This window comes from Rhinichthys klamathensis, unplaced genomic scaffold, assembly GCF_029890125.1.
Source record: "Rhinichthys klamathensis goyatoka isolate OS25496 unplaced genomic scaffold, OSU_Roscu_1.1 h1tg000169l_1, whole genome shotgun sequence".
Lineage (NCBI taxonomy): Eukaryota > Metazoa > Chordata > Actinopteri > Cypriniformes > Leuciscidae > Rhinichthys > Rhinichthys klamathensis.
Genome location: NW_026606700.1, coordinates 3,979,638 through 4,110,000, shown reverse-complemented (window position 1 = coordinate 4,110,000; position 130,363 = coordinate 3,979,638). Strand labels below are relative to the sequence as shown.

General features: G+C 38.3%; 2 protein-coding genes across 3 annotated transcripts; both read left to right on the top strand.

Moving 5' to 3' along the window:
- The first annotated feature begins 16,682 nt into the window (after positions 1–16,682).
- On the top strand, positions 16,683–20,707 carry pim1 (Pim-1 proto-oncogene, serine/threonine kinase). The gene is made up of 6 exons (XM_056259776.1): positions 16,683–17,127; positions 17,297–17,403; positions 17,524–17,574; positions 17,679–18,045; positions 18,906–19,082; positions 19,171–20,707. The coding sequence occupies exons 1-6, from the start codon at positions 17,055–17,057 to the stop codon at positions 19,356–19,358; spliced, it is 963 nt and encodes a 320-aa protein (XP_056115751.1). The 5' UTR covers positions 16,683–17,054; the 3' UTR covers positions 19,359–20,707.
- A 19,661-nt stretch (positions 20,708–40,368) lies between these two features.
- Positions 40,369–97,998, top strand: tbc1d22b (TBC1 domain family, member 22B). 2 transcript variants are annotated; one of them, XM_056259774.1, is made up of 13 exons: positions 40,369–40,655; positions 49,014–49,070; positions 49,366–49,721; positions 50,516–50,683; positions 54,959–55,029; positions 58,120–58,248; positions 61,887–61,952; positions 63,162–63,276; positions 70,542–70,648; positions 75,116–75,191; positions 79,430–79,557; positions 95,543–95,638; positions 97,859–97,998. In XM_056259774.1, the coding sequence occupies exons 1-13, from the start codon at positions 40,600–40,602 to the stop codon at positions 97,985–97,987; spliced, it is 1,554 nt and encodes a 517-aa protein (XP_056115749.1). In that variant the 5' UTR covers positions 40,369–40,599; the 3' UTR covers positions 97,988–97,998. The 2 variants fall into 2 exon arrangements, with proteins under 2 accessions (XP_056115749.1, XP_056115750.1); XM_056259775.1 differs by lacking the exon at positions 49,014–49,070 and having other exon boundaries at positions 40,370–40,655.
- The last annotated feature ends 32,365 nt before the right edge of the window (positions 97,999–130,363 follow it).

Here is a 130,363-nt window from a genome sequence, read left to right as displayed (position 1 = left end):
TTTTTTTTTAATCACTACAAATTTCAATGGATTTACACAAGAAGTTTGCTTCTGATTTAAATTTAATTAATTAGGAAAGCAAAATTGTTCTTTGTTGTTCACTATAAAAAGTACAAAAATGAAGTGCCATTCGCATTCGCAAGCCGGTTTAATATTGACAAATGTTGGGTGCGACTTCATTTTATACATCTGGAATTGTTGGATCAGGGAAAGTGGGCGTTCAAGACCAGAATGAGGTCATGTGACTGAAGTGGAGGGGTTAAAATATAAGAAGGCTGAGGCTGTGTCCAAAATCACATACTCTCTTGAGTAGGTACATATTTTGAATAAGTACTATTAAAAAAGTACATTCTATATAGTATGAATGTAATCTGTTCTCATTATCATGTGACCTTCCAGGGTCAGTTATACGTCACTGTAATTCACAAACCCTCTCCTGTGGCCTCATGGGATAGTAAAGTGTTCATCGGATACACACTTCAGAATCTCGCCAGAAGAAGTAGATCATCCGGGTACTTTTTGCCAACTCTTTTTATCAGTACTGTAAATTCACACTCTGTTTTTTTACTATATAGTTGGGAAGTATTCGATTTCAGATGCACCTTTTTTGATGGCAGCTGAACGGGAAAGTAGTTTGAGAAGTGAAGAGATTTAGAAGACAAACATATTTTTTCTTCTGATGAAGTATTCACGATGTAACCAGGAACATGTATTAAAGTAAATTTAAAGGAGCTGTATGTAAGAAATTTATTTCAATTAATCATAAAATGGCCCTGAAATGTCACTAGACATTAAGAAATCATGTACATTTCAAATACTTATATCACTGACAACAGTAGTCTGGCCAGGATATTGTCATTTAAAAAGTGCAGTTGCAGCCCTCAACTGATGTTGATGTTGTCATGTTGTGTTTTGGTCTGATGCTCCACCCTCCACCTATCTACCAATCACGAAGTCAGTAGTGTTGCGGCATCCGGGTTGCCAGCTCTGCTCTAGTAACCACAGCTGCAGCTCGTCACGTTCCTGCTGGATCCTGCAGCCGATCTGGCAACCTCGAGTCAGGGAGGAGGGGGAGGGGATACACCACTCTACAGTAATTTGACAGTGATTGCAGTACTAGTTTTGGCCACAATCTTACATACAGCTCCTTTAAAATAAGTTGATGATTAAATTCCCTAACCACAGTTTCTGCCAAAATACCATAGTTATCAAAGTAACTGTTATAGATAATCAGTATTGATCTCCTTTAAAAAAAAACAAAAAAAAATGTCTAAGAAGCATTCAGAATATTTGTCATTCTTTAATTTCTGTTTTTGATGTCAATGGTGACTAAGTAATCACAGCAGTGCTGGATGAACAATAACTATAGTATCTTCGGTATTTTTGCAGAAAACCATCTGCAATATTGTTTTCGTTATTATATTGCCGGTTGCCTCGATTGATTTGTGATTCTTGTCACTTGTTGACGGATATTGTGCAAGCTTGCTCTCAAGTTTGGCCTGCTTTGAAGACTTTTAACATTTACAGGGTACATGTAGTACTCTCCGCTTTACTTTTACCATGTGTAAATCCATTTTACAGAATTCTGCCGATTTCACTCTAAATAAGCACAGAACATGTATAAAAGGTCAGCAGATTCCGTCTAGGTCTAACACATACTCCTTTCTCAAGCTCTCACTGTTCTGGGCAGAACACAGTGGGCTTTGATGTCTTGTTCTTGCCTCCTATCAACTGGACATACTGTTCCCTCCATACTTGGAGCGTCACAGAATTATCCTTCCAGCGCTAATATAAACCATATAAGACAGAAGCACAAAATGTTTCTGGTTTTCATGTACCCTTTGTATCATTCCAAACTCCATATCTTTCTATGGGACTGGGGGATGGCGTGACACACAACAATTGTATGATTGAATAGTTATTCACCTGCATGTCAAAAGAGAACAAGGTACACTGTGAACTTGAACTAGATAATAACCCGGTGGTTAAAGCGGTCCCATACAGTATGTGTGTGTGAATATGAGATGCCGGTCACACACACACACACATATAGTATGTAATGTGTGCGTGTGCTCATTTTAAAGTGCCTCCATGTGCTGTTTTAAATGTCACTGCTTACTCAAGCTGTCTACACCTCATTTAATTACTTTCTGCTTACACCCAAGTGAAACATACGTTAACATGGAGAAACACTGTTACTGTGTGTGTGTGTGTATATATATATATATATGATCAGCCAATGCTGCATTATTTGATTTAAAAAATACTGTAAAAACAGTAATATTATAAAATATTATTACAATTTAAAATAACTGTTTTCTATTTAAATATATTTTAGCAGGGTATTTATTCCTGTGATGCAATGCTGAATTTTCAGCATCATTACTCCAGTCTTCAGTGTCACATGATCCTTCAGAAATCATTCTAAAATGCTGATTTGCTGCATTTGTGGGTTTTTTTTTTTAATTTGGACCTTGTTTTCAATATAGCTTATGCAAAAAGAGTGGCAGAAAGTTCAACGATGATGAGTCCAGAGTGCCGCTGTTACACAACTTTGGTCTTGTATGTTGGTCTGAATGGGGTAGATGCATCTGACGGAGGCCAGTACAAACATCTGTCTGTTTCACCTCTGCATCGCTTGAGTGAGTATGTAAATGATCACCCCATGTTCTCACCTCTTTAACACACTGGTGATCAGTCTCATCTGTTTAGACTTTAGGCCGTGATGCACGACTGTAACAGACAGACATTATCATCATCAATCAGAGAAATTATTTAGCAGTGCTAACAGTGCTTGCATTAATGGAGCATGAAGTATCAATAATTGAATAATCCTTTACTGTGGTATATACTCTCCTGCTTTTCTCTCTCCTGCTCTGCTCGGAAGAGGCAGAATGTGTTGGAATGTGGAATCTGATCAAACTTGCTGTGAGCGTGGAAGAGGCAGAAAGTTCATACGCGATAAGAACTTGCCCCAGAGCAAAGGCCAGACTCCCCTCTTGCTCTCGAGCAGCTGTTTCACAGAAACGCCTTACATAACTCGCAAGAACCTGCCGTAAAACTAGGACAAAAAAATGTCCCACAGTCATCTGAAAACCCTCTTAGAAACGATAGTGTCTTTAGGGACTATAGACGCTATAACTCGTTTTATTTAAAAGAATTTCCAAAGGTAATTTTTGAAGTGTGATTGTATTGAATGTATCTCACACACACCCAAACTGCACCCACAGACTTAGTACTTCTAATATGTGTTAAAATGATGAATAATTATGACATTACTTATGTTTTGCATGACCAGTAGATTAGAACAGCATATTTTTTTCAATTTATGGTGAAAATATGTGCTCTGATTAACTATTTTTTGAAAGTGTATGTTGAAACATTCCTAATGTAATAGGCCTATGTAAAACTACATTTACATTTTTTTGTGTGTGTGTGCAGGAGTTGTTAATCCATTGCTAAGATGTTTTGAATGGATTGTAGGACTTTGCTGGGGTGTGAGGTGGTTGCCATGGTGTTCTGAATGCATGGTCTCTCAGGTGTTCTGAGTGTTATTTGGGGCGTTGCTAGGGTGTGAGGTGGTTGCCATGGTGTTCTGAATGCTTTGTAGGGTGTTGCTAAGGTGTTCTGAATTTTATGTAGGATGTTGCTAGAGTGTTCTGCATGGTTTCTAGGGTGCTCTGAATGGTATGTAGGGCATTGCTAGTGTGTGAGGTGGTTGTCAAGGTGTTCTGAATGCTTTGTAACGTGTTGCTAGGGTGTTCTGCATAGTTTCTAATGTGTTCTGAATGCTATGTAAGGTGTTACTAGGGTGTTCTGAATGATTTCTAGATTTTGTGAGCTAGCTGCTGCTAACACGCTTTGAATGGTATATAGGGCATTGCTAGGGTGTGAGGTGGTTGCCAAGGTGTTCTGAAAAAGAAATCCCTATGTGGTTCTGTGTGGTTTCTAAGGTGTTCTGAATGGTATGCAAGGCGTTGCTAGGGTGTTAGGTGGTTGCCAAGGTGTTCTGAATGCTTTGTTGGGTGTTGCTAAGGCGTTCTGAATGGTTTGTAGGGTGTTGCTAGGGTGATCTGCATGGTTTCTAGTGTGTACGGAATGGTATTAAGGGCGTTTCTAGGGTGATAGGTGGTTGCCAAGGTGTTCTGAATGCTTTGTTGGGTGTTGCTAAGGTGTTCTGAATGGTTTGTAGGGTGTTGCTAGGGTGTTCTGCATGGTTTCTAGTGTGTGCTGAATGGTATTAAGGGCGTTTCTAGGGTGTGAGGGGGTTGCCAATGTGTTCTAAATGCTTTGTAGGGTGTTGCTAGGGTGTTCTGCCTGGTTTCTAATACGTTCTTAGTGTTGTGTAAGGCGTTGCTGGGTGTTCTGAATGATTGCTAGATTTTATGAGGTAGCTGCTAAGGTGTGCTGAATGGTAGCCTATATAGGATGTTGCTAGGGTGTGAGGTTTTTGCTGAGTGGTGGCTATGGAGTTCCTAGTGTTACTAGGAGGTTACATAACGGCTTATGTCAAATGATTCAACTTTATTGTCTCTATGAATTTCAGAGTAAGTCATAAGGATTTTTTTTATACTTTCAGCAAACAGCAAAGCTGAAAACTAAGCCTGATATCTAAGGGTGTGTTCACACTTGGCATGTTTGGTTTGATTAAAACAAACCCTGGTGCGATTGCTCTGTTAGTGCGGTTCATTAGAATAAGTGTGAACCCTACATGGTGCGCACCAAACAAGTGGGCCGAGCCCTGAAAAGATGGGATTCGATCCGCTTTCAAACAAACTCTGGTGTGGTTTGACTGAAATATGAATACAACATGAACCAAAGACATGTAAACAAACCCTAGAAAGGACATAATCTTGAAGCACCTGTTTTTTTTCTCATCATAGTCGTGATGTTGCGAATCACTCAGGTTGAAAGCATATCCCTACGCCTTTAGGTTTGGTATCTTTAGGTTAGGTGTTAAAGTGCCAATGTGAACGCTAAGCAGACGAGGATTAAATGTTTTTTTTTCTTGGTCCGGATCAAATGAACCAAGCAAACCAAATTACAAGTGTGAACGCACCCTTAGAAAAGTAATATCACACTTCTCAGAAAGCCACATGATTTGTTGCTTCAAATGACAGGATGTCACAAAGGGGCAGCCATTTTGAATGAGCTGGTGTGTGTTTGCTCTCTGTGATGTTTAGCAGTGAGGTCAGTGGCAGAACAAAGATGACGGAGATGATCCGGCTGGATTAGATGAGAAAAGACAGAACCAGCAGAGATCACCCATGATGACGTGTGCTAAAAGATCCGATTTCTCCATCTCCATCCTAGTCAATGCCAAGGTCCTGTAAACAATGTGTTTGTTTCCAGTACAGTTAACCCCCCCACCACCCTCCATTAATGTGCATCCTCCATGCGACTAATAAGTCAACAGAACCTCTCATCTGTGTTGATGCATCACGTTCCGTGTGGCCTGTCCTCGTGCTGACGTCCACAGTCATGAATGTAAACATGGACAGGGCTTAATTTCCAGTGCTCCTACGTCTTTGTTCCGTTGTAAGGGCTTCTGTTTTTTCCGAAAGGTTGAACGGTTACGTAGGACAGCGAGTGGGCGGGAGGAAAAGGAGACTGTTGGATAACAGGAAGAAGGGGAACTTCTAAATCCGTGTTTGTGGATGTAATTAGACCTGCTATTGTTAGAACAACGTGCTGGCTGTGTTTATATCCCATTTGAATGGACAGGCACTTGGAGATGATGTTAAGAGAGGAGAAGGAAAAGGAAAATCACAAATGAGATATCTTTATAATCTCAATTGTTTCTGCTGGACACTAGTGAGATTGAACAGAAAGCAAATGAGTGTCCTGCTGCTCAGATTTCTTTTTCTTTCCCACACCTTTATGTGTTTATGATTACTTAATGGTTTTTAAAATTTATTTTAAAGAAGTTGCTCTAAAAAAGCAGTTTATAGTCAGTGAAATGAACATTCATTTATAATTTATCATTTATATAATTTATCATTTATAATTTCTATTTATAATGTGGAAATCTCTATGACTTTTCAAGATTTTATTCATTTTAAATACCATTATTTTATTTAATATATTATTTTAATTTATTGCAGGATTTTAATTTCCATGATTCTTGGATACCTGTTCATTTTAAATCCCATAAATAATTTGAATAGCTTGATTTTAATTTCCGAGACTTCTAAAAAATGCATTTTATTTCTTTTTTTTTTTCTTTTTTAAGTATTGAGTGATTTTAATTTTCATGATTCTTGGAGATTTTATTACATTTAATTAATTTGTTTAATTTCATGATTTTAATTTCCAAGACTTTTACAGATTTTATTAATTTTATATTGCATTGATTTTTTTCCCATTATTTTAATTTTCATGATTCTTGGAGGTCTTATTCATTTTAAATTGCTTTTTTTAATAGCATAATTTTAATTTCCAGACAAAAAGTTTGCTCACATTTGAGTTTAGTTTTGTGCTGAGATTGTGAGATTAAATTTGATTTATACTCTTATTGTATGTAAAAAAATATATATATATTATTTGTGTCTGCCTGTAATTCTCATATCACTTTTTGGAGAAACATCTGATAAAAAGTTGATAGTTCATTGAAACATAACTGAGAACCTCCATTAAGTGCAAATTGTGCATCATGTTAATGTGCAAAAACTTTCTGTGAGCTTCAAACAGAGACACATATCTGGAAGTTGAGCTCTCCGGTGACATGCAGTGTGTCAGGCTGTCATGTGATGCGAGCCTGGCCCATGCCTGCCTCAATTCAGTGACTCTGTCATAAACTTTAGCCCAACTCAAACCGCTGCTACCTCTGAAACTGAGAGTGTTAGCATCTGTGTCACACTGTATTTCATCTTGCACTGTCTATAGCCATCAGATGACAAGTTCTGAACTGTACGAGCAGACGCACAGGTGCAGTTCTTGGGCTGATAAAATAAATTGGCTAAAGCAACTGTTTACTTGCTAAATGTACTCATTTGAAATAGATAGTTCACCCAAAAGTGAAAATTCTGTCATTTACTCAACCTCATGTCGTTCCAAACCTGTTTAACTGACTTTCTTCTGTGGAACATAAAAGATATTTTGAAGAACGTTAGGGTCCAAACAAAATTAGACCCCACTGGCTTTCACTGAGACATATTTCAAAATATATTCTTTCATGTTCCACAGAAGAAAGAAGGTCGAACGGGTTTGGAAAGACCCCTTTAAGGCATACTCAGTCACACCAAGAACAAATATACCTATTTTGCTTTATTGCGAGTTTTAATCGGCATTAAAGTGAGTGGCATTTGTAGGCTATTGTCAAATGGGCTTTATTTTGCTTTAAAGCATGTGAATAAATGCAGTGGTTTTTCGTTTCACTCTTGGTGTGAATAGGTCTTTTGTGTGGGATCCATTTTGCTTTTCCGCTCTTAGTATGAACAGGCCTTTAGTCTTTCGACCCTGCACCAGTATTTAAGTTTCTATGCTTCATTACCCCCAGTATGTGCTTCCTTATTCACTTATACAACAGAGAAAGCAAGGTCAATACGGCCCTGAGGAAAATGAAATTCCCAAAGGAAGGCGAAGCCGAGGCATATGGCTCCCGCTGGTGCTAATCGATATCTTCACTGCAGCACACCAGCCTGATCAATCACACATCGTGAAGGCTTGTATCTTCCAATAAAAGATTTGTATCGTTTACTTCTCCACCACCAATAGCTGTATCTTCCCTCCCAGATCAATAAGAGTTTTCTTAAAGGGATAGTTCACCCTAAAATGAACATTAAGTCATAAATTATTCACCCTAGTAATGCCATATGCCCTTTCTTTAATTGACCACAAAAGGAGAATTTAAAAAAAAAAGTCCCGCTTGCACTCATCCATATAATGAATAGCGACCAGCATCAAGCTTTTTTAAAAATGACTCAAAAGTATCACAGAATGATCCCATGCGACACGTATATTCCAAGTGATCTGGTGGTAGCCTATAGGCTACAATTGACCGTTGGTCTTCACCCTGTTAGCGCCTGCACAGTTCACTCCGTCTTGCCCAGAAAAAGCTCGAAAGTTGTGAGAAATCAAGATGAACAAAAAACGCAACACGAAATCCAATCCATGTACCTTCTTCTCTGAGGTGAATATATCCATCGTAACTCTGATTGTCATCAGACAAAGAAAGTTATTTAACTCTGAAGAAAGTAGCCTACACGGATACTTTTTTTTTAGGATTTCTAGGCATTGTATTTCGCGCTTTTTTCATTTCAAATTTTCATTTCTCACAACTTGTGTGCTTTTTCTGGGCGAGACAGATCACACGAAAGCACACGTCGCGTAGCCGCCCGCGCACAGCATGACCAACGGCCAAAGTCAGGATTTTCATTAAATAATACATTCAATTTGATAGCATATACCCCCAGGAGACTTGGAATATATGGCATGTGTTGCATGGGATCATTCTGTGATACTTTTGCGTCTTTTAAAAAAAAAGCTTGATGCTGGTCGCTATTCACTGCCATTATATGGACGAGCGCTAGCGGGACATTTTTTTACAAATTCTCCTTTTGTGGTCAATAAATGAAAGAAGAGCATACAGCATTAGAACAACACCCGTGTCCGGTTGCATAAACATAAGCCATTATGTTAAGACAGTGTCTTAAGTTCTAGTCTTACTTTTCGGTATCAAATTAGCCCAAGCTACGTTTTTATGCAACTGATTTCAAAAAGCTATAACAGTCTTAAAGATAAACTATTTGATGTCTAACTTGTAAGACTTGTCTTAGAGGTTAATGTAAACGGCCCCAAGGTGAGTAATTTAAAGTTTAATGATCATTTTAGGGTGAACTATCCCTTTAAGCCTTAAGCACACGGCTCTCACTGCTTTCACTGACGTCTGCTGCTCTGCTGTATATTTGACTGCTGGGTGTAACTTCTGTCCTGGAGAAGCACCAGTCAACAGTTGGATTTTACTACAAGGAACTTCTGAGATGTTAGGGGAACACCCTTTGATTGGTACATGCGTGTTTGCTTATATACACGTCTCACAACCTCCTTACACGCAGGGACTTGCTTCGTTGGGCGTAAAGTGTGTCAGACTGTAAACATTTACGCAGGGGCTTCTCTTGTGCCTGAATGTCGAGCGAATCCTGTAGGCATGCGGCTGTGAATGTGTACGGTGGGCGGCATGTTGAGTCAGAGGAAGAACGGCAACTAGTAAACAGAGTTTCACATTAATAAATGCAGCCCTGAAGTTTAATCTTAAGAGTGTAAATATCATAAATGTCAGCCTCAAATTGATATGCTTTCTTTTACACAGAAACCAGGGTCAGAAATGAACTTTTGTTGTTTGTTTTTTCACCAAAAGTGACACAATTCCCTTCGTACCTAAGAATGGAAATATTACATAATAATCCATTCATGGCCTGTCTAGTTTAGTTTTAGGTTTAGTCAGAGCTGTTGCTTGAATACTCAGGACTGTGAACAAAATGAAGATATTCCAAACAACCAATCAGATTTGAAGGACAAGTTGTCAAGTTTAGGCTTACAACCAAGGTTAGGTGCTTCTACATCAGTGTTATTCACCTATAATTTCCCTCTGATTTTAGGGATAGGTTATAGGTAGGGTTAGGTTTAAAGGTAGGGATATGGTTAGGACAAAATTTTCAGACAGGAATGTTATTCCAGGATCAACAAAATATGTTGATACAAATCACAATGACCATAATCTAATGGTTACTAACCAAATAAAATCTATTCTAGCAGAGTGCTAGAGTTATGATTTATTTTGTAGTAATTATAGAAAGGGGTCAGTAAGCACAAAGTGCTGAAGCCCTATTGCAATTGTAAGGATTTGTAAAACTGATTGTGCAGACCAAACAGTAAGTGCTGGAGACTTGAAACCTGGCCAGATAGTGCCTCAATTTGGGGAGAACCTATCAGAGTATGACCCCGATTGGCCTATAGGTGGCGCGACAGCGACCAAAAGTACTAAATTGCTCATAACTCCTAGACCGTTTTCACACCACTGTGATCCTTGGCTCAAGACGGACAAAATGTATATCTCCAACTTCAAATTTTCATGTCAAATTTTGTCCAAAACCTATACTTTTGCAAACTAGTCCCTGGTTTTTCGCCCGATCGGAACCAAACCAGTCTAAGGAAATTCTCTGGACTCTCTAGATCAATAGTTATCGAAAAAAAGTTGAACTTTTGCATTTGGGTGGCTGTAACAAGCTCATTTAGAAAAGGGGCGTGACAAAATACACTTAAAAGCCTATAAATCCTAAAGGAAAACTCAGAACTTCACGAAAATTGGTGAGCATATGTGACATAACTTTGTAAGGAAGCATGAAACATTTTATGGAGATCGGACCATAGGTGGCGCTTAAACTGTTTAAAAAGCTTTGAAAAGCATACTATGGTAAATTGTCTGTATTTGCTGTAAATGATCTTTTTCATCTATTATGTCAGTGATTAAATGCTTGCTAAATAAAACGTAATGTCTTTAGTGCTAATGTGCTCAAAGGCCTTAAATGCTTGAACCCCGCTAAATGCTGCTTGCAGCTTTAATTTTGTTGTTGTTGTTGTTGTTGTAAAAATTAATACTTTTTTTGAGCAAAGACACATTAAATTGATCAAAAGTGACAGTCAAGACATTTATAGTGTTACAAAAGATTTTGGTCACACTTTAGGGCCCAATTCTCACTATTAACAAATTATACAACTTTTGCCTCGATAAACTCCTAATTACTTCTTATTAATAGTTAGTAAGGTAGTTAAGTTTAGGCATTAGGGATGTAGAATATGGTGATGCAGAATAAGGCATTAATATGTGCTTTATAACTACTATAAACAGCCAATATACTAATATGCATGCTAATAAGCAACTATAGTTAAAAGTGAGCATTGGTCCAATGCTCACTGTTAACTAGTTGCTTATTAGCAAACTAAACTAAAGTGTTACCAAGATTATATTCAAATAAACGCTGTTCTTTTGAACTTTGTATTCATCAAATAATCCTGAAAAAAATGCATCACGGTTTCCACAAAAATTAAGTAGCACAACTGTTTTCAAGATTGATAATAATCAGAAATGTTTCTTGAGCAGAAAATCGGCATATTAGAATGATTTCGGAAGGGTCGTGTGACACTGAAGACTGGATTAAAGGTGCGTTCACACCACGTCTCAATTACCGTAATTAAAAGATTAAAATTCAGCTGTGTCGTTACAGCATTACACCATAAAATATATTTAAATAGAAAACAGTTATTTTAAATTGCAATAATATTTCACAATATTACTGCTTTTACTGTATTTTAACGGTAGTGATTCTAAGTTTTAAAAACAGCCACAGAATTTATTTCAGTTAACTGATTGTCAAGTAGGCCTATTAGTATTTGTTCTCTTTTTATGTTTAGAACATTAAATGCACATTAAACATAAAAAAAAAAAAAAATGTCCCTGAAAATCAGTTCCAGGGGGCTTTAATAAAAAAACCTTGGCATATCAGACAACGACTCTGTGGGTCTCAATGGAAAATAATAGATCATTGTTCTGCTTTGTTCTTTGTCAAAGCAGTCCGAAATTACATCACTTAATCAGGGCAAAGGGAAAAAATCACAGTGCATGAATCTAGTTCAGACTCTAGCTACATCTGTTTCAATTTGGGAGCTGAAACTGCGATTGTATACGGTGAGGTCACAGAGCTTTCTGTTGCCAAACAATGTGATTGGCCGTTGCTTGGCAAGACACTTAGACAGTTGGATTCATTCATGATGCAAATCAAAAGGAAGTGTACAGCTCTCTCCCAGCTCATGTGGGGTTTTACCATGAGGTTATGTTGAGTAACGGGTGACGGATCAGCTTCGGTGTTTTGACTCAGCTGGGCAGCGATTATCACGAGGAAATGACTCGGAAAAAATCCCCTTAACTAAAAATAAGACCAGCACAAACACAAACAGAGGCAATGGGTCAGAAGGAATACAAAGCAGAAAAACAAGATATCCATGTGATGATGATACATCAGACGGGTACTTTATAATGTGTTTTGCTAAAGGATAATTATAGTAACATGTTTATTGTGAGCAGATAAACGTGACTGCTGTGTTCATACACGACGACAAATGCACTTGCTCTTTCTGCCCAAACAGAGAAGTGACATAATCTAGTAATGCTTCAGAAAATTCCTGGCCGTCCCAACCTGAATCGCATTGCAGAAGATAATTTGCCGCTCTGCGACCTCTAAAAGCGTTACAGTAGTGAGGGGCTATCACCAGATCTGCTGAAACGGGAGGGAGGCCAGGCAGGAAAACCTGCCATCCAGTGCTTAACTGATAGGACACTATCAGGGACACAAAGCAGTGTGACATTCCTGACCTTGACAACAACTATTTCATGTGTTCTGTTGTGCACAATTTTTAGACCCAGAGGAACATTTTGTTGCACTTTCACAGATATGGAGACTTAATAGAGGTGATTTATGTCATTTATTTGTCAAAATACTTTCAATATAAGCCATTTGCAGGTGGACTACCCCTGAAAAGTGTAAACATTGTGTCATGTGGCACTATCAAAACATTAGTCTGTTTGTTTGTGACCAGCCCAACACAGCAACACTGACTCAACCAATGGCATGAGTTGGGGGGCGGGACTATCAGCTTGACTGACAGTTGGCAGAAAGGGGAAACCTCGTTATTTTTTATAAAAAAATATTTTAAATAGACAAAATATGAATAGTTGACATACAGTAAGAGTAATAAATTAAAAGTCCGTAATATTTTTTAATGTTCTTGAAACAAGTATCTTATGCCTAACCATGGCTGCATTTATTTGATCCTTAAAAAATGGTCAAATTCTGAAACATATTGCAATTTCAATTTAAATATTTATTTTAAAAATGAAATGTATTTCTTTAATGGTAAAGTTGATTTTTTTAGCAGCCATTCCTCCAGTCTTCAGTGTCTCACACTTCAGATATCTTTGTAATATGCTGCACTTGGTGCTAAAAAATACTATTATTATTATTATTATTATCAGGATTCTTCAATGAATAGAAAGTTCAAAAGAACAGTTTATTTAAAAGAGGTATCTTTTGTAACATTATAAATGTCTTTAATGTGACTTTTGAACATTTCAGTTTATGTCCTATTATTATTATTATAATAATTTATTCATAAACAAATTTTACCAAGCCCACACTTTTAAACTGTTGTGTAAATTGTTTATATTGACTTTGGTGTTTTGGCAAATCTGAGCACAGTTTGAGACATTGTTGCGTTCCCAATAAAAAAACAAATTCTGAGAAGCAGGAGACTTGATCAAAATTTTCAATTTAGTTCCTTTGCTGCCTAGAACTTTAACAATTACTAAAGTGATTTATTTGTCATTTTTCTTTCCTATGGAGAAGACTGCAGATAGCTGCATATATTCAAAGCCTTCCAATGATTCAGCTTGTTTATTTTTATATTAAATGACTCATATCCGTTATCTTCTGCTGTTGGCTGGTGTTATTTGCACATAGGATGAAACCCAGACCAAACAAACTGACCAAACATTTCAGGAGCATTTAATTACCCATCCTGCCCTCCATCTCTAGCTCTCCTGACAGAGACTGATCTATCCTGGGATGTGCTGTGAGCTCTCCTAAACCAAGCTCTGCTTTCAGGAGCCCACCCAAATTGAGACAAGTGAGGGTCCTCCCTTGAAGGGGGGCCGTGGAATGCCAAACAGGTATGTCAGTGACCTCTGACCTCATGTTTTAACTGACATGAAAGTTGACCTAAACCCCTGCTCTTCAGTAGCCTTTCTCACAGGCTTTGAAGCGCACTCATGGGTTTTCCCATGGTTCCCCTCCCTCCAATCAGGATCTCAAGAGGTGGAGCTAGGGATTTGCACACTTAAAGATACAAGAGGAATGAGGTTTGAAGTTTCAAACTAGCACTCGAGTCGTCTTTATCACGGTGGGCTAATAAAAGAGCGAGCGCTGTTGGTGTCAGATGAGTCGGGGCAGCGGGCGGCTGTCACTCTCTCCTCTGCTGAGCCGGCAGCCACAGACGTCAGTGCTGTCATTCCTTCATGCAGCTTTATATTACATAGACCCCCACTGCGTCTCCATTTCAGATCGCCTCCCGCTCTCACCTGCGCGGCCCATAATCAGCGCTGAAGTGCACAGAGAAGGTGACTCATTATAGCATTAAACCAGCTCTATTATATCAGCCTGAGCGAGTCTCGCTGGGGGGGCAGCGGTGCATTGAAAGATGACGATGTACAAGAAGAAAGAGCGCTGTGCATAAAGCACTCTCATTTATACCTGTGCTGAACTTGAACATGCAGACAGCTGCCTGAATGATAGTAATCAAACGCCGTTTGGTTATCTGTCGTTCCTTGACGTTCTGTTTATTTATGCATTCGATTTTATTTCTATGGTTTTTGCTTCCTGGAGCAAGGCATTTCTGAGTATTTCTGAGTATTCTTCGTTTCGGCTCACCAGGGGGGCTCATGCATATCTTTATCTAGAAGAGAGTTAAGATCTCTGAGTCATCAAACTGTGCGCCAGCATTGTGATTGAACTGCACAAAAACAGGATTCTGAGTAAAAAAAATAGAAACACCACACAAGCAAAGCCAACTTATGAATCACACACATTAATTTGAAAATGTATGACTCACTGGCTTTTTTGAGAAGCACAAGCTTTTCACAATGGTAACGGAAGGAAAAACTTGAGTGACGTTTTATGGAAAAGAGCTGTTTATAAAGCAATTGGTCATTTAAATATAATACTGATCAATCTCATCTGAGGCTGCATTTATTTGATCAAAAATACCGTACAGAAATGGGTGACTGTTTTCTATTTGAAAATGTAATTACAGTGATGGCAGAGTTGAATTTTCAGCATCAGTCTTCTTCAGTGTCACATGCATGATCCTTCAGAAGTTATTCTTTCAAAATAAATAAATACTTTTATTCAGCAAGGATACATTACATTTATCAAAAGTTACACTAAAGACATTTATAATGTTACAAAAGATTTCTATTTCAAATAAATGATATTTTTTCGAACACAAAAACTGTTGTCAACATTGATAAGAACCATTTCAAATATCGGAGCATGAATAATAATTGATAATAAAACAATAATACTGTTTTCACTGTATTTCGATCAAATAAGTGCAGCTTTCATAAGCACAAGAGGCTTCTTTCAAAAACATAAAAAATCTTATTTCAAACTTTTGTGTAGTGTGTAATATACATTTTAAACAATGGTGCTATGTTGATATTTTGTTGTCTAATGCACTGACATTCATCTTGTGTGTGACTCAAGTGTTGGAATATAGAGGCTATTTGAGGCTACACTTCATTGATCAATTCTAATTGTATATGCACATTCAATTTACACTTGGCCATGTGTCTCTGCAGAACGGATATAAATACAATCTTCCCACACTATGCAAATATAATAGAGTTGCACTTTTTTGGCCCATGTGGCAATTAATGTTTTAATTTTTTTCCATTTCTCCATCCATGTGCCTCATCCACGTGTCATTTGCAGGGCTCCCAATCTTCTGTATACTGATGCTGTTTTGTTTGGGAGGAGTAAAGTTTACATATGTGGCCTGAACAACCAGATCCATTTACACTTGGTCGTCTTTGTATGCGCTTGAGTGATCAGATTACTCTCCGTCTCAAATGGGTCATTGAGGGCATTTACACTTGGTCTTTACTACTTATAAGTAGCCTAGGCCTATACATTGTGTAAAGAACATGAAGTGACCAGATGTAGAAGAAGAAGAAAAAACGAATACAGGTTTACAACAGTTGTTTTGTGTATGTTTATGCGTATAACCAAAGGGCAGGGAGGACAATACAGAAGACAGGGAGAGCAAGTGCCATTCAAACCATAATCTGCGCGGGAAAGAGAGGACAAGAGTGGGGGATGGGTCTCCAAGTCTTTTATCTCAAGTTTCCCACATCCTGCCGCCGAGTTTAAAACCGGCCACCCAATTTGAAAGAATGCCTGGTATGCGGCTCATTTCCATATAGCGACCGACATTGTTCTCCATCAAAATAAAGCCTGTTGACCGCCAATAGGAGAAAAAAAAACTTTGCGCGCTAATTTGAGATTAATGAGGTAATATAGTGCACGCGGTCTTCATAGACCTACTTCACATGACTGAAACAAACACAAAAGAGTTGTCTAGTGGGATGATGATGCATGTTTCACGTAGAGAGAAGAGAAGGAAAACGTGGGTTGCATTAACCCTGCAGAACTTTTTTTTTTAACTGAATGTTGTCTCTTCATCCCAGACCATGTGGAATGATTGCGTTCCTTGCATGCAGGGAAAACTTTATTGCACTTTGACTTTTTAACTGTAGCTAAATGTACTAAAGCTCCATATCCTTTTAAAAGATTGTATGTATGGAGAATGCAACTAATTTTTTTTAATAGGTACTCTAAATACCTTTTTGAATACTGTTCCGAATCTGCAAAGGGGGCTTTGTTATACACTCAGCCATGTGAATCATTCCTCCCTGTCTGCCCCACGCCGGCTCGCTCAACGCCCTCAAAAAAAGCCTCGACTATTTGGCGCGTTTTGATTCCCGCCACGTCTACGTTTTCCTCTGTTTTCATATTTGATTGACCTTTTTCTGCAGAGGCAGGCGTATTACTCATTGGCTGAATCGTGTTTGTGGGCGGGACTATTGTTGACGTCCTTGGAGCAACCCCGCCCTTTTACTACTGGTATATAACGGCTCTTGCCCCTCCTTCACGATTTAGAAAGCCGGGTATTTATGTCTGTCGCGCACCTCAGACAATAATATTTATCTTCGAAATATTAATCGTTTGTTTATTTTATATTCCAAACTGGAGTAGACCTTGTGCGATCGTTTAAAAGGTCGTCTTGCGAATCAAAACCCCATCGAGCCTCGATGAGAAGGGATTTCTACAGGTTTATAGACCGGATCCTTCACGTAGACCTTCCCTACATCCATCTCTACACGACGGATTTCGACATCAACATTGGAATAACCCTCAAAAAGAACTCTTATTTTGGATTATAATATGCTTCTATCGAAATTCAACACGTTTGCTCACATTTCAACCGTGGACATGCCGGCTAAAATCCAGCTTCAAGGTTAGTGGACGGTTATTCTCGTGCTCGCCTGTGTGCGTGTTGTGGTCTTGGGCTCGTTCACGTCAGCAGACTGAGTGCTGGGAATTGAGCGTGCGTCAGCTTGCGAATTATTATATAATTATATGACTTTTATCCATTCTTATGAATCTATCATATCTTTTATCGACAGTTAAGGAGAAAGAGCCATTCGATAAGGTGTATCAGGTCGGCTCTGTGCTGGGAAGCGGTGGTTTCGGGACGGTGTACTCGGGTTTAAGGATCGCTGATGGCGCGCCGGTAGGTTCCCTGAGTTCCCTTATTATTGTTTACATCAGCGTAAACGTTTAAAATCTCTGTGTGTGTATATATATATATCTTCATTCCACTGTTTAATGATGCATTTCTTATCATTTCTAGGTTGCCATCAAGCATGTTGCAAAAGATCGTGTGACTGAATGGGGAGAGTTGGTGAGTATTCAATTACATAGGTTGTTTACATAGTATTTGTATAGAAAATGTTTTTAAATGCGACATGACAGCATCGCTAAAACTATCATGTCCTCCGTTTCCAGCCCAATGGCGCGCGCGTCCCTATGGAGATCGTCCTGTTGAAGAAGGTCGCCACTGGATTCCGTGGCGTGATCAAGATGCTGGACTGGTACGAGAGATCGGACAGCTTCATTATCGTCATGGAAAGACCGGAGGCCGTCAAGGACCTGTTTGATTTCATCACGGAGAAGGGCGCGTTACCGGAGGAGCTGGCCAGGAACTTTTTCCGCCAGGTTCTGGAAGCGGTGCGTCATTGCCACAACAGCGGCGTAGTTCACCGTGACATTAAAGACGAGAACATCCTCATCGATCTGCGAACCGGCGATCTGAAGCTCATCGACTTCGGATCAGGGGCATTACTCAAAGACACCGTTTACACCGATTTCGACGGTAAGAGCCATTTGCATGACCTTCAAGCCAGGGTTCCCACGGTCACGGAAAACGTGGCACGATCAGGGAATTTAATATAGGTGCTTGTCTTGCCTCGTGGACGTTACTATTGTGAATATAAATGTTTATAAAAAAAAAATTGAAAGATTTTAAAATTGGCTTAAAATGCGTTGTGGGTTCAAAATGTATACAATTATAACACGAATTAGGCTAGAAATGTATATATGTGTATCATTTATTTAGAATATATTTAAACATGGCAATTTGATGTGTATAGAGGGATGTGGGAACCATGTCAAGCTCTAGAAAGGGTGTGTGTTCATATATGGAGGCAATATTTGACGTTTTTAAACATGTATCAAACCAATTTGGCATTGGTCGGTTGATAAATGTATGTATGATCCCCTTTCTTCGTTCACTCACGACGTTAAGCTAAATTAATCTGCCAGCATGATGATTTGTTTATTTTTGTATAATGCCGCTTTGAAAAAAAAAAAAGCAATACGCTGGGTTGTGGTTTTGGCGCCCCCGCCGGTGGGAATTGGAATTATTACAACTCAAAGTTTGTAAACACAAGTCACATGGCAACCGGTTTCTGAACATGAGCGCTCCTTGTGTCACACTCCCGCAGCACATGACTGTGCACATTAATGTTGTGCCATAGCAATAACGTTCAAACACTACACACCTTTTCCTGCCACACCTTTTTACTACACTGTTTTGTTTAGTGCCTGGTTTTCTCAGGTCATTAAACGAAGGGTTATATGCAGGTTTATTTGCTTTTTTGTGTGATTTATGTGTTTAAATGTTGCAGAATTATGGATTTAAATGCATTTTTCTGTTTTTTGTTCTCTTTTCAGGTACACGTGTTTACAGTCCACCAGAGTGGATCAAATTTCACCGCTACCACGGTAGATCCGCCACCGTGTGGTCTTTGGGCATTCTGCTATACGACATGGTCTGTGGGGACATCCCATTCGAGCAGGACGAAGAGATCGTACGTGGACAGGTGCTGTTCAGGCGGAGAATCTCCACAGGTAAGACCTGCTGATCATATGACGCCACCTTCAAGGAGTTTTATGGGTTTATTACCGTGCCCTAATCACACATCCTGTTCTTTTACAGAGTGTCAGCAGCTTATCAAGTGTTGCTTGGCCCTCCGCCCTGCAGATCGCCCGTCTTTCGAGGACATCATCAACCACCCTTGGATGCAGAACACAGCGCCCCCTACAGACAACACTGAGATCAGGCTTCACAGCATCAGCCACGAGCACCAGCCTGCTGCTTACCCAGCAGTCACTGTGTGCAAATGACTCTATCTGAATGCATACATAGAGACTTTCCATAACAGCAGCAAACCCCCCGGGGGACCTGTGGACTGAGCAGTGCAAATAAACAACATGTTATTCTTTTGTTTTGAGCATTGCTGCTAGGTGGGAGCTCTAGGCGAGGCCAAAAAAGGGAGAGGTCCACTTTTTAGTGAGATCTGTTATCTCCTGCTCCCCTTTGGCTCAGGGTCCCAAAAGTCTGGCTCGTAGGAACCAAATGACTGTCAACACTGCTGTCGGACACGGGTAGATCGAGAAGCTCTTCGCAGCCAGTGTAGGGAGGAGCTCGGGAACACCCGAAGCGGCGGAGAGAAGTCGTGCTGTGATGGCGGCTAGTCGATCTGCTACGATGGGCGGCTTTGGTGCGCTGTCAGGGCTGTTCCTTTAGGAAGCAGATCAGCCGAGCTTAATAATTTTAGTGCCTTCTGTGCAAGATCAAGGGTTTGTTTGTTTTTTTGATTTTTTTTGTGGAAATACTTGAATTGAGTTATAGCCACTGTAACACTCTACTCCTTAACCAGATGTCTTTTTTTACCTTCTTGCTTCCACTTTACCTGCTTCTGGCAGGTAACTGTCGGTCTTACTCTAATGCGTCAGAAAGAGTAACCAAATCGACCTCACAAAACCTCTGCAGAACGAAAAGTCTTACCTCACTCTTTCAGGCCGCTGTTTCTTTTTCCTCTTCCTTTGTACTGAGTATCTCAGTCTCAACAACTACCACTCGTTGTCACAGATGCACGAAGCAATGCAACTACAACGTAAAAGACTACATTTTCTGCGTATTATTTTTGTTTATATTGTATATAGCTTGGTCAGATGACTCAATTCCATGACAAGGCTTATGTGTAAATTATATTTATTGGAGTGTCTTAAACTTTTAAAAAAAAACGAGATCGAAGTGGAAGTATTTATTTATTTATTTATAGAAAAGCAATTTTCTGCAAAGGTTTTCTCATTCCACCACCGAAGGGCCCACAAATTATTTAAATGTATTTTTACCATATTTAAAGCCTTTTTTGAGAACGATATGTGTACATATTTTGTAAATAATCCTCAAAAGCACTTCCTTTTCTCGATGCATGAAGAACTGCTGATGGTAAACCATACCAGTCTGAAGTCATGTTTGTCACCTAATTTAAACTGTCTGCTGTGCATATGTTAGAGAAAATGACCTCATGAATGTTTGAGGAGCGAGTGATTTGACATGGTTTCTTTTTCACCTTTAGTAGGCACGATTACAACTTGGATTTTTTTTTTTTTGGTTTAGCAATGTCAATTATGTTTAGAAAGCTATTTTTTTACACAATTGTCAATAAATATTTTTTTAACATTCATTCTGGTTTCCCTGGCATGACTTGTGGTTTTAGATTCATTATGATTACAGCGATATCAGTTGGTGGTCTTATAAACTGGTTTAAACGGGCAATCAGCAGATGCCATTTGAGAATCAGAGATGGACAGATTGCAATGGTATTAGTTGTAAATCCATTTAACTAACTTTAATAACGCTCTTATCGTTTTATATTGATAGTGTATCTTTAATCTGGGGTGATTATTACCACAGGGGTCCAGATTACTTAAAACTGGACTCCTGGACCGGATACATGCGATGATAGCTAACAGCATATACTTTATCTGTGTTTTTTGTAGATTGCGTCAAGAATGCTTTATATAGCATTTAAAAGATACTGTTTCTTTTTACAACATATAAAGATACAGAGCTATAGATAAAGGCTGACTGAGTGCCCACTTCTTCTGTGGCCTCGGTTCCAGAAGGATTTTTTCCATTCATTTTTTTCCATGGGCATTTCAAAGAAATTGTTCATAAAACACTTCTGAGGATTAACCAAACCAACCAGTTCTGAGATGAATCACTACATAATAAATCGTGAAACTTGGATTTGAAAATCTATAAAATAATAATAAAACTCAGTGACTCAATGCAATTGATGTAATTAAATTGTAGACTTATAGTCTTTGATTATGTGATTATGTATGTTTATATATATATATATATATATATTTATATATATATATATATACGTATATATATATATATATATATATATAGGTGAAACTCGAAAAATTTGAATATCGTGCAAAAGTTCATTTATTTCAGTAATTCAACTTTAAAGGTGAAACTAATATATTTGATAGACTCATTACATGCAAAGTGAGATATTTCAACCCTTTATTTGTTATAATTTTGATGATTATGGCTTACAGCTAGCCTGGGAAAACCCAGACAACTTCCGGCAAATTTAGATTTGCTCTGAAAGTTAGTCTGGCAAAGAGCTCATTCAAGCCCATTTCCAATCCGTCGAAATCGCGGCACCAATCAGAAACGTTGGGGCGGGCTTTACACGATGCCGACAGCGCTGGGATTTTGAAGCAGATTTTAGCCTACATTACAAAGATGGATGCCGCCGTCGAACATCACTCGTTCGAATCAGCTATCGCGTCTGTTTTAAGCGATTTGAACGTTTCCTTTTTGTTAAAAACCGAGCAAAGAACAACACTCGGAGATGTTTCTCCGCCGCTCTGCATACGTCATCTCCTTCATCGCTCTGAATGGGTTTAGGTCTGTCCGCGACATCCGTTGGTGACGCCCCTCTGGAAATGATTTGTCTATGACGCTTTGCCAGACCATAACTCAGTTACAACTGAGAATGGTCTGGTTTTAACCAGGCTAGCTTACAGCTTATGAAAACCCCAAATTCAAAATTAGAATTTTGTGAAAAGGTTTTCATAAGCTGTAAGCCATAATCATCAAAATGATAACAAATAAAGGCTTGAAATATCGGAACTTTTGCACGATATTCAAATTTTTCGAGTTTGACCTGTATATATACACTCACCTAAAGGATTATTAGGAACACCTGTTCGATTTCTCATTAATGCAATTATCTAATCAACCAATCACATGGCAGTTGCTTCAATGCATTTAGGGGTGTGGTCCTGGTCAAGACAATCTCCTGAACTCCAAACTGGATGTCAGAATGGGAAAGAAAGGCGATTTAAGCAATTTTGAGCGTGGCATGGTTGTTGGTGCCAGACGGGCCGGTCTGAGTATTTCACAATCTGCTCAGTTACTGGGATTTTCACGCACAACCATTTCTAGGGTTTACAAAGAATGGTGTGAAAAGGGAAAAACATCCAGTATGCGGCAGTCCTGTGGGCGAAAATGCCTTGTTAATGCTAGAGGTCAGAGGAGAATGGGCCGACTGATTCAAGCTGATAGAAGAGCAACTTTGACTGAAATAACCACTCGTTACAACCGAGGTATGCAGCAAAGCATTTGTGAAGCCACAACACGCACAACCTTGAGGCGGATGGGCTACAACAGCAGAAGACCCCACCAGTTACCACTCATCTCCACTACAAATAGGAAAAAGAGGCTACAATTTGCAAGAGCTCACCAAAATTGGACAGTTGAAGACTGGAAAAATGTTGCCTGGTCTGATGAGTCTCGATTTCTGTTGAGACATTCAGATGGTAGAGTCAGAATTTGGCGTAAACAGAATGAGAACATGGATCCATCATGCCTTGTTACCACTGTGCAGGCTGGTGGTGGTGGTGTAAGGGTGTGGGGGATGTTTTCTTGGCACACTTTAGACCCCTTAGTGCCAATTGGGCATCGTTTAAATGCCACGGCCTACCTGAGCATTGTTTCTGACCATGTACATCCCTTTATGGCCACCATGTACCCATCCTCTGATGGCTACTTCCAGCAGGATAATGCACCATGTCACAAAGCTCGAATCCTTTCAAATTGGTTTCTTGAACATGACAATGAGTTCACTGTACTAAAATGGCCCCCACAGTCACCAGATCTCAACCCAATACACCATCTTTGGGATGTGGTGGAATGGGAGCTTCGTGCCCTGGATGTGCATCCCACAAATCTCCATCAACTGCAAGATGCTATCCTATCAATATGGGCCAACATTTCTAAAGAATGCTTTCAGCACCTTGTTGAATCAATGCCAGGTAGAATTAAAGCAGTTCTGAAGGCGAAAGGGGGTCAAACACAGTATTAGTATGGTGTTCCTAATAATCCTTTAGGTGAGTGTGTATATATATATAAACTGTATATATAAACATACAGTATATATATATACACATATATATATACACGTATATACATATATGTATATATACGTATATATATATATATATATATATATATATATATATATACGTATATATATATACACACACACACACACACACACACAGCATGTTTAAACACAATGTTTAAAACATATCATTTACTGACACCATTAAATCGATATTAACCCTTTGTAGTTTTTAGTCCATGTTTATTATCTTCAAGGTCAATTATATGCTTGTGTTCTCTTAAAAGCTGATAAAGGGTTTAAATATTTACAGTCTTCTAGGAAAACAGGCCAAAAATATTGACAACTTATCTTGCACTCAGGGGCGTATGCAAATATTTACCCAATAAAATGCTCTCTCAAACCACCTGAATTCATTTAGCAATAGCAAAAATCATGTTGAAAAAGGCACAAGCCCTTCAATACGGTCAACTCAAACTTAAAAAAAAAAAAGTCATAAAGAAAACCGTGCATGTCATTTTTGGCACTCGGGTAGGTCTGTCTGGACAGAATTATCATCAAAAAATCTATTTATATGAATTAAATTATTCCTGTAGAACCCTATACTGTCGTGCTCCATAAAGGTTAAATATAATAATAAATTCTCTGCCAGTGAGCAGTTTCAGATTGTGCTTGAAAGGTTTAAGGTAAATCTTGTCAGAGGAATAAGCCTGATTTGTTGATTGATCTCTTATGTACCGTAGTACCTCAGGACAGCATGGCCCCCAGCATGAGGCGTCCTGACCTGATCCCATTGTGGGCCCATAACTGCTGCTGCCCTCCCTATGAGGACACACACTGCCAAGCAGGGAACGTTCTTGTTAAGCCTTTCATTAATCCTCTCACAAAAACCTTCTCAGAGTTTACACCGCAGCTCTAAATGAGTTACAATGCGCCACATATGACCCGAGGCGCACCTGATCGCTCGGTATCCGCAGGGGTATGTAGCTAAACCTAACGTGGGCCGATTTAAGAGGGAAACAACGCCTGATTCATTCACAGATCCTGTCTCGAGCTTTGACAAATGACCAGAGCAGAACTAAAATAGCCAAATGAATGGATACCAAGTTCAATACTCTTCAAAATGTGAATGCTATAGCACACAGCTTATGTACACTCTTAAAAATAAAGGTTCTTTAATAGCACATTAGGTTTAACCCTATTTATATTGTGAATATTTTATCTGTATAGTCTTCTCTGCTGAAGCTCTCAAATCTTGTTTGCTTCCACAATCAGGTTCAAAAACAACTTCAACGTCAGGTTTCATTGACTTAGAGATCTTAAATTTTGACTTAACTTTGGGTCTGTTCTCAACACAAAGATATTATGGATTCAGAAGGCATGGATATAGCATCAGTCATGTGGAGCACTTGTATTGTGTTTTTTATTTTCATTTTTGATCTTTTTTGCTTTTTGGAGCTTGAAAGACATGGTCGCTATGAAATGTTGAAAAGATCTGCTTGAAGATTCATGAAAAATTCTTCTTTTGTGTTCCACAGAAAAATAAACAGCATACAGGTTTGAAACAGCATGATGGTGAGTAAACGTGGTGATGGTAAAAAAAAACGAGAGAATTTTTTTTTATTTCAATGCTATTGCATTCTCTCTCAAAAATTTTGAGAGAGAAGAAACTCCCAAGAAACTTTGAGTTTGTTCACTTTGTGTTTGCTCTCAAAACTTTTGCGTTCCCCCCAAGAAATCCAGACAGCAACATAGTGTCGGCCCAGATCCGGCCCACATCTGGTACTTGTGGATTCCTGACATTACAGTCAGGGAAGTTTGCGTTCGCTCACAAAACTTTTACTTTCCCCCCCAAAAAACTTTGCATTCGCTCACAAAACTTTTGCGTTCCCCCCCCAAAAAACTTTGCATTCGCTCATAAAACTTTTGCGTTCCCACCCAAAAAACTTTGCATTCGCTCACAAAACTTTTGCGTTCCCCCCCAAAAAACTTTGCATTCGCTCATAAAACTTTTGCGTTCCCACCCAAAAAACTTTGCATTCGCTCATAAAACTTTTGCGTTCCCCCCCCAAAAAACTTTGCATTCGCTCACAAAACTTTTGCGTTCCCACCCAAAAAACTTTGCATTCGCTCACAAAACTTTTGCGTTCCCCCCCAAAAAAACTTTGCATTCGCTCACAAAACTTTTGCGTTCCCCCCCAAAAAAACTTTGCATTCGCTCACAAAACTTTTGCGTTCCCCCCCAAAAAACTTTGCATTCGCTCATAAAACTTTTGCGTTCCCACCCAAAAAACTTTGCATTCGCTCATAAAACTTTTGCGTTCCCACCCAAAAAACTTTGCATTCGCTCACAAAACTTTTGCGTTCCCCCCCAAAAAACTTTGCATTCGCTCATAAAACTTTTGCGTTCCCACCCAAAAAACTTTGCATTCGCTCATAAAACTTTTGCGTTCCCCCCCCAAAAAACTTTGCATTCGCTCACAAAACTTTTGCGTTCCCACCCAAAAAACTTTGCATTCGCTCACAAAACTTTTGCGTTCCCCCCCAAACAAAACTTTGCATTCGCTCACAAAACTTTTGCGTTCCCCCCCAAAAAAACTTTGCATTCGCTCACAAAACTTTTGCGTTCCCCCCCAAAAAAACTTTGCATTCGCTCACAAAACTTTTGCGTTCCCCCCCAAAAAACTTTGCATTCGCTCACAAAACTTTTGCGTCCCCCCCCCAAAAAACTTTGCATTCGCTCTAGAGGTCTGCACGGGCTTTAAACTGAAGCCCGAACCCGGCCCGTACCCGCGATCATTTAACCCGACCCGACCCGACCCGACAATTACATTTACATATTAAGCCCGGACCCGACCCGAACCCGAGGTCCATTCTGTTTCTCACAGCAATACCATTTTTGCAATATGCTATGTTGTATTTAATGATTGCTTGACTGACATATTAAACAAATACATGTAGGCGCAGCGGCCCTATCAGCAGGCAGCACAGCAGTAAGAGAAAAAACTTACCAAGTAATTTTTTGCTTTATCAGACTCATGGTTTGCTTGTTGTCGTCGGCTGTCTGTATTGTTACTGAAATAGGGCGCGAGAGCGGTAGCACATGCGCAAAACAGTTTTGTGATATAAATGATATGATAAAATAAAACAAATAATTAAAAAAATTATATTTATATATCATTATATTTGAGAGAGAGAAAATCGCGCACATATTGCACATCTGCGCACGTAGCCTATACTTTCTCTCTCTCGCGTGCCGGTCACCACAACACAGCAAGCAGGCAAAGCACACGGCACGCAAACTATATATAGCCTATTTAGTTTTTCTTAGTTAAACCCGAACCCGACCCGAACCCGAGGCTGTTCATTAACATTAACCCGAACCCGACCCGAAACCCGCACATTTTTCGGGACCCGTCGGGCTCGGGTCGGGTAGCAGACCTCTAATTCGCTCACATAACTTTTGCGTTCCCCCCCAAAAAACTTTGCATTCGCTCACATAACTTTTGCGTTCCCCCCAAAAAAACTTTGCATTCGCTCACAAAACTTTTGCGTTCCCCCCCAAAAAAACTTTGCATTCGCTCACAAAACTTTTGCGTTCCCCCCCAAAAAACTTTGCATTCGCTCACATAACTTTTGCGTTCCCCCCCAAAAAAACGTTGCATTCGCTCATAAAACTTTTGCGTTCCCACCCAAAAAACTTTGCATTCGCTCATAAAACTTTTGCGTCCCCCCCCAAAAAACTTTGCATTCGCTCACATAACTTTTGCGTTCCCCCCCAAAAAAACTTTGCATTCGCTCACAAAACTTTTGCGTTCCCCCCCAAAAAACTTTGCATTCGCTCATAAAACTTTTGCGTTCCCACCCAAAAAACTTTGCATTCGCTCACAAAACTTTTGCGTTCCCCCCCAAAAAACTTTGCATTCGCTCACATAACTTTTGCGTTCCCCCCCAAAAAAACGTTGCATTCGCTCATAAAACTTTGGGTTACCCACCCAAAAAACTTTGCATTCGCTCATAAAACTTTTGCGTTCCCACCCAAAAAACTTTGCATTCGCTCATAAAACTTTTGCGTCCCCCCCCCAAAAAACTTTGCATTCGCTCACAAAACTTTTGCGTTCCCCCCCAAAAAAACGTTGCATTCGCTCATAAAACTTTTGCGTTCCCACCCAAAAAACTTTGCATTCGCTCATAAAACTTTTGCGTTCCCACCCAAAAAACTTTGCATTCGCTCACAAAACTTTTGCGTCCCCCCCCAAAAAAACTTTGCATTCGCTCACATAACTTTTGCGTTCCCCCCCAAAAAAACGTTGCATTCGCTCATAAAACTTTTGCGTTCCCACCCAAAAAACTTTGCATTCGCTCATAAAACTTTTGCGTTCCCACCCAAAAAACTTTGCATTCGCTCACAAAACTTTTGCGTTCCCCCCCAAAAAAACGTTGCATTCGCTCATAAAACTTTTGCGTTCCCACCCAAAAAACTTTGCATTCGCTCACAAAACTTTTGCGTTCCCCCCCAAAAAACTTTGCATTCGCTCACAAAACTTTTGCGTTCCCCCCCAAAAAACTTTGCATTCGCTCACAAAACTTTTGCGTTCCCCCCCAAAAAACTTTGCATTCGCTCACAAAACTTTTGCGTTCCCCCCAAAAAAACTTTGGATTCGCTCACAAAACTTTTGTGTTCCACTAGAAACGTATGCATTTCCCCACGAAACTTGTGTATGCGTTTGCTTGCAAGACCTTTGCGTTTCCCAGAGAAAGTTTTGCTAACAATACTTTTGCATTATGCTCAGATTCAAAGTCGGTTCAGGAAATATTTATTTAAATGATTTTGCCTTCTCTCACGAAACGTTTGCTTTCACCCAAGAAAATTTGAGTTTGCTTACGAAACTTTTGCATTCCACAAGAAACACATACGTATGAGCTCCATAGCTTTGTGGCCCAGGCGACAAGGAAATTCATTTCAGAGGCATGCAAGGTCTTACGGGTTTTTTTTTCTTGAAACATTTCATGTTATCTTCTATGGCATCAGGCTGTAAAACCCTTTTTGGTGCTAATAGGAACCTGCTTGTGAGAGTGAAACTGGCTGTGGAGAAGCTCAGTTCCTCAGTTTGGTTTGATGAATGGCAGTCAAAGGAGGGAGGCGAGTGCCTCGCATGCAAACTGATTTTAAAATGAGAGTCAAATAGCTGGCGAAAATTTGCAAGGCTGGAATCTATGAGTGAACATTTGACTGCTGAATCATCCCTGCTGCTGTTGCATGATCACCACAAAACAGTACAAATAAGTTTCCGGGCAAATGCTCCATACAATATCTGATTATATACAATTCCAAGCTGAAAATCTCCTCTGTTGACAAATCAACAATGAAGCATAATGTGCCACCATCAATGTGTTTAATGTTTGACGTGGTGGATTATTTATAGCGTTTATATGCGACATCTGTTCTATTTTTAAATACGACAGAATTTATAATCACAATTATATTTTTTTTTTATCATTTCTTTCCACAATACACCCAGAGGAATATTAGACTGCTCAGAAGATGCTCTTTCATTGCTGAGATGTTCATGTATGAACTTTGTTTCAGATGTTTCTCCTAAGATTTCAAAGGAGAACTAAAAATAGACACAAATGACGTACAGTATGAGTGTAGAGGTGTAAAATGAATATTAATGCAGAGAGCATAGCTCAGATGATTTGGTCTTGGAAGAATTTGATGAGAAATGTTTTTGTTCAATCTGACTAGTAGACATTGAATCGGAGCAGTGTGAGACATTGTTGGGATATCAAATTAGACAGTTGTTGAAGTATGAGGAAAAAAAGAGGTAAAACTGTTCATTTCACTTGATGTACGGCATCATTGAGGTTTTTTTTCTGAAACTCAAGAGGAGACACGATAAGATTACTGGGACTTTTGCACTTCCTTTAATCTAATCGCTGACTAGGATGGACATTTGAGATAAAGAGATTTTCTTTACTACAATGTAAAAATGTGTCAGGTCACATATAGTGGCCAAAAGTGATGTCCGGCCTAGGAAAAATGACATCTTCACCCTTTATACAAATATTGTTAAATTTTTTTTAAAGATTTTGTAAGGATAGTTGTGCTTGGAGTCCGTTGTTTTATTTGTGATAACACAATGAAACATGCCAAATTGTGCGGTCATCATTTTTGGCCAGGCTGTCAGACAAAGAAATTATGAACACATGCAAAAACAAGAGAGGATTAAAGAAATATTAATAACTGATTATGTTGCAGTCAATGTATGCTTTTTTCTGTGAGCTATTTGTTATATGCATTTGTTTTTCATAATAAAATAAAAACTGTAGCTGTAGTTGCAAAATAATTTTATCAGATAAATACCTTAACCACATTTGGTGTTTTGTTCTTACCTCATATTTGAAATATTAAAAATATATATTTTCCTTATATTTTGATGGTTTACTCAAACCTGTAGAGTCATTAAAAACAAATATCTCCTCCAGACATCACTTTTGGCTACTACTATAAATAAATGGTATTATTAGTCAAAAAGAAATTCATAATATCCTAAATAAATTAAGCTGCACTAACAGAAATCATTTTAAGAGTCAGATCAGGAATAAATAACAATTTAAGGTCACAACAGCACTTCTTGAAGTGTGTGTGTGGGAAATGCAAATGTGTTTAAAGAAAATGTTTACAATTTCTTCCAACAAAATATCAGTCAGCATTTTCCAGTCTTTTGAAGCTGAGTGAATGGAAGCAAGCATTATCGTAATAATCTCATCTGACCCTGAACTTTCCTTTGCTCGGGTTAAGAGTTCTAGTTGCTATTCTGTTCACTCCCTCCCTTTCTCATTGCGCTCTTTCACACTGCTGGGAAATGGAAAGAGAAACCCAGCTGGCTCAAAGCACAAGCTCTCCTCCCTCTCAAAGAACCGGATCTGTTAAGTAATCTTCCCACACACACATGCACACAGTTCGAACAACACCAAAACACTCGGCCGAGAGGAAATTGAGAGTGAGAATATTAATAACGCAGCCGTGTTGTTGTTATGTGTTCATGTTCATAAATGGCCCAGACGGTTTCAGATCTCTCCCGCACCTGCAGGTGTGTCTGTGTTTGGCTCACACAGGGTTACACCTGGATAATTAGTCCCATTGAGTCAGAGTTTCTGCTACACACGGGCACAATGATTTGGGCAAGGTCATTGTGCCCTCCATCTGATAAACCTCTATTTGCTTCACATACACACGTGTGTGTGTGTGTGTGTGTGTGTGTGTTTACTCACGTGCCCAGCTGGATTCATAATCCCATATTCAACTGAACAATAATCATGCAATTGTTTGCACAAAAACGATATAATTAGTAGCTCTTGTCAAGGCGAGTAGCCTATTCATTTAGTTATTCTTTAGGGTATTAAAAAATAAATAAATAAATAAATAATTAAACTCAGTATAAAACATACATTTGCTTTGATAGAGGGATGTGAACCATATTTAGAAACCGGAGGGGGGGTCTATTCAGCAACCACCTAGAAACTCAGAACACCATAGAAACTGCATAGCAACACCCTGGCAACCACACATAACCTTATAATTGTTAAGACCAAGTTTGCACCGACAATTCACATTTGGCCATATATGTCCACAGCACGAAGGTCAGATGTTACGGATTTATGCATGAAGCGCTCGTTTTAAAGGGATTTCCGCTAAACTGGTTTGTTGAAAAATTATAGAAATACACAGACCACAAAAACGAAAGGGCAAAGACAAAATTGTAACTGCGCGCTTGTCTGTAAAAAGAGAAGCAGAGTCAACATCACAAGTATAATGAGAACTGCACAGAGAGACGATATCATTGGAATCACTTTCAGAACCATTTTTACAGTTAATGAAATGATAAAAACAATGACAGCAAATCAGAATCCACCAGACTTTAAAGACCATGGCATTACAAAAACAATGTTTACACGGGCAGGCACCATGTGGAACCCCCCCCCCCATATTACAGTGGAAAAACCCATTACAGTCTATTTTAAAAGGCTTTTGTATTTTTAATTGTGGTGATAAATATTGTAGATCACATTAGCATGCAAACGAGCCTCTAAAACAGTAAGTGTGTGTGTTTTAAAGAGCTGTGGGAGCGAGTGTTTGCTTCCTGTGTTTCCAGGACTCTTCGGAGCTGCTCGGATAGGAATGTGCCTCTGAGAACGACCCGGACTCTTTTTCTCATCAGAGTCTGTTTCTACCTGTTAAAGTTTTCTCCCAAGCCTTTGCGAGCGGGTTCCTTTGGCTACCCAGCATTCCTTTCTCTGTGACTCACTCAACTCTCAGCTCTTTTGAGCTAAAGGTCATCAGCCGAGAACAAACCTCGGCAACATTCCTGTCCATCTACTCTGGGAGGGCACAGGAATCGATATCCCGACCTGCAACTGCAAACACACGGTTGTTGACAAACCCCTTGTGATTCATCCTTTGGTAAATAGCTGTGTGGCGGCAGTCAAGTTTGGACAAATATGAGGGCCGGGACGAGCTTGTGCAGTTATGAGGACGGTTCTGTGTGTGTCCTCCTCCCCAACAGGAATTACTCACTGGAGTTTGAGTGACTTGAGAACTCCACTGGAGTCAGTTCCCATGCTGGAGAATGATTTGTGGTGGGTGGGATACGTGCATACTGGAGAAATGCATTGGAATGAATGGGAATTTTAGTATTGGGAGTATTCTTTTTGAAAGTTTTTGTCTATCTAAGAAAATTATTAGTGGCGTTTCTCATACTTGGGGTTAGAAATGAGAAGAAACCCTGCATAACTCGTCCTGCAACATTTGTGCTACAGATATGAATGATACCTCACAGTCATAAAGGGCAACTTGTGTTATTTTTTATTTTATTTCATTTAATTTCACAAATGACAAATTCTCAGAATTGTTTCCCCCATGAAATTAGAACATCAAATAATTTTGAAAAATTAAATCTAATCTAAATGTTGATGTTCTACATACCAATTATACCAAATACCAATTATGTGTTGAAGTGAACCATGTGTAAAAAGTGCTAAATTATTAACATTATTAAATCAAATATTTTTTCAGGAAGGTGGGAATAAGACAATGTGCACATTCAAACACTCTTCATACTCTGAATTTTGACCTCTGGAGTAATTTCCCACAACATTATTACAACTATATGTTTACAACTATATTTTCAAAATGCTATAATAATATTAATACATTTTTTAACACTGATAACAGCAATGGCAAACATAAAATGACAAACACCCTTGCACTAATGCTTAACCCTGGAAACCTAAATAAAAATAAAAATAAAAAAATTGACTACTATTTTCATGGGCCAGTGAGCAACAACTAGTTTTTATATCTTGAAAATACCACCTATTATCCAGCAACGACACAAATATTGCGAAGTGTTTTAGAATTTCAAACATGTCAGAAATGTTCTAGAGGTTTCATAACAGAGTTCATAATGCAACTGGAGAAAAAACACACACAAACACAAACAGTTTCCCTTTGAACATCTGTCGTAAGACCTCCTACATACCAAGCCTTCCCATCAACCCCTCCTAGCAGGTTTCCCGTAAAGCCTAGCATCACTTCCTCATTCCTCGGCCTATGATCAGTCAGATATGGACAAGTGAACACTTGCACCTTCTTCCTCTTTTCTCAGCTCAGTCTCACGTCTCCCTCCCACATCATAGGTGGCTTCTTTACACAAATTATTCACTAATTACTTTAATACGATAGGATTAGATTGCTGCACTTTCCATTTTCACTACAGAAAGGATTAATAGCAGCTCTGTGACACATCAGCAGTTTTATGCTGTTGTGGGTACATGATACAAAGGTTTCTAGGAAATGTGGCTCTTTGTTTTTGTGTTAAACATTCATGCGTACTGATGCGTGAATATACTGCAGTTAGATAGATAGATAGATAGATAGATAGATAGATAGATAGATAGATAGATAGATAGATAGATAGATAGATAGATAGATAGATAGATAGATAGATAGATAGATAGATAGATAGATAGGTGGTAGATAGATAGATAGATAGATAGATAGATAGATAGATAGATAGATAGATAGATAGATAGATAGATAGATAGATAGATAGATAGATAGATAGATAGATAGATAGATAGATAGATAGATAGATAGATAGATAGATAGATAGATAGATAGGTAGGTGGTAGATAGATAGATAGATAGATAGATAGATAGATAGATAGATAGATAGATAGATAGATAGATAGATAGATAGATAGATAGATAGATAGATAGATAGATAGATAGATAGATAGATAGATAGATAGATAGATAGATAGAATTCAGACACACTTCTTTTGCCACATACTGATTTTTACCTACTATATAGTAGCGAAGTATTAGATTTCGGATGCATCCATTGTATTCGAAAAAAGTAGGTGAAAAGTCCCTGTATGACCTACTTCTTCTGACAAGATTCTGAAGTGAGCATTCGATGGACATTTTACTATCCCATGAGGCCACTGGAGAGGATTTGTGAATGGCAGTGAAGCGACACAACTGACGCTAGTCACAAAGTAAACTCAAATGTTGTACCTCAGACAGTATGCGATTTCGGACGCAGCGATAGTCCATTTGCTTTGCATTTATTTAATCACATTGCTGCTTAGTAGAGACAACTGATATATATTAAAGAGATCTCAGTTGTGTTTTTGCTTAAATAGATAGATAGATAGATAGATAGATAGATAGATAGATAGATAGATAGATAGATAGATAGATAGATAGATAGATAGATAGATAGATAGATAGATAGATAGATAGATAGATAGATAGATAGATAGATAGATAGATAGATAGATAGATAGATAGATAGATAGATAGATAGATATACTCCAATATACTTTATTTACAACATTGAAAAATCTGATTTTACAGTGTATATAATGCAGTAGCTTTTAGTATCCAAATAGTGTTCAGAGTCCATGAAGGCCATGCGGGTTTGTGCTTAACAAACTGCTTATGTAAACACTCAGGTCTGAGGCACGTGATGAGGTGTCATGAACTCTCTCTGGCACTGAAGCCTTTGTAACAAAGGTGCTCTCAAGACAAGAGGCCATAATGAGGCCGTACTTCCCTTACTGGCATTATGAGGCAAAGGGCACTGGGGCACAATTTATACTTCCTGTCGCATCATATTACAACACTACTAGAATATCTGAATCTGCACGAGGAGGATGTGTGGTACTGAATCTTGGTCACTCTTTAACCAGAACATCATAATATTTTTAGGGCCCACGGTGATAAAAGCAATAGAACAGTGTCAAAAGGCAGTGGTTGTGATCATGCAGTTGCAATAAATGGCATGATAAAATCACATCCTTAAAAAAAAAAAAAAAAAAAGTTTGATGTTTGGCAACACTGACAGGCCGCTTCCACGTGAGTCCAGGACTTTAGACTGCCCAGATCTTTGAGGAGACATGACTAAACCATGCACACTATGAAGCCATCAGATCAGCATGTTCTTTTTGTGTGATGGGGGGTGTGTGTTTCCACATGGCGCATGAAGGATTTATACACTTGCACAAACTTACATCTGATGAATATTACACCATAATCTACAACAGAAATCGCTCTGCCGAGAATCATTTTAGTCAACACACTTAGAACACTGTTGACTGTAATGTGTGTGGCAACTGTACTGTTCTGACCTAGCTCTGTAGCAACACAATGCGATTTTTACACTGGAATGTATTAATGCACACACCACACACACATACTGTATAAATGTATGTATGTCTACTGTATGTATGTATGTATGTATGTATGTGTGTGTGTACGTGTGGTTCACATGGTTCAGTTTGACCCTGCTGGTAGATGCAGTAAATAAACCAATATGGGGGCAAAAAGCATATTTCTCTGTTGACTGGAAAGTAGCTGTGTATTCTGACGCACTCGCGCACACAAACACACACACACACACACACACACACACACACACACACACACACACACACACACACACACACACACACACACACACACACACACACACACACACACACACACACACACACACACACACACACACACACACACACACACACACACACACACACACACACACACAAACAGGTGCACACAAATCTTTGTGGGGACTCTCCATAGGCGTAATGATTTTTATACTGTACAAACTGTATATTCTGTCCCCTTAAACTGCCCCTATCCCTAAACCTACCGATCACACACAACTTTCTGCATTTTTACATTTTCAAAAAACATTATTTAGTATATTTATACGCTATTTTCCTCATGGGGACCGCTGGCTGGTCCCCACAATGTAGGTGATTTCAGGTTTTACTATACTTGTGGGGACATTTGGTCCCCACAATGTAATATAAACATGAACACACACACACACACACACACACACGCATTGGGTTTCCATGTTTAATGGGGACATTCCATAGACATAATGATTTTGATACTGCAAACTGTAACCCTAAAGCTACATCTCTCCTCTAACCCTAAAGCTATATTTTCCAAAAACATAACTTTGTATGATTTATAAGCTGTTCTCATGGGGAGCAAAAAAAAAAATCGATTTCAGATATTGCTATCTTTGTGGGGCTATTTTGTCCTCATAACGTAGGGTATACCTGAACACATTTTGTAAGGGGGAAAATCTGAGAGGTACGATATAGCCTATATACATTGCGTCCGAAATCAAATAATTCCTAGTATGCGAAAAACAGTAGGCCTACGACAAAAGTATGCTAAAAAAGTATATAGTAGGCTTATGAGTGTGTGTGTGTGTGTATGAGTTTGAAGAAGGTCACCCGGGCACTTTTTGCCAACTCTTTTATGAATACTTTGAATTCAGACACACTTCTTTTGCCACATACTGATTTTTACCTACTATATAGTAGCGAAGTATTAGATTTCGGATGCATCCATTGTATTCGGAAAAAGTAGGTGAAAAGTCCCTGTATGACCTACTTCTTCTGACAAGATTCTGAAGTGAGCATTCGATGGACATTTTACTATCCCATGAGGCCACTGGAGAGGATTTGTGAATGGCAGTGAAGCGACACAACTGACGCTAGTCACAAAGTAAACTCAAATGTTGTACCTCAGACAGTATGCGATTTCGGACGCAGCGATAGTCCATTTGCTTTGCATTTATTTAATCACATTGCTGCTTAGTAGAGACAACTGATATATATTAAAGAGATCTCAGTTGTGTTTTTGCTTCCGATGGGATGCACGAGCCCAGTTTTCTGCTCTAGTGAAGTCCATTCACACATGTGCGATCACTTTAAATATAGAACATCTCAGAAGAGGAGGTGGAGTGTGCTTCGGGTTTTCCTCAGTTCCTCTACTCTTCCAGTCAGTGCTCTGCCGTTGTGACCTACTTCCCCTCTTCCATGACCCACTTCCTGCACTTCCACTCCGACCAAACGCTCGCTTCCGCCGCCGGTGCCAGTCTCAACCAGGCCTCTTGTATAACGAGCTGAGACACACACACACACACACACACGCACACACACTTTGAGCCGGATGGAGTCAGAGACTAACTGTCTCTCTTCAGTCTGTGGGTGGCACAGACAGAGACTACATGTCCTTGGCAGGGAGCTATTGTGTTCACACTCTTTATGGAAGGCGATATCAATGTGTCAGGCCTTGGAGTGGAACAACATGCTAGGCCTACTCATTGAGGAGAAAGAATCTGCTTTAGTTCAGATCCTTTCATTGAGCTGATGAAATGCGCACAATGAAGGTTTTTAGTGATTCCAGGCTTGTTATAGCTTGATTTTATACTTTGTGCCTCAGTTCTGAATGAATTGCAAGGACCGGATGAAAGAAAACACCAAGATTAGTTTGCGTTTATTATATGGACTGTAAATGCCCAGAAGTAATATCATAAATTAAATCTCTTTAAGAGTTGTTACATTAACATTTATGTATTTGACAGATGCATTTATCCATCCGGGTTTTTTTATTGGCAAAAAATGATTGCAAATAAACAACCAGCATTTGATGTTCTAATATTTGAGCTGAGGTGTTTATTTCTCCAGGGTAGCGTTGAGATTAAAATGCAATTTTTAAACTAGCAAGTATTCTGTCAAAAATATCCCAGTAATCACACATGTGGCTATTGTTGACTAACACTTTAAAAAAATTAACTCTGAAATAAACAAATAAATAAACAAACAAACATATATTTTATGTATATATAACATTTAAAAAAAGAATGAATTAATATTAATAAAAGCTATATAGATATAAATAATAAAAAAAAGCACATAACAAAATTGCTAAAACTTAAGTTAATATAAAAAACTGAAAAATCTAAAAAAAATAAAAGCTGATTCAAAATATTAATAAATACTATAAAGTTTGAAAAATGTTGTCAAACATTTCTCAACAAATGTCCATTGGCAGACGAAACATCAATACGATCTAAGGAAAATGTCTAGTTTTTTAACTGACTCAACAAATTCATCTGTCTTAGGCCGGATTATTGCATATGAGACCCAATTTATGAGTCACTCACAACTGTATATTTTACCTTTATAGGACGGTGTGCTGTATTTATAGCTCAATAATCTCACTTATGTCCACAATTGTTTCATTTGCATCTTATTTCATTTCTTTATATCTCAGTTAAGTCTCCTGACTTATGAAAGAGCAACATCAGAGCAATAGCCTTCTCCTCTGGGTGGGCTTTGAAGTGCTTATGTGGAGTTTTTCCTTATTTTCCTTCGGAGAAGAGTGACATACTGTCCATGCTGCTGAAGCAGGATATTGTCTTTCAAGTCTTCCTGTCTCAGTCTGCTGACCAATGAGACAGAACCGACTGCATGCACTTGATAACCCGACTCTGGGAGTGTGTGGCGCTGAGGAAGCAACAGCACACACACACACACACATGCCTTTGAGCTCACTTGACGAAAAAAACACAAACACAGGGGAATTAGGAGGAAAATAAAGCGGCATTCCACAGATGCCATGGCTTCCTGAAGGACGCAGGCAGCGTGACCTTTCATCTGTTTGTTTCATGTGTGTGTGTGTCACGAGTCTGAATGAACTCAAAGGAAGCACTTTAATGAGGGGGCAACTTTTCACCAGGGAGGGTCTCAAACACAAACACAGGAGCGGAGTGAACACATTCACAGCATTTAACACTCATTTCCCCATCCATTATGGACACAAACATAATACTTATCAGCACTTTAAGACATTGTAAATGAACCCCAATGAACTCAGTGTGATGAGAGTACTGTTACTGTATGAATGTTGAGGAAGTTCTTCTGTTTTAAGGGCCCTTGTAGAACAACAATAGCAAAAGCTATTTAAGTGCACAGGTTCTAGGAATATAGTTCACAGGAAGCATCATTTCCAACTTTCCACTAAGGATGTTTGCATAATTGCTTTGTCCTGGGCATATTTACTATTTTGTGCACGCATCTGCAGCTGTTGTTATTTTTAACCTTTTTTATTATTAATCATTCTAATAATAGAAACGTTAACGTTGCATGCGACTCCTAATCTAATCAGTATTAGTATATAATCCATTCATGACATACATGTTTTCATGCACTCATGATTTATTATGTTTCGACTGAAAAGTAAAAAATACTTAATAATAAAGTATCAAACTTTTTGTCATAATAAAGAGAACAAAATTGGCAACACTTTACAATAAGGTTCCATTTATTAACATTAATATATTACAAAAACATGAACTAACTGTGAAAATGCTTATAAAGCATTTATTAGTCTTCGTTAAAATGATCTGTAACATTTTCTAATACGTTATGAAAATCAAGTTTTATTATTATTTAATGGATCTGAGCTAATATGAACTAACTCTATTTTTAGTAAATAACTTTAACAAAGATTAATAAATACTGTTACAAATTGTTATCTCATTGTTAATGCATTAAATAATGTGACCTTATTGTAAAGTGTTACCACAAAAAAAACAAAAAGTAACCCTTTTACTGTATTAACAATCACCTTTCTAAATGCATGCCATTTTTGTGGTTTAACAGAGTGATAAAGCTTTAGTCATTTTAGTTTTTCAACATAGTAAAATAACAAAAAGGGTTTTTTATTTGCATGTTATTATAAAATTGGGATTTTTACATAGGCTTATACCATAAAACATAAAGAAAGTCATTGTTGAAAAAACATGATGATTGAAAAAGTCTAAGAATAGTTCTGCTAATTTAGTAACAGATGAATACAGCAATTTTAGGCTTTAGTAGAAGAACTTGTAAGTATTTCAGTCAGACCTAAGCAGAGCACCCTGATTTATATGTGACTGCTGCCACCTAGTGTTCAGATTGGGGAACTGCGAAATGACATTTTCATTAATACTTTGTAATGCATAATGGTTAACTTTTTATTAATCACATAGTTAATTAATCACATTTATTTTATTATTTTATTTATTACAATTATATTCATAGTGAAGTATTTATACATCATGACAGTATTTGTTTTACTGATTTTAATTGATGCCGATTTCTTTAAACAAAATTCAAATAGGATCCAATGAGATTCTATGAAGATATTCATTTGGAATAATAGGAATTACAATCAAACATCAGGAGGAGGGGCGATACAAAGTTCTGGAACTTTGGTAGCAGGAGATTATGGAACCTTTGGAATGCAGACACAAGACCCTTCTTTTTCCCCCTGTGTTTTCTGTATTGCACTATTGTCCACTTTATGTTCTACAATAGTGTATTATTCTGTACATTATAAGGCGTGCACATTTTACAAACATCATTACAAGCAAACGTTTGAGAATATAGGCGTTGTAGAGATCAAAATATTTAACTAAACTACGCGTCTCCATCTAATAAAACTCGAACCCCATTGGTCCACTCCTCTGCACCTGTCCTTCATTTCAGCCAATCACAGCGCGACCTCACGCACCTCCAAGATGGCGACGTCCATCCAGAACCGCTGTAGGCACATTCTGTGTTGGCAAAATACTCGCGATAACTAATCAAAACAAAGTCAGGCACACGCGGCAATACAACTAATCATATCGTGGTCGCCTTTGGATATCTGCACATGTCAGTTGACGGCGTGGTTTTCGTTTTCATGGCTGTTTCAGAGTGAAATTGGGCGTCCTCTCGCCATGGCCACCGACAACAGGATTCATTTCTGGAGGAGAAACCAAAAGGTTCCCGGGAGGTGAATTTGATCATTTATTTCTTTTTATAAAGTAGCTTTAAAGTGTGTTATTTTATTGGCAGAAGTCATTTTATATTAATATATCGGCTCTGACTAGCTGCTTTGTTTCCTGGACTCTGGATGTGTGTCAAACCCTGGTGAGCTGTCTATTTTGACAGCATGCTTGGCATCCTAGACGTATGTTAGGTTTTTGGTCATCAAAGATGTTGTAAATATCTAAATTACTTATTTAGATTATTATAGATTATTTTGACATGTTATGAAACCACTTGTCGTTGCGAAGTTAATGTGGGTTAATGTCAACCATAACAAAAGTTCACCATGTAAACATAGTTGCCACCAAAATACCTTATTGTTATTACAACTTTGAAACTGTTAACTTTGGTTTAGTCTCTCCATTGTCATCAAAAACAAAAAGCTTACACAATATGATGTCCAAATAATTTGGTTGTGATGTTAATAATAATAATTACTGAATGTACAATGCTATCAATGTACTGGCCTATACAATGGTTGCAATAGTAATTTATGTAAGGGAAACACAACTTCCTGCCAAGTTTTAGTTGTTTTCTAAACACTATTTAATTAAAAGCTCTTAAAGCTGGTATGCAGGTTTGGCCTCTTTGTCTTTGCTGGGGCTTTTGTTAAGTCTGACTCTGGACAGTTTGCTGAGTGTGCTTCGTTGCAGGTTGTTTGGATTTTAGTGGTCACAGACAGAATCAGTTCATCTGACTCTGCGTGAATGTGAGCTTTTGATGACTGGACAGTTTCCTGTAGATCAGATTTTATATTGGGCCATTACATAATCTTGCAAAAGAGGAACTAAAGAGGAACTCTCATGCAGGAGATTCACTGCTGTTCGTGCTGCTACTGTGGCGTACTGTGCAGTCACAGAAATATTTGCATATGGAATTGTTTTTCTGGGGCATTTCTTTGCCTTTATGGGATTTGTTTCTAGCCATGTTAAAATAAAGTCTGTTTTTGTCCAATAGCTTATTCAGTCTTTATATTCAGATATGTTTATTTCTCATTAACCCTAAAACAGGAGTGGAAATTGATCATCAAAAATAATTTCATGTTATTTTTTAATTTTATCTGGACTTAAGTAAAACATATCCAAAGGAATTTTACAAATATTTGATATAGTTTGGATTTTATGAGTTGTATCTCCCGGGTATGTAATATGATATTGTTCCTACAATATTGTATTTTATTTATTTATTTATTTTTCAGAAAAAAAGTAAGATTAATATGCCTACTTTATACAAAGTCAGAATGTCCAGCACTATGGATGGACATGTTGGCTTTAGGTCAAACTGGCCAAACGAGCACATAAAATTTTAACCAAGTCATGTGACCCACATTCTCCAAACAGACTCAACTATGATATTGACAACAGTACTGGATGAAAAATTCTTTCTCCTGCCTCCTACAAGAGACTAAACAATATGTATCCCGTGGTACACGTTGTCTCTTTTAGGGTTAACACAGCATGAGTTGTATTCATTGAAATATACAGATCATTTGCTATTATCTCAATATTATGTCAGTATCTGGAAGTTATTGTCAGAAGAAGGTATTGATTAGGTTGTTAACTTGACATTGACTTTTAGTCCTAGATCTTGTTCTTGTCCAGATTCCTGAGCACACACTCTTACAGAATTGAAGGGGGACACAATCTATGCTATGATCATAGTGAATCTTTTTTTATTAAAGGAACACTCCGACTTTTTGGGACTTTAGCCTATTCACCTTATCCCCCAGAGTTAGATAAGTCCATACATACCTTTTTCATCTCCGTGCGTGCTATAAGTCTGTTTGACGCACCCACCGCTAGCCTAGCTTAGCACAAAGACTGGATGTAAATGGTTGCAGCTAGCATACTAATCCCAATAAGTGACAAAATAGCGCAAACATTTTCCTATTTACATGTTGTGATTTGTATAGTCACAGAGTGTACAAAAAACAAAGTCACATGAGACACAGACATATTTTAACCGTATAAATACTGGGAACTATATTCTCTGAAGATAGTCTGAAGACAACATGTAAATAGGACAATGCTTGCGCTATTTTGTCACTTATTTGGATTAGTATGCTAGCTGCAACCATTTACATCCAGTCTTTGTGCTAAGCTATGCTAGCGGTGGGTGCGTCAAACAGACTTATAGCACGCACGGAGATGAAAAAGGTATGTATGGACTTATCTAACTCTGGGGGATAAGGTGAATAGGCTAAAGTCCCGAAAAGTCGGAGTGTTCCTTTAAAGTTACCATATTAAAGTTGCGATAGGCTAATGTTTTCTTCCCTGTTGTGACGTATATCTGAGTGAAACGGCTTCTCGAACAAGAAAAATGTAGGGTGAGACTTTGTCCATCAGGAATGGATTGGATGGTTGTGGTTTGCTATTGGTGGATTTCATGATGTGAGTGACGGGTTGTCCCGCCCTCGTGCCAGATTAAACATCATCAGAGAAGAGAAGAGAAGAGACGTCGCTGCAAGAGGGAGGGGGAAATGTTTTGATTCAATATTACGAGGGCACATGAATTAAAAAAAAAAGTATGTGCATGGACAAATCATTTATAATACATCCTGCAATATTCCATAAAAAAATAAGAATGGTCCATTTTGATTTCACAGTGACTTTAAATGGAAAAAACCAACAACATATTTTAGGGTAAAAAAAAAAATGTTTTCAGGGGCATGTTGCACAAGATATTAAAAATAGCTTTAAAATAATGCCTCCAGATAATGTAACTGATATTTGAGTAATTTGTATTATTTTTGTTTTAGAAAGTAGAGAATTCTTGCACTACTGTTCAAAAGTTTGGGGTTTTGTTTTTGAAAAAGAAGATTCTTACTAATCATTTATTTGATCCAAAATACAGTCATGAACAGTTAGCCTATATTGTTAAATATTATTAATTTAAAATAAGTTTTGTATTTTTAATATATATATATTTGAACTGTATTTAAAAATACAATCGTCATTACTTCAGAAATTATTCTATGCTGATTTGTTGCTCAAGAAACATTTCTTATTTTTATCCATGCTGAAAACAGTTGTGCTGCTTTCTTAATATTTTTGTCAAAACAGTGATGCATTTTTTCCCAGGATTTTTTGATGAATAGAAAGTTCAAAAGAACTTTGAAAGTGTTTATTTAAAACAGAAATATTTTGTAACATTGTAATTGTCTTTACTGTCATTTTGGATCAATTTATTGTGTCCTTGTTGAATAAAAGTACCAATTTCTTTAAAAAAAAATCACACTGAGCCCAAACTTTTGAAATATGAAGCTATTTATATGGTAGTGGTAGTCAATCTCAATCAGTATGCACTACAGTATATAATTTTTCTTTTTTTTAAATAAAGTAAAAATTCCTAAACTTTAATTAACCGAGAATCGTCGAGCTGTTTTTTGAAATGGTTCTCTTAAAATAATTGGTATGTAAAAGTTTTACTTAAGTGTTCATGACCTCATCATTTCAGAAAGTTTAAGTTGCTGTATGATGAGCAGATCATGATGTAGATGATGTTAAAAACAGATGGATGGGAAAGATGAACCTGCTGTTATTGTTTGGGTGTGGTTGTTATCCAGACGGTTTGAGTTGCTTGTTCAGGTGAATCTGCAGCAGTTGGAGGGCGCACAGTGGGTGTGTTCCTGCTGTAACAGTGGATGAGAGGTGTGGCCACTTTCCTCACCATTTATCTCATTCAACAGAAGGGACAGAGCATGCAAAACTGATACTAGATGCCTCCAGACAACCTTGGTGTCTTCTCGGTCAAATAACACGAGCCACAGTTGTATAGAGGCTAGGGTTGTTACCAACATTTCTGCAGTCTGTACCAGTATTAAGTGTGCGGTTCTTTGTACCAATTTCAGTACTAGAGCAAAAACTGTTGAATTAAAGGTACAGTATGTAACTTTTCTCACTCTAGCGAGAAACTACTGCATGTGTCTTGTGGAAGAACATATTAGCCGGAGCTACTTCTCTCTGTTTATGTGTATGTCGAGTCACGCAGATACAGGGCTACTCCTCAGAGTCTCCGCTAAGTTTCACAGATTTCTGTGAACCAAACAGACTGAGCGCAATAGAATTGGAGCATAAGAATTCGAACAAAACAAATATGCTTTGCTAAAATATTTGTTGGACAATAATGTCATATTTAGATTTTTAAATCTACAAGTGCATTTTTATGAAAGCATGAACTGTAAAGTGACTATTGTAATGGGGTAATCAAATAGCCAAATATAATTAGTCTGTTCTTTTACTTACTATTTTCATTTTTAGTGGATTTAACTTCTACTTTAAAAAGCATTATTTACATGGTTTTACATGGTAATGTGATTTTAACCCTTTTTTGTACACACAGTAACAGCCTACATGCATGATTACATTCACTATAATTGTTTTCATAGTCTTCAATATGATCATTGTTTGTAGGACAACATTAAACAGGATGTGAAAATATATATATTTTTTAAAATAATTTAAGAATTTTTGTATCCAAAGAGAAAAAATTTAAATATACCGACTTCGAGATATATATATATATATATACCATATATCGCCATTTAGCCAAATAATACAGAGATATGATTTATTTATTTTTGTCCGCTCGGTCTAAGATAGTCTGAATATGAACATTTAGTATACCCAGGGATTTCTTATTCAGGATAAGACAAAAGCCCTGTTTGGAAGAAGGATTCATGAGGAACTGTCCTCACTCATTATATCAATTTTTAACAAAAAAGTTACATACTAGTAACTGTACCTTTAAGTACTTAAAAAAAAAAAAAGTGTCCCATTTCGTTGGTTATCACATCGCAGTTTCCGGTTCAATCATGCATTTAAATTGTCTATCCAGAAACTTATAGCAGGAAACTAAACTTGTATTCAGATTGTGAATGGGTAATGAACAGAAAGCAAGATATAAGGCTAAGACTGCCCATCTCTAGTCTAAACAGCAAGCTCACTGCATTTTGCACTCTCCTGAAAACTCCTGTTGTAATAAAACTGTCTTAAATGTACAATGAATCTCTTATTTACATTGTGTTTACACGGTGTGCGGCTCATGTTGAACAAAGCACAACAAGGTTTCAGCGGTGTGACACAGATTCTGACTAACTTACTGACCAGCACCTCTGATAGGCTATTGTGTTCAGGCGCTCAACAGATATGATTGTGATTGACTGCTCAACGCTTTAACAAACACAAACGTCTCTCAGCGGGCACCGAATCTACCCGGTACTTGGTACTACCGGTACGGCACAGCAGTGCTGTCACAGAAAGACACAGAATGTGTCTTCTGGTTCTGTCTGTTGATAGCTGAATTATGGACTTGTTTAATTCACTTTAGTAAAATTCCCATTAAGGGAAATGAATAATTACATTTATAGCTTTTCCACTATGTTAGCTTTTGTATGTAGATTATAGTGTGGAACAGTTGTGTGTGTGTGTGTGTATAGCAGAAGGAACACCACAAGTCTAAGATAACGCTGCCCTCCGGCAAGCTGCTCGTTTATTCAAACACACTCCTTGCTCACAGCCTAATATTTAATGCAAATGCAAGCAGCTTGCTTACATATCTGGAAGTAATTTACCTTTTATTTTGCACTCTCATAAAAATTGATGAGCCATATTTCAGCTGCATTGTGTTTTTGCCAATTATTCTGTGGTCCCATTTGCACATAATGCATTTAGTATTGTTGATTTCAACAGAAAAGGGCCTTGTAACAACCATACCGTTAATTTTCCTTTCAAAAATATGACCACACGTATGGCCCTGTGTTCCCCGTAAAAATTCTGCTTAGCACTGCAGTCTTTGGACTTATTTCACCGTTGTGCAGAATATTGCACAGTAACTCATGATAGCCTCTAATATTGTAGAGATTCATATTTATATGTTGTTGTAATGTGGAGGGCCCAGCAGTGTGCTTGACTTGTAATTTGAGATGTATTTTTTGCTGTCACCAAGGACTAGCAGGTCTATCCTCTTGCTCAGGAATTGTTTTAAACTACCTTTACTCCTCCAGATATTGGTTTTCGCTGTGTGTTTCTGACTTAGTGCCGGGGGATGTATTGAATATTCAGAGTCAGAGCTCCAGACTAACATTTGAGAGTTCAACAGATGGTGGCGCCAGCACCTGATTTGGTATAGCGATGGGGGGAAATTTGTCATGAAAGTTAATTTAATCATACAATTACTATTGTTTTGCACTAATAAGTGCAGTTACTATTTGGATTAAATGTTTGTTAATTGGAAAATTGACAGTAATGCACTGAGCTTGAATTGATAAGCAGATCAAATTAACTTTTAGTAACAACAGTCACGTGCAAAAACCAAAATCTAATTTTTATTGAGGAAAATGTAAATAATCTACTCGTATTGAATGTACCATTATAGTATCATACTGAACTGACCAACAGCTTCAGTGATTCAGTGCTCTTTAGTTGTTTACTGTGTAATTTCAGTCACAATTTGAAGAAATGTTTTTGTTTTTCATTTTGTTTTTCAAGACTTTGTGACTTCCTTTTTTTCACATATTAGGGAGTGGAAATGTCTAATCTATTGGGTATAGTGGTCTGGTAATGTAATGTTTTTTATTTATTTTTTATATATAAAGTAAAAGTGATTGTTTGCCACAAAGTGTTAGTTTTTCTACATCTTTGAACTTAGGTTTACAAATCATCACATTAAAAATAACATTAAAATTGGATAATCTTTAGAGATTTGAAGTGCTGGACAAAGCTGTTAACCAAACTTACAATTAAATTTCATATTTGAAATCACCAATACAATCTGACTTGAACTGCATCATAAATAAGGATGCAATGGATCACAGTTGATCCGTGATTCTTACTAGACCAGGCCCCACGGTTTGGCATGCATGTGATTCGCAGATGAATTGCTTAGTTTAACCATCATAGGGTGAAAGTTTGTGAAAGTGAAAAATTATCTTATCCGATATGATCTGAACCGTGAGTTTAGTGATCTGTTGCACCACTAATCATAAATCTTGTTTCTTATGCTCAAAAGGTATTAAAAAGTGTATATTTTAGGCACGTAATCCACCATATTGCGTGTTTCAGTGTCCCCTCATTCATTCATTCATAGTAATACGAGTGAACCGTCAATAGCCTTTGATTCTATGCATAGTCTTTGAATATCTTCCAAAATGTCCAGAATACAACATAGAACTCCCTGCACACTACTGTATCTCATAATGCAGTGTACTTATGTTACTTGACCTTCAATTTCATTGTAACTGTTGGGATTTGTAATCAGTTTCCTTATTGGCAGCTAGGTGATAAGATAGATAAGATAAATAAGAAAACGTTTTTTTTTTTTTTTTTTTAGGATTAAACCTAACCCTAACTACCATTCAAAAGTAATATTATGAATATTATTGCAATTCAAAATAATTGTTTTCTATGTAATATATTTTAAAATGTAATTAAATTCATGTGATGCAAAGATGAATTTTCAGCATCATTACTCCAGTCGTGTCACATGATCCTTCAGAAATCATTCTGATTTTATGATTTGCTGCTCAAGAAACATTTCTTATTGTAATCAATGTTGAAAAGGGTTGTGGTGCTTAATGTTTGTGGGAACCATGATATTACTTTTTGAGGAATATTTGATGAATGGAAAATGCAAAAGAACAGCATCTAAAAAAAATTGAAATCTTTTGTAACGGTCTTAGTCACTTTTGATCAATTCAATTTTATACATCCTCCTTGTGTATCAAAGTTTTAATTTCTTTAAAAACAAGACAAAAAAACATACTGACCCCAAACTTTTGAATGGTAGTATATAATGAAGTCATGCGAAAGCAAGCATGCTACTATTTGAACTCGTTGCACAATGCATTCTTTTTTTTTTTACATAAAAAAAAAAAAAATATTAGAATATGTATTCGGTTTATATTGTGTGATATGCAGTAAGCTAGTATTTCGTTCTGAACATAGCCGTGCCATTGACCTAGTTTTACTGTATCCTTCCTTGTGACTCAGAAGAGGGCGTTAAGACATGTTAAGTAGCATCTCTGATTTTAACTTTTATTATTCTTGTGTGGTGTTTTGTCTTTTTGGAGCTTGACATTCCCAGTCCTCATTCTCTTTCATTACATAGAATAGTGGACTGGCCAGGATATTCCTCAGAAGTTTGATTTTTTTTCATTCCATGGATGAAAGAATATCATATGGTTTTGGAACAACATGAGATTGTAAATGCATACATTTTGAGATGTAGTATAGGCATATATTGTCATAAGGCTGAAAAGTATTCAGGATCTCCCAGCCCTTTTTTCTGACTCTTTATAGCAATTGTCAGCTTTTCTTTCTCTCAGCTTACAGCCAGTATATGGAGCACAACACCCTCCTCTGGACCCACGGAGACACCGTCCGTAAGTGCTGCTAGCTGGCGACTGTCTGCTGCGTGCAAATCAGCCATATCTTTTTCAGTTATTTGTTCCTTTACTCTCCTCATTCATGTTTTTTTTTTTGCATTTCAGTTGTGGCCCGAATCCATCTAAACATGTTTATTGAGTGCAAGATTTGCATAGACCTTTTGCAACATTTTATTTTTGATTTTTGTTGTTCATTTGTCATGCATTTTCCTTTCTTACTGTAACCTATCTATATATTATAGAGTGTGTGCAATATAGCCGCTTTAAAAAGCTATTTTTTGTTTTGCTATAGATTAAAAGACACTCCGAAGGCCAGCAGTGTGAACACCAAATCCAAAAAACCTGCAACTTTCCACGAATTTGCCCGGAGCACCAATGATGCATGGGACCTTGATGATGAAGAGGATGACTGTATGTTCAGTCTCAAACAGTCCTCATCTTCCCCTGTCCAATCACGATCTACGCCTCAGACGCCCCGACTCAAACTCTTCAAAGCCCCAGAGGACACAGAGCCACTGCCCCGCCTACCAGACAGGCTGGAACCAATCAGCACAAACCTCGATCAAGATGGACTGGATGTTGAAAGTGGTCCAGCCAATGGCAGGGTGGTAAAGTCCTGTAGCGACGCCCAGTTGAATGTGAATGCAGGTATGCTCTGGCAGCGGTTGTTTTTAAGCTACACTATTGTAAGAAGCTGTAAAATGCATGTAAAATCATTAAGGTGTATCAATTTTTTTTTTTTTTTTCTGTCTGTATTCTGAAAAGTCATCATTACCTAATTGCTGTTTGTTATACTGCTGGTACGGCTGTATAAATGACTTTTTGACTGTCCAGTCACAGACTGCTGTAGATACTTTCAACTAAACAGTTTGAGGGCTCAAGTCGATAAGGGTTGGAAAAACTTGTAATATTTTAGCCATGCCTTACCTTAAAGAAGCTAGCTTAAGTTTATTAACCTCAGCATCAATGAAAAATAACCCTACTTGTTTTTTTGCGCAAATTGTGGCAGTTACATTTGTTTTGCTTATGATTCAAGTCAATCTGGTCAACAATGTTTTTTTTTTTTAAACTAAATTTGACTAAAAAACCTGTAAAACTGACTAAAATTAAAGACATGAGGAAAATATATATATATATATATATAAACACTGTATCATACATATGGGGCGTGCGGTCCATATAAGCTGAGAATACTCTGCATACACAAGCCATTCGTGGACTCACTGATTAGTATTAACACTATAAATTCCCTTTTATGAAGTATACCATAGTATGTATTACATGATAACATTTTGGTAATACATATGTAACTGTCTGTCATTTATTTATTTGCCAAACAATGGTCATTTTCTTCAAATATATGTCTGAAGAATATACATACATGCACACATATTTTATGACTTTTACCATGCTTAATGTTTGTATCTTTCTATCCTGTTTAGCTCGCAATACCCTGCAGAAACAGCAGTCACTTCCTGTGCGTCCCATCATTCCATTAGTTGCCCGCATTTCAGACCAAAATGCCTCAGGAGCTCCTCCCATGACAGTGAGAGAGAAGACTCGATTGGATAAATTTAAGCAGCTACTTGCCAGCCCCAACACAGACCTGGGTAAGCCTTAAAACAAACAATTAGGGATTTTTGCTTGCATTAAAAGTAAAGAAAAAAGAGAGAGATAAGGGACTGTTTTCATTAGGATAAAAAAAAAAAAAACGGATCACTTGTGAGTTGCTTGTTAACTTAATTTAATATAAGATATTAATGTCCGTCCATCAGGACCATCTCAAAACAGAAAGCCACAAAACCCTCACGTGTGTTCGCACCTCGTTCTCCTGCCTGGTTTTTCAGCCTCTAGCTGAATCTCTTTGCCAGGTGAGACAGTGTGGGATGGCAGAATGGATGAAACCCGTCCATGATGTTATCCTACTCTTCCTGAGTTCATGCTGAGAGGCCCTTCTGTTCTCCCCATGTTCTCCAACCAATCGTCTCTTCGAGTGCACCTGCGAGCTGGCGGAACAAAAACAAGTTTTGCGTGTGCCTTCATTCGTTTGTGCTGCTGATACTATAATGATGCTATCAAAGAGAGTCACTCTTCTTTGTTTTATAGTTTCAGCCATCACAGGTTCTGAGCTTTCTGAGCGACAGGCTGAAATCACGGGGGAATGAGAACCATCAGTCATTGGAGGGAAAAATTATGCTTATGCACGTCTTTCACTGCGCCTTATGAAAAATGTGCTTGTGATATAGTTGGAGGGGGTTCCCTGCACAGTATTCTGGGTTCATAATGGCTTCCGAGATCTTTCATCATTCTGCTATCATATGACAGTTGGCAGGTGTCCAATTCCATTAGTATTTTAGGAGCGCTTTAATATCGGTTTCATGTTTGTTCTAACTCAAAAACGACCCAGGAGCGACTCACCAGATGTTTAGGTTCAAGTCTTTTAAGTTTTCATAGACGTTGCGAAAAGCAGTTTTACATTCGCTGATCACGATGACCCAGAGGGCTTGGTGGGAGTTCACAAAAACAATCCTCAAAAAGTAGTGTAGGCTTCAGCACCCGGACAGATCGATGGTATTTGGTGTAATGGCATCCACCTGCAATGTAATGTTGTCTTTATAACAATGACAAAATAAGTAATTGAGAATAGTTGAGTTGAAAAGCTCCACTCAATAATAATAATAAAAAGGAACAGAAAGAGAGAATGGCTAAGATGATGATTCATCTGGTTTTCATGACTACAAATATCTTTGCGCTCTATTGTAAGATCTGAAAGTACAAAACCATTTTTCTTTGATAGTGGTGCTTGCAAAGGCAAGGATATACCAGTCACACTTTAGCATGTTACTTGTCCTGAATTGTTTATTGATACTTTGTGTGACATGTTAAGGAGGCGTTTGTTTGTGTAAATGATTGGAATTTATTATAGAGCCTTCGGGCTATTTTGGCTTGGTGCCGGTAAGAAGCCATCTAGCAACCACACAGAATACCCTCGCAACCGCATAAAAGATGTAGCATAGCAAGTTTTGCAAACGTCTGAAGAATTTTTGTGACATTGATTATAAACTGGTTTTATTTACTGTCTAGAGTATTTCTTCAGTAACTCGGAGCTCCCGAATCTCTATGTTTTTTGTTCATAGACATAAAAGAGAAGCAACAGGAAGTACACTGGCAAAATCCTTAAAACAAAGCAATTCACTCGAGAAGCAAAATTGATATAAACCTAATTTAATATTTTTAAATACTTGTTTAATAATTACGTTTATTTTATTTATCCACTGGCTTATAATGTCTTATAAATCTATTATAATTTGAGGTTTTTACTTTGACAAGAAACAGCCGATGTGATAAAATTATTTCAGGATATGTTCTCTGAACACTAATGTTAAAGGGTTAGTTTACCTAAAATTTTTAATTCTTTCATTAATTATTCACCGTTCCAAACCCATAAGCTTTTCGTTCATCTTCAGAACACAAATGAAATCTGAGTTTTCTGTCCCTCCATAGACAGCAACGCAACTGACACTCTGACGCTTCAAAAAAAAAAAAATCATAAAGAGATCGTAAAACTAATCCATATGAATTGAGCGGTTTAGTCCACATTTTCTGAAGAGACTCGATCGCTTTATATGATAAACAGATTGAATTTAGGCTTTTATCCACATATAAACATTGATCAGCGAACATAAACAGAAGCTCAACCGAACCTGCTTGACGCGTGAGAACAAACCTTGCAGAAGCTCAAACGTGCTGCGTAACACGAGAATGAACCTCATTGGTTATTGCTGAAGCTCAAATGTGCTGTGTAACACGAGAATGAACCTCATTGGTTCTTGCTGAAGCTCAAATGTGCTGCGTAACACGGGAATGAACCTCATTGGTTCTTGCTGAAGCTCAAACGTGCTGCGTAACACGAGAATGAACCTCATTGGTTCTTGCTGAAGCTCAAATGTGCTGCGTAACACGAGAATGAACCTCATTGGTTCTTGCTGAAGCTCAAACGTGCTGCGTAACACGAGAATGAACCTCATTGGTTCTTGCTGAAGCTCAAATGTGCTGCGTAACACGAGAATGAACCTCATTGGTTCTTGCTGAAGCTCAAATGTGCTGCGTAACACGAGAATGAACCTCATTGGTTCTTGCTGAAGCTCAAATGTGCTGTGTAACACGAGAATGAACCTCATTGGTTCTTGCTGAAGCTCAAATGTGCTGCGTAACACGGGAATGAACCTCATTGGTTCTTGCTGAAGCTCAAACGTGCTGCGTAACACGAGAATGAAGCTCATTGGTTCTTGCTGAAGCTCAAATGTGCTGCGTAACACGAGAATGAACCTCATTGGTTCTTGCTGAAGCTCAAATGTGCTGCGTAACACGGGAATGAACCTCATTGGTTCTTGCTGAAGCTCAAACGTGCTGCGTAACACGAGAATGAACCTCATTGGTTCTTGCTGAAGCTCAAATGTGCTGCGTAACACGAGAATGAACCTCATTGGTTCTTGCTGAAGCTCAAATGTGCTGCGTAACACGAGAATGAACCTCATTGGTTCTTGCTGGAGCTCAAACGTGCTGCGTAACACGAGAATGAAGCTCATTGGTTCTTGCTGAAGCTCAAATGTGCTGCGTAACACGAGAATGAACCTCATTGGTTCTTGCTGAAGCTTAAATGTGCTGCGTAACACGGGAATGAACCTCATTGGTTCTTGCTGAAGCTCAAACGTGCTGCGTAACACGAGAATGAACCTCATTGGTTCTTGCTGAAGCTCAAATGTGCTGCGTAACACGAGAATGAACCTCATTGGTTCTTGCTGAAGCTCAAATGTGCTGCGTAACACGGGAATGAACCTCATTGGTTCTTGCTGAAGCTCAAACGTGCTGCGTAACACGAGAATGAAGCTCATTGGTTCTTGCTGAAGCTCAAATGTGCTGCGTAACACGAGAATGAACCTCATTGGTTCTTGCTGAAGCTCAAATGTGCTGCGTAACACGGGAATGAACCTCATTGGTTCTTGCTGAAGCTCAAACGTGCTGCGTAACACGAGAATGAACCTCATTGGTTCTTGCTGAAGCTCAAACGTGCTGCGTAACACGAGAATGAACCTCATTGGTTCTTGCTGAAGCTCAAATGTGCTGCGTAACACGAGAATGAACCTCATTGGTTCTTGCTGGAGCTCAAACGTGCTGCGTAACGCGAGAATGAACCTCATTGGTTCTCACACGTCAAGCGAACATGCTTGAGCTTCCGTTTACCAGATCTGTGAGTGAGTTGAATAAATGTTTAAATGTGATGTTTAAAATGTTAAATGTTTAAATGTTTAAAACGCTATATAAATAAAGGTGACTTGACTTGACTTAAATGTGCTCTTCAAACGTCATGCCAACATCCCAAGCCAATGCTTGATCACCTGTGAATCGTGAACTTCCCAGCCATTTTTTTTAAAGTCAATGTGCAGTTAAGTCTTATTGGAGTTGACATATATCAAGGTGGCATGGCTGTGAAAACTGTGAATGTGTTTGCTAATTAAAAATAATTGTTTATTGATTATGTTGATAGAACTGTAAGTTAAGTGTCACTGGACCTGTGAAGGCAGATTTAGAGTATGTCAAGCATGATTTTCTATCACAGAATATGAACAAATTCTTGATGCATGCTTTTAGCTGTTGATTAAGGCTGTTGAATTGTTTGGTCCTCTTATTCTGATTCCATCCCCCTCCTCCTGCCCCTGCAGGTCTCTTTTTACATTGTACTTTCGTGTCCAAACCGCAGTATGATTGTGTCATCAGCTTGATTATTAGCAGCAGTCGTTTACCTGCAAAACAACTCGGCAGTTTCATTGTGCTATTGAAGTATTTGTCATTTTGGATTAACTTTATACTTTTTGTTCATACAGAGGAGTTACGGAAACATAGCTGGTCGGGAATCCCTCGTGAGGTCCGGCCAGTCACCTGGAGACTTTTATCGGTAAGTATTTACTAGTACTTTTTCCTTTCCATTGCACGATTCTTATTTAAAAAAAACAGAGGTGAACAACATATTTCAAAACAACATATTTCAATTGGACTGAAATATGTTGTGAGCCATCTTTGAACTCATTTTGCTCACATAATCACCACGACACATGCCCTAACCAATAGTCCACGACTCTGGTGCCTTCCAATATTTTTTGTATTATTATTATTATTATTAATATATCTGACTGTATCTGTTGTCTTCCTAGGGAAAATAACTTTTTGTTAAACATGTTTTAAACTTATCTGAAATGCAGCCAAATTAATATTTAATTCAATGAATACTAGCAAATGATAAATTACTGTTTATTTAATTACAGCATTAAAAATCTTTTTTATCTACTGTAAGCCAGCATCACAAACTTTGCGGTTAAGTTGTGCATGGGGTGCGCAATCATTTTTTATGCTTTTCCGAGGGTATAAAACATCTGTGCCACTTTCAGTTTAATGTGTTATTGATTTGTTTTGCAATATTGGCCTTGCTGAGCACTTAATGTCAGCAGAAATGTGACTGTCATCATAGGAGGGGCAGAGTGGGCTGCTGTGTTATGGCTGTATGTGCGCAGATGTTTGGAGAATGCTTTACAACCCTCATTTGCGTTTCTGGTGCAAACTTACACCGTCAATAACACGCACCTCCGGGCTAAGCTGTACAAGCAAATCCCCACCCCAGCCCAGCTCCTCCAAGCTTTTGCCGCTTCATGCAATGTTTGCTGGGGGATTAGACTAAATAATTCCATATGTACAATGATGCAGAGGTGAATGCGCGCTGAACGAATGGGAGGGTGCCAAATGGAAGCGTTTAGTCTCCGTTTTTCATATTCAAATTGTGATTATAAAGAGCAACATTTGCGTTTTATTTTTGTAGGCCCATTTCACGTTTGTTATGTCAGAATCGCATTGAAAAGCCGTTTTAAGATGATTTAGATTTTTACAATGGAAGTTTAATAGCTGTTACTACAGTTTTGAAGGGGCAATGATGGGGCGAATCCAAACGAGCTGAGTTTGTGCAGTTATTATTCGCCTGAAGCTACAGGCGTGAGCTGAATTGAGAGTGAGATTCTGAATGTACGTTATCATTTGTGTTCAAGCGCTCGGCAACTCTGTGTGTGCTCATTAAAACAAGAGTTGAGAAACAATGGGAGGGGAAGACACTTTAAAAACATCATTTTCAGAAACATGATGGAGAGTCCTGACAAACGATCTAACTGACAGTTCCACGCCTCCACTTCTGCTCTACAAATAGCCTGCACTTGTTGTCTGCTCTTTAGGGACTCGTCTGTAGCTACCAAGTATATTTTAGCAAAATTGCATCCTGCCTGTGTGTTAGTTTAGTAACTACATGATTAGAAGTTTCTTCCCGAGTTCTGGATTTTTTTTTTTTTTACTTTTTGAGGTCTGAGGTCTTCGTAGCTTTCTCTATTCTCAAATGCGCTTCTTAGTTAGTAGTGTTTGCTAAGGCAAGCATCATTGTTATTATTGCTCGTACCTAGAGTTAGGGGTTTGTTCAAATCCCTAACCCAAAATATTAAAATGAAGCAATTACTCTATGCAATGTGAATTACAAATTGTACTCTTTGGACAGTATAACAGGCAACGTTTCGCCCCCACAGACAATATAATAGGGTGAACACATAAAAAACCCATAGACTTACATTGAAGGAGGGACCTGAGTCATCAAAAGGTTAAAGGTTTGGGGTTAGGTTTTTAGTTTTTTGTTTTTTTTTACTTTTATTCCGCAAGGATGCATTAAATCGATCCAAAGTGACCATTATTTTGAGATTTCAAATAAATGCTGTTCTTTTGAAAAAATTTTATCACAGTTTCCACAAAAATATTAAGCAGCACACCTGTTCACAGCATTGATGATAATAATAAATAATTACTGAGCACCAAATCAGCATATTAAAATGATTTCTGAAGGATCATTTGACACCATAGACTGTATAATGGGGTGAACACATAAAAAAAACCATATACTTACAATGAAGGAGGGACCTGAGTCAACAAAAGGTCAAAAGTTTGGGGTTGGTTTTTATTTTATTTTAAATAAATGAATACTTTCATTTAGCAAGGATGCATTAAATTGATCAAAAGTGACCATTATTTTAAGATTTTAAATAAATGCTTTCTTTTAAATATTAAATTCAAAGAATCCTGATTTTTTTTTTAATCACAGTTTCCACAAAAATATTAAGCAGCACACCTGTTTACAGCAGTGATGATGATAATAAATAATTATTGAGCACCAAATCAGCATATTAAAATGATCATTTGACACTAAAGACGAGTAATGATGCTGAAACTTCAGTTTTGCATCACAGGAATAATTGACATTTTAAAATATGTTCAAATAGAAAAGTTAGTTTAATTTTGTAATAATATTTTACATTATTACTGTTTTTACTGTGTTTTTGATCAAATAAATGCAACTTTGGCGATCATAAGAGCCTTATTTCAAAAGCATTAAAAAATATCACCATAACTTTTGCTTTGTATATTTTCAATTGTAATCAGTGTGCAACCGCCTAGCAACCACCCTATCATTCTAGATAATTTGGTTCATGCAATTTGTTTAGTAAGGCACTTTGGTAAGAAAGCATCTGAAAAGAACTTAAATGAAATGTAACTTGCTTGATTTGCTTCTCTTGTTAGAAGGTTTTTGAAAAGAGTCATTTATATGAGCAGCACAAAAAAAAATCCATTAGCATCAAGTCAGTGAGATATATTCTGAAAAGCATTTATTAATCATTTGACTTCAGCACAATAAAGCTCATCTCATTGAAGTGATCCAATATGTAGATTTAAAAAAGACGAAAAGCTCTTTTCAATCTACCGGTAGCTTTTTTTCCACATGGGACTGCGCAGTATTGAACTGAAGTTACATGTTGCTGTTTTTAATATCTTTAGTTTGCATTATTTTTAGGTTATATTTTGGTATAAGGCAAAATACAATTGGAAGACATGGAGAAAGTATGTATACAGCAGTTGTTTTCTCAATATTATTAAATTAGCATTTCCTCTCTCCCTGTGATTCTCTTAGGGCTATCTTCCTGCCAACAGGGAACGCAGGGATCTGGTTCTCCAGAGGAAGAGGGAGGAGTATTTCGGCTTCATCGAGCAGTATTACCACTCCAGAACAGATGATAACCACAGAGACACATACAGACAGGTAAAACTCAATAGAGGGTATGCACGTGACGTCACCGTCGGCCGAAGTGACTGCGGTTACGCCCACTGAGTGGCAAAAAGACTGAGTGGCAGCATTGGTTTTCAGCGAGAATGCCGTGAGAAACACACAAAACACATCTAAAATGGGAAAAGGCTTTGAGATCGACTGCACAAATAGATTTGGCAAGAAATCTGAGGTATATTTTTACAGACTGCTGAAAGCTACAGAAAAGAGAAGCAAATGGATCGCTGCATTTCCCAGAAACAACTGGACTGTGAGATATACTGTACGAAATGTGGATTTACTGTTATCATTTTGTCAATATGTTGAATTTTGGGGTAAAATCATTCCTTATATATTGTATTAAACTATTTAAACTGTCTGATAGCCGTTTGTTTTACTCAAGTTTTCGCAGTTTCCCCTATTAACTCCAGTTATGCAGCAGATCTTTTGCCACTCAGTCCGGCTGAATAGCATGTTCTGGCAGGAAAGTGACGTCAATGCATACCCTCAATACATAAAAATTGGGTAGAGTTGGTTGAAATTGACCGTTCTGACTTGTGCATAATTTCCATGATTAATACCTTTATCAGTCCACTGGAAAACAGTGTTGCTTACAAAGCAGGCTTGAGTAACAGAATACTTGAAACAGCGTTACATAATTAAAGAGACAATTTAACGCAATTCTGTTATTATTCTGAAGAACATTTAAATATTCGAAGATTTAAATGTTTTTTGAGATCTTCACATTCGGTAATGTAGATGTTTCAGAGTGTTTTGGGAAAAGTTTTGCTGAAACATTTTGGAGTTCATTGTGTTGTACATTATTATGTTTAATGTCTCTGTACCACATCATTGTGTCAATTACTACAGACAGTATTTGTACAAATCCCCTGGTGCATTTAGACAGGAAATGCATTGTCTGTGCTAATAGACAGCATGTCAGACATGCCGTCCTTAAATATTCTGGGTTGCTTTCAACAAAATGTCTGTTTAAATCCAGGTATCATAATACACAGGTGTATGCTGATTTCACCCTTTCGCAAGATGTCCATTTCAGTGGAAAAGGATCTTGTAAAATGCGACATTTGTAAGATTACAGACATTACTGTATGTTTTTAAATTCCAAAGTTTATTGTGAAATTCCAGTTCATTTTGCTATTAAAGGGCTAGCTACTCTTAGTGTCCATACATCCCTCAAAAACACATCTGGTTTGTTTCTTGTAAACGTTTGAGTTAAACAAGCTTCATTTTACAGGGCTTCCTTAAAGGGAAGTAAAGTTCACCCAGAAATGAAAATTCACCCTCATGTCATTCCAAACCTGTATGACTTTCTGTCTTCTGTGGAACAAAAGAAGATATTTTGAAGAATGTTGGTAACCAAATGGTTTTGGTTCCCATTGACTTCCATTGCATGGACAAACATCCAGTTCAGTTCAATTCAGTTTGGTTACCAACATTCTTCAAAATATATTCTATGTTCCAAAGAAGAAAGAAAGTCTTGCATGTTTGGAAGAGTAATTGATGACAGAATTTTTCATTTTTGGGTGAACTATCCCTTTAAGACAGACTAGTTGATTTTGAAAAACCCTGAAAAACAATTAAATGTTTTTGGTTTGTTAGATTTTTTTCTTTTAGTGTTTTTGAAAAGTTTCCTATGCTCACCAATGATGCATTCATTTGATCAAAATACAGTATAAACAGTAATATTGTGAAATATGACCATTTTCTATTATAATATATATTCATTTGTTGGCAAAGCTGAATTTTCAGCATCATTACTCCAGTCTTCAGTGTCACATGATCCTCCAGAAATCATTCTAATATTATGATTTGCTGCTCAAGAAACATTTCCTATTATCAATGTTGAAAACAGATGTGCTGCCTACTATTTTTTGGGAAACTGATCGTTTTTTCTTTTTCAGGATTCTGATTAAATAGAAATTTCAAAAGAAAAGCATTTATTTGAAATAGAAATCTTTTGTAACATTATAAAAGTATAATGTATACTTCCTGAATAAAAGTATTAATTTCTTTAAAGAAAAAAATCTTGGTAACTTGATAATCTTCCCTATGAACTAGTTGCTTATTAGCATGCATATTACTAGGATATTGGCAGTTTATTAATGCTTTATTCTGCATGATCATATTCAACATCCCTTAATCCTACCCAATTCCTAAACTTAACACTACCTTACTAACTATTAATAAGCAGTAATTAGGAGTTTGAGGCAAAAGTCGTCGTTAATAGTTAGTTCATGTAGTGAGAATTGGACCCTAAAATAAAGTCTGACCAAAATCTTTTAAATGGAAGTGTAGATTGGCACATCACTGCTAATTATTTCTAACTTGTGATTTAGCAGATGCTTCAATCCATTACTAGAACAATCCCCCTTGGAGCAACCTGGGGTTACGTGTCTTACTCAGAGGCACAATGATCTTAATTCACTCATCAATCCTTGCTGAGTTTGAACAAACAACCTTTATTCCTGTAAGCCCAGGGGCTTTGTGTATAATACTTGCATATATTTCATCCTAGAGGTCTGGATGATACATTAATGAATCGAACAGATCCCATTCTCTTCAACTCACAGACGCTTTTGCAGAGATTAAGATTATCAGTGAATAGTACTGTAAATTTTAGTCTGTTCCTCACACAAAGCTGTCACATGACTTCAGAAGACTCATAATGCAGTGCACAAGTCGTATAAACAATATTTAGGAGACTTTTGCACCTTTTCTTTGAAACTTAAACATATTAGATTTGATTTTTGGATGAACTATCCCTTCAACCACTAGGCTACACCAGACGCCACTTTGTTGAGGAACTCTGTCGTCTCTGTAGTGAGTCAAGGTTACACCAGCTTCCAGAAAGCTATAGAAGTAATACACCCAGATTTTGTTCTGTGTGTTATTAATGGGGGAGGGGGGCCGAGATCAATATTCTTATGGGCTGTAAAACTCAGGTTAATGGTGCAGGACTGGTAGTCGATTGCTATGCGCTGCCTTCTCTCCTCTCTTGTCCGGTTCCTCAGGGCTTGCTGGCTCCCAGCCCCTCATTTCATCTACTGCAATACAAATCGGACACAGACCTTTAAAAGGATTTATGTGGTCGTACAGAACCGTTGGACTGGCCCCTGGCTGTCTGGGCAGAAACACTAAATGACCTTTTAGTGTGGTCACAGTCTGAGAGGGCGAGGAATGGCGGTGAATACAAGCAAACTGGACTTCGGTGGCCTTCGAGTGACCTGCATTACTACAAAGCCATTTCGTCCAACATATGAGGAAGCGGGAAGAAAATAAAAGGGAACCAGATGAAAGAGAAGGGTCGCCACCTGTATGTGCGACTGGACGCAGTGCTGTCCATTTTCAAAGTGAATTCATGCAGGTTTTGTGTGTAGCTTGTTACGAAACCAGATCAATAGCGTGTGCAGTTTGGACCCTGATGGTTTCCCTCCATTTACTGGAAAGGAAAAAGCACATATAACTCAATTTAGTGCTCTTGGGGCATATTGATTTAATCTCTTATTTTTTCTTTCCCCAGGTCACCTGTACTTATGACACTCCAAGTCGGTAACTGGTTTGTGTGGGTGTGCATTGGAGTTTACCTGAATATACCTGTGTGTGTCTTTCCATAGATTCACATCGATATCCCGAGGACGAACCCTTTGATTCCTTTGTTCCAGCAGCCGCTGGTGCAGGAGGTATGTGATATTCTCTGGCGCCAACACCTGAGTATCGTTGCACACCGCACCTGTGTCAGACCCTCCAGGGTCATACAGACGCTCCGATGTCACACAGCAGGCACTACACACTTAATGTAATCGCATAGATAAGAGAGTGAGTCACACAATCATGACCATGTCATATTTTAACTCGAAATCAAAAGAAAATAAAGAAGGGTAAGCCTATTTTTAGGACTATTAAGGTTTTTTTTTTTTTGCATTGTGACAATTGTTTGCAAGACAATTAAGACACATTTCCCCCAAATTACCATTACCATAATGCATCTAATGCAGCTTTTCTTTCCTAATTCCCTTTTTTCTCTGGTGATTCTCAATACATTCTAATTACTGTAATATGACAAGCTCTTCTTAAATTGGCATAAATGGCCATACATCTTTGTTTAAATGCATTGCAGCAAGCACATTTTCTTCTAGTTCTCATGTAAATAATGTCTTGGTGTGAAATATGACCAATTAAATTCTGCAACAAGTCAAAATTTAGACAAAGACATATTCTTGAAAAGCTTCAAGAGATTCACTCAAGGAAAAAGCTTAGTGTTCTGGATCAGTGAATATTTGTACTTTTTTGGTTTGTTTATAATCATAGTTTTTGGTTTAGTCCTTAAAATTTGTCAATATTAATCATGATTTGATAATTTACTTAAAAAATATTTATACATATGTATGTGGAAATATTTGAGTAAAAATATACAGTATTTTTTTTTTGCAGTTCAGTTATTTTGTGAAGCTGTTCAAGTTTACCAGTGTTTAGCTCTTTCACTCAAACTTTTTGGCAATTTTTTTTTTTCCAGATGCATAATCTGTCTTGTTATAATTCTGTAAAAAAACAATTTTTTCAGTAAATCCGCTGATGATATTAACTGTTCTGGATGGATGGGTTGCTTGCAGCCACCTGAGCTTTGTGTCATTTAATGCTTACCAGCAGGGGGTGCTGTGGTGTTTTTAACTTGTTAGAGAAGTGTACAACACTTGTGTAACCCATAAACAAGGAACAGAGCACTTGAAATGCAGCTGCGTTTGGAAATGCAAGCTTCCAAAATGAGTTTACCTGTTGGTCTGTCAAGTGTGAATTAAGCAGCATCAATTGCTAAAAGTCTACACAACAATCACAGTTCTTATGAGAAATGTTTTGTGAGAATCATGGAAATCAATTGTCTTGTTTTTCAGGTGTTTGAGCGGATTCTGTTCATCTGGGCCATCCGCCACCCCGCTAGTGGATACGTGCAGGGCATTAACGACCTGGTCACACCTTTTTTTGTGGTCTTCCTCTCTGAATTCGTTGGTAAGCGTTTAATAACCTTCCACATGGATCACTTGGTCCACTTGACTGATTCTTCACCTTTCTGAATCTGTCCTTTTGGTTGAGCACATCAGTTCAGTTTGCTCCGCTAATATGTCAGAGTCAGTGAGATGCAGACAGGACAGTATCTGACAGATGATGTTGGAAAAGGGTTGTATAAGTGTAAACAAACTGACAATATCCCGTTGAAAATGTCAAACACAAAAATACAGAATATCAATTATCTTTGAAAGAAACTCTGAAAGATAGACAGTGGGTGAGAGAGAAATGGTGAAAGAGGGAGACGGATGGAGAGAGTGACGGACAGAAAGAAAGGGAAATGGGAAGAAGACAGAGAGAGAGAGAGAGAGAGAGAGAGAGACAGTTTGATAGACAAGGAATTAGACAGAGAGAAAAAACACAGGGACAGACACATAGGGAGAGAGGAAGACAGGAGAGATGGATAAATGGATAGAACGATCATTTGATCTATCATTCTATGTGTCTGATATTCTATCTATCGCTCTATGTGTCGTTTGACTGTTCTATCTATCGGTCTATCTGTTTTCTTGGAGCAGTAGATGATAGATGGATATGCGTTAGATTATATTAGAGATGGATAGACAGACACACAGACAAAGGGACAGATGGAGAAAGACAGATAAAGTCAGACAGACAGCTAGGGAAATAGGCTCTCCAGCTCTTGTCCTCATTGCTATTCTCCCTCCACCCGGCAGCTTTCCCCTCCCTTCCTTATTTATTTCCTGTCCTCTCATGTGAAGGTTAATTACTTATGGATAGTTAAGGATTACAGAAGAACAATAGGAGGCTCATTGATCTCTCTGGTGTGCCGCTGCTGCAATGTCACCAGTGCAAACACCAGGACATACCCACAGATTACCTGGATCACCAATCGATTTCTCTTTTTCTCCCCTGTCTCTCTCTCTCTCTCTCTCTGGCTGTCTACCTCGCCCACCACTCTCTCTGTCTTTTCCTCATCCCTCTGTTTCTCCCCAAAGCTCATTTAGCAAAAAGCAGATTTTTCATACCCGCGCTTTCGTGTCATTCTGCAGGGCCTTTCAATCTCTAATTTGTTTGCGGGCCATGTGAATATGTGTGTGCGTTTGGGATTCGCCGTGTGTATGAGCGAGCGACTCAATGCCGCAGGTTGAATGAGACGCATTGATCGGCTGGATTTAAGTGTTTACAGAGGCTTGCGAGGGTGCCGAGCACACGGTGGGGGGCTCGACCCGCCGATCGATGCATCTGAACGAACTTCATGATCCCAACATGCTGCCAGCGGGAGATAAAAGAGCGGGGTTAGCGCCCTCCCTCCGCCCCGGGTTTCACCCCCGCCATCGAGACCGCGGGGCAAACGCGTCTGGGTTCACGGGCGCTAACTGCTTCGTCTGCTCTCAAACGCAGCGTTTTGCCAACTTTCGCTGCGCTGTTTCTCTTGGCCGGCACGCCTCAGTGGCTTTCTAGGGCTCCTTTGCGAGCTTTTTAGCTTTCTGCTGAGACCGTCCTCTGAGAAGGCGAGAGAGAGAGACTGCATAGGAGAATATTGGCGCTTCACATTTAGCTCAATATCAGCGAGTAGCGTTTTAAAGAGTAGCCGCCAGGAAGGAGAGTCACGGCGCCCTTCGGTTTAAAGTGTTGGTATTGATGCGCCGAAGAATTTGAAGTGGAGGGACGAGACAAAGAGAGGAGGGAATATTCTCAAAGGGTAAATCATCACATTTACCCTGACAGACAAAGAGGACAGCGGGGAAATCTCCTCTGTAAAGCATCAATGCCCTGTCTCACTCACTCTCCCTCACACACACATTCGCTGCTTTTTATTACTGAAGAAGGGTGTGTGATATTCTCACCTTATTATTTATTGTCTTCCTGTTTTTTTGAACCGTTATTTGCTCCATCGCTGTGCATATTTCGGATTAGATGGGTGGTCTGGGTGGGAAAAGTTTGTGGTTTGGTGGTCGTGTTGCTGAATCTGAGCAACAAGCCACAGGAGGGTAAAGGCTTTTGTGGCTTGAAAATGTTCATCAAAAAATGTAATTCATTAATAAAAAAGCAGTAATATAGTTTATAAACTGTAGGCTGTTTATAGTTGTCAAGCAACATGACTCTTTAAAGGTATTGTTCACCCAAAAATGAAAATTCTGTCATTCCAAACCATTCCAGTCACTGAGTGAATCAGAGAATTAATGGAATTCTTTCCATGCAATTGGCACCTGGAGCTTTTTAAGCTTGAAAAAAGCACAAAGTAGTCCATGTCTTATGCATTAAATTCTAAGTAATTTGATAGCTTTGTGATTTTATTCGCAGAAAATCTTCTCCTCCAGTGGTTGTGACCGGATCATTAAATCAGTGAATTGAGATTGGTCTGGATTTGTGATTTGTGAATGAATCAGCTGATTCATCAATTGGTTACGAATCAGACATTGCTACTTCTCTCATTAACATGCCAAGTAAAACTAGGGTGGATGTCAAGATTCAATTAAGTATTCAATTTACAATTTTACATGGCTTCAAAAGATTTAAATATGGTGTCATATTAACAACTTTTATTAGACTTTCATGTTGATTTTGCATCTTTTTTTTTTAAGCTTAAGAGTTCCAGTCCTGTTGTTTTCCACTGAAAAAAAAGAAAGTCATACGAGTTTGGAATGAGAAAATTATGGTTTTTGGGTGAACTATTCCTTTCATAAAGAATTCAATTGATGTGCGGTCACCAGGTGTGCGTCTGTCGGCATATTTCATAAACCGCTTTGAACATGGCTCATCCAATCCGCTTTTAGAGTCTGAGCTACATAATATGGATCATTTAATGCTCAAACTGAGATATGGAGGAATGAACTGAATGAGCTATGATTTGTTTCCTGAGTTGCAGACTTCACTTATGATTATCGAATTATCTCTCCGGTCTCTCATACTCACACACATACATACATGGCACAATAACCCCCTTTTTCCCCACAGGGTCAGAGAACAAGGTGGCAAAGCCTCTCTTTGTGCCACAAACAGGATTTCTCCTGCATTCTGTAAAGCCGCTTTATGCAGCAGCACTGTGTGTGTGTGTGTGTGTGTGTGTGTCCGAAGCTTTGGAGTGATGTGGAAATGTGGAGGGCTAAATGGATCAGGAATCTCTCCAGTGCTGTGGCCAGTGACATATGGCCAGGCCCATGACCGGCAGGGCACTCCATGCTTCATTTGTGGTCAAAGAGGGCTATTTACTTTGCTTTTCCAGCTTTTTCCCCCCCTGCCAGCTCTTTCCTGTCGTTCTCCATCCGTCTTTTTTTACTCGAATCCCATCCGGGCTCTCACTCGGCCCCCATCAGCTGTTCCTCCTGCTGCAATGCAGAGGTTTACTGACAGTTTCCTCTCTGAGAGTTTGAGCAGAGAGGTTTTTGCCATTCCTCTACCTGCTTACCCCTCTGATTCACATATACAGTGGGGAAAATAATTATTTGATCCCCTGCTGGTTTAGTAAGTTTGCCCACTTACAAAGAAATGAAGGCTCTATCATTTTTATGGTAGGTTTATTTGAATGGCTAGAGACAGAATATCAACCAAAAAATCCAAAGAAAACACATTATATAAAGGTTATAAATTGATTTGCATTTCAGTAAGTAAAAAAAGTTTTTGATCCCCAAGTAAAACATGACTTTATACTTGGTGGAGAAACCCTTGTTGGCAAGCACAGAGGCAAGATATTTTTTTGTAGTTGGTCACCAGGTGTGCACATCTCAGGAGGGATTTTGGTCCACTCCTCTTTGCAGATCCTCTCTAAATCCTTAAGTTTTCTTAGCTGTCGTTAAGCAACTCAAAGTTTCAGCTCCCTCCACAGATTTTCTATAGGATTAAGGTCTGGAGACTGGCTAGGCCACTCAAAGACCTTAATGTGCTGCTTCTTGAGCCACTCCTTTGTTGCCTTGGTGGTATGTTTTGGGTTATTGTCATGCTGGAAGACCCATCCACGACCCATCTTCAGTGTTCTGGCTGAGGGAAGGAGGTTCTCGTCCAAGATTTTACGGTACATGGCCCCGTCCATCAGCCCCTCAATACGGTGAAGTCGTACTGTACCCTTAGCAGAGAAACAGCCCCAGAGCATGTAGGGATGGTGTTCTTGGGGTCATAGTCAGCATTTCTCTCCCTCCAAACATGGCAGGTTGAGTTGATGCCAAAGAGCTCAATTTTGGTCTCATCTGACCACAGCACTTTCTCCCAAGCCCTCTCTGAATCATTTAGATGTCCATTGAGCAGGGGGACCTTGCGGGCGCTGCAGGATTTCAATCCAGGGTGTTGACAATGGTTTGCTTGGGGACTGTGGTCCCAACTGCCTTGAGATCATTTACAAGCTCCTCCCGTGTAGTTCTGGGCTGATCCCTCACTTTTCTCATGATCATCCTTACCCCATGAGGCGAGATCTCGCATGGAGCTCCAGACTGAGGGCGATTGATGGTTATTTTGTATTTGTTCCATTTCCAAATAATCGTCTTGTAGCCCATTCAAGCCTTGTGCAGGTCTCCTATCTTGTCCTTGACATCCTATGACAGCTCTTTGGTCTTGCCCACGGTGGTGGAGAGGTTGGAATGGAAGAGACTGATTCTGTGGACAGGTATCTTTTTCTACACATAACGAGCTGACATTAGGAGTACTTCCTTAAAGCGACATGGCTAATCTGTGTTTCACATGGGCACATAACTAATCTGTGGGAGGCAGAATTCTTGCTGGTTGGTAGGGGATCAAATACTTATTTCACTTGATCAAATGCTAATCAATTAATAACTTTTTTCTGGATTTTTTGGTTGATATTCTGTCTCTATCTGTTAAAATAAACCTACCATAAAAATTAAAGACACTTCATTTCTTTGTAAGTTGGCAATCAGCAGGGGATCAAATCATTTTCCCCACTGTATGGGCCACATTCATTAAACACGAATTTCTGTGTAAATTGTAAAACCGTTCCTATGCAAAACTAATCATTACTTTTTATTTTTATTTTTTTTATTAACAGACTCCATGATTAACTCATTATAATTTTCAATTAAAAAAAAATGAACGGCGTATTTTTATGTCTCAAAATATTTCATTTTTATTATAATAGTTGTTGTTGAAAAACTATAATAAGTTTTCTTTGGATATTAAAACAAGTTGCAACAATTTATTTTTAATTTGCAACCTCATCTTTATCCAGTTAGATAATGTGTTCTTTTGGAGATTTAAATCAGCTAATTTTTCAACAGCAATGTTTTATCACAGAAAACCACATGCTTAAAGGGATAGTTCTGTCATCATTTACTCAGCCTCAAGTTGTTCCAAACCTGTATAAAGTTATTTCTTCTGCTGAATACAAAAGAAGATATTTTGAAGAATACGGGTAACCAAACAGTTGATGGGCCCCATTGACTTCTATAGTATGGGGTGGAAAAATACTATAGAAGTCAATGGGGCCCATCAACTGTTTGGTTACAAACATTCCTCAAAATATATTTTGTGTTCAGCAGAAGAAAGAAAATCATACAGGTTTGGAACAACTTGAGGGTGAGTAAATGATGACAGAATTTTCATTTTTGGGTGAACTATCCCTTTAAGTTCGCATGGCATAAAAACATGTACATGATCAACAAACATAAGGTGTAGTTAACAAGTCTGTTATTTTTTTTGCACTTTTACAATTGCATTTGGTAAGGCTAGTGGCATAGTTACACACTCACCCAAAAATGAAAAACACCCAAAAAATACAAATACAGGTTTGGGGATTTTTCAGAAATCATTCTAAAATGCTGATTTGCTGCTCAAGAAACATTTCTAATTATTATTAATGTTGAAAGCCATTGTGCAGTTTAATATTTTTGTGAAAACCTTGATGCATTTTTTCAGGATTCTTCAATGAATAGAAATTTCAAAAGAACAGCATTTGTTTGAAATCAAAATCTTTTGTAACATTATAAATATCTTCACTGTCCATTTTGATGCATCCATTCCTTGCTGAATAATTTGTATAGAAAAATTCTTACCGACCCCAAACTTTTGAACAGTAGTGTACATACTTTTATTGTCAAGTAGATGGGTATGCACCAATATGAGAATTTTAGCCGATACCGATAACCAAAAAATATTTATTTGAAAGCTGATAACTGATATATTGGCCGATAAATCTAAATTCAAATTTGTATAGAATTTGTGAGAGCCTGATTACAAAAACAAAACTCTTACCATTTAAAAGCCTTGTCCCAAGCACACAATTATAATGTTCTCATTATAATTTTATGGAGCCGATATGACAGACTTGCATTGCATCTGAAGTGTCTCAGCTGAAGGAAATGATCCATTATTTATTGGCTTTAATATATCGGCCACATTTTGGCTGATAACATTAAAAATGAACACACATCGACCGATACCTATATTGTGGCCGATATATCGTGCATCCCTAGTAGAAGTATGTAAATAGGGGTATAGCCTAATGCTGTTTACAGTCAGTTTGATTTTGTCTCTAACAACAGACCTCAGCCGCAGTTGTCCATATGGTCTTCAGCACGTGTTGATTTGCAGCTTCAGTTGAGTATCTACGGTCGTTGGAGAGCATGTATTCTTCATTGTGTCTTCGACCTTGGATCTGACCTTCTTCTTATCTATATTTCAGCCCTTATGTACTGCAATAAGTCGCGTGATTGACTGAATTGCTTTGGCGATGCGCAAGCTGCATGCAAACATGCCTAGAGCGCTCTCTCTCTCTCTTTCTCTCCTTCTCTTTACTCAGTGCTTCATCAAAATAGCTCCTTGTTCTTCCTCCCCCTCCCATCCTTATTAAGAAAAGAGGAAGAGAGAGAGATCAAGAGATGGAGGACTACATTAGTTGTGCGGTGGGTGGGTGAGTGGAGTGGCACACAGAAGTCTTTTCCAGCCAGGTCTGGCTCTCTGGGGCATAATGTGTGTATCAGCATCATTTAGCACATACTGTTTAAAGAGTCGGGAAAGGTCATGGCTGCGAGGGGAAGCCTGCGGAGGGAGGGAGGGAGGGAGGGAGAGGGGCGAGTTGATGAATGTGTTGAATAAAGAATGCAGTTTGCCGGCTAATGATCTAATGGCTTCGTGGTGTCTGTGCATACGATACACGACACACCAGAACTGCTTTCGCCCGCAAGAAAACAAAGACTGCTGAGAACACCTGCAGCATGTGTGCTGGTTCCATCTGCTGGTGACCCAACATTAATGTGTGTGTGTGTGTGTGTGTGTTTTGTGTGTATTCTTTTTCATAGAGGAAGATGTGGAAAATTTTGAAATGGCAAGCTTACCACTGGATACGCAACGAAACATCGAAGCCGACAGCTTTTGGTGCATGAGCAAATTGCTGGATGGGATACAGGTATTTGATCCACTCAAGGTTTATGGTAGATGTCATAACCATCTTTCTCCAATGTCCATTCAAAAGTAGCATTCATTCTGGTAACTTATTTGGACATTGGCATTTAAAAATGTTCTGCTTTGCACAAGCAGTGTATAAATCCTAACTATTTCATTTTACCTAGAAGAAAATGACAAACTTCTTCTTCCTCTTCTTCTTCCTCATCCTCCTCTTCTTCTTCTTCCTCTTCTTTTTCTTCGTCGTCTTCCGCTTCTTCCTCTTCCTTGTCATCCTCTTCTTTTTCCTTCTCTTCTTATTATTCTTCTCTGCCCTCTTCTCCTTCTTAACAATAATAATACAACTACTATTAATAATAATCTTTTATTTTTGTTAGTAAATAAAATGTATATACAAATTATTTCATTCATTCTGTCATCTTTTTTATTCTTTGTTCTTATTCCTCTTATTTCCTTAGAATCATATTACTTTTTAATAACAATAACAACCTTTTTACTGTTTTTATTTCACTTTATTCAAAGTTGGCAAACTTCATAATATATCAAATCATTTTTTGTTGGTATTACTGTTAATATTTATCATTATAATAAATATATAATACTGTTAATTACTGTTAAAAATGTATATATTTTTTAATGAATTTTATATATAGGTTTGTTCATTCATATCGCCATTGTCTGTCTTATTCTTATTCCTCTATATTTCTTAAAGTGCCCCTATTATGCTATTTTAAAGTTTCCTAATGTTGTTTTGGAGTCTCTTACAACAGGTTTACATGCATCAAAAGTCAAAAAACTGTTTCATTTTCTCATAATATACATTTGCACATCACCACATTTTTAATGATTCTCAAACGACTCAGATGAATCAATCTATCTAAATCCCTCCTTTCCGCGAGCTGCTCTGCTCTGATTGGCCAGACAGCTCAGTCTGTTGTGATTGGTCTACCGTGTACAGCGCGCGTCGAAAACAAAAATGCCCATTGCCATAACATTGTCTGCGCTGCATGTCCTGAGGCTTCATACACTGTAAACTAAACACAGTATTGAACAATGACGTCGATTTTACCGTATCAATCCGAGCGCGAGTCCAATAATGAAACACTGGAACTAGTTATTCAACCCGAACTCGAGCAGGACGTTTCTCAGTGATACGCTACTTAGTTTGAGGGACATTATGAGATGTTGCAACTGTAATTCCTCACCATCAGCATTAACAAGTGCATGTCCATCAACAAACCGATTATTTTACTTGTACTAATTTATTTACCATGTATTTTTCTCATTTATTGCGGTGAACACGTGGAAACTGTATCGATAACAGTGCATACATTAACCGAGCTCTAGCGTGAATGACTGATGAATCATAAACGTTGGTAAAACAAATCTTGCTCCATGCTTCATATTTCCTCAAAGTAGTGAGAACGACAGACAATCTGCATTAATAGACAGTTTTAGGTAATAGTGGCCCACAGCTGATCAGCAGAAGTATTTCAGTAAGACAGTAATAATGTGAGTTAGCCAGAAGCAGGAGACCAACACAATATAAAACTCAAAACTAAGTATTTTGAAAACCATCTTTCAAGAGCAAGCGGTTTGCGAATCCTGCATTGAACTCCGAGATTTGAGAAGCTGTCGTCAGTAAAATAAAGGGAACACCGCAAAAGTTTAGGTTTATACTGCTGTGATATCGTGGTAAAGATGTTTTTTTACCACTGATTCTTCACATGCTCGTCCTTGGGCAGTGAAAAAAAACTGGCTTTACGTTACATTGTAGAGCACAGCGCCGTCTTCTCGACATGAGACGGTCCAGTATCCACAGGAATCAGCTGCCAGTTTGAGGTTCAGGTTTTCCTTGGTGTCTGCGCGCGCAATAAGTGGGCGGGCAATATGCTAATGTTTCGTCTTGACGTCACAACGAAACGGCTTATGACTCGTTTGAAAACCGATTCATTCATTGACTCAGTCGACTCTTACTTTTGAAAGACAATAACTTTACATACGGTGCACTTTCAGATTTAAAACTTTGCAGGATGTTTTCATTCACTTAGAGCTATGTTACACACTACATGAAAGGTCATTTTTCAAAAATCCATAATAGGGGCACTTTAATAACATTTCTTATAATAATAATAATTGTTGATGTTGTTGTTATTATTATTATTATTAATAACTATTTTATCGTATATTTTATTATTTTATTTTAAAAAGCAAAATTCAAATCACGTACTTCCATCATGCATCAGCCAAGCTACTGCAATTAAGACGGTAATGATCATTTCTCCAGGGATTCTCTGTCAATCTGCAGTTCTCTTAGGACAGTATCGCTTCTGTGTCTTTTTATTTCAACTAAACCCTGTAGTGGTCATCCTGTCCTTTTGCTCTTTTCCAAAAGCCAGAGACCAGTGGAATACAATGCAATAAAAAAAGACTCTCTGACGGCCCCAAAAAAAAAGGCACAGACTTTGTTGTGCTTAAGCCCCAGAGGATAAGGCACTTACCCGCCTGGGGGAGAGAGACATGAAATACTTGGAGAGGAAGTTGAAGCTAGGACGTTTAAGCTAGGGGGATTCAGATCCTTGGCTGGCATTCCCTTGAGAAAGGCCCTCTGTTAGAGAGAGACGAGCGTGTCAGGGCACTCATCTGCAGGCGGGAGCAAGGGTCAGATGCAGGCCACAGTCAGGTTGTCCCGTGGGCCGCTCTGTGTTGTGTTCATTGGCTGAGTGGAGCCGAGCTGAAGGGCAGAACGCGCGCATGGATCAGAACACAGAATGTGTCTTCCCATGCAGTCACCCCCCCCCCCCGGGCTTGAACACGAGCCGCACGCAGCACAGCAGATGGCCACTGGCCCTTAATGACCCACAAGGGAAGAGGAACAGAGGCTGAAAACTACATTAGTTATAAATAACAATAACTATAATGCTATAGCACCCTCGTTTCCCTCAGTTTATCAGCTGGTAACAAGCCACGGATCTCTGACAGACCCTTTGTTATATTATATTATCACAATCTGATGCTGACATTATCGCACAATTAGCCTGATGAATATTCTAAATGTGTTTTCACAAGCCGTTTATAAATCCTAAATATTTCAGTTATTATTGTAGGTTTCTTTTCTTTTTGCTATTTTATCATTTTATTTATTTCTATTAAATTGTTAAAAAAAAATTAAGGGCTTTTAAAAGCATAAAATTAATTGAATTTTTAACAGGGTTTTATTAAAAAAAATTACCACGTAGAATATAAATTACCTTTCCATAACACTATCCACAATGATTTTCATGTGTAGGTCAAAGTGGCACATGATGCTTGCTTTAAAGGGGTCATATAATGCCATTTTTGTACAAGCTAGTATGATTCTTTAGGGTCTAAATTAACAGTTTGTAATATACTTTAATTAAAAATTCTCATTAGTATTGTAAGAAAACACTTATTTTACCTGGTCAAAAACAGCTCTGTTTTCAGCACGCCGTTTCAGTGCATATGACTTTAAATGATAATGAGCTTTGCTCACTCCGCTTCTCTGTTCTGTGCGTACACCGTTTGTAACACAATAACACAATAACCATAACGCTGTTCATTATAAACGTGGGATTATGAATTATATTGAGAACGTCGTACATAGAAAACATGCCGTAATGTACCCTGACTGTAAACCTTAGACGCATTCATGGTGAAGCGTGCAGCTAGCGATTTGCAAAGATTAATATATTAATATAAAGTTTAATAAAACGTCACACTCACTTCAGTTCTTCTGGACGTTCAGCAGGAACACGAATATCTGGTACCGATCCTTTTTTCATGAGCAGCTTCTTAGCAAAACCAGCTTTATACTGACCCTCCTTTATAAAGCAGTCTGGTGAGAAATGATTCGCGCAAACATGAAAGCATTGACGTTGCTCGTGGGGAATATTCCCTTCGAAAACAAACTCAGCCACTGTGTCTTTAGTTGTTCGGATTTAGGAACATTAAAATGACTGCTGTGTTCGTTATGACGCCATTCTGCTCATAGACAGCTCCAGCATATCAACAATGACTGCGCCGGTCCGCGAGGACTATGATTGACAGCTCCCTCACGAGCGAGGGCGGGTCTGTGTTGAAACGCTGCTGTCAATCAACAATCGTGGGAGGGACTTCGGTTTTATTGACGTCACAAAAATGAACGGCTCAATTTGAGGCAGGGGAAAACATATAAGGAGATTAAAACAAAAACACTGGATGGATTTTTATCATTATACGATGGTTGTGTACAGGCACTGCCAACACACATTTCAGTACAATCAACTTGTAAAAGTGCAAGTATCATTATATGACCCCTTTAAGCGATTGAAGCGCTGAGACAAGTCATGTGAAAGAGCCTTAACGAGATGACAAAATAATTATTCCATGTTCTAAACATGGAATAATTATGTTATTATTCCATGTATTTTATAATTATGTTATAAAAAAAACCTCCGTTTTTCTCCATCAGGACAACTACACGTTCGCCCAGCCTGGCATTCAGATTAAAGTGAAGGCGCTGGAAGAGCTCGTCAGCAGAATAGATGGTAAGATCATGTTCACAAACACATTATCTACCAATTCCTTTCACTCTGCGTTGAATTAAAGAAATAGTTCGCACAAAAATTAAAATAGAATTTTTTTCTTTTAAACTGAATCTCAGAAACTACAAAAATATTAATTTGCCCCTGATCACTGTATCCTTTCATTGTGTGAAAAGAGCTGCATGAACATTATTTCATGTTTCTCATTTTGCATTCCTACAGAAGAAAGAATTTTCAATGACATGAGAATGAGTAAATGATTACAAAATTATAACGTTTGGTTTAAATGGTTCTTTAGCATTGTTTGAGGCAGTTGGTCCTGGCGTGGTTGTACCTAGGGTTACAAGCAGGTTACCTTTGAAGCTGCTTGAAAGATAGAAATCACACACTATTGTTCAATTGTGACATTAAACTTGCAGTCATCTACTTCGGGCCCAATCGTGTGCTTTTTGAGACAAATGCCCTCACAAGCTTCAGCGCAAATAACATGTCATGACTGCCAGAACAAAATGGCAGTGTCTGGAGTCCCTTAAACGATCCCATCTATTTTGCCCTTTGCCCTCCAGAACGAGGTGAACTCTTTTTTTTTTTCTTGTCTTTTTTTTTTAGCCATAAATAGCAGTGCAAAATGCTCAAAACAACAAGGTGTTGTTTTTCTGCCAGGGTGCGATCTTGTTCATCGCCTTGGAAAAGACTTGTTTTCCCAAGGTGTTGGCCGTTTCTGTTTCTTGGAATCACACGTTTCCGTTATGCCACTAGTCCGCCTCTGTTTTTTTTCTGTCAGAGTGTTTATACCATCTGGATGCCTTACTCCCCTGTTCAGTGTGTTTGGTGTGATAAGCTGAACAGCCCACACTGAAACTCTTGGTGAGAGCCGCCGCGCGCCTCTTTCCCATCAATCAGCATCCACGAGCACCGTGAGCAATAGCAGACCCCACAGTCTCGCCGGGGAGCACAGGAGAGAAATCAATTCCCCATAAGCCCTTGCGATTAGGGTGTGAAGGCAAATGGAAGTGAGTTGAGATTAGAGACGAATGGAGTGGACTGAGCGAAGGAAAACAAATAGCACTTTCACATGGCTAGACAGTCAGGGAAATACACTAGCAAGTACTTTGTAGATGTGCTCAAGTTTTTTTTTTTCTTTACACTGAAATGAGGAAAATGACAAGTAAGCTTAAATTCTGCTCATAACTAGTCATTTGTGAATGATAACATGCTGGTTCTGAATAAATGGTAACCGTTCGCCTTCCGTCTAACACGTTTAGCAACATAATTTATCACGTTATTGAGTATATTTAGCAGTCATTAAGGCTGGTATTAAATGTGCTTGACAGCTATTAGCTATTTTAATAAAGCAGAAATTAGTATAGAAATAAGCATCTAACAAAAATTAACCATTTTTTAAATACTATATAGGGTACAACGTGGCTAAAGGTGGTAGGGTAAAAGGATCACAAGCATGGGGCAAAATGCACAAAGTAGTAATATGTTTTGAATAATATCTAAGTTAATACTCGTTCAAAACATTGAAGCAAAGTTTGTGCTATTTTCCGTTTACTTTGATGAATAAAAGAATTTATTTTTGTTCAATGAATATACTCATTAATTTGTTAATTTTAACCCTCTGGGGTTGTTCGTTTAACAGTCACACTTGGGGTGTTCGGGTCCAAATGGACCCAAAGGGCAGGATTCATATTTTTTAAAAAAAATCATAATGTTTTATTTTTTTATAATTTTTTTTTTTATAATATTTTTTCTTTTCTTTTTTGGTGTTTTGAGATCATTTCAAAAATAAAAATGATTTAGAATTAATATTAATGCAATAATTATTACCCATTTTTTCCCCATTGAATATAATAGAGCATTTTAGAGTCAAGCCTAGGCCTCATGAAAGCAATTTTTGAAATGAGATGGATGCCATCTGGTGGACAAACTGAGCATTTTAAAAATTCAAAACCCATATGTAATCTGAATTTATTAGTGTGTATGTGTATAAAAGTGTGTGTGTGTGTGTGGATGTGTCTGTTTTGCACTCTTGATGTTTTATAGATTCACCCCTTCACTGTTGTGTGCTTTGTTTCTGGATCGTGGCTGATTTGTAGTTTGTACGCACAAAAAAAACTCTGTATTTTCACATTTTTGCCAATTTCCCATTCATTTCCTATGCGGGTCCATTTGGACCCGAAGGTCCTGAGTGTGACTATTTTTTTTACAACCACTTAGACTATTCAAATCCTGTCCCCAATTTTTTTGGGTGTTCATATACCAAGTACCAACAAAGTCACCAAATTTCGGACCATTCCGATAAAGCTATGATTTAAAAAAAAGAATATTTAAATGCTTCAGGTCCATTTGGGCCGAACAACCCCAGAGGGTTAAAAAATACAGAAACAAAAGTAAAGATTCTGAAAGCATTGAATGAGATCCCATAATAATGTAATATAGCTTTACAGTAGTAACAATAAAAATGAAATTTAATTATATGATCAACATCATATTTTTAATTTTCATGGTGGACAACACCCAGCATAATATATGATATTGACCATGTGAATCTAATGTCATGTTAACAAATGGAAAAGTCAGCCAGCTATTTATTATCATGTTAATTATTGTCCCTTTTGTCCCGACAGCAGGGGTGCCTTTTACTCCAAATACCTTACTTTTACATATTCTTCAGTGAAAAACTGTTGCTTTAACTACCTTGAACAAACATTAACAAGACCTTTGTCTCAAAATATCGATAATTTTATCGATTCTCATTTGCTACATAAATCACATTTCATTAAACATTAAATGGTAGATCAAAGTAGCGCAGAATCAACTTTGCTTTGCTGTCCACGATCGCGTCAAGGATCAGCCGAATTCCCACGTCCATAGTCAAATGCGGTTGTAAAAAAAAAAGTGCTGGGGTTAACTTTTGTGCAGTCTAGTGGTTTAAAGGAGAGAAGTCAGATGCGCACCACACACACATACAAACTGTGTGTGTGTATGTATATATATATATATATATTTATTTATTTATATATATATATATATATATATATATATATATTTTTATATATATATATATTTATATATATATATATATTTATATATATATATATATATATATATTTATATATATATTTATATATATATATATATTTATATATATATTTATATTCCTCAAAACCACTTTTTTTTTTTTGCTCTAATTTAACCATTATAATGGCTAAAATAATAATGGGATGCTGCCTGTTGCATTTGCTGTTGTTTTTTCTTCACCGCACATTTTCACTTTGCAAATGTAAAAATATAATAGACTGTTTGTCTGTATCTTTATTCAGTATGAGGACAGTGGTTTTGAAAGACACATCAACGGATCAATATGTGATGGCCCTTTTTTACGGTTTTCCGGAAAAGTATGATGACTTTGTGGCAAAAAAATTTTTTTTTAAAAGACTTCTTCAAAAATTACAAAATCAAATGGTTTAAATTTTTGTGCTGCAAGGAATAGTTTGAAAAGGTTTTATACTTTCATCTTGTTTACTGGAATCAGATCTGATTCCAGTAAACAAGATGAAAGTATAAAAGATTCATTATGAACAAACCTTTTGTTGGGATTGCAAGAGATTTAGTGATAATGTTTAAACCTCACACCAATGACTCACTCCATTAACTGAATCCATTATGATGCAACCCTTAAGTAACATTGCGAAAGATCATTCATTATTTAAACCTTTTTTTTTTTTTAAATGATATTCTTTCCTGAAAGGGTTTTCATTTTTCTTCTGACAGGTCCGACTTCAGTTCTCTGCACTTTCAGAGAGCTGTCACATTTTCTCCATCAATATCTATCAGGACTCGAGTCAATATGTCCGCTTTCGAAAGCCATTCTTATTCTGTTCAAAGGCCGAACGAGAGCTTATCAGAAAAATCCCTCTCTCAATGAGCTAAGCACCAGGCCTCCTTTTCCTTTTCACCCCAACATTGTCTCTCTCTCTCTCTCTCTCTTTTTTTTTTCTCTTTCATTCAATCGAATATAATTACACACACGTTAGGGGTCTATAATGTTAATTCAGTGAAACCGGTGTGGGGAGAATTCAACAATAGTGGTGATCTTAGTTCAGGGCCAGAGGGCTTCTTTAAACAATGGGGGTCCATAGATGGGTTACAAAAGCTACTCCCAGTGTAGCACTTTGCAGAAACTACCAGCAAATGGACCTAAATCCCCTGTGCTTTCTTTTCTACACCCACAGAGGATGTCCACGTTCACTTTCAGAAGTGTGAGGTGGAGTATCTGCAGTTTGCTTTCCGCTGGATGAATAATCTTCTGATGAGGGAGCTGCCGCTGCGCTGTACCATACGCCTGTGGGACACATACCAGGTACTGCTGCACCAAACCAGCAAGACATTTAGAATGAAAACATGTCAGAAAAGCCTTTGCTTGTGCTTCTGTCTATGTGCCTTTTATCTGATCATTTTTTCCCGAGTGACTTGGAGTGGCCTGGGGTTAAACGTCTTAATCAAAAACAGTGGTGACCGTTCATGGATCACTTACATGTTTGAACCTAAAAAATTTGGTTACCAGCCCAAAACTTGAACCACTAGTAGGGGGTGTACATATTTGTGCTGAGAATTCGTTTTTCAGTTCGGTTTCTTTGGTATAGTACCATTTTTGCTTTCGTTTAGAAATGTATCATTTGCCCGAACTTTTTAGGAAACAAATCATTATACCACCTAATTAATATTTATTAAAATGAATATTACAATACATACTTCAGTGTAGGAATAGAAATGTGAATTATTATTATTAATGTTAAATATGATTGATGATAAATATTCAAGTTTCTACACCCCTAAACTAGAGGGACAGTCGTAGAATATTGACAAAAACAATACACCATTTTTGTACAGTACTACTGAATAAAAATAGCATGTCATTTTATTTTAAAAAAAATTACTTTCATTTATTTTTGCAGGAATAAAGAAATAAAAAAAAACTTGTTTGGCCATTTCAGAAGATGGTTTTATGAAGAGGTTCATGTCCATTTGTATTTATTTTTTTATACTTGAATTTTGTTTGTAATTATGGTTAATTATTAAATTCCACAACTGATGCATTCAATGTCTTTTTACTAGTGCTGGCAATTGATTTTAAAAAACAACTAATTAATCACACATTTTTCTGTAATTAATAGCGATTAATCCCATCTAACTAAAGATTTTAATATATTTTTATATAGTTATTTCACATTGAATCTCCAAATTAATGTAGAAACGGCATAAAGACAGTATATTTTAAATATTTGTTTAATGACATCTTTTTGTGAAAGAAGGCCAGTATCACCAATACCAATTCTGATGTCTCTATGAAATTAATATTTTTTTTCTAAATTTTATCCATTAATTATAGCCATTCAACGTTACAGTATAATTGAAATCTATCAGTTTTAACATTTATTAGGCTTTAAAAAATACAACTTTTAATTTAAGTGAACTTAAAACAATCTTCAAATAAACCCATTGTAATAAATGTCACAATTAGCTGTGCCTTCAATATATCACGGCTCAATTTTTTAATTGGCCCAGTCAGACCAATTTAGATTTTTACTTCCCTGTCAAAATGCATAAAAATGTATTGTTTTCATTGTTTTGACCCACGTAACCTTGTAAACAGTGCTTTAAGATTTTCAGGTAGGTCTAGCGGGTAGGAAATATACAAAAATTTAAATAGTTATCAAACACTTCATTCTTCACTGCATAAATTAAATGTAGATTAATCATTATTAAAGCTACAAAAGTTATTCAGTCAAGAGCAATGAGTGATTTTCTCTTTTTCTTTTGTTCTTTAATTAACATTAATGAAAGACATCACAGCAGCAGGTTTATTAGGCTGCTGTCACTAAGACCTGACGCACATCTAATCTTCTCGCAACTCTTTACGTTTGTAGCGAGGTTTGTAGGAGGCGGGAACCGGCGAACATTTCACAATTTAATTATCATTAAAAAAAAAAACACAAAATGAAGGTAAAGCGGCAGCCCCTCATGGACAAATGCCGCATACACAAACAAAAACGCAACATAAAATAGTCCAGGCCTGGTCCTCTCTCATCCTTCACTGTGAGTGCCCCTTCATGAGAACTTAAAGCTGGTGCGGAAATTAATCGCATGCATTGACGTGTTCATTTTGACAGCCCTACTTTTTACATCCCTAGTCACCCCTATGTCACCTCCTGTAACAGGGTTTGCGGGAATAATGCAGACTCCCATGAATGAGTGCTGATCTTCAAGTAATTTTTTTAAACGCTTCAGAGGTTATGGGTGACATGTCCTTGAACACCATATGCTGCTCATACATTTTTTTTTCTTGTTAAAATCACAAAGGTGTGAACTACTCATATTCCTGTCATTCATTAATATTCCTTTGAAGAGTTTCCTTCCACTGATTTCCTTTCGTGTCCTGTCTTCATGTCCTCTCTGAGACTTCCTTTTGATATATCTCCTTGCTGATTTCTTTGTCCTTTACGTCTGCCTCCGCCTATCTGCCGATCCATCTCTCATGCATGGCTTTTTGACGTAGATCCATTCCCACAAGGTGGGTTTTATCGGATAAAGGGGGAATAGTTGTCAGGTGACAAGTACAATCCAAGAGAGGGAATGGCGAGTGGTGAACCATTTGCATGTCATTTGCTTCTGTACGTTTTGAATCAGCGTTGTTGCCAAACATTGTTGATAGCCATGTTTGATCATCAGCCCCTTTAAGCAACCTTAAAGACGACACATACCTTTAAAAAGACCTATTATGCCCTTTTACAAAGTCTTGATTTTGTTTTTGGGGTCTAATAGAATAGCTTTTCTTGATTAAATGTTTAGAAAACATTTTTCGTATATTTTACGTTGTTGCAGCACCTCATTTCCCAGTCTGTCAGTAAAACTCTGTTTAGTTCCAGTCTCTATGAAGCCCCTTCTTCTGAAAAGATTGGTCGGCTGGACCAGTGTGTTGTGATTGGTCAACCTCTTCAAGAATGTTCCGAAATGTCACCTTAACCACAACCGCGAGTTTCAACACACTACTAACGCAACTCAGCCAGGCCTTGCCCACCTTTTTTGCACATGTCTTGGGTGGGAATTATTTAAATAAGCAATATTGTGACTTGTTCGTTCCCGGAAAAAAACTCAAGACTGCAATGAAGGCATTTCAGGAAGTTCAGAAACAGTGCTTACTGATAGAGAATAACTCTGTTTGGAGTGACTTTGTAACCTTGCAGACATGTTTCATGTTCAAACAGTTGAAAGTTGAAAATGTAAAAAATCATAATAGGTCCTCTTTAACATATTTTGACATTTTTCTTAACCGCATGTGTAAAATCTTAAGAATTACAGTGTACCTTTAAGCTCTGCTTGACAAGCACAGTTTTCCTCCAGTTATTTTCCATCTGTTCTTTCTCAATTCCTGCATCTTTTTTTCTTTACTTATTTCCTCAGGCATTTCCACAGTGGGGTCAGGGTTGGGGCGAGCAGTAAAGGTGGCATTGACCCACCTCGCTGAGGTTGTAACAGTCTATCTGAGAACTCTCAGAAGGGCACATCACACATATATTTATAAGGGAGGACTCTTTTGACTATAATGTCTTTAACCAGACTCAGAAACACTCAAACCATAAGTCCAAACACAGAAGTAGTTGCAGAAGTGTTTATATCAAATATTCCACACAAAACCATCTAAACGGAGAGTCAACATATGAAGATAGTTGCATGTATGTTTTCTTTGTTGTCATGGTGAATAAAGATATAAGAAACCGAGCTTATCTGGTCATTGTCCAAGAAATGGCTTTCCTTTAGAGGTATTTGAGAATGGTGCAGGTGAAGTTAGGGGTATGCTAAACAAGAAAGGAGCAAACAATCCAGTAGATCATTTCAAATTCTAGCTTCAATCAATTCAGGCTTCAGTTTAGGGTACGTTGCAATAACGGTGTCCTTGCAGCACTCAAACATCCCTGTTATCTGTTGATTCATTTATCCAATGATAATATTGGTATAACTTAGTAAAATCCCCACAAGAAACCGTACAGCATAGGATGGAAGATGTCTCAACCCAGTAGAATAAGAAAGATAAACATTGTGGATGGGGCATGTACGAGAAGTCCTTCTAAATAGAAACATACAGGCTAATATTAGCACCAAACATAATCGCATGAAATGACCCAAATAAGACGTAACCCACCAAATACAATGTTAACAACACAAAATGAACAAAACACTTACTTGGATGAGCTTAAAACAACAGTTTCTCAACCCGGACTCTACACATAAGGTTAGCACAAGAGGAGGCCATGCTTCTCTCCAACCAATCATGCTCCAACTCTACTTCTCCCTGCCTTTTATCCAGAGGAGGAGTAGTCTGGAGAGCCCCCTGGAGCATGATTGTGGTACTACAGCTTGAAACCATAGTAACTGCTCTAAGGGCCGTTACAAGGTAGAGAAGGGGAAATGTGTAAATTACCTCGTTTCTACCAAAAAAGAACTGGTTCGGAACTGGTGCTGGTTCAACTTGCGAACTTTCTTAGAACCTGTTTGATTTTCCACTGACTAGAGAGCCCAGCGAACGATGTCGTTACATCACTATGTACGTCGCCATGCGTCTAACAAACAGTTTGTCTCCTCCACCGACCACTGTTTCGCTTTAGAATCCATCTTTCTTCAATCGTTGTACTATCTGTCTACTAGCGCTGTGTTTTTAGCTTTGGCGGTCACAACCTTTCCCGTCGTGTTGTTGGTCACAATAACCCTGCCCCCATCCCCCGACGTAAGCATGACGTGGTAAAAGAACGTTCTAGTCCAGCAAAGAGTTGGTGCCGCGTTGGAACCAATTTTCCTGGCCGAGAGCCGGTTCTTTTAGCCTGACTACATCAGACTTCGTACTTCCGCTCAATTTCATTTCGATTCTGTACTCAGTCTGAGACAGCGGCCTATTTATCCGTTTTCCTCCGGCCTGAAAAAAGCCGGGCCAATCAAGGAACAGAGGGCGGGCTGAAAGCCGTGACGTAGACGCTAAGCGCCGAGTTTAAGATTAGGTTAGAGAAATCGAAAACGGCCGCGGATTTGGAGACGCGGATGCAATTCGCTCTGTTGTGGAGAATATTCCCGGCATTAGCAAACTGAAGCCCGAACAAGAAGAGTGTGTATTAAACATTTTGAATGGAGGTGATGTTGTGGCCCTACTCCCTTTGGGAAAAGTTTAATTTATCAACTATTACCGATCGTCAGCAAGAAACTGGGGAGCGTTTTGACAGGTCACTAGCTGCGTTTACATGGACACTTATAATCGGATTGACGGCTCAATCGGACTAAAAACCCTTCATGTAAACACCTTAATCGATCCGATTGAGCTCGATCCGATTGAAATTTCGATCGGATTGAAAGGGGTGGTTTACTCCTTTTGTAATCCGATCGAGAGAATATGTAAACACTTGATCGGATTGAAACCCGAAACTAAAAGGACTGTGCATGTGCACTGACGTTGAAATAGCGTAATGACGTATGACGCACGGAACGAGCTGTTCTTCCTGTTGAATAAAGTGAATATAAATGAGTGTTCCGTTATTAAAAAATTCTCATTTCACTCAGCGTCTGTGAAGTGAAACAGGACAACGTCCCACCAGTGCTTGTTTCAGATTATCATCCATGGACGACTGGTTTTGGGCGCGGGGTTTTACTGCGTGATCAATATAAGCAGCACGGCAAAACGGTTCATGCTCATCGTCTCCAAATCATGACCAGAGACGGATAAATATAAAGCCTGCTGTTTAAAAAAAATAAAGAACCAATAGAGGAGAATAGTTATGCGCAAACAGCGGCATATTCGTGCAGTTTGGCATGTCAAAAATATCAACTCTGATTTGAATCTTGTGACATAAACGCGCACATTAAAGCGATTACTTTTTTTATCGTTCATGTAAACACCGTGTTTGGATTCATCAATCGGATTGATTTCATTCCGATTGAACCATGTAAACGCACCTAGTGTCTCCTTTCTTTTCCAGGTCTTAATTGCTAGATTACAGCATGTCATGGCAATATTGAAGTTGCAGCATTTCCGACAGACTCGAGATGAACAAAGAGCTGTGTTTAACAGAACTAATCCTAACTTTGACAGTTGGCTGCAAATATTTTTTTGTTTCTCTCTACTGTCAAATATCAGTTTAGAGGCCCTGATTGTAAGGGTGCTCCGATTGATCGGTCGCCGATCATAATTGGCCGATAATTGCTTTGGGATGTGTGATCGGCGGTCTCTATAAAGGCCGATCCAGAAAAGCCGATCAGATGACGCAGAACTTGCGAGACAATTTTTTTACGCCCTGGTAAAAATGGCTTCACTGGTCTGGCAATTCTACAAGGTGTGTGAAAAAACAATTCATTAGCAATCTGCAATGTGTGTACCATGCCGCGGCCGCTTGTCAAACTGTGCTGCCTCTCTGCTCAACCCGTAAATAAATCCATTGATCCGCAATTTACGTTTGAGTTCTTCAATGGTCTAGTGGGAGATCTTTTGCCATGCGTGTCAGAGGTTACGGGTTCTAATCCGCACTCGTACATATTTTTTTTCTCTCATCAAAACCGAATGTTCATCAGTGGTTACAGTTATATCAACCAAGGACACGTTTGTGTTTTATTTTGTGATTTCACCGGAATGAATAAAGTCCGCAACAGCGATAGATTGAAGCGCGCGTCCGAGTGAAGACTGCGCGAGACACAGAGCACTGTAGCCATGACACTGATCGCCGCGGCCGGCAACAAGCGCGCAGCTTGAGTTCAAAAACACATTTTAGCGCTAGATTTCTTATTTAATAGCAAACTAAATGAATGATCTGCTTGTTAACTGAAGATGTTTTATTTATTTATATTAGGTACATGGTGGGACAGACTTCACTGGATCTAAAAAAAAATCAATCTAACCATAGATGTGACCAGTAGTGGTAGCTTTCTTAATCTGTTTAAAATAATTTTGCAAGGGTTCTTCACACACACACACAAAAAAGGTTTCTCTACCTCTCTAAATGCCCACAAAATCTGACTAAGCATCCCAGAAAAAAGCAAAGTTATAGATACAGATATGGAAGTTGTTAGTTTTTTTTGTTGCTGTGCACTTTACTACCTGTGGTCCTTTTAAGTGTATTAGAAAAACTGATGGCTGACTGACTCAAAACATTATTTTGGCTATAGCCTTTTTTGTTGCTGTTTTTAGTTTAAAGTAGTCTAAAGCTAAATTTAAAGACTCAGATGTTCTGTCTTTTATTTATTTTATTTTATATTCTACAGGAAAGTTGAATGTCAAAGCCCTAAGCTGCTCCCAATAACCAAGCTGCTATGTTAATACATGTTGCTTGCAAATAAATACACAGGTGTCAATTCATGATGCATTGTCTTCTTTTAAATGTAATACTTAATGTACATTGTTGTTAAATATAGTTTAATAAGTAATGCTACATAATAAAAAGAAGTCTTCAAATAGACCCTGCAATCGGTGATCAGTATCGGTATCGGGTGATACAGCTTCCAGTAATCGGCGATCGGCCCCAAAAATCCTGATTGGAGCACCCCTACCTGATTGTACCATGGATGCGTAGATTAACTTCGCATAATCTGTAAAAGTCGTTTACAGCCATGTTCACTCCGGTATTTCGCTCGCATCATCAAGTGTTTACAGCAGGTTTACAATGGAAGTTCGATCATAGATTTGAGTTCGATGCATGATGTCTGTGGTTCGATGCGGCTGGGTCGGCGCATAACATACATATTTACTTATCTGATTGGCTTACGGGTAACCAATGATTTTAAACTTCAGACAAGCGCCCCCTAGCGAGAGAGAAAACACTTCTCTATTATGCCATTCCAGACTCTGTCTACGAAGCAAAGTGAAGTAACAGAGTCTGGTATTACCAGGCTACGGTTCTTTGGCTGTCAAGAAACAAAGAACTGGTTCACGAGTAGGCACCGGCTTCGAACTGGCTCTCAAACTGCTTTGGTGGAAAAGGGGTAAATGAGGCCAGCTTAAAACGCAGAGAGAAGCCGAGCCATGATACATGTGTTTTCAAGGTTAAACTACGCTTAAACCATCACTATCCTGCCCTGCCTCCTTCAAATGTAATGATAGATCAAAGAGAGTGTAAAGAAGGAGACCTAATCAGACGGCAGTTTGGCGCTGGCTCTGACAGTAATAACAAATAAGTTCCTTGTCTGTGCCTGTTTTTGATTCAATTGTATCCATATACGGTCTTTGTGAAGTGGTTTTAGCATTACCTCGTGGTGGTTGAGACCGTTGACTTCCCCGATGAGCATTTCCATATTGCTGCGCCAACCTTGCTGCTGCCAGTCCGCTGGTAGGCTCGTGCTCCTTAACCCACATGCGGCTGTCATATGGCAACACTCGCAACAGTTGTTCGAGGATAATCAATTCTCCAATCCCCTCCTTCGTGGACTGCTCTGGTCGAACCCACCGACGATACAAGTTCCGTAGCCGGTGATACGTCTCAGTTGGGGATTCTCCCGCCGGTACTGCCGAAGCCCGGAAGCGCTGCCGATACGTCTCCGGTGAGATATTGAATTTTTCAAGGAGAGCCTCCCGCAGCTCATCATAAACCTCGGCTTGCTCCTCATCCATAGCCAGATAGGCCTCCAATGCTCTGCCTGTTAGCAACGGCACCAGCCTACAGCTCCACTCCTCCTCAGGCCATCTCCACGTCCGTGCCAGACGCTCAAAGCGACGTAGAAAGTTTTCCATATCCTCGCCAGCTTGGAAGACTGGCATTTGCGGCTCCGATCTTAGTGGTGGTGGTGGTGGTGGTGCTGGTGGTGGTGGTCTAGACCGGCCTGGCGTCGGAAGCTCCATTCGTGGACTCGCAGCACTGCTTGGTGTAGCCGCTGCCTGACCCGTCTGCTGCATGGATTCACGTATTCCTCGGAGTTCAGACAGATATCTCTCCTCCCTCTGTTGTTGAGCACCAAGGAATTCCCGCATTAACGCCACCATTTCCCCAGTTTGCATCGTCCCCCTCGTTGTGACAGTGCTGGGCTGAGGTGAACTGGCTCTCGGATATTCCTCTGTCTCCTCATCCTCCGATTCACCCAGTAAATCCAGCTCCGGATCCATTGCACTCTGCCTCACTTGTGAACGTGGTTTCCGCCCTCTCTGTGTCTTTTTACGAGTGGCCATCCCACATCTGACACCAAAATGTAGGGAAGTGGGTTTTGATGGCCCACTTCCTGGACGTGGTATGGTCCAAGATAAAAAATGATGGCCCAGCTCGCAAATGCACTATGGTGCAAAATGATGGTTTATTTATATAGAGGTGAAACTTATTTACAAATTACAAAATATTTCCCACATCACATGACACATAGTATCCTCCTTTCCGGGTGACGCCATTATTGCGGAGACGTGACAGTGCGCTATAAATAGCCCTCGATACCAACAATCACGTTTAATCTGTCTCTCTCACTCCCAGAATCAACTCATCATGAGCAGGTAAATCTATATGCACGTATATGTATGCGTGTGTATGCGATGTGAGTTTATTGTATCAAGACGATGGGTACTTTGTGTTTGAATGAACAAGTGCTATGTGTCTCGTGTGCACCCGGACCATAGCGGTAACAGAGGAGCGGCAAATTTGAATGTGTGTGTGTGTGTGTGTGTGTGTGTGTGTGTGTGTGTGTATGTCAGAGCCAGCGCCAAACTGCCGTCTGATTAGGTCTCCTTCTTTACACTACCTTCTCTCTCTCCAAGCTGCGTACTGCTCGGGTACCGAGACAGGTAGTCAGCAATCACATTCTTCCTCCCAGGGATGTGACGGACATTGTAGCGGAAAGGTTGGAGAGCTAAGTACCATCGAGTAACTCTGGCATTGTTGTCCTTCATCGCATTGATCCAGCTTAGGGCCCGATGGTCCGTCTCCAAGTCAAACTCTCTCCCAAGCAGGTAATACCGGAGGCTATCGAGGGACCATTTAATGGCAAGACACTCCTTTTCAATTGTAGAGTATCTTGCCTCTCTAGGCAGCAGCTTACGACTGAGGAACACCACTGGCTTCTCCTCCCCAGCAATCCCTTGGGCTAGGACCGCTCCTAATCCTGTTGCAGAAGCATCAACCTGGACCACAAACCGCTGAGAGAAGTCAGGTATCTGGAGAACTGAACTGGAACAGATCCTTTCCTTGAGGGATCTAAAAGCCAACTCACAGTCCTCCGTCCATGGTAAGGGGTTCCGTACTGCCTTAGCCAACAAGTTGGTCAATGGGGTAGCAATAGAGGCGAATTCTGGGATAAATCGCCTGTACCATCCCACCAGACCCAAGAAGGATCTAACTTCTTTCTTTGTTCTTGGTGGTGGGCTGCGATGAATTGCCTCTACCTTGCTGACTTGTGGTTTCAATTGTCCATTACCTAACAGGTATCCTAAATAACAGGCTTCTCGTTGTGCCCATCTGCATTTTCCCACGTTCAGAGTCAAACCTGCTCTCTGTATTCTTTCCAGAGTTTGCTTGAGGTGTTGGATGTGATCGTTCCAGGTGTTACTGAAGATGACAACATCATCCAAGTATGCAGCTGAACATTCCTCCCCACCTTGCAGGACTCGATCCATCATCCTCTGGAACGTTGCTGGGGCTCCATGCAATCCGAAGGGCAAGACAGTGAAATGGAATAATCCAAGGGGAGTCTTAAATGCAGTATAAGGTCGAGATGCTGGGTCAAGAGGCACTTGCCAGTAACCTTTACAAAGATCAAGAGTGGTGATGAACTGGGCTCGGCCGATCCTTTCCAACAATTCATCCACTCGGGGCATCGGGTATGCATCAAACTTGGATTGGCTGTTCAATTTACGAAAGTCGATGCAAATGCGAAGTGTATGGTCCTTCTTCGGCACAATGACTATTGGGCTACTCCATTCACTTGCAGAGGGTTCGATGACGCCCAGTTGTATCATCGTCTCAATTTCTGTTTTTAAAGGAGTTAGAAGGCGCTCAGGGATGCGATACGGCCGCTGTCTCGATGGCGTAGGGTCATTTAAGTGGATGGTGTGTTGGGCTACATCCGTCCGTCCAGGCCTTTGACAAAGCAGATCTGGAAACTGATATAGAAGATGTTGCATGTCAGACCTTTCAGGATCTTGTAGATGGGTAAAATCGAGTTGTGAGGTCTGCCTCTGAACTTGAGCTTCACAGTCCTCATCCTCCACCTCCACTTTCCTAACCATCAACACAGTTTTAGCCTCCACACTGGCTTGCTCTTTCCACTCTTTTAACAAGTTTACATGGTACGTCTGTCTTTCCTTTCCTTTATCTGGGTGGTGCACTTCATAAGTTAGCGGACCCATTTTCCGGCTAATGGTGTAGGGTCCCTGCCACTTCGCCAGTAGTTTGTTGGTTGAAGAAGGTAGCAACAGTAGTACTTTTTGTCCTGACTGATATTGGCGAAGCCTGGCCTTTTGATCGTACCACCTTTTCTGGTTTTGTTGAGCCTGTTTCAGGTTAACCTTGGCTTCGTCCCTGTAACGCTCCAGTCGTTCTCTCATCTCCAGAACATAGCTCAGGATACCCTTTTCCTGGGGTTTGGAGGCAGGTACCTCCCAGCTCTTCCTCAGCAAATCAAGAGGTCCCTGCACCTGCCATCCATACAGCAACTCAAATGGAGAGAATCCTGTCGAAGCTTGTGGTACTTCCCTGTAAGCGAAGAGCAGAAAGGGTAACCATCTATCCCAATCTCTCCCCGTATCCGCAACAAACTTCCTTAGCATCCCTTTCAGTGTTCTGTTGAAGCGCTCCACAAGGCCATCTGTCTGTGGATGGTATGGACTAGTCTTGATGCCGGAGATGCCCAACTGGCGACGAAACTGTGCCATTAGACGTGAAGTAAAGTTCGTCCCCTGGTCAGTAAGAATTTCGTCAGGAATACCTACACGGGAGAACAACTGGACAAGGGCATGGATAATCTTTGGTGTTGTGATGGTTCGCAGAGGGAATGCTTCTGGGTACCTGGTAGCATAGTCACTAATGACAAGGATGTACTGGTATCCTGCACTGCTCCTCTCTAGTGGGCCCACAATGTCCATGGCAATCCGTCGGAAGGGTTCGCTGATGATTGGTAGTGGCTGTAATGGAGCCCTGTCCTGTTGGCGAACCGCACTGGTCTTCTGACAGACTGGACAAGTAGTACAGTGTGCATGTATGTCAGTGTACATAGTGGGCCAATAAAAGCGTGCACTTATACGTGTGTGTATGTCAGAGCCAGCGCCAAACTGCCGTCTGATTAGGTCTCCTTCTTTACAGAGAGACATGCAGATCATCTATTTCATAAATAAATAAACCTGTTAATGTTATAAAAAATAACATAAAATGCTGTAAAAATAAATATAATTTCCATCAAGATGTGCATTAATTTTTGTCAAGATCTTGTATTGATAATGTAAGAGTCCAGCACTCTGTAAAGTCTCCTCCAGCACATCCCAGAGACTTTCAATGAATTTAAGGTCAGGACTCCTTCATGAGTGAAAATGATTCTTCATGCTCCCTCCCAACCATTCTTTCACAATTTGAGCCTGACGAATCTTGACATTGTCATCCTAGAATATAGCCATGATTTGTCTTTCTACATGGTTCTTTGAGAAATGAAAATATACACACAGGGTTTAAAGAACTGTGGCCAAACATATCACATGCTAGAAACATAAAAATCACTGCGATAATGATCCAGATACACTCTTAAGCTTTTGCATATTTAAATCCAAACAGTGACCTTTTTTTGGCCGGGCAGTGTGAGATCTCCATATCAATATATATTGGGAATTTGTTGATCTCTTTCAAAAATGTTGAACAAAATGGTAAAAGGTCATGTAAAATATAAAGCAGAACGATGCCACATTGACAAGGGGCGCCTATAAAGCAAACTTTAGCGCAACTTTACAGAACTGGCTCATGAATGTTAATGAGATTACATGAGAGGGCAGTCCAGGTTATGTAGCAGCATCTGCAAGATTCAATTTATATTCATGAGCTCAGCCATCATTTATCGTGACATCACAATGCGTACAACCTGCTTCAAAACTTTTTTTTTCTTCTTTTTCTTTTTCTTTTGGATAACATGGCTTGATGAAAGCAGATTTGGGTACATTTTGATTTCTTGTTGCCATCTAGCATCAATTAGACTTTTTTTGTCATTTTGTAATAAACTACCACTGTTAAAATGGCAATTTGGGCTTTTCCGATAACACTGAATAATATGTTCCTGGTTAATTGTTAATGAATGCTTTCATTGACGTTATCCAGTGAGCACAGCAGACACATGTTGCATGTTTGGCGGACCAGAGTAAGTTAATTAGAGGAGAGGGTTTTATCCGCTCATATGAGGTTAAAGGCAGAGAAGAGTCTCAACTTCTCCTGGACTCCTTTATCAGGTCCCTCCTGTAATTGCACGTTTGGCACAAAGACTCACTCCTCAAGATCAATTAGAGGTGCACAAAGAGCTCAGGCCAGAAAGAAAGAGATGTGGGTGAACAAAATGAAGAAGGACAGAGAAAGAGCTGTGAAGACAAAAAGGAAAGTCATGCTAATGTCTGACTGATGTTCTAAAGCATCTGCATCTTACGGGACCCGCCCTCTCCATTAGTGAGATGGGTTTTGTTGAGAGGTGGAGGAGCGAACACGGATGCGTTCCTAGGAAAGAGACTTAATCACGAACGCTTCTTTCTTTTGCTTTTGTTGCTTAGTCTTCACTCATCTTAAGGCTCCCTATCTCTCCTGTCTCTCTTTGTCTCTTGAGCCATTCTTACTGTCTGTTTCTTATCCCCTACAAACAAGTACAGCAACAGCAATCCCCTACAGCAACTGTGTCAATTGGTGATACTATGGTACTTACACTTAGTTTTGGTCCACTAATCAGAGTGAAAAAGGAGAAACAATATACTAACTGGCAAATTACGGTTATAAAGTTTGGGGTCAATAGGTTTGGGATCAAAAGTAAAGACATGTATAATGTTACAAAAGATTTCGATATCCAATAAATGCTGTTCTTTTCAACTTTCTATTCATCAAAGAAACAAATATTAAGCAGCGCAACCGTTTACAACATTGATAATAAGAAATGTTACTCGAGCAGCAAATCAGCATATAGACCTTATTCACTGCAGCGCCATCTTTGATTTTTAACGGGAATGAAAGCAAGGCTGTGAGGGATAGACATACACCTCTTCAGTGGGTCGTACTGTTATTTAATGTGTTTCTGGATTGTTCTGCTGACAAAACACTGCAAAAATATCTTTCTGAGAAATTTCAGTAGACAAAAGAAATCACAGACAACATGAGCTGTTGGAAATTATAAGTGATCGAGAAGCTTTTTACAGTGGATGCCATTGAAAGCACGGTAAGTCTATCCCTCACAGCCTTGCTTTCATACCTGTCATGTGCTGCTCTGAATGAGGTCTATTAAAATGATTTCTGAAATATCATGTGACACTGACAAATATTTTTTTTAAATGGTATATATATATATATATATATATATAATCATTATTATTTTACTAAAATAAATTAGGTAAGATACACAATTAATTTGTTAATTTAAAAAAAAAAATGTCCTTTTAGAAACATGTCTTAGTTAACAGTGCCACTTTTATTATTATATATTTTATTTATTAAATATTTTATTTTTTTTCACAGTGCAAAAGTCCTCTATTTGTTAATGTAGTTAAATTTTAGAGAAATAATAATGAAGTGAGATTTGAACCCGGTGTCTTCTCGCACATAAAGCAAGAAACTCCTTTGGACCAACACAACTCATAATTTGATAACTGATAAACTGAACTCCTAGAATCGCTTCTAGTTCTTGCAATTTCTTTGTCTTGATAAAAATCCAACTTTTTCCTCCTTCTCCTCCTCTTTCCCCCATTTCTTCTCACTTCAAGAGGGACCAACAGAAACAAAAGCAAACAAAGCTATTTATAACCGCTCGCTGCCTCTCAAGTGACTGAATGTACCACACTGTAAACAACACAAGTAGAGGGGGATGCTGGGGAGAGAAGAGGACGAATGAGGAGCGGAGCGCTGGAATGAGTGGTGTCTTTAGATATGTTGGGAATAACTAACGCGACCTAATTCCCAGTCCAATAAATTAGATAGATGGTAAAACTACATTATGAGCTCTGTGTGTAGGCACTCGACTGTAGCTGAATAACTGAATGAATAATATTTTAAAACTCATATTACTCATCATGGAAGTAAGCGGTTCTTTTTATTTCTTCGCTGGAGCAGCAGCAAATCAAATGAAGACGGAAGAATCCTCACACAGATCTTGTCTATACATCAACCTTTTATACCGACCCTGTCCGTCAGTGCCAAAAAAAATGCTAAAACACCATAAAAGTGGCTCATATGGCTGTTCTTTTAGTGTTATTTATATACCATTTATTAATATTTGAAATTAGCTTTTATTTTTATATTGTCTCTTCATTTTAATTTTAGTTTAAAATGAAAAAATTGTATTAGTTTAGCTTTAATTTATTCCATTTTAGTTTTAGTAATTTTAGTACTTAAATTTATTTCTAGTTTTTTTTCATCTAATATTTATATTAATAATAATAGTTCTAGTTAACAATAACGCTGGTGAGGTACAGACTACATTTTCGAATATTTTTTTTGTTCTTCCTCTTCCTCCATAGCTTTCAAATCTCTTTTACGTTCATGTTAAGAAATGGCCTGGTTTGATATCATTGGTTCTCAAAATATAGTGAATAATTACTTCAATTTCAGTCTTAAATTTCTTAGATTTCAGTCTTAGTGGCACTGGTGCTACATCAGTCTGGAGCCCTGTATAGTATGACTTCAAAGGCTCTAAATATAGCACATACTTTTGTGGCACTTTCATGTTGTTGTTTTTTATAAACTGCTGTTGTAAGGGGGAACACGGACTTTATTAAATCTTCACAAGTTCTATTTAGTTTTTCAAAGCAGCTTCGTGAAGTCTTAAATCCCACAGCCAGCAAGCCAAAGACAACTGTGGCGAGGGAAAAACTCCTTAAGATGTTCAGGTATGAAGACAAAAAGCCTTAAAAGGAACCAACACGAGGGTGAATAAATGATGACAACATTTTTAATTTTGGATGAACTATTGCTTTAAAGCTCAAGACTGGTAACTGGAAGGTTGCTGGTTCAATCCCTGCGAGGAGCAAACCTCGAGCAATCATTATTTTGCCCTTTGAGAAAGCCACTTAACCCCAGGGGTTGTCTCTCTAATAAGTGTGCTGTATGTCACTTTGGATAATCATCTGCTTAATGACTGCTTACTTATGCAAGCATGTGCATTCTGCTCTTGATCCTCAGGCGGAGTCAGAGGGATTCTCACATTTCCACCTCTACGTGTGCGCCGCCTTCCTCATCAAATGGCGTAAAGAGATCCTCTCCATGCTGGACTTTCAGGTACCGATATGTTTCCGTGTTTCGGGCATGTCACGGCCGCTGGGCTCCTTGAACGAGCTTAGGTCGTTTACATGTGACTGTCTGCATGTCTTCCCACACATGCATGCATCACTTGAAAGCGTCCCGGCCGTCACTTATCCCGAGACTATCGGAATAATTGGCCCTCCAGTGGAGAGGCCTCTGCTGTAACCGAATTTCACAGACCAGCGGATTCACCCACACCTCAGCGCCCGCGAAACGAGAACGTTCTGTTATTTGCCCCCATTCTCTCTCTTTCACGCTCTCTTTCGAAGGATCTCCACGCCTCGGCTCCGTCTCTGATTCTCTCGTTTAATATTTGCCTCATTGTCGGGTCGGGTAGAGAAGGGTTTGATGAACAGCTATTTGAGCTTGAGTTTATACTCGGGCTGTCAATGGTTTCAAATAATCACATTTAATCATCTATGGACTGATGATCGTGTTCACATGGTCGCTTTCACAAATTTGCTTATTTGATTTTTAAAAACTTCTATAAATATTAATAGTAATATTTATATTTAATGTTGTTGTTGAGAAAATCTGTGATGCGATCATATGAAAATTGTTCAAATATTTGAGACAAAAATGATTAATCTTAATTGAAATTAAATAATAATAGTAACAAATTATTATTAATATATTTTATTAAGATAGTTTAGTCTAAAATATTTAAAGAATTTTCCCATGATCGGTATCACAGATTTCCTTACTTGATTTTAAATAATAATATACTGTATAAATAACATATTCATATTTTATTTTAAAATATTATTATTATTATTATTATTATTATCATTGTTGTTATTATTAATAGGAATCTTTTATACCAATATTTTATTCAATATTTGAATGTTTATTATTAAATATTTACATTTTTATAGTAGATTTAAAATATATAAAAATAAAATTGTATATATATATATATAATTTTATTTTTTAAATAATACTTTATTTAGTTTAGTTTTTTCCATACGTTTAAATTAGATTCTGGATCCCAAATTTTCGTTGTAGTCTTACATTTTTGGACCCCACTCATTTTTTTTTCTTCTTACCAAACATTAAAGACTTCTGGTGCTTTAACCGTACATAAGATTTTACATTGAGGGGACTTTCACTTGTAAGTGATATTTCAGACTTGTTGAGCTTTGATGGTTATTAGTTTACTCCTTTAAAGATCGTAAATGTCCCATCTGAAATTACTGAGGTGTTTCTCCATTATTTACTGATAAATTAGCTTCTGTTTACAGGATTGTTGTGCCTGAGAATTGTTAATGCCATAATGGTTTTAAGTCAATTTAACCATGTCAAACATCTTTGATCAGTCTTTTAAGTTAACTTAGTTTATATTCATGCCGGACTATTCGGTCTATATATATAGGGCTGTCAAACGATTAATCGTGATTAATCGCATCCAAAATAAAAGTTTGTGTTTACATAATATATGTGTGTGTACTGTGTATAATTATTTTTAATACATAAATACCCACACATGCATGTGTATTTAAGAAATATTTGCATGTATATACTGTTTATAGACTGAATGTAGCCTATATATAATGTATATTTTATATAAATATAAACATTTTATATATAAATAACATATTTTTCTTAAATATATACATGTGTGCATTTATATACAAAATAATTATACACAGTACACATATATTATGTAAACACAAACTTTAATTTTTGATCGTGATTAATCGTTTGACAGCCCTAATATATATAGGCTGTTGTGATGAGCACCATTATTTTATTTTTTTATCCCAAAGCTCAAAGGCAGTTAGCAACTTTAAAATCAATGATTTTCTGCTTGTATGCTACTGTGCTAAAATTACCAGACCGAAGAACCCGAGATCTGATCTTACAGAGAGTGAAGCTGATTATGATAGATCTGTTCTTGTGCACTTACAGCAGCTGTAGGTGGTGGAATACCCACATACACACACACACACACACACACACGCTACACACACACACAAGCAGTGACCTAAGAGCAGCACCAATCATGAATCACGATATCCTAACATTGTAATCATGCCGTGATTACAAGCATTTCCAGTTGAGAACGGTAAAAATGCATTTCTAAGAATAGGTGATAGCCAGGAAACAGTATTTTTGAGGTGGAAGGCTGCAACCAGCAGATTGGCGGAGCTCTTTAAATAATCCGGTTTTAAAGAATGTGTTTTTATGTCTTTTCAGAGCCTGCTAATTCTCCTGCAGAACCTTCCCACAATACACTGGGGCAACGAAGAGGTGGGTTTACTACTGGCAGAGGCCTACAGACTCAAATACATGTTCGCTGACGCTCCGAGCCACTACAAGAGATGAGAACCCGTAACTGGACCTCCGCAAACCCAGACGATGATCTGACCTAACAACGACACTTCTTCGCTCGGTTTAATCTGACACAGTGATGTTAGAGCTCACCAATTTTCGCCAATGACGTCAAATTTGTGTCATCGTCTGTTACAATTCACAATAAAGAATGAGACGGCGTAAACAACCACGAACAAAACAGATATTTTGGGGGGAAAAACTGCAATCTTGATGTCTGACAGTTCAATTTGCCTGCAGAGGACTTCAGAAGATAACTGACAACAAGATGCCAAGCACTGAGGAAAAGAAAGCGCTTATGTGAAGCGTATCAGAGTAAAAACAGAAGGACATGACATACTGGCATTGTTTCTCCGAAGGCTTCCTCCATTTGTTACCTCAGATGTGAAGAAACCATCTCTCTCGGTTTTATTTTCGTGGCAGATCTTTTTTTTCCCCGTATGATGTTCTCTTGCTTTGTGTTATTAGAGCATAATGTGATCTCCTCTGACCTTTTGCTCATTGCGACATTGATTGTACCACACGCAGGTACACGGGTCGATTCCCGTTGAAATCACTCGGAGACGGTGTTATTGAAGCCCTGCGATACATGAAACTATGGCAGCCGTAAAGGGTCATTTCTCAAGAGACGCAGCCAAGCATTACGGATTCGAAGAATCAATATGCAACCTCCAGAGGATGTGTTTGGGTTTTTATGTTTTATTAGAATCGTAAGACTGTATATTAACAATCAAACGTGAGAATCTAATCTTTTAAAGTGGCTTTGTATTCGTATGAAGCTCTTGCACAATTATTTCTTAGAAAATTGGTACTTTTGGAGCTTTAGGATAAGCTTTCGACGACTACTACTGAATGAGGTAACGTTTCAGCGAAGACGGCTGAATCAAACTGCAGTGAAATATTAATGTGGCTTTATAAAGAGTGAATCAGTGTGATGTGAGGTCAGCATATGAGACCACAGGACTGGAGTCGTGTTGAAAGAAACCTCCTGACTTCGAGACGGACTGAAGGGTTTTGGTTTTCTCTGTGTGGTACTGGAGCGTGGCTCGGTAATACCTGGCAGACACGCTTCAAGCTGCACAAATCATAATCTTAAATACTGTTGAAGAACAGTAGATGAAGTCTCAAAGCACTGTGAAAAGGCATCTCTACCATTCGCACGTCCATTTAATCTCCCTGGGCAACCAAATTATGCAGATGCTTATGCTAATCAGATGTAGATGATCTGATTATCTCCCTTTTCCCTTTGAACCCTTGTTTCACCTCTCGGTATATTTATTAACTCCGGCTGATTCGTTTTGATTGGTGATTAATTGTCCAAGTTCTGAATCTTTCCAAAGTAGATGTGTGATCTTTATAAACTGGCGTGTAATGCGAAATGATTTTCTCTGGCTTCTCAAAAGCAAATATTTTCATTAAAACCTAAAATCTTTTCGTATAACTTGGACCAACACCCTGCATGGATAATCTGAATAATAAATTAAATAAGTGTCTTTCTGCTTTAATTATTGAAGCGAGTGGACGGTATTGATTAGAGGAAGGTGTCAGGATCAGTTAAAAGTGATGCTGTTGAACTTCTAGCTCAGCGCTGTGGAGGATTTTGAGTTTGCTGATGTTAAACGCTTGAATAATGTACATTTTGTCGACTCGCTGTCCTTGTTCATCCGTCAGTGACATTTGAAACCACCTGCGCCGTACGGTCTTGCTGTTACAATCTATTTTTTAAGAAGCATTTGCAGTGCTGGACTCTTATTTTGAAGTGAACTGGAATGTGTTTTTTTCTTTCAGTGTATGTCTTTAGGTTTGTGTCTTTGCATACTTTAATGAGCTGATACTCACTCCAGAGATAATTGGTTTGCTCGTCACCCCTTTAAAGTGCGCTAATGAAAGGGTGACTTATTGTCAAGGGTTGAGATTGCTGACCCTGGTGAGGAGATGAGGCGGTAATTATTCATGAGATGCACTGAGTGAATTTACAGATTAGCTCCCGTTTTTAGTCTTTTGAATGTTATGAAAGTCTGAAGATTTGTTAAGTCAACATGAAAACAAAATGGACGCCGTTTACTTTCTTAATACATATTGCTGGTCTTATTGCCTGCGATTCATTAGTGATTTGGCCTTCATAATCTGAAACACGTTTTCTTTTCTGCTGATGTCACTTAGTCTGATGGACAAAGTTAACCAATAACCCTATTACCATCAGCCTCCATGTCTGGCTCTTGTACAGAGACTTGTCACCCTTTCTCAATGCCTTATCAAAAGTGTAACGTGTTTTGTCTTGCTCTAGCTAATCAAAAAAAAGCTTTTCTTAATCAGTTGTTGCTGTGGTGAGTACTGTACACTGCAGTTCAAAGGTTTTGGGGTTGGTAAGATTTGTTTTTAATGTTTTTGAAAGAAGTCTTTTATGCTTAGCCAAATATAGTAAAAACTATATATATCACAATTTACAAACTGTTTGTTTGTCATTCCTGTGATGCAAAGCTGAATTTTCAGCATCATTACTCATTACTTCAGTGTCACATGATCCTTTAGAAATCATTCTAATATGCTGATCTGGTGATCAAGAAACATTTATAATTATTATCTTTGTTGAAAACAGTTGTGCTGCTTAATAATTTTGTGAAAGCCATGATACATTTTTTTTAGGATTAGTCAATGAACAGAAAGTATAATAGATTAGCATTTATTTGAAATAGAAATCTTTGTAACTTTTCTTTGTCATTTTTGATTAATTTAAAGGGGGGGTGAAACACTCAGTTTCACTCAATCTCATGTTCATCTTGAGTACCTATAGAGTAGTATTGCATCCTTCATATCTCCAAAAAGTCTTTAGTTTTATTATATTTATAAAAGAAAGATAGGCTGTACCGAGTCTTTCCGGAAAAACCCGAGCGGGTGGAGGCGTGCGGTGTGGGCGGAGCTAAATAATCACAACACGAGCGCGCGAAGCTTTTGCGTTGAGAGCGTCTGGAAGCTGTGAGTGACATCCGAAAATAAACCATGGCTAATAATCAGATAGTAATCCCATGCAGAACAAGGATCTAAACAATACTAAGGGCTCGTTCATACAGAACGCGTTTTTGCTCACAAAAACGTGAGATGGACAGTGAAATGGGTGAAAAACATAAGGTCTCGAGCGGTTTTTTAAAAATAGATGTGATTTGAACTTGAGCGCAGTGTTTTTAGAACACCATGTCATGCGCGAGTTTTACAACATTTGTAAACAGACAGACTCGTGGTTTATGAGGACATTATTTATTTTTACAATAAACAAACTGACACCTACAGTGGCCAGCTAAACAAATGTATTTAAACACACGCACACCATACATCGCATGCTCCATAGATACATTAACTGTATGTGATCATGTTGTTTACTTGCTGTGCTTACACGCCGATAGTTAACAACTCACAGACATTTGAAGCAGTTTTACTCACCGCCTGCGGTTCCAACGCACGACCGTGAACCTTTATCGTTGGGACTGCTCCATCTAAAGATGAGATTTGAGACTTCTCCACTCAAGAAGTATTAGGCGATCTGCAAATCCGGCGTTGAACTGGGCCTTGTTTATAAAACTATTACCGTCGAAATGAAGGGAACAAACAAAAACACTTGCACAACTCCGTTGCTGCTCTGGAAAAACAAAATCCATCCACAGGTCCCTTAACGCTGGCTTCTTTGGAAATTTGTGCAGTGTTGTCTTGCCCTGGCAACCAAAAACACACTTTTTTGGTGCCATTTTTTAATTGCAGCGCAGCCGACCGAGCCCAGCGCTCTGATGGGCATAGGCGTACTATCGCACACACTAGGCTACAGATGCGCGCGCGCCCTTCCGGGAGAAGTGCCCTTAAGACCCGTATAAGGAAATTCCGGCCACTCTGACGTCACACACGCCCGTATTCGAAAAAAACTTTCCGAAACTTGTGACAACCCGGAAGGAGTATTTTTGGAACATAATTACTCCATCAAACTTACAACTTCATTTTTGAAACTTTGTCCATGTTTAGCATGGGAATCCAACTCTTTAACAGTGTAAAAAACTCACTATGCATGAAACAGCATTTCACCCCCCCTTTAATTAATCCTTGCTGCATAAAAGTATTAATGCCCTTTTGAACAGTAGTGTACACTGTAAAAGCAATTTTCTTTCATTTCTATTAGAGAACCCATAAAGCTGTCTCAGCCAATACAATGGCTTTATTTAAGAAGGAGGATATGATTCTGCGGCAGTTTAGGATTTCGTATGATGATGCAGATGATTCAGACACTAGTCGTTCACAGTACACTTGCAAACTCGCATTCAGCTTCATTCTGGTACAGTATAACGCTCACTTTCTATCATCCAATCAATTCCTGATGGATAAAATATTAATGTCCACCCTGCATTTTGTTCTGGAATATTATTTTCCACTTAAATCAGTTGCCATTTTGGTTTTGAAATGCCATTTCATGTTGACTTTTACAATTCTGGGCATTTTCATCATGAATGTTTTAAACAGTTTCTCAGACACATCTGATTGTATTACATCTATTGCCTTTTCCTGCATGTGCATTCATACCTTTGTTTTGTGCAAGTACACATTAAACCAATGTTTTTTGCTGATTTCATCTGCTTATGGTACAAATGACGAGTATTATCTTATTGTGAATCTTGGGCCCTGTTTACACCTGGTATTAAGAAGTGTTTTCGTCAATCCGATCACAAGTGGACAAAGAAAGATACGGGAGGAAACACATTCTGAGCTTGTCCACTTCCAGATATAGTCGAGAACGCATTCGACAGGATTGTTTTCGTAGTGTAAAGGCTCATGTGTTCGAACAGCCACAAAAGACTGTCTACTCTACGCCTACCGAACTAATGTGTAAACATTATTGGAAGCGCGCTAGCCAGACGGGATTTAAACTGTTGGCTGAAGACCCAAGTTTGGTTTGAAGACTAAAAATTTACAAAGCACAATGTTTTCTCACCATTCCTGATTTCTAACACACACACACAGTGTTTGACGTGGTCTTTCAGCTGTCAGAGCAGAAAAGAAAGCTACTGCTCTCCATATGTTTTTCCGTCGTCTCCGGTCGCATTTATATGTAAATTGCTCGAGCTTATTTCGTCAAAAGATCTGAAAAAGCCCATACGTTTACGCACCCATAGACCCTCCCCTCGAACTGGTCGAAAAAATCAGGACAGAAGTGGTTGAAAGTGGGCAAAAGACACGGATTAAAACACCAGGCGTAAACGGGAATGTGTCTCCCGATTGACCAAACCGCATCTTAAAACCAGGTGTAAACAGGGCCTTACTCGTGGTGTTCATGAATTCATATATTTGTTGTTTTGTTTTTACTTATTTCTGGCCTTTTGATTTTGAGCGAATCGACTGTGGTTAATAGAATTGATGTTTTTTCATAGCTTCCCCTTTCTTTTATAGAAGAAAAGAAAACGTGTGTGCCCTGCCGGTACGGCCACCATGTCTATTTATAGACATGTCCTCTACGTCTTAAGTTATTTGTCTCCTTCCAATGTTTTTTCCATCTCTCCATTTTGGGCTCTCCGCTTGGCATCATTCCTCCTTTCATTTATCCGTTCCATCCATCAGGGCTGTGTTTGAAAGATAAGCTTTCGTTCTTTTTTTTTGATTCATTCAAAATGTACTCTTATAATTTTAGGATCAAATATTTGCCTTTGGTCTCCAAATAGAAAGGGTGCTCCTCCTTGTATTAGTCAATCTGCTTGCAGAGAGAGTTTTTTTGTTCAAATTTTTTTTTTTTTTTTTTTTTTTTTTTTTGTTTTATGATAATGTAGATGTGGAAGAACAGTAGCCTACTGTGGTTTATGCAGCTCATAGCGTCATGATTGTGTTCACAGTTTGCAATGCAAATGAGTCTCTGTAGCAGCTTCATGGTGCGTCCTGATGCCAGATCTCTGTTGTTCTTTTATTTGTGTTGTTTTCCCCTCCGCGTTAAATGCCAAAATCCTCGAGTCATTGGGTTCTTATTGCTTAATCAGTGCTTTTGTAGTCCACTCTGCTTTTAGCCTTAAAGAAAAGAGGAAATGTGGGAGTTTTCTGCTGTATGTTTGATTTTTGGATTCTATTAAACTGTTGGTACTCTGTTTTAATTTCGTTATTGTGTGTGTGTGTGTGTGTGTGTGTGAAGAATGACCGTGTCCTCTTGATGAGTCCAGGCAGCTGACGCTCGGAAGCGCCCTGTGGAAATGTCAGCTGTAATTAGCGCTTGTTAAGCAAATGGCGGGGTTAATGACCTCGTCGTCTCCCTGCCCACAGCCACAGTCTGTTGACTGTTGACTGACTGCGACCAAACCACCATTAAACATTTATTATTCAATTTGACCGTTCCGTCCAAGGTGTTGATGGCCATTCCAGGATGCTGCGAATTTCGGGGGGAATTATGGGACATTAGAACAGCTAATTGTGCAGTTCACCGTTTATTTTTAGCCGTCCTGTCGAACATCAGGACACTCAGGGGGAGGGAGGGAAGACACCAAAGGACAAAAGGTGATTTCACAGACATGCCGTAAGTCAGTCCACAGAGAGAGTGTGCTGACGGACTGGCAGGGAAAGTGTTTTGGGCCTCTGCGGTACGTGTCCTCATGAGAAATGACGAGGGAAGATTTTTAAATGAGTCATTTTGAATTATGTGAAATGTTTGGCCTTTACATGTCAGCAGCTTTCTGCTTTAGGGGGATCTATGTTGGAGCAAACCGAATAACGGCACGCAACCAACTGCACGTAACAGAACAACGCAAGATTTGGTTGGCTTTTCAGGCATTAAAGTAATAGTTCACCCAAGAATTTAAATTCCGTCATCATTTACTCACCCTCAAGTTGTTCCAAACCTGTATGATTTTCTTTCCTCTGCTGAACACAAAAGAAGATATTTTGAAGGGTAACCAAACAGTTGATGGGCCCCATTGACTTCCATAGTAGGGGTGAAAATACTATGGAAGTCAGTCGTCTTTTGTGTTCAGCAGAAGAAAGAAATTCATGTTTGGAACAACTTGTGGGTGAGTAAATGATGAAAGAATTTTCATTTTTGGGTGAACTATCACTTTAACTCTTTTAAAGGGGTGATTGATTATGATTTCACTTTTCTAACTTTAGTTAGTGTGTAATGTTGCTGCTTGAGCAAGTATAAACAACATCTGCAAAGTTCAAAGCAAAGGGAGATATTTTCTTTTAAAAAAATTGCTTTTTAAGGACTAAAACAAATGGCTGGAAAGGGACTACATGACATTCCTCCCGGGTTAGTGAAATCACTAACCCTAAAATTCACATAAACCCCGCCCCCGGAACACGATTTATAGATTATCAAGACAGAATATGCTAATCAATGACTAGAAGATAACTACACATAAGCTACCTAAATTCATCAACTAACCATTCAGAAATGTTGTCTACATGTGTGTCAGTTCTTCTTGAGTCTCTCTATCTTTGTCTGACTCCGAATTGAACATAAAAGGCTAAAAGTTTGAAATTTTCAGTACATGTTTGTGTGAGGTAAAAGGACTCAAGCTGCTGAAGCTCCGCCCTCTGTGTCGGGAGCAGCAGCTCATTTGCATTTAAAGGGACAGACACAAAAAAACGGCTTTTTTGCTCACCCTCAAAAAGTGACAATTTTAACATAAAAATATCTGTGGGGTGTTTGAGCTAAAACTTCACTTACACACTCTGGGGATATCAAATACTTATTTTACATCTTGTGAAAAGGGTATTAGACCACCCCTTTAACTGTGGTAAAAGTGATGCACAGCCTTGAATGGCATATATAGTGGGGTAACCCCCCCCCCCCCCCCCCCCCCCCCCCCCTCCCCCCTCCCCCTACTGTTTTTCCCAAAATAACTACTAGATGGGATCAAGATATGTTTTTATTGTTGCTATGGCCTACGTTGACAAGAGTGATGTCGAAGTATTCACTGTGAAGCTTACAGTGGTGACATACCTGAGCGAAAACGGATTTCACGTTAAGAGATCTAATTTTTAGCAGTAAGAAAAAAGGGTTTCACTCTACCCTATTGCTTTTATAAAATTATAGAATAAAAGAAAAAAACACAATTGTGCAAAAAATAATTGCATTTATGCATTTATAATGTGTGTATCATTGTCCTCACTTTCTGTCTGATTGGTTTACAGGGGTTTTGGGGGGAGTCGACATCTGAATGGCTTACTTAGCTATAATAATTGAATGGCTCTATGCAATACTTGATTCTGATTAGTCAGTTGCAGCATTCTGTCGTTAAATATTCCTTTTATCTGACTGCTTTTACTTTCATATCTCTCATATCACAAAGAATACGAAACTGGTAAGAGTTGGATGTGAAATAACTTTAAAAAGAGATAGAAAGACTTTCTTTTTCAGTAATTTTTTCAGATTAATAATAATAAAAATATCTAAATGAATATTGTTGTTTTGTTGTTCCAAGGCTACTATTTCTCCATGCAGTAATGAGCTATTCTTTTTAAGAGATATATGTATGTTAAGCCATTTATATATAATTTATTTATTTGGTACGCATGATAGGTCAGTCGGTTGTTTGATGGGTTGATAGGTCTTTGATCAAACTGTTGGGCTTTATTTTGTGATATTGACCAGCTGACTTGACATTACTTGGTAAATAAGTTGTTGTTTTTTAAACCTGAAATATATTTATTTCATTTGAAATTATTTTATTATTTTTTATCTTTGTAGCACACTAAGATAGTAGAAAGTGTTATAAGGTTTTTTTTGTTTTGTTTTAAATTACAGCACCAATTAAAAGTTTTGAAACTTTCTACAAAATGTGCTACTTTCATATCACAAAGAACAAGAAAATGGTAAATGACGCAAAGAGCTGAATGTGAAAGAAAAGAAAACCCTTTTTCTTTTTCAGTAACTTTTGCAGATTAATAGTATTTATATAATAATAGTATTAATTAGTATCTAATTAATGGTATCTAATAATAATAATAATAATAATAAAAATGTAATATCAAATTAATATTGTAATTTTTTTTATTTCTCAAGATAGGATAATGTACAGTCCGCCAGGTATTTTTTGCCAATGAACCCATTTAGGCTGATAATACTGTTTTGATCACCCTGTTTATTTTGTGATAATGACCAGCTGACTTTACATATGACACAGCTACTTATTAAGCAAAATAAAAAAATGGACATGAACTATTAATTTGAGCTGAAATGTTCTTTCTCTTTATGCTGGGATAGTAGCAGGGTAATATTAATGTTTAAAAAATGCGTAAAATGACCTAATTTTTTTAAAAAAAATGCCATTAACATAGTAAAATTACATTACAATGAATTCCCCTAAAATAGCTTTAAAATCGAAATGTCCTTTTAATATTTTTACTATATGTAGTAACCTTAGTATGTGGTCATTTATCTTCTGTTAAAAACAATGCACTCTGTTTTGCTTCCTTTATTCGTGACCATATTAACAATATAACACAGCCTCTCGCTTCATTTTAGATTCCAGCTTCCTGTCACTCTCCATCTTTCGGTCTTTCCGCTTGGTTTGCTCTCATGCACAACCCTATTTGCAGGTGGACCATTGTGATCTGTCTAAATATTACTTCTCCAGCGTCCCCGGTGCTCCACGGCCCCCGGAGCTCCCATCCGTCAGGGCTGATGGAGGCGCGAGGCAGATACCGCTCTCCCATGCAGAAGGCCTCCCTCTACGGCTGAAATATTGATCACAGCAACTCATGGAAGAGCTGCCACCCAAAGCCCGTGACAGCACTCGGGTCACTGTGACAAAGACAGAGGTGAGTGATTTCGTGTGATTAGGTATAGCCAGAGGCACTTGTGGCATTTTCAGTCTCAAGTGTGCTGAAAGGGATGGAAACGAAGAGGCAGAAGAAAGAGAGCGAGAGACAGAGGAAGTGAACCTACTTCTAGGTCCTTTCAACCGGAGTGCCATTATTCAGGGTAGCTGATTCAGGAATTCAATAATGGATGGAGTGAGCTCTCTCTTTCTCTGTGGAAGAGTAAAAGCTCCAGCTGAAAGGTCATTGATGCTTCTCTTCCAGTCTCACTCTTTATCCTCATTTCCTCCCGGTTCCCATCCAGTAGCTAATCAGTGACTGACAGCTCAACCCACGTTCTCTCTCTCTCTCTCTCTCTCTCTCTCTCTCTCTCTACACACACCTGTGTTTGTCTCTTATCTGCAGATGGAGGGATAATGGTTTGATTGTTGCCTTTGAGTAGTCACTGAACATGTCTGAAGGAACAGAACATTAAGACGCTGTGCCATTAACGGAATAATGTCCTCTGTTCTTTACACAGCCTGAACAGAAGGTCAAGAAGTCAGTCGTCATGTTCCAAGTGACCGTGTTCTAGCTAGTGCTTGGGAACATTCGGGAGGTTTAAAGGTAGAGAGCTGGTTTCTCATTCAAATGGCAAGTGCTGGCTGAAATTGGCAGTTGCAATCTGATTGGTTGACACCGGTTTCCTTCAGGAATTGGTACGGCTGCCTATCCTACTTCACAATAGGCCTATAGCATAAAACATTTGCGAATAAAGCCACGTTTCCATTCCATGTGTTCAAGAGAACAACCAGCTCCTGTGAAACTACCGCAAAATAAAAATGGATTTTTTTGTTGTTTTGAATAGCCGCATTTCTATGGAAGCTTGTTTCCGCCACAGAATGAAAAATAAAAAAGATAATTGTGACTTTTTATCTCACAATTCTGACTTTTTTTTCTCACAATTGCGAGTTTACATCTCGCAATTCTGACTTTATTTCTCAGAATTGATATAAAGTCAGAATTGCGTGATATAAAGTCAGAATTTATTGATATAAAGTCGCAATTGCAGGTTATAAAGTCAGAATTGCGAGATATAAAGTCAGAATTGCGAGATATAAAGTCAGAATTGCGAGATATAAAGTCAGAATTGCGAGATATAAAGTCAGAATTGCGAGATATAAAGTCAGAATTGCGTGATATAAAGTCAGAATTGCGTGATATAAAGTCAGAATTGCGTGATATAAAGTCAGAATTGCGTGATATAAAGTCAGAATTGCGTAATATAAAGTCAAAATTGCGTAATATAAAGTCAGAATTGCGTGATATAAAGTCAGAATTGCGTGATATAAAGTCAGAATTGCGTGATATAAAGTCAGAATTGCGTGATATAAAGTCAGAATTGCGTGATATAAAGTCAGAATTGCGTGATATAAAGTCAGAATTGCGTGATATAAAGTCAGAATTGCGTGATATAAAGTCAGAATTGCGTGATATAAAGTCAGAATTGCGTGATATAAAGTCAGAATTGCGTGATATAAAGTCAGAATTGCGTGATATAAAGTCAGAATTGCGTGATATAAAGTCAGAATTGCGTGATATAAAGTCAGAATTGCGTGATATAAAGTCAGAATTGCGTGATATAAAGTCAGAATTTATTGATATAAAGTCAGAATTTATTGATATAAAGTCAGAATTTATTGATATAAAGTCAGAATTTATTGATATAAAGTCAGAATTTATTGATATAAAGTCAGAATTTATTGATATAAAGTCAGAATTGCGTGATATAAAGTCAGAATTGCGTGATATAAAGTCAGAATTGCGTGATATAAAGTCAGAATTGCGTGATATAAAGTCAGAATTGCGTGATATAAAGTCAGAATTGCGTGATATAAAGTCAGAATTGCGTGATATAAAGTCAAAATTGCGTGATATAAAGTCAGAATTGCGTGATATAAAGTCAGAATTGCGTGATATAAAGTCAGAATTGCGTGATATAAAGTCAGAATTGCGTGATATAAAGTCAGAATTGCGTGATATAAAGTCAGAATTGCGTGATATAAAGTCAGAATTGCGTGATATAAAGTCAGAATTGCGTGATATAAAGTCAGAATTGCGTGATATAAAGTCAGAATTGCGTGATATAAAGTCAGAATTGCGTGATATAAAGTCAGAATTGCGTGATATAAAGTCAGAATTGCGTGATATAAAGTCAGAATTGCGTGATATAAAGTCAGAATTGCGTGATATAAAGTCAGAATTGCGTGATATAAAGTCAGAATTGCGTGATATAAAGTCAGAATTGCGTGATATAAAGTCAGAATTTATTGATATAAAGTCAGAATTGCAGGTTATAAAGTCAGAATTGCGTGATATAAAGTCGCAATTGCGTGATATAGTCGCAATTGCGTGTTATAAAGTCGCAATTGCGTGTTAAAGTCAGAAATGTGTGAAATAGTCGCAATTGCGTGTTATAAAGTCAGAATTGCGTGATATAAAGTCGAAATTGCGTGTTGTAAAGTCAGAATTGTGAGATATAAACTATTCTGAGGGGAAAAAAGTTAGTCTTTTCCCCCCCTTAGAATTGGCCTGATAACTCGCAATTGCGAGTTTATATCTCACAATTCTGAGAAAAGATGTCAGAATTTCGAGATATAAACTCGCAATTATGTGTTATAAAGTCAGAATTGCAAGATGTAAACTCGCAATTGTGAGAAAAAAAGTCAGAATTGTGAGATAAAAAGTCGCAATTCTGTCTTTATTTCTCATAATTGCGGCTTTATATCTCGCAATTGCGACTTTATTTCCCATAATTGCGACTTTATATCTCGCAATTGCGACTTTATTTCCCATAATTGCGACTTTATATCTCGCAATTGCGACTTTATTTCTCACAATTCTGACTTCATATCTCGTAATTGTGAGATAAAAAGTCGCATTTATTTATTTATTTTTATTCAGTGGCGGAAACAAGCTTCCATACATTTCCATTACAGATTTGCACAAAACTTTTGCAATATTTTCTAAATGTCGATAAAAAACTATTGTGAAATGACGCCGTTTACATTAACCGATGTTAAGTCGTTCCAAAAATCATGACAACAATTGCCTGAAAAACCACCTCATGCGAGTGTAAAAAAAAAATACATCTTGAAAAAAATTAATGATGTGTTTCCATTTGGCGTATTTTCAATTCGCGCAATTTGAAGGGCAATGGAAACGCGGCTTCAGAGCGAGCAGCCGAAACACACAAAACGCTGTTATGTTGCATCTTGCCTTCTGAGGGGGATTCCTGGTGTTTAAGAACGCAATCATGTGAGGCGCTTATGTGAGGTCATTATACCCAATCATTTTGATGACTGACTTTGGCTCAGGCATTTCAGAATGATCAAACCAACATTTGAGATGCTGTGCAATATAAATTGTCTGCTGGTTAATCAAGTTATCCAATCACATCCACTGAGGCAAAGTCACATGAGTTTTTTTTGCTGTGCATCGAGGGATTTATTCGGTATAGGCCTAAATGTGTTTCCTTTGTAGTTTATCTGCAGGTTTTCTTATCGGATGAATACATGCAGATAATGTCTCAGAATTGACTCAGACAACAAAGCATAATTTGCTAAATCTGGTCGTATATATCGAGTTTGCTTTATCGAACAAGTGTCTTAAACTGGCAATTAGTCATTAGATCTTTGTCAAAAGTATTTGGTGTATCAACCTAATAAATTGTCAATGCAACTCATTGTGTTCCTTAAATGTTCATTTTGACGGGTTTAAGTTTTTCGATCATAAGCCTATCCTGTTTACTGGTCATACAACTGAAATTAGACCTTTCTGTGGATTATCTTGCTAATGTGTTAAATGTGGATGAGCTTCTTAACATGTTTAATTATGCATGCACCAGTTTTTTTAGATATTATTGCCCCTATGAAACAAAAAAATCATAAAAACAAAGTTGAACCATGGCTAAACAGCAATACTCATAGTCTAAGACAAGCCTGCAGAAGAGCAGAACCCAGGTGCAAAGGATAAACTCCAAGTATCCTATGAAATTCTATGAGAATCTTTAATTATGTATCAAAAAGCGGTGAAAGCTGCCAAATCTGACTATTTTTCTGAGATAATTTCCAAAAGCACAAATAATCTCAGGACTTTATTTAATATCCTGAATTCTGTTTTTAATCCAAACTGCAATCCTCAACTTTGTCTGAAGACTTTTTAAGATTTTTTGAGGATAAAATAGATGCAATAGACCATCCATTGTTCCTTGTACTGATGACCCTGTAGATCTTTTGATTCCCACTAGGTTTTTAAACTAATTTGAGCCGATTACTTTGCTGGGTTTAATGGATTCAGTTGCTAAGCCGAAGCCTACTACCTCTGCTCTTGATAGTGTTCCTACCCCAAATTTTTTATTTTACTTGATAGTGTTGGGGATTGGATTCTAGCAATTATAAATAAGAGCCTTCTGTCTGTTCCATCTTTCTACAAACATGCTATGGTGAAACCTTTTTTGAAAAAGCCAAATCTGGACACGACGGTCTTATAGCATTTTAGGCCAATTTCAAATTTACCTTTCATTGCAAAAATCGTAGAGAAAGCTGTTTTTATGCAATTGCAGAGCTTTTTGGCAACAAACAGTGTGCTAGAAAAATTCCAGTCTGGATTTATGAAAAATCATAGTACTGAGTCTGCACTTCTAAGAGTATTAAATGACATTTTATTATTCGTTGATTCAGGGAACTCAGTCAAAGTGCTCTTAGATTTGAGTGCGGCATTTGATACAGTTGATCATGACATTCTTTTATCACGCCTTGAAAAGTGTGTCGGCATTCAAAGAACTGCCCTTAGCTGGTCCAGATCTTATCTTAGGAATAGAACTTTTTCAGTAGGCATTGGTCGCGCTGTTTCATCTGTAGCACGCGTTACCTGTGGTGTTCCTCAAGGGTCTATTCTGGCTCCCATTCTATTTTCACTTTACTTGCTTCCACTAAGTTCAATTTTTAGGAAGCATGGAGTGTCGTTTCATTTTTATGTGGATGACACGCAAATCTATTTACCTTTTAAAACATAATGACAAGCAAGGCCTAGAAACCTTGCTTGCATGTTTGGCTGACGTACGATCTTGGATGTCTCTGAATTTTTTGCATTTAAGTGAGAGTAAGACTGAAGCAATTGTCTTTGGGTCCTCGTGGGAAAAGGAAAACCAACTATTAATTGTGGTCATTTAAATTCTCATATCAAACCCACTGTGAAAAATTTGAGAGTTCTTTGTAGTTTCTAGAAAGGTTTCTAGTCTCTTAAGTTTGACCAACATATAAATTCAGTAGTAAAGTCATGTTTTTTCCATCTTAAACTTTTCTATCTTTTAAAGACTTTAAAAGAGTCACACACGCTTTTGTTTTATCTCACTTGGACAACTGTAATTCACTGTATATTGGATTACCCCGATCCTCCATGTCACGGCTTCAGATGGTCCAAAATGCCCCAGCCAGGTTTTTAACTGGGGTTCGTAAACGAGAACACATTACTCCGATATAAGTGTCTCTTAATTGGTTGCCAGTGTGTTATAGAGTTGAACTTTTGTTGTTTGTTTTTAAGTCTTTAATTGGTCTGGCACCTTCCTATTTGTCCGTTCTTTTAAACGTGAATGAGTCAGTAAGATGCTTGTGATCTTCAGACAGTATTACACTGTCATCTCCAAGATCAAGATTGAAGTTGCGAGGTGACCGTGCGTTTTCAGTGGCCGGTCCTAGAATATGGAATAGTCTTCCTTTATCTGTGAGGTCTGCATCGTCCATACATGAATTTAAATCGAAGTTACAGTCTTATCTTTTTACCCTTGCATTTCATTCATTATAACTTTTGGTCTCTTTTAACTCAAACTTAGTGATGTATTGCTTTTTTTTTATTTCTGTGTTTTTTTGTTTGTACAGCACAGTGGTCAACTTTTGTTGTTTATTTGTGCTTTATAAATAAATGAAATGTGTCTGACAGTTGTATAAAGCCAGGCAGTCTTATTGAATTTGACCATTTCAACCTGCTCTTGCATTGTTGCGCTCAATCTGCATCAGACAGTCAGTAAATGGGTCCATGGCCAATTTTTGTAACAAAAAAAAGCTATTCTTTTGAACTTTATTCATCAAAGAATAATACAAAAAAAAAACTGCATCACAGTTTCCACCAAAATATTAACCAGCACAACTTTTTCCCAACATTGATGATAATAAGAAATGTGTCTTGATGAGCAAATCAGCATATTAGAATGATTTCTGAAGGATCATGTGACACTGAAGACTGGAGTAATGATGCTTTGCCGTCACAGGAATAATTTACATTTTAAAATATATTCAAATAGAAAACAGTCATTTTAAATTGTAATATTTCATAATATTTCTGTTTTTGCTGTATTCTTGATCAAATAAATGCAGCCTTGGTGATCATAAGAGACATCTTTCAAAAATATTAAATATCAAATTCCAATTTTCTTACATTATTCTGTATGTACGGTCAAAAGTCTGCTTATACATATCATAACTCTGCAGGTCTCATATCTCCTGAAGTCTCTGAGGCTGTGCCATTTGGAGGGTGTTATGCAATGCACAACTCAACCAACAAACATCAGACACACATTAGGCTTGAATAAATATCACGAACACAACTTCATAATCACGAGCTCTGTGATGGTCAGGACACGTGAAAGGTTAGTTGGGTGTTCGTGTATTATATAAATTTACACTGAAACTGACAACTTTCTGCCAGGTTCTTATGGATCCAGGATCATTCTGGAAGCATTATATGGATGTTTCTGCAAGTTTTTCTTTACTTTGTTTCCACAGATGGATCGAGATATTTCACGCTCATACCTCCTACACAATTCTCAGAGTTTGTAATCAGCATATGTTGTGCACACCTTAAAAGAGGTGCTAGTTTGCACATAATAGTCAAACAACAAAAATTGGTGAATGTGTGCCAAACATTGTAGCAGACAAAGATGGAACGAAATGGTCTCATTTGCATTAGCATGTGCGTTGTGACTCAAGAAGACATGTTTCACCAGGTTTAACACCAGTGAAATATTATTAGCTTTCCATTGTTACTGAAGTTAAACTTGGGGCATTGAGTTTTGGTGCAAAATATTTCAATGTACACAAATTAGATATGAGATTTTTAAACCTCTGGTGTATGGAAAAGGTTTTTTTTTTTTTTTTTTTTTACTGCACTGTAGAAAGAAAAGCTCTCTCTCTCTCTCTCTCTCTCTCTCTCTCTCTCTCTCTATATATATATATATATATTATATATATATATATATATATATATATATACTCACCTAAAGGATTATTAGGAACACCTGTTCAATTTCTCATTAATGCAATTATCTAATCAACCAATCACATGGCAGTTGCTTCAATGCATTTAGGGGTGTGGTCCTGGTCAAGACAATCTCCTAACTCCAAACTGAATATCAGAATGGGAAAAAAAAGGTGATTTAAGCAATTTTGAGCGTGGCATCGTTGTTGGTGCGACGTGCCGGTCTGAATATTTCACAATCTGCTCAGTTACTGGGATTTTCACGCACAACCATTTCTAGGGTTTACAAAGAATGGTGTGAAAAGGGAAAAACATCCAGTATGCGGCAGTCCTGTGGGCGAAAATGCCTTGTTGATGCTAGAGGTCAGAGGAGAATAGGCCGACTGATTCAAGCTGATAGAAGAGCAACTTTGACTGGAATAGCCACTCGTTACAACCGAGGTATGCAGCAAAGCATTTGTGAAGCCACAACACGCACAACCTTGAGGCGGATGGGCTACAACAGCAGAAGACCCCACCGGGTACCACTCATCTCCACTACAAATAGGAAAAAGAGGCTACAATTTGCAAGAGCTCACCAAAATTGGACAGTTGAAGACTGGAAAAACGTTGCCTGGTCTGATGAGTCTCGATTTCTGTTGAGACATTCAGATGGTAGAGTCAGAATTTGGCGTAAACAGAATGAGAACATGGATCCATCATGCCTTGTTACCACTGTGCAGGCTGGTGGTGGTGGTGTAATGGTGTGGGGGATGTTTTCTTGGCACACTTTAGGCCCCTTAGTGCCAATTGGGTATCGTTTAAATGCCACGGCCTACCTGAGCATTGTTTCTGACCATGTCCACCCCTTTATGGCCACCATGTACCCATCCTCTGATGGCTACTTCCAGCAGGATAATGCACCATGTCACAAAGCTTGAATCCTTTCAAATTGGTTTCTTGAACATGACAATGAGTTCACTGTACTAAAGTGGCCCCCACAGTCACCAGATCTCAACCCAATAGAGCATCTCTGGGATGTGGTGGAATGGGAGCTTCGTGCCCTGGATGTGCATCCCACAAATCTCCATCAACTGCAAGATGCTATCCTATCAATATGGGCCAACATTTCTAAAGAATGCTTTCAGCACCTTGTTGAATCAATGCCACGTAGAATTAAGGCAGTTCTGAAGGCGAAAGGGGGTCAAACACAGTATTAGTATGGTGTTTTTAATAATCCTTTAGGTGAGTGTATATACATACACTCATTCATGCATGCATGCATACATACATACACACATACATACATACATACTGTACATGCATACATACACGCACACTAGGGGTGGAACGGTACACAGAAGTCACGGTTCGGTTCATACCTCGGTTCAGACATCACGGTTCGGTACGATTTCGGTACAATGGAGTGAAAAGCAAAGCAAAAATGCAGAAGGCATTTTTATAAATGTCTTAAACCTTGTATTTTTTAAAATAAGTTTTATTAATAAAGGCATAGAACCAGTTTATTTGTAGTGCACTGACAGTAGTTTTATATAATTAGTTTATTAATTAAATTATTAAAAAGACGAAAAGACCTTGAGATATGTTTGGTAATTGTACCTGAATGAATTTAAAATTAATTTGCTATTTCAGATCAAGATATTTGTTTTCCTTCATTTTAATTAACTAACTTTATTCTCATCTGAATTATAAATAATTGATTTCCGTATAAAATAATACTACCATAAAAACTTTTGTTAACAGTTGTAGGTTACAGTTTGACAAGAGTTTAGAGTGTGACAAAAGCACAATGTTGTGTTTTATTGCCAGTGTACACAAATATAAGTAAACAATTTGCAGTTTTAATGATGTCCTGTATGAAAAAAATGACGGAGTATGTTTTTACGTTTCCACTGTTCGATCGCCCGTGCCTCTCTCTCTCTCTCACACACACACACACACACACACTGTTCATCGCGCGATTCGCGCCCGCGCCTCTCTCTCTCTCGCACGCGCGCGCACACACACACACACACACTGTTCATCGCGCGATTCGCGCCCGCGCCTCTCTCTCTCGCGCGCGCGCACACGCGCACACACACACACACACACACACACTGTTCATCGCGCGATTCGCGCCCGCGCCTCTCTCTCTCTCGCACCCGCGCGCACACACACACACACTGTTCGATCGCGCCTCTCTCTCTCGCACACACACACACACTGTTCATCGCGCCTCTCTCTCTCTCTCTCTCTCTCTCTCTCTCTCTCTCTCTCTCTCTCTCTCTCTCTCTCTCTCTCTCTCTCTCTCTCTCTCTCTCTCTCTCTCTCTCTCTCGCGCGCACACAGACACACACACTCCTGCATTGCAATCTTGATCGCAGCCTGTTCATTGCTGCGTTAACAGTCACACCAAAAGCGAATAGAGCGAAATTTATCGCTATTTAAGAGGTTTTTTTTTTTATTTGTACCGTGTATTCTGCGTGCAAATTCGTGCACCGAACCGTGACGCCCGTACCGTTTCGGTTCAATACGAATACATGTACCGTTCCACCCCTAACGCACACACACACACTGCCCAGCCAAAAAAAAAAGAAAAGTAATTGTTTGGATTTAACTCTTCCCCTGCCAGCGTTTTTATTTATTTATTTTGTTTAGTTGCCAGCCATCACCAGCATTTTTGATAGTTTTCACAAAACTTTCATGGCCCTCAGAATATTTTGTTGTTTGAACATCTGGACATGCAACATATCAAATGAAAGAACAGAGCTTCTGCAATTAAACAACAACAAAAACCCCGTTTTATTAGCTTAATCCAATCTTTTTTTTTTTTATCAACGAATGAATTTGGACAAGTTTCATAAAGAAAGCTCAACATTTTGAGCAAAAAGCTGAGAAAAACGGATTTTTATCAAAGACATCCAGATCGGATTCAGAATGATGATGTTGATCAAGTCCATCAGCACCTCCAAAAGCTTCACAGTCCTACACCTCATTCAGGGTCGACATTTCATTTAGTAACATATAGGCAGTTTTGATTTACATGCTGTTTAATGTTGATGATTGCATTATTTTACATATGCATCTGCTTACATAAGCTATTGCTTGTTTCTGCTTCTTCACATGTCTTTTTATCGGGAGATTCAGTACTCTTTCAGGAGATGTGTCATAGCGCTGCCTAGTACCATATAACAGTGAAAACAAGGAAAGCCGTAAATCTTCGTAAAGGGCGGGGAAGCAGTTTAAAAAAAAGAAAAGCTTAAGAGTCTATGATTGGATCATTATTGCAGTGGTTATTATGTTTCTATCATGTTACATGTTTGGTAACAGTTCTTCAAACCCTAATTGATGGAGTGTGTATATTTTCATTTCTTAAACAACCATGTAGGAAGACACATCATGGCCATATTCCAGGATGACAAGATTTGTCAGGCTCAAATTGTGAAAGAATGGTTGGGAGGGAGCATGAAGAATAATTTTCACTCTTGAATGAGTCCTGACCTTAAATTCATTGAAAGTCTTTGGGATGTGCTGGAGGAGACTTTACAGAGTGCTGGACTCTTGCATTGTTAAAGGTCCCCTGACATGCGGTTATTTTATTATTTTATAATGTTTCCTGGGTTGCCCTTATAATGTTAGTATGTTTTTTAGATCAAAAATAGTCATAATTTAGAAAAAGGCATTTTTCCTAGCCTGATTTTAGCCTCTGATTTGAACGCTCTGTTTGAAGGGGCGTGTCTCTGTGGGATTCAGTGTTAACCGCCCACTGCTGTGATTGGCTGACATGCTTGCATATGAAATGGCTACGTATTACATGTGTAACTCTCTCAAATACTTTTACTACAGCTATTATACATTTTTACTATTACAGCTATCGAGATTAACGAATCGTGAGAAGTTTTTAAAGTAGTTAGATCTATTCCCATCACATAAAATGTTGCCGTGATGAGCATTGAGCAAGCAGATGACAGTCTGTTGATCGCGAGAATGAAGATCTTATCATTGCAACGCAGTTTCTGCACTCTCTCTAATGCTTTCCAAACTCGCGCTGTGTGGAATACAAACTTGCGCTGTGTGGAAAGATTGTTCTTTAATCACTTTCTGTATATAATTTGTTCACAATTTAAATAAGATTATTTTCATCCTACTAAAAGAAACGATGTGAAGTTGATATTTTAGTCACTGGCTTGACTTACTGATGCATAAACAGTATTGAACGATTTTGAGAGAAAGATTACTTGTCTGAACTTGAACAATTAACTTTAGGCTACACATCAGAAATTGTTGCTTGGTAGCTCGATCGATTTATTTTCAGACGTTCATCGAGGCCAGCTCTGTATTGGCCCAAGCTGAGGAAACAGTCGTCGGTGAAATGTTTGGATCATACAAAACTTTGGGAAGTTGTGTCGGTGCATTTCCAGAGAAAATACAATTAACCCACTGTTTCTTCAGAGGCTCGGATGAAGGAACTAAAAAATACTTTTGTGTTCATTTGTACATCCGAACACTGATCCACTGCCATGCTTCGCTCGTTTGCAAGCCATGATATCTCTCGAGGAAAAACTCAAATCGCACTCGCGCGTTCGCACTTCCTAGCTCATTTTCTCATGGGCGAGCCAAGTTCTCTGGGTGGGCAAAGCAGAGAAAGGGGAGGTTACCTTTCCTCCGTATGACGTCATAAGGAGGAGATTCAAGATCAGCCCGTCTGAGCTTTCATTTTCTCAAAGGCAGAGAAAGATAGCCAAAGCTCGAAAGTGAAAGTGAAAATTTCATGTCAGGGGACCTTTAATACAAGATACAAAATTGTCAATACAAAAATGTATGCATCTTGATGGAAATAAATGTTGTGATGTTATTTCCATCGAGAGGTGCATTCATTTTTGTTCAAGATCTTGTATTGACAATGCAAGAGTCCAGCACTCTGTAAAGTCTACTCTATCTTTTTTTTCATTAAATACTATACTTATACAATTAAGTTTTTTAGTTTAAAAAATGTTTTTTTAATATTTCTATTTAACTTACTTTTTTTCACTTTCAGTAATTTTTATTTCAGTTAGTTGCTAAAGCAACATTTTATAGGTTCTGTTTTTATTTAATTTAATTTCAGCTTTATTTCAATTAACAAAAAAAAAAACACATTTTTAATAGTTTTAGCTAACAAAAACTGGACTAAATGTAAATGGATAGTTGAATGTTTTCAATTATGAGTAGCTAAAATTTAAAAGTTGTTTCCCAAAACGCAAGAAAGTAACAGGGACTGGATTGCCGCAATATGTGGTCATATAAATTACATGATTTTCATTTTTCTTTTATCATAGTTCCATTTATTTGCATTCATGCATTGAAAAAGTGAGTATTACTGCAGAACTGTTATCCGATTCTCCCATGCTAATGCGTATCGGTATTTTAACGGTAACATACTGTAAAAATGCAGTGCAAAACTGTTAATTGGTTAACAGAAAGTTTCTTTACTATACGGTAACTGTGATGGATCTAACGGTACATTTAATGTAATTTTACTGTAAAATACCATTCCCTGCGTCACTGACACTTCACATTTGATTTATTTTTGTTGAAATAACAGTTTCTTCTTAGTTTTCTAAGTTCTTTTCTAATCAGTTATGTACTAATGTTTGTGCGAATAACACTGTGCAGCTTCTTTATAATAGTATGAACTTTCTTGTGGAAGACTGCTGATGAGTTGAGTTAATACCGTATTTTTGATGGTAAAGTTCTGGTAACCACAGCTGCCAGTTATTACCGTAAAAACAACGGGATTTTTTTTTACAGTGTATGACAGGTGCCAAACAGGCTTTATAAATGTGTAGTGAGGTTATGAATGCAGCCTCAAGTCATGATGAAGGGATTTAGATGGGTTTACAGCTTTAAACTTAATCCTAAATTGGAGGGTTTCCTTCCAAACCCCCACATGGCCCAAATCTCTCAATAAAACATGAGAGAGGCAGAAGAGGAGCCTGAATACATATTTAAACAGGCTATTGAATATAGAGAGAATGTGTCTTTGTGTTTAAATTTGTGTTTTAACAAGCGTGCGTGCGTGTTCGTTTAACAGCCTCATTGTCGAGGCACTTCCTGTGATTTCTGTGTCCTGTGTTCTTTCCAGGCTTGCTCGAGTTTCAAACGCGGCCTGATTCAAATATTCCCTTTTTCTTTTTCAAAAACCCATAAAGTTCTGATAAATGGTTTGAAGAGAGAGGCACTAAAAGGATGAAACTCCAGAGAAGAGACAGAACGGAGTGAGTGCGGTATCAGGTGTGTGTGTGTGTGTGTGTGAGAGGCCAGCCCTGTCAGTTGTGTTGGATAAATGATGTGACGGGTGAGAGTGTGCTGGAGTGTTTGAGAGGTGGATGAGTCTGTCACACTGATTGATTTTCTTTCTTCAAGCGGCGCAGGCGTCGATGGGGAATGCAAACAAGTGGCCATCTCACTCTCCACCATCTGCGCTCTGAAGACATCTTTTCAGCGGCCACAAGCATTCTTCAAACGCTCTTTGGACACCAGTTTGGAAAGTTTGTGCTGCTCATATCTCTCTGTTTTAAACTCTAAAGGCTAAACCTTAGTCAAAACTTTTTAAAACGTTTTTAGAAGTTTGATCACGTGCGCTTTTGTGAACTAAGGCCATATTCTACGCAAGTATGCAAACACGTGCATTGCTAGTGCTCGTACTTGACTATAGTACTTGGCTATGTACGCTCAACACCTGTCCAAATTCGCTCACTCGTTTTTATTAATTTCTTCAAGTGAACTGTATTAGTGGACTAACAGGAAATAGTGATTGAGGGTTTAGGGGGAGATTTCGGATTCAGCCACTGTCAGTGTTGTGAGACGCGCGTATGTTTGCGCATGCGCATTAGCTGCACCAGCCTGAAAGATTCAGGGGGGGTTTTTGTCATGATTTGAGCCTTTAGAAACCATTTTTAAGACAGTTGTTGTCAGATTTCATTGGTGATTTAAAATATGAAACTTAATCATAAACTTGGTGAACAACTTTGTAGAATTTGATGTTTCCCCATTCAAAGAGATGGAAGCTGTATACTTTCATGACTGAAAATGCTGCCCGAGAGCCGTTTTAAAAATGGCCGCGTACAGAAATTACTTGCCTTAAATTGACTTTGTTCACATTCATATACTTGCATAAATATTTTTTATTAATATTTTTTTTATACATTTTTAAAAATATATCCATTTATGTAAATGTGACTACTCCCCCAAAAATATTTGGGCGCTTATTTTTCACACTTAAAAACATTTTATAATTGCCATTATTTTAGTATTGTTTGTATAAAATTATAATATTTATTAATATTTTGATTTTAGCTTTATTTTTATATTTTCCATTTTCATTTTAGTTTAAGCTTTAGTGTTTTTGTTATGTCCTTTTGTCGTTTTATTATATATATATATATATACACACACCGGCCACTTTATTAGGTACCCCATGCTAGTAACGGGTTGGACCCCCTTTTGCCTTCAGAACTGCCTCAATTCTTCGTGGCATAGATTCAACAAGGTGCTGGAAGCATTCCTCAGGGAGTTTGGTCCATATTGACATGATGGCATCACACAGTTGCCGCAGATTTGTCGGCTGCACATCCATGATGCGAATCTCCCGTTCCACCACATCCTAAAGATGCTCTATTGGGTTGAGATCTGGTGACTGTGGAGGCCATTTTAGTACAGTGAACTCATTGTCATGTTCAAGAAACCAATTTGAAATGATTAGAGCTTTGTGACATGGTGGAAGTAGCCATAAGAGGATGGGTACATGGTGGCCATAAAGGGATGGACATGGTCAGAAACAATGCTCAGGTAGGCCGTGGCATTTAAACGATGCCCAATTGGCACTAAGGGGCCTAAAGTGTGCCAGGAAAACATCCCCCACACCATTACACCACCACCACCAGCCTGCACAGTGGTAACAAGGCATGATGGTTCCATGTTCTCATTCTGTTTACGCCAAATTCTGACTCTAACATCTGAATGTCTCAACAGAAATCGAGACTCATCAGACCAGGCAACATTTTTCCAGTCTTCAACTGTTCAATTTTGGTGAGCTCTTGCAAATTGTAGCCTCTTTTTCCTATTTGTAGTGGAGATGAGTGGTACCCGGTGGAGTCTTCTGCTGTTGTAGCCCATCCGCCTCAAGGTTGTGCGTGTTGTGGCTTCACAAATGCTTTGCTGCATACCTCGGTTGTAACGAGTGGTTATTTCAGTCACTGTTGCCCTTCTATCAGCTCGAACCAGTCTGGCCATTCTCCTCTGACCTCTGGCATCAACAAGGCATTTCCGCCCACAGAACTGCCGCTCACTGGATGTTTTTTCTTTTTCGGACCATTCTCTGTAAACCCTAGAGATGGTTGTGCATGAAAATCCCAGTAGATTAGCAGTTTCTGAAATACTCAGACCAGCCCTTCTGGCACCAACAATCATGCCACGTTCAAAGTCACTCAAATCACCTTTCTTCCCCATACTGATGCTCGGTTTGAACTGCAGGAGATTGTCTTGACCATGTCTACATGCCTAAATGCACTGAGTTGCCGCCATGTGATTGGCTGCTTAGAAATTAAGTGTTAACGAGCAGTTGGACAGGTGTACCTAATAAAGTGGCCGGTGAGTGTATATATATATATATATATATACAGTGGTGTGAATAAGTTATTACCCCCATGCTAAAGTTGCCTAAAAAGAGGAATAAAAAATCATCTTTTGGAAATTGATCTTAATGCCTTAATTAGAAAAATGAGGAAAAATCCAACCTTTAAGGACACCAATTTTCTTTGTGTATGAATAATGTATCATAAATAAATAAATGTTCTTCCTTAAAATACAGGGTGCATAAGTCAGGCCCCCCCCCCCCCCCCCCCCCCCCCCCCATGTTAAATTCCCATAGAGTCAGGCAGATTTTTATTTTTAAAGGCCAGTTATTTCATGGATCCAGGATAATATGCATCCTGATAAAGTTCCCTTGGCCTTTGGAATTAAAAATATCCCATATCATCACATTCCCTTCACCATACCTAGAGATTGGCATGGTGTTATTTCAGTTAGCCTAATACCTGGTTTGATTTGCATTGAAAGATGATCTTATGGAAAGTACCCCATGCCAATCTCTAGGTATGGTGAAGGGAATGTGATGATGTGGGTCTATTTTAATTCCAAAGGCCAAGGGAACTTTATCAGGATGCATATTATCCTGGATCCATGAAATAACTGGCCTTTAAAAATAAAAATCTGCCTGACTCTATGGGAATTTAACATAGGGGGGGCCTGACTTATGCACCCTGTATTTTAAGGAAGAACCTTTATTTATTAATGATACATTATTCATACACAAAGAAAATTGGTGTCCTTAAAGGTTGGATTTTTCCTCATTTTTCTAATTAAGGCATTAAGATCAATTTCCAAAAGATGATTTTTTATTCCTCTTTTTAGGCAACTTTAGCATGGGGGTAATAACTTATTCACACCACTGTATATATTCACTTTTAAAAAGTTTTTTTCAGTTTTAGTAATTTTATTACTTAAACTTAAAAAGCTTATTCAAATTTGAAATATTGTCTTGGCAACTAACTGAAATAATTAAGTATTTCATCTAACGTTTATTTTACCTCAGCTTTATTTCAACTACCGAAAAATGCCTATTCTATTATGCTTTTCAACTTTAATTAGTGTATAAAGTTGCTGTTTGAGCATAAAAAAGATCTGCAAGGTTACAACGCTTATTACTCCAAAGGAACAGAATCCCCATTTTCAAGTAGGGCTCGATGGGACTACAACACGACTATCGCGTGCTTACGAGAAACGTATCTTGTGCGCACGAGATAGTCTGTATATTTTTATTTTCAGTCTTCAATAACGGTGCTTTAAATCTCTTGACAAACTATAGACGTAAATGAAATTTTTATGCATTCTAAATTAAAGACGCTGTTGTACTGAATGTAAGCTTGCTTTTTTTGCACAAGATAAAGATTTATTAAGTCCACGTGTAATACCAACTAGTATAAATATCACGATCAAATGGTTGATAACATCATAGGCTATAATGTATAAGAAAATTACAAAAACGTATAAACATCCTACGAAATGTGCAAACGTCTGTGCATGAAATCCATTCAGCACAGTCCTCTTGCTCCTTAACATTCTCAGGGTCTGAATTTGACTCGAATTGGTTTGAAATTGACGCTATCCTCAATATTTACACTAGAGAAGAACTCGCAGTTATGGAGGGGCGTGACATTCCGCGAACACGCGCTAAAGTGGTGCCAATCACATTCACAACACACTGAGCCAGCTAACCAATCACAGCACATTTCGTAAGCAGGGGCTTCGTCGAAATCGGCGTGTTCGAGGGGAGAGAAGAGCTGTAGTGTAAAATATGTGAAAAATAATGCGTTTTTTGAACAATCAAAAACAAAATCAAGACTTCGTAAAAGGAGATAATAGGACCCCTTTAACAGTACTAGTTTTAAATGGCATCTGCTACATGCTACAGTTTTTTTCTCAGAACTAATTCTGCATTCTTTCGATGCCATATGTGGGATATTCCTACTGGATCTGGATATCTCCAACTTACAACCATACAGGTGTACGTGCCGGTGCTGTGCAGGGTTCCACTGTTGATAAAGAAGTCTCTTACCAACTAAATTGTAGAGGATGAATGAAATTATGCAGTGCTAGCAGTTGTTTTGCAGGTGTAAAATAATCAAGACATCATTATAATAATTATCATAAATGCTCATTTATTAGATTTTGCACACCTGCCTCTGCAAACAGTTTTAATATCATGTGATGTTGGAAGTTTTGGCTCATGGTTGCATTTCATGCCTACTTTAAAGGTATAGGCATTTTTTTATTTTTAATAAACACTTTTTGTTATACTGGTTGAAGCTCTTTTCACATCCTGTAGCAATCAATAGTACAAGTGGCCATGTATATATTCTATGGAAGTCTCAGGACTGAAAAATGTTCATCCAATTATTGTATTCGGTCCGAATGCAATGATACGATGTCCTGCCTGTCAGCATAGACATCACACGTCATCAGCGCGTTCTTAAAGTCCCCATGAATTCAAAATTGACCATACTTACTTTGTTTGCCTAAATTGATCGTTTTGTGGTGAGCAATTCATCCATGCAAGTCAATCCACACAAAAACATTTTTTGGCTTCATAATCTTTAATCAAAATCTGAAATTTCCCCTCCCCTCTGCATTGGAGGACCTTCCCTGATGACGTAGGTTTGACGGTTTGGGCGTCTTCTTAAACATCCGTAACCACGCCCCTCCAACTGACAGTAGACAGGCTGAATGAAAACACCTACTTTTCTAGATCCAATCAGGTGCTAGTTGGAAAAAAAGCCACGCCCACTATTTTGCAACTTCCGGTTCACGGGGACTTTAAGGCTATGCAGAGTTGAAGACAGACGTCAGTCACCGAGCACCGCAAACAAACAGCAGCCGCCATTTACAGTTCATAATGAACCAAAACAACGAACTTATGCTGCGTTCGTGTCATTTCTAAACCGTGATTACAAGATGGCAACCTGTAACATTCTGCTCTGAGCTGTTCAGACTCGGATTTATGCGTTTCTATGTCCACACTATCAACGGCGAAATGAATCTTCAGCAGTCAGGTGGTACAACTAGAGCTTTGTAAGTTGTTTACGTTCATTATTATTGTAATGTTATGTGCTTTGTAATTAATGTAATTTAATGGCTTCTCTCGTCTCATGACGCTTTTTACAGACTCTGCTCTGGCTGTGCGAGTTCACGTGTTTTGAAGGAGATTGGAGCTTTGGAGACTCTCTGATGAGAGGGTGGGATCTCACTTTCAAAGCTAACTTGCTAATGGTAGCCTGCTAATTGCCAACCCTACCTTTAAACTGTGTGTTTAACATTAGTTGTGCACATATCCCTGGGTCTTGCCATGTTCATGTGCCTTTGTACACCTGAAACTTAAGAGGTCTAGGAGGACTGAAAGTCTGACTTCAAATGCTGTTCTGTTGCACTTTCTAATTAGGAAGTTGGTAATTCTGACTAGCAATCAACCAGTTTTGGTATAAATATTTTTTCATTTTATTGAAAAAAATATTTAGGCTATTTATTTTTTTAAATAATTTTTAAAATTAAATTTTTATTATTTGTGTATATATTTTTAGGCTGTGAAATTCAGACATTTTTGAATGTTGAAAAACTTTGATGGGCACTAAAAAATGACAGTGCACTGCAACATATGGAAGTGCAGTATCCATAACAGTGCTTTTTCTGTATTGTTCCTAGGAGATCTTGGATGGCATGCTTCAGGATGTTCCTCGCTGCCGTTTGCCGGATAATAACCTCGGTACGGTGGCCGCCAGCATCCTCCTGCCCTCCGGGCCACACGGCTCTCTCTACAGCTGGAGGTGGTACCCGCAAACATGCCTCTCTCTGACAGGCCTCTCACCAAGATGAATTCATCGCCAGCACGGGTTGAAATACTCTGGCCAAAACAAGTAATTTGATTGCCCCGACCGCAAATTAAGTTAGTGTGATTCAATTTTCGATTTGGAGCTATCCAGCAGCCATACATCACAGCAGACATATTTCATTACCCAGCTAAAGCAGGTGGGGGGCGGGGCCAGGGGTGCAGGTCTCCACAGGAAGACATCATAGCAGCATTGTTATGGCACACGTTCTCGTCGCTTACACTCCTTTCTCTCCCAGCTACAACGTGGTGGCTATTTATAACACGCAGACACATAGGGCTGTCACCGCACGCGCTCATGAGCGCATCAGATATATCTAGATAATTGTGATCGTCTCTGTCCGTTCGGTGAGAGATGATGTAAACAGCATTATCGCCACTGTTTCAGAAAGGAAAAGTGTGTGTGTGTTTAAGAAAAATGACACGCTACCACAGGGTGATGCAAAACGGCACTTCTTGCAGTTTATGTCTCTGAGAATTGTTGTCCGTTTCCTTGGTGACCGGCCGTCACTGATTGCACTGACATGAATAATATTCCGAGTGCTGTTCGTAGTCTGGTGATGTGAAGAAATGAAATTTGTATGTGCCTTGTTTCTGTCCTGGTTGGTTATTTTATCATTGCCAGTATTTAAAAAAATATATTATTTATACGATTATACGATTCATTAATATTTTGAATTAGCTTTTTTTTAAATTATTTGTAGTAATTTTGGTGCGTTTCAATTTGTATACTTATGCACTATTCTGTGCCGTTTTGTAGTATAAATAGTGTGAGAAGTGTGTTCACTGAAAATGACAAATAGAAAAATTGCACTTTAAATCCCTGGATGATGCACTTAATTAACCGAAAAAAATAAGCATGGAATGTTGGACAATTCATGCACTCTACTATTGCAGCTTTAATTACGTAGTGGAGGGGGAGGGGCTTTCAGACTCCAACGTGGAATGACAAAATAACCTTATAAAATTCATACATTACACAGTTGAGTACGTGGCATAGTATAGTGTGTCATTTGGGACACAACTTTAGTTGCCATGGCAACGTTTTAAATTTTGGATTTAAGTTTTTTTTTAAGTGAAATGTTTTCATCTAATGTATATATTCTATGTTATTTCAGCTTAATTTCAATGACTGAATTTTTTTTTTTTTAGATATTTTTGCGCACAAAAAGTGGACTATTTTAACAATGTCTTTACTACCTTTCTGGGCCTTGAAAGTTGTAATGACGTTTCTGCTAGGGATCAGAAAAGTCTCGGATTTCATCAAAAATATCTTAATTTGTGTTCCGAAGATGAATGTTGAATCTTACGGGGTTTGGAATGACATGAGGAGTAATTAATGACAGAATTTTCATTTTTGGGTAAACTAACCCTTTAATAATAACAACATTTATCAACAACTATAAATCCAAGTGGCATCTGCAAACAAATCTATAATTCATTTTATTTCATTTTACTTGTAGTAATTTTAGTACTTAAACTTTTTATTTCAGCTTTATTTCATTCAGAGCCCTGCACATATGTGGATAAACATGTGTATCGTTCCCATGACTTACTAATACGTCAACATGTTTTACTAATTCGTTCCCTCGTTTTACTAAATCTTGCACACAATGTGATTTTGTTCCCTCATTTTACTAAATTACTTGTATGATATAATTCATTCCACACAATATAATATTTTGTTCCCTCGTTTTTCTAAATCGCGTGCACGATATCATTCGTTCCCTCGTTTTACTAAATATGCGCACGATATAATTCATTCTCTCGTTTTTCTAAATCACATCCATGATACAATGATTCGTTCCCTCGATTTACTAAATCGTGTGCTCGATATAATAATTAATTTCCTCGATTTTCTAAATCGTGTGCATGATATAATTCGTTCTCATGTTTTCCTAAATCGTGTCCACGATATTATTCATCCCTCGATTTACTAAATCGTGTGTGCAAATATAATTCACTCCCTCATTTTTTTTTTTAAATCGTGTGCAGTGCACGATACAACAATACATTTCCTTGATTTACTAAATCATGTGCATGATACAATTCATATGTTTTATATAGTTTTAGTCAAAAATAACACTAATCAGTGGCATCTGCAAACAAAGCGTTAATTTATTTCTATTTCAGTTTTACTATTTTAGCACTTAATCTTATTTCAGTTAGTTTCCCAGGTAACATTTCTAATTTGCATTTACCTTTTTAAGTTTATATTTTATTTTATGTCAGTCTGCTTTATTTCAACAATTTGTAACACTGATCAGTATCTATCAATCCAAGTGGCATCTGCAAGCCAATATTCCAATGCTTGCTTGTGTTCTGGCAAAATGGTTGTGGAGTCGTGCCATGTGATAAATACACCCTGAAGTGTGCACTTTAGTGTTCTTATTCAGCATGCACGCTGACTTTTGAATAGTCGCTTATTGAGGGATTTGTAAACAGAATATGGTGTTTAAGTTTGTTGCCCCTTAAGCCGAATGTGGCAATCTATGTAGCGAGATTGGGCTGTTGGAGTAAAGACTGCGTTATATTTCATTATCCTGATCATTTCCCACAGATGTATCTGAAAACATTGATTAAAGTGCGTATAAAGATATTTTATAGCTCCGGGGAGGAAAAAAAGTGGTGTTTGGATCACAGCTGAGGCCGTATTGAATCTGCGGTCAATTAGGAAGATGAAAACACATTTTCTGAGCACATTAAAATAAGAAGAACCCAGTAAGGGGGAGAGCTGTTTCCATGTTTCTAGTTTGATAGGCTCGAGGGGAGTCTAGTGGAGAACTCTCGCAGCAGTCCATGCTGCTAACCGGTTTAAATACAGCACGAATTTCCTGCGGATC

Coding starts and splice junctions, on each gene's coding strand:
- pim1 (XM_056259776.1), top strand. CDS start 17,055: ATGCTTCTATCGAAATTCAACACGTTTGCTCACATTTCAACCGTGGAC. Junction 17,128..17,296: donor GGCTAAAATCCAGCTTCAAG/GTTAGTGGACGG, acceptor TTTTATCGACAG/TTAAGGAGAAAGAGCCATTC. Junction 18,046..18,905: donor CGTTTACACCGATTTCGACG/GTAAGAGCCATT, acceptor TTCTCTTTTCAG/GTACACGTGTTTACAGTCCA.
- tbc1d22b (XM_056259774.1), top strand. CDS start 40,600: ATGGCCACCGACAACAGGATTCATTTCTGGAGGAGAAACCAAAAGGTT. Junction 40,656..49,013: donor AACCAAAAGGTTCCCGGGAG/GTGAATTTGATC, acceptor TCTTTCTCTCAG/CTTACAGCCAGTATATGGAG. Junction 50,684..54,958: donor CAGCCCCAACACAGACCTGG/GTAAGCCTTAAA, acceptor TTGTTCATACAG/AGGAGTTACGGAAACATAGC.